General features: G+C 39.8%; 1 protein-coding gene across 1 annotated transcript; it reads right to left on the reverse strand.

Moving 5' to 3' along the window:
* Positions 1 to 397: 397 nt before the first annotated feature.
* On the reverse strand, positions 398 to 63381 carry LOC307061176 (ferritin light chain-like; the record flags this gene model as incomplete). The annotated part of the gene is given in 6 exon segments (XM_079716215.1): positions 398 to 685; positions 689 to 1018; positions 22514 to 22591; positions 58891 to 59059; positions 62105 to 62237; positions 63345 to 63381. Coding segments are annotated over 6 exon segments (1035 nt in total).
* Between the last annotated feature and the right edge of the window lie 80798 nt (positions 63382 to 144179).

Genomic DNA, 144179 nt, shown 5'->3' on the forward strand with positions numbered 1-144179 from the left:
CCTTGTTGAATGTTTGTAAATTATCTGTGGAGAATAAAATTAAATGGTCATGCTTTTGAGGTGCCAGACTATAGGAACACCAGCGACAGTTCCAAGTCCAAGACTTTCCAAATGAAGGAAGGATTTCACATGGCTGAGAAATCGCCTGGCCAGCAGTGCTTGCTTTTCCAAGTGTCTCCAATGTATTCCAAGCGTAATGCATTACTTACTATACCCCACTCTTCTTTTTTTTTTTTTTTTTTTTGCTGTAAAAAGCTTTATGGTTTCCATTTGGTCCAAGGCTTGGGAGAGAGCTCCAGGGCGGTTAAAAAGCTGCCTAGTGGCTGCAGGGAGGGGCTTCAGGCAGAAACCCCGACACCAGAGGGGCTCCTTAAAGGTCACTGGGCTCCAGAGGCACCTAGTCGTGCTGGAGGGTGAGCCTTTCAAAGAGAGACCCACCCAGCCCAGCCTGGGGACCAGCCGGCCTGCGGAGGTTTGTCAGGTGGTCACCCATCTTCTTGATGAGTTTCACCTGCTCATCTAGGACAAGGCTCTCCAGGAAGTCACAGAGGCGGGGGTCTGCGCGGGCAGAACCCAGAGCACGCGGGTCCATGAGGGCCTGGTTCATGTTCTCCTCCACGAGCACGGCAGCTTCCATAGTATCCTGGGTTTTATCCCACTCATCTGGAGATGGCTTCTGCACGTTCTAGAAGAGGGCACGGCCGCCACGCTGGTTTTGTGTTTTCAAGTGATGCTTGGCTCCCTCGCACTTCTCCTTGGCCAATTCATGGAAAAAGTGGCCCATGCCCTCCAGGGCCACGTTGTCGCAGTTGAAATAGAAGCTCAGAGAGAGGGAGGTGTAGGAGGCCCTCAGCTGCGTGTCGGCCAGTGGGTTGACAGGGGCCTCCACCTCAGTGTGATAATTCTGACGAATCTGGAAACTCGTGGTTGATCGGTAGAAAGCAGTTAAGCTCAAAAAGTGGTGTTGGTTGGTCCCGGTGACCAAGGGGAGCTGAGTGGCTGATTCTGAAGGTTGTGACTGGAAAAAAGGTTGCAGGGTGACCGGAGGCTGGAGCAGGGGATGTCCATGTGGGTCTGTTCCACCCAAACACTACTGAAGCAAGAGACAGATCCGAGGCACTGCCTAGCACACTGCCTACACCCTAACCTCCTCTGCTGCAGTGAATGAATCTTATCAGTCCTTGTCTTAATTTTCTATTGCTGCATAACAAATGACTGCAAATTTCAAAGCTTAAGGCAGCACACACTCGTGAGCACACAGTTCTATGGGTCAGAAGTCTAGGTGGGTTCAACTACATCCTATGTATAAGATCTCACAAGGCTGAAGCCAGGGTGTCGGCTGGGCTGGGCTGGGCTCTTATATGGAGGGTCTGGGAGATAATAATCTGCTTCCAAACTCATTCACATTGTTGGCAGAATCTGGTTCCTTGAGGCTGTAGATCAGAGGTTCCCTGTTTCCTTGCTGGCTGTCAGCAAGGGGTTGCTCTCTGCTCCTAAATGCTGCTTGCATTCCTTCTCATGAGGCCATTTCCATCTTTGATCCAGCAATGGCACACTGAGTTCTTCCCATGTTTTAAATTTCTCTGACTTCCTCTTATGCTTTTGGCTGGAGAAAGCTGCGTGATTTTAAGGGCTTGTGATGAGTTCAGGCCTTTATTATCTTCCTTTCTTAAGATTATGCCAAAGAACATAACATAATCACAGGAATGAAACATCATCATATTAATAGGTTCTGGAGATTAGAGCAGAAAAGTCCTGCCTCCCATAGTCTGCCTTCTTACCTCCTCAGCAAATTCACACTCTTCCCAAGTGTAAAATACATCCATCTATGAAAGGCCATCTATAAAAAACCCACAGGAAACATTATACTAAATGGTGGAAGTGTGGAGACTTCCTCCCTAAAATCAGTAACAAAATAGGCATGTCTGTGCTTACCACTTCTATTCAACATTGTACTGGGGGTCTAGAGAGGACACTTAGGCAAGAAAAAAAAATAAAAGGTATTCCTTGGAAAGGAAGAAGTAAAGCTATCTTTATTTGAAGATAACATGATTTTTTGTATGTAGACCTTTTTCCTAAAGAATCCTAAAGCTGTTAGAAATAATAAATGAGTTCAGGAAGGTTTCAGGATACAAGATCATATAGAAAATTTAATTGTATTTCTGTACTCTAGCAATGAAACAATCCAAAAATGAAATTAAGAAAATTCCATTTATAATAGCATCAAAAAGAATAAAATACTTAGGAATAAATTTAACATAAGAAGTATAAAACTTGTACTCTGAAAATTATAAAACATTATTGGAGGAAATTAAAGAAACCTAACAAATGGAAAGACAGTCCATGTTCATGAATTGGAAGACACAATGTTAAGATGGCAATACTCTTGAAACTGACCTGCAGATTCAATGCAATCTGTCAAAATCCTAGCCATTTTTTTTTTTGCAGAAATTGACAAGCTGGGAATTCTCTGGTGATCCAGTGGTTAGGACTCTGTGCTCTCACTGCCGAGGGCCCAGGTTCAATCCCTGGCCAGGGAACTAAGATCCCGCAAGCCTCCCAGCATGGCCAAAAAAGAAAAAAAAGAAAAAAAGAAAAAGGAAATTGACAAGCGGATCCTAAAATTCATATGGAAAGGCAAAGGACCCAGAATAGGCAAAGTAATCCTGAAAAAGAAGAACAAAATTGAAGAACTCACTCATACTTCCTCATTCCAAAACTTACCACACAGCTGCAGTAATCAAGACTGCGTGGTACTGGCATAAAGACAAACAGGTAATGGAATACAGTTGAAAGTCCAGAGATAAACCTTTACCTTTACTGTCAACAGATTTTCAACAAAGGTACCAAGACAACTCAAAATGGGGAAAGAATAGTATTTTCAACAAATGGTGCTGGGACAGCTGGCTATCTACATGCAAAAGAATGAAGCTAGAGTGTTAACTTCTTACACAAAAATTAACTCAAAACAGATCATAGACCCAAATGTAAGAAGTAAAGCTATAAAGCTCTAAGAAGAAAACATAGGAGTAAGTCTTCATGACCTTAGGTAGTCAGTGGTTTCTTAGATATGACATCAAAAGCATAAGCCACAAAAGAAAAATCAGATACATTGGAGTGCATCAAAATGAAAACCCTTTGTGTTTCAAAGGACAGCATCAAGAACTTGAAAACACAACCCAGGGAATGGGAGAAAACATTTGTGAAACATTTATCTGATAAGAGACTTGTACCCTGAATACGTAATGAACTCCTACAACTCAACAATAAAAAGTCAAATAACCAAGTTTCAAAAAATTGAATAGACATTTCTCTAAAGACTACATACAAGGAATATATACAAGTGGTCAATAAAATACATGAAATTAGGCATTAGGGAAATATTAATCAAAACTATAACACTCCATACCTATAGAATGGCTGTAATTAAAAAGATGGGTAATAAGTGTTGGTGAGGATGTGAGAGTAGGCAAGTGTATAGAGATAGAAAGCAGATTAGGAGTTGTCTGTGGCTGTACTGGGGGAAAATAGGAGTGAGTGCTAATGAGTATGGGGTTTGGCGGGGGGGGCACTGATGAAAACATTTTGTAATTAGATGATGGTGATAGTTGCATAAGTCTGTGAATATACTAAAAACCATTGAGAAATACACTTTAACAGTGTGAGCTTTAAGAAATGTGAATTATATCTCAACAAAGTTGTTATTAAGGTAAAAAGAAAATTTAACCTGGCATCGAGGTATGAGTGATTGGGGTGGATGAGGGAAGTAGAATAACAGGTTAATAGACTATTGATTTCAGTGTTAGTGATGGCAATGGGGAAAAAAATGCAAGAACCATAACCAAAGGGAGACTTAAAGAATGTAGCAATTCCCACGGCAAAAGGAGTGAGAAAGGAAAGAATCAATAGGCTTTGTTCCCGTGTAACTCAGAGAATGGCTAGGCCATGGAGAAGCGAGTGACAAGGGATGCGGGCAAAATTATGTTGGGTTTGGAGACCTGAGTGGAACGTGAAAGAGTAAAAGGGAGACGGTAAAAGCCACTGAGTGCCTTTAAATTAACAGCTAACATTTACATAGAACTAGCTACGTGCCAGATACCATTCTAAGCACTTAACACGCATTAATTCAATGGAACCCTTGCAGCAGCTAGAGATAGGGACTACAAATATCTCCATTTTACAGATGAAGAAACTGAGGCACTGAAAAGTTAAATAATTGCTCAGGGTAGAATATGAATGTATGTTCTGAACTTCTGTGCCTCTATATAGCCTTTCTAGAGTTTAACAAACAGATAGTAGACATTTTATAAGTAATATTCATCTCCTCAATTCACAATTATTCTTCACTGACTGATTGTTTACAAACAGCAAACAAATCATCATAGAGTAATTTAGTCTTAATTTATGTACCTTGGCTTTGGGATCTATCTGGAAGTAAAACCAGCCACGTTGATGGCAAATAAACTTGCTGTCACTGGAGTCTGGCACTTCACGCAGATGTGAAGGGCAAGTTTAGAGGGATTCCTTTATCAACCAAGGGTAAGACGGATGTCTACTCATATCCCCTCTGACACACTGCCATCCTCTGTGAAAGAAATTCTGCTCTGTTGTTCTCCCTCTGGCTTCTGTAACATATGTAGAGGATTGTCTTTCTGAAGAGCTCGAGATTTTACTTCTACTAGGCGTTATTAGTTTTGCAGCTATCTTTCTGGCATGATTCCTAAAATTTACTTTGCAGAGATAATTGTTTCTCTAAAAATAATGGCTCACGGTATTCCCCTGATGTTTAAAATGGCTTACCTCTATCACTCATTGTGAGATACTTATATTTCGTTTATTTCATTTTTCACAAGGAAGTTACACTGTCTGGGGTATATTGCTATGAATGAGGGGTTTGGGGAAGGGCACTCACGCGCGGCCTGCTGACCTCGCAGGGATGCATAAGAGCGTGCCTCGGGCCTGGAACGCTTCCTTACCTGGAGCCCTCACCACCTGTGCTGAGCATACTGCCTTATGTGTGAATCTCTTTTCCTGTTCTGGGTTTGATGTGTACTTCTTTGTTCTGCTTCAAGTGTGTGCACATGGCACCTGGACAGCCCCACTGCTGTGTTTGTTCCTGGTGGGGAGAGAAGGGGGTCCTTTGCCTGTATCACAGAAAGGGTGTGTGCAGACCTGTGTCAGCTGCGGGTCAAGATGCGCTGGCCATGGGGCACCCACACTCGCTATCAAGGCTGGTCTTGCTCTGTCTGTTCTCTGTGTGAGTGTTGCTCCATCCAGTGTCTGTGGGAGTCATGTTTTTCTCAGCAACCCATGCAACCATGCAACCTGCAAACCATGCAACCCATACAACCATGCAACCTGCAAACCATGCAGTGGGTTGACATTCTGGGACTCCTTCCCTGGAGGTAGTAACAGGTGTCACTTGCTTAACAAGCGCCAAAACTGTATCTGAAGAAGCAAGAGACCAAATGTTAAACCTATTAGCCTAATGTCAAGCCTTCAAGAGCTAAAAATCAAAATCCAATAATATTATTTTTAAAATACAGATAACCAAAAAGAAAGCCATTTGTCATTCCATAACTAAAGCACAGTCAATGATAAAGTTTCAGGGCTTATCTTTGCAGTTTTTTTCTTCCTTCTTAAATATACATTTTAAAAAGTATTAGGTTTACAGATAAGTTTCCAGGAGAGTACAATATAGAGTTTTCTATATACCCTGTACCCAGTTTCTCTATTATTAACATCTTGTATTAGTATGGTGTCTTTGTTAAAATTAATAAACCAATATTTATATATTGTTGTTAATTAAGTAATATACTTTATTCAGATTTCCTTAGTTTTTACCCAGTATCCTTTCTCTGTTTCAGGATCCCATCCATGAGACCACATTACATTTAGTCATCCTGTCTCCTTAGGTCTTTCTTGGCTATGACATTTTCTCACAGTTTCCTTGTTTTTGATGACTTTGACAATTTTGAGGAGTACTGATCAGGCATTTTATAGAATATCCCTTAACTAGGAATTTGTATGATGGTTTCTCATGATTAGACTGGGATTATGGGTTGTCGAAAGGAAGACCATGGAGGTAAAATGCATTCTGATCCCATCGTATCAAGGATGCAAACTATACACCTGACTTATCACCATTGATGTTGACCTCGACCTCCTAGATGAAGTAGTAGTTGTCAGGTTTCTCCACTGTAAAGTGACTCTTTTCTCTCCCTCTCGCCATCCTGTCCTCTTTGGAAGGAAGTCACTATGCATAGCCCAGACTTTTGGAGGGGGAAGTTATGCTCCACATCCTTGAGAATGGAGAGTCTATATGGATTATTTGGGATTCTTCTGCATGAGAGACTTGTTTCCTCTTCATCCATCTATCTATCTAGCTAGCTTTATTTTTATTTATTTATTTATCATTGTGAACATGTGAATACACTTTGAGTATATGAATATATATATGAATATACTTTTTTGTCCTTTGGGTTATAATCCAATACTGCTTTATTTATTTTCTTGCACAAATTTTTCCAGCTTTCACTATTGGGAGCTCTTTCAGTTGGCTCTGTGTCCTTGCCTTTTGACATTACCCCCTAATTGTAAGTGGTGTTGTTTGTTTGAGTACTTCCTTACTTTCTGGTACTGCAAGGTGGTGTAGGGTTATCTTCATGGTCTTGGTCCTAGTCAGCCATTTCTCCAAGGAATCCTGGTCCTTTTATTAGAGAATGGTACTAGGAAGCAAGATCTGGGTGTTAGGTGTGCTCATTGTTACTGGGGTGTCATTGCTTTTAGGCCCTTTCAGCTGACAGAGCAAGGGAATAATGGTTCAGTTCTAACATACATGTAGGGCAGAATTAGAATTGTTAAGTGGTATTCATATGGGAACCAACTTTATTAACTAGACCACAGTATTTATGTGCAGCTTCTTTTGCCTGTAGTCTTATGGTTTTCACTCATTTCTAAAGTTACTTACTCAACACCTCTCCCCCTACTCCTTTCACTGTAGTTGTTTCACACATTTGTAATACAATTGGATTCTTTTGTCACATTCTGCATTCCATGCTAGGATCTGCAGGATCTCCTAAGTGATTTTTTTAAAAATTTGCATCAGTTGAGGTTCATTCTTTGTGCTGTAAAGTTCAATGGGTTTTGACAAGGGTATTATATATCCACCATTATAATTTTATATAGAATAGTTTCACTGCCCTAAAAGTCCTCTCTATTTCACCTATCAACCCTCTTACCCAAGCCTCCCACCCCAAATCTCTGCCAACAACTGCTCTTTTTAGAATTGTTTTGTCTTTTTCAGAATGTTATAATTGAGATCGTATAGTATGTAGCCTTTTCGGACTGACTTTTTCACTTAACAAAATGCATTTAAGATACATTCATGTATATTTTATTATGGCTTGATAGCTCATTTCGTTTCCTCACTGAAGAATATTTCACATTTTTGTCACTGGATAATCATACCAAAATTTGTTTATCCATTTATCTATTGAAGGACAAGTTGATTACTTCTGATTTTCACTTTAAAGCTGCTGTAAATATTCACATGCAGGTTTTTGTGTGGATATACGTTTTCAAATCTTGTGATTATGCACCTAGGAATGCAAATGTTAGGCTTGTAAGAAACTGCCTAGCTCTTCCGAATGGCTGTACCATTTTGCATTCTCACCAGGGATTAATGAGCGTTCTTGCTGTTCCACATCCTCAACAGTAATTGGGATGGTTAGTTTTTCTGGGTTTTAGCCATTGTAACAGCTGTGTAGGGGTATCTCATTGTTTTCATTTGCATCGCCTTCAGGACAACTGATGTTGAACATCGTTACATGTGCTTATTTGCCATTTGTATACCTTCTTTGGTGAGGTGTCTGTTCAGATTTTTTGCTCATTTTTTTATTTGGTTGTTGTTTTCTTACTATTGAGTTTTAGGAGATCTTTGCATAGTTTGGATGTAAGTCCTTTATCAGACATGTGAAAATATTTCGCAAATATTTTCTTCCTCTCTGTGGCTTGTCTTTTGGTTTTCTTAACAGTGCCTTTGGCAGAGCGGATTTTAAAATTTTTAATAAGGTCAGACTGTTTTCTTTCATGGATCATGATTTTGGTATTGTATCTAAAAAGTCATCACCAAATCCAAGGCCACATAGATTTTTCTCTTTAGTCTTTTTTTATTATATCAACATGAGATTATAGTCTATACTGTACTGTAATAGCTTTTTATACTTATCCATATATATGTAAATTTTCATGTTGTTAAATATTCTTCTAAGTCATTTACCATTGACTGCCCAGTATTATCTTATATAGATGTACCAGTAAGGATTAAATCAACCCTCTAATGTTGAATAATATATTCTTAGATTTACTGAGTCATTTTAATATACACATTTCTGAAAAGTTGTTCCAGGTTTAAACTTGTTGGACTAAATAAGGGGATCTTAGTCTCTAGATTGAAGAAAAATCTGTATCCTTTCTTCTCTCCTTTTTTTTCTTCCTTCTACAAATATTTAGTGAATCTATACTATGTGTGAGTTTCATCAGTGGTTCATCCTATTAGACTCTGGGGATGCCTCAATAAACTGGAGTCCCTGCCCTCAAGGAGGCTATATTCTAGTGGAAGAGTCATAGATGACTAAATAACTAGTGTGATTCTGACTTTAATTATTATAATGAAGAATAATATAAAGGAGGGTAAAGGGGTAATGATAGACCATGGGTGCTGGGACCCAAGACAGCATTAAAAACTGATAGTTTGGAAGAAGATGATGTTAGAGGGATAAAAATCTTACTGAGCTTTCTGAACTGCTGATAGTGGGATTAAAGGAAGGGGGGCCAGGAGGTTAGAGAGAGTATAGAGTATGAATTCAAAAGAGTAGCAATTCTGAGACATGATGATGTCCTCAGTGTGATGTGAGAAGGAGTAGATGGAATGACAGAGGCTCCCATTGATGGAAACTCTGAGGAACCAAGAGTCTAGGGCCCTGGATGGTCACCCATGTGAAGTCACACAGGCTGGTGGCTATACTTGGAGAGTTGAGGAAGAATCAGAGCCATAAACTGTGCAGAAGAGGGTGGAGTGAATGGAGATCAGAACTGACAGAGATGAGGAAGGGCCAAAGTGGTGTAGCCAAATGGCAGCATCCTAAACTAAGCAGGGATTATTATTAAATAGGAAAAAATAATGGTCTGGAAGTGGCATAAGTGATTTAAGAAAATGCTAACCCCATTTCCCAACCTCCAGGTGTAAAGTGAGTAAGAAATGAGCTAGAATGATCTCCTGGAGCCTGATAATCTTTGAGAGCAACAGTCTTAGGGGAGAAAGCTTTTAAGCCAGGAAAAAGAGATGGAAGATGCTTTCTGTGAATAGTTAAAGGATGGAGGAGAGCTTGTTTCAGTGGAAAACTTTGGGAAGGAGGGAAGCAGTGGGGAGGGGATAGGAAGCACAGAGAAGCACTGGGACACGAGTGGAGAACAAAGAAGGTAAGAGTTGCTTCTGTTTGGGGCCATGGCCAAGGAAGACAACAGGCCTCAAGGTTTTAACAGAACTCAGTGATAAAGTGCCTTGGTGCCAGAGCAGTTGGAGGCTCAAGGTGAAGCTCATGGTTGACACCTTGTTGTGGTAGAGCCCATGTCAGGGAGAGTGGAGGCCACTGCTGGGAGAAGCTGTAAAGAAAGTTTTACTCTGAAAATAAATGGTATAAACAAAACTGTAGGCAGTTGCTGAATTTTCGAGGAGAACAAAACAGTTTAAGCACCCTTACACACTTCAGAAATACCCATTTATCCTTAAATAATTGATTCATTAACTATAAGTCACTCAGATTTTATTGAAAGCAATTCCCTTAAGAAACTTTATGTAATTATAGTTCCTTGCCCTACTTCCTGGTAGTGTGTACCTGAAATAACGACACTATATTTCTTTAAATATACTTGTTATGAACTGAATGTTTGCATTCCCCAAAAATTAATATGTTGAAATCCTACCCCACAATGTGTCAGTATTAGGAAGTGGGGGGCCTTTGGGAGGTGATTAGGTTATGAGGAGATTAGGTGATTAGGTGATTAGGTTAATCTCATGAATGAGATTAGTGCCCTTATTTTTTTTTCTTAACTTTTTATTTTATATTGGGGTACAGTTGATTAACAATGTTGTGTTAGTTTCAGGAGTACAACAAAGTGATTCAGTTATACATATACATATATCTATTCTTTTTCAAATTCTTTTCCCAATTAGGTTATTACAGAGTATTGAGCAGAGTTCCCTGTGCTATACAGTAGGTCCTTGTTGGTTATCTACTTTAAATATAGCAGTGTGTACATGTCAATCCCAAACTCCCTAACTATCCCTCCCTCCCACACTTCCCCTCTGGTAACCATAAGTTCATTCTCTAAGTCTGTGAGTCTGTTTCTGTTTTGTTAATAAGTTCATTCGTATCATGTTTTTTTAGATTCCGCATATAAGCAATATCACACAATGTTTGTCTTTCTCTGTGTGACTTATTTCACTCAGTATGACAATCTCTAGATCCATCCATGTTGCTGCAAATGGCATTATTTCATTCTTTTTAATGGCTGAGTAATATTCCATTGTATATGCATCTTCTTTATCCATTCTTCTGTCGAAGGACATTTAAGTGGCTTCCATTTCTTAGCTATTGTAAACAGCTCTTCAGTGAACACTGGGGTGCATGTATCCTTTCAGACCATGTTTTTCTCCAGGTGTATGCACAGGAGTGGGATTGCAGGATGATGTGGTAGCTCTATTTTTAGTTTTTGTAATTGGCTGAACCAGTTTGCAGGTGATTAGGTGATTAGGTTAATCTCATGAATGAGATTAGTGCCCTTATAAAAGAGACTCCACAGAGTTCCCTCATCTCTTACATCATGTAAGGACACAATGAGAAGGTGGCTGTCCATGAACCAAAAAAGTGGGCTCTTACTGAACACCAAATCTGCTGATGACTTGCCAGCCATTTCTCTGGTGAGAAATAAATGTTGTTGATTAAACCATCCAGTCTATGATGTTTTTGTTGTAGCAGCCTGAATAGACTAAGATAATGCTTAATAATTTCAAAATCACCCTGACTACCTTCTCCTAATGTCATGTACCTGCTGTTCCCCTCCCCCAATGGCTATTTTTCTTGGCCTTGGCTCAAAAAAGAAGCAACTCTTACCTTGTGTGTTCTCCACTCATGTCCCAGTATTTCTCTGTGCTTCCTCTCCCCTTCTCCAATGTGTCTGGCAATTTAGGCTGGAGGAGGACTTTGGGGCCTGAAGAAAAGCAGAGATGGCTAAGCTCACTTCCACAGGGAGAGGCAGTATCAGTGCCTAAGGGAAGAGTATGTCATCCTTTCCCCATAACTAGAAATGGTGGTGGTGTGGGGTTGTTGGTTTTTTTTAACCTATAGAAGTTTTTTACCTATTGAGGTCCTCTTCATCACATAGGAATGGCAGTTATTAAGCCATTTCCCAGTGCCTAGAACATTATTCTTTGGGCTCACTAAATGCTACTCCAGTGTTAGGGAAGTAATAACTTCCAATAGATTTGCCCGATTATGAGGAAATCGTTTTGAACGTGAAAGAAATTGAATCTAAATGTATAGTTGTTAAGGGACTTCTCTGGTGGCGCAGTGATTAGGAGTCCCCCTGCCAATGCAGGGTACACGTGTTTGAGCCCTGGTCCAGGAAGATCCCACATGCTGCGGAGCACCTAAGCCTGTGTGCCGCAACTACTGAGCCTGCACTATAGAGTCCGTGTGCCACAGCTACTGAAGCCCACATGCCTAGAGCCCGTGCTCCGCAATGAGAGAAGCCACCACAATGAGAAGCCCACACAGTACAACGAAGAGTAGCCCCCACTCACCACAACTAGAGAAAGCCTGTGTGCAGCAACGAAGACCCCGTGCAGCCAAAAAGATAAATAAAATTTTTTTAAAAATGGAAAACAGAAATGTAGAGTTAAAATAAATAAATAAATAAATAAATAAATAAATAAATAAATAAATGTATAGTTGTTGCTAATAAGGTTGTTATGTGAGGAAATTTACATCAAAGATTTATGTTTTGTGAAGCTCTTTGTCTTAAAAAAGAGTGTAGCACTAAATATAGTTTGAATATGTATAAAAAATAGATAAAATAATTATAGATAATTTAAAAATATTATAAATAAAATATATGTTTAAAACAATAAATAATTATTATTAAATGTGCAAATAAAATATAATTAAAATCATTAACAAATCCCTGTTATATTTAGTCACAATAATATTTTGAAAAAAATTTTAGGAACAACATATTATAGCCAAAATATTAAGATATCATCTAGTAATGATTTGCAGTTTTTTTAAAGTCAATCAATTATATTTAAATTATTTTTCAAGAGTTTGGTCTAAGTGTTGTAAATTCATTATTGCTTCCAGTTAGAATTTTCAGCTGCAAGGCTGGTGGTCTTTCCAGTAACAGAAACCTTGAGAGATTCTGACCATTGCCTCAGATAAGGGGAGGAAGCCCCTAAACGAAGACAGTAACTTCACATGTGAATGAGAACTTGGGATCTGGGATGAAAAGTTCAGGCTCAGGTGGTCAGGAGAGAAAATCTTCAGGTTGCAAGAGGGTAGAAAAAAATTAGTGTTGTGTGGGACAAGGTGATTTGTTAAGGTGGACTCCCTGTGCAGACAGGAGAAAGGGAGTAGCAAAATTGAACTGCGAATGTGCTAAAGCTGATGGGGGCCAGTCAGCTTCACTGATATTGTCTTTTGACCTGAAAGTTAAAACTACTTCTGTGTGGGGACTTTCCTGGCAGTGCAGTGGTTAAGACTTCGCCTTCCAATGCAGGTGGTGTGGGTTCGATCCCTGGCCGGGGAGCTGGGATCCCACATGCCTCACGGCCAAAAAACCGAAACAGAAGCGATGTTTTAACGAATTCAATAAAGACTTAAAAAAATGGTCCACATCAAGAAAAAAATCTTAAAAAAAAAAAAAAAGAGTACTTCTGTGAGGGTGTGAATACCCCAGGGGGGAAAAAACCCAGTAAACTTGTGGTTGTGTGGTGTAATGTTCAGCATGACCGGAGAGCATTCTACAAAGTGACTCAGACTCTTGACTCTATTGGCCAAGGACGTAGTCAGCCTATCCTGGCATCTCCATATAACAATTTTGTTAAGAATAACTAAACCCATACACAGAAATGAAACTCACATACATATAAAGAGTCATAAATGGTCTGGAACTGAGACTGGACTGAATATAATGTGTGAAATGTGTAATTCCCTCAAGTAATTGTTTGCACCCAGTGACGTACATAGGGACCAAAGAATCTGGAAAACCACAGTATTAACAACCTGTCTTGAGCTGTGACTTCCAGGGAAGTTCAGAGGTTTACAGACATGTCTTGTGGATAATGGGTGTGGAAGACAATGGAATTCAGGTTTTGTGAAACAATGTTTGATATGCTCAGGGTCTGAGGAAGTTGTGATTGCACATATAACACAGAGGCTGTTACACACACTTGAATCTGTCCCTCTCCAGCCAGTAAGAGTGCTCCTTGGAGGAAACATTTGTGTTCTTACTTCAGAAGAGTCTACTGAACTCTCAAGACACCAGGAGATGATAGAGCTTTAAGGATCTGTACTTAGCATAGCAGAAGCCCATGTAGCATACTGGACAGGAAGCATGACAGTTCTGAACAACCGAAGCCAGCAGAGATGAAGATTGCAATCAGCTGAGGTCACTGGCTCTCAAATGCTAATCAGATTGCCTGGTAACCCCAGGAATGGCTTTGTGATGCATGCGGTAGATGTCTGTATCTCTAATCCTCATGCTCTCCAACTATGCTCTTCCTGTTGGATTAGCATTCTACATACTATGGTGTTGAGGCTGGGGGTTAGGGGTGGTAAGAGAGGGTGTGAATCTCTCTTGGTTGGAACCACTTGCAAATTGCAGTGGAAGTTGGAAATGGATCCACCCCTTGTGTAGCCTGATGATACTTCCTATGTGACACCAACAACTCCCTACTTGCAGTGCCGCAGGGATAGTTTAGGAGCATTTCTGTTTTACCATTTCATGCCTGATATCATGTGGGCTACACTTGCTCCAAGTTGTGTCTCTTCCAACTAGTATGTCTTTGGTCATACAGAGTCTGAATTCCTAGGGACCTGAGACAGTTTTGAGGATTGGCTCTACCCTGCTGACTCTTCTGTGGTACTTATACAGATTTAATCTTTTAGTACATCCAGAGAATTATCAGTTCCCAGGGATGTTATACTGTGCTCCCTATAATTTTGTAAGTCACTTGGTTAAACGTTGTTAAGCAGGTTCCTTTCCTGCAAGACTTTTCAGGGTCTTAATATGCTAATGTCATTTGGAACAAGGAGATGATATGGTATTCAGCATTTCACAAAGTTATTTGAAAATTTCTCATAGAATACTCATTAACATCCCTCTCTCACATAATTCTTATTAATAGCTTACAGGACAATCCTGTTTCAAGGAGTACAGTTTGAGAAATATTGTTTTACAGTGATTAAGAAAAACCTTAGCCTGACCTTTTGAATTAAAGAAAATCCTATCAATCCCTGGCAGAGCTGAGCTATTATTTCTGGGTGAAATTCCAGTGTCATTAACACAATTATATTAGCCAAATAACCTCTCTGAGCCAGTAGGGACAATCTGTTAAAACCTCCTGTTTTAAATTTCCAAATGATTCCCTTGGGAATTAACATCTAGTCCACTGAAAGAAAAACAAATTCTTCTCCATGGAAGAACTCTAACTGCTTTGTTATATAGTCATGGTTACATATTTTTCCTATTTTTATTAATTTTGTTTAAAAAATCACTAAAAAAATTGTAAAAGAACATTGTCTAGATCTTACTGTTGAGTTTTAGAAATGAATTTTATTATAATTTGGTATAGTAAGATAGTCATTTCCCAGGAGGATAATCGTCTGAATCAGATCTTTCTTCTAGTCAAATATAGGAGCAAGTGGCTAAGACCAATGTTCCCCCCTGCTTGTGATGGTGTGATTTACCCACACAGGGCCTTTGAATGCCATGTTCTCAGATGGGGGTTAGAAACATGAACTTTCTGGTGCTTTAAAGTTCACTAGGACTGAGACATAGCTGGGGTCGCGGATCTCTAAGTGACAGAAAATCTTACGACCTCCAGGTATTTGTGATTGGGGGACAATTGTTTCCAAAAATGTGGATAACGTAACTTGTGATATAAAGAAGGGCAAAAAATGAGCATGTGTTCTTTGACTGGCAGGTTAAGAGAAAAGCCCTGCTTGAATGTATACTTTTGAGGTGATGTTTGTGACCCCAAACTATGGGTATTAAAACCTTGTTACCTTTAGCTCTCCAGCAAATGATGACTTCATAGACCAAAGCAATATAGCACAAGTTTTTACAGAATCTCTTTTAAAATGCCAGACTAAATATATGGTATTCAATCTAAACTTTCCAAAGTACTTATTAGAACAATAAACTTTGTGCTTTTTATGAAATGATTCTAGGTAATTGGATAGTGTATTAGTTAGTATGGGCTAGGTTTGCTGTGTTAACAAACAACTCCAAAATCTAAATGGCCTACAACCCAAAGATTTATTTTTAATCCACACTACATTAACCGTATGTACAGGTCCATCATGAGTAAGCGACAACTCTGCTCCCCATCATCTCTGGGATCAGGCTGATGCAGTAGCCTCTATCTGGAGTACTGCCAGTTTTGTAACAGAGGGAAAAGAGACAGCAAATCACATACTGGCTCTTAAAGCTTTTGTCCAGAAGTGACGTGTCACTTTGACATTTTTTAACAGCCAAGAACAAATCACAAGACCAAGCCTGCCATCAGTGGGGTAGGAAAGTATAGTCGTTCCCCGGAGAGGAGTAGTGAATACTTTTGAACAAGAATGCAGTCCACCCCGGCGCTCCTGAGGCTGCTTTAGAGGGATGTGGTTTTTAGAGCAGGAGAGACTCGGGAGCTCATTGTTATCTTGGAAGCCTTCTGAGTGCCAGCTCCCAGTCTAGATCGTCTGGAGTTGGGCAGTTCAGGTCTTCAGTTCTCCAACACGTACCACTCCTGTCAATGCCCCAGAGTGCCCTAACTCCCCAAGGTAGGCTCAGAAGTATTCTGGTTAGGCCCAGACAGACACTACAACATGATCTTTTAGAGGTTTTCTGGACCACCAGGACAAGGTGTAGCCTGGGGGGGAATTGAAGGCTAGCCCTGAAGGGTCAGCAACATCCAGGTGTCAGTGCCACCTTCTTGTCAGCATGGTGCCAACCTTTTGCCATGGACACTCCCCAACCCATATTTATGCTCACGAAATCCTGAGTGTGTGTAGTGATAAAGACCTAAAATCTACACAGCTCTTTCTAGAAAGCCAAAGGAGCCCTTGTAGGAAGAGGCCTCACAAACTTTGTGGACATCCCAGAATTCCTGAGCTCATGAGGGAAGGAAAAGGTAGGCTGAGTGAACATGACTTTATTTCATCCAGAACCATTATTTTATCCAGAGTGACTCTGTTTTTACCAGTTGACATAATCGAGGACCTTCACAAGATTGCAAGAGTTTGAAACCACAGCTTACAGAGGATGAAGACGGGTGCCCGAATCAGTTAAGGAGGGGAATAAAATTTAGGAATTTTCTATTTATAGAGGCCTTTATAGACTATTTCATTAAAAGAAGATTATGTACATTTCCACCCTTATATTTAATTTTTCAGTTTAAACCCATTTCCTTTCAGCCTGTCATTGGCAATGATCTGGAACAGCAAAGCAGCACTTTGTGTGTGTCCGAAACCTTTGTGTTCTTCTCTCAACTCTGCAAACAATTCTTTTGGGGATTTTTAAGCCCATATACATATGGGTATATATATACATATATATATATATATATATAATTTTAAAATATATATTTATTTTTATTTATTTTGAAACAATCACAAACTTACAGAACATTTACAGGTCAATTTCAAAGAATGTTTTTTCTTGAACCATTTGAGAGTACTTGAGTTACTGTTACTTGAGTTAATTTTTTTACAAACAAGGACATTTTCCTGCATAACCACAATATAACCATGGTATTAGTTTGCTGGGGCTGCCATGACAAAATACCCCAGACTAGCTGGCTTACACAACAGCAGTTTATTTTGCTCCCTGTTCTGGAGGCTGAAAGTCCAAGATCAAGGTGTTGGCAGGCTTGGTTTCCTCTGAGGTCTCTCTCCTTGGCAGGCAGACAGCCTCCTCTCTGTGCACGCACATCCCTGGTGTTTCTCCATGTGTCCTAATCTCCTCTTCTTATAAGGACTCCAGTCAGATTGGAATAGATCCCCCCTACCCCCCGCCAACAACCTCATTTTAACTTAATCATCTCTTTAAAGGCCCTATTTCCAATTGCAGTCACTCTTGGAGGTACTGGGAGTTAGGACTTCAACATACGAACTTGAGAAGGGTCATAATTCAGCCCATAACAACCATCAAAGCCTGGAAATTAACGTGGATAAAGTACTGCTATCTAGTCTTCAGACCCCATTTGCCAAATGTCCCAATAATGTCCTTTACAGCCAAAGAATCCAGCTCAGAATCATGGGTTGTATTTAGTTACCAGGTCTCTTTAGTCTCATTCCGTCTGGACCACTTTCTCGGATTTTCCTTGATTCTCATGGCCTTGATACTTTTGAAGTTACAGGTCAGTATTTTGGTAGAATGTCCCTAAGGTGGTGTTGTCTGATATCTCTTCATGATTTGATTCAGATTAGCATCTTAGCAGGAACATCACAGAAGTGATGCTGGCTTCTTCTCACTGCATGCTGTTAAGGGGTACCAATCCTGATTTGTCCCATCACTGATGAGGTTCACTTTCTCTTGATTAAGGTGATGTCTGCCAGGGTTTCCCAGAGGCTTATTCTTTTTCCTTCTGTAATTACCAAGTATTTTGTGGGGATGTGCCATGAGACTATGTAAATGCCAGTTCCTCACCAGACTTTCACTTTGTTTACTTATAACTGTCTTGTCCCAGGTTTTGTTAGTTCAGTGGGTTATAATCTATTACTACTATTATGTATTTTGATGATCTACTTGTCTCCAGTTTAGCCAGCGGGAGCCCTTCAAGATGATTTCTCTGTCCTTTAAAAATATCTCATTCAGGGCTTCCCTGGTGGCGCTGTGGTTGAGAGTCCGCCTGCTGATGCAGGGAACACGGGTTCGTGCCCCGGTCTGGGAAGATCCCACATGCCGTGGAGCGGCTGGGCCCGTGAGCCATGGCCGTTGAGCCTGCGCGTCCGGAGCCTGTGCTCCGCAACGGGAGAGGCCACAACAGTGAGAGGCCCACATACCGCAAAAAAAAAAAAAATCTCATTCATTCTGTGAGCATTTTCTGGCACAAGATGTTCTAGGCTCAAGTTTTGCCTGTTCCAGCCATGGAATTAACCATTTTACCAAGGAGCCCTGGTTCCTTTCAGTGAGGAGTTGTATTTAGATATATTTTGACAACAGTTTGTCTAAATCCATCTGTTTTAATAGTATCCTATCGTAACAATATAAATACGATTACCTATTCATGCTTGGCTTCTACAGAAATATGTGATCTGAACAGATGACCACTAATCTTTTCGGTGTGGTTGTTCATTTTAGTATTTTTTATAAGGGAATATACAGATGTAGTAATGTGTATAAAGGCCGGAACACAACCAGATATCTGTCTATAAATTAGCATAGATGAGTCCTAGTTCTAAAATTTACTTCTGGGGAAGAAATGAATCTCATTTATTTCTAACAGGGCAAATTAGCTAAGAAATCCAATTAGTTTCCCAAATCCTGCTTTCATTCCTTACATCAGTTCATTAGAGATGTCACCTTGTTACTTTTAGAGTCCACGGCTTGGATTTGATAAGAGTCCAAATGTATGGCCACTCCTAAAACTAAAATATGAAAGGTAATCTATTTAGAATGTGATTTTAAAACACTGGCCTTGGGTGCCTCTTCCCACGCGAGGACAATCGCATCTAAGTTAAAAACACTTGACCTGAAGGGGCGCCTCCTTTTGTTTATTTATCACATCTTACTGAGGAAATAGTTCTGATTTTCTTGAATTCTCTTTGTAGGTGAGCCAGTTGGAAAAATAACGTGATGATTTCTATTCTTGGTTTTCAAACTGTTCTTTTTCTCTTTCTCTTTCCCTTATTATGCTTCTCACTTCCTTTTGTCTTGCTCCTTCCTTGCCTGGCTCTGCTTTGCTGGTTCACATCCTCTCTGGATACAGTCAGAGTCATCAGTGGTGGAAAAATGTGACTGCCAGGAAGCCTACTTTCTTTTTTAAAACTGAATGTGTTGACAGCCTTTAAATTTACACCCTTGTCAGAGATGGCATGGAACGTTTAAGCTTTGTTCCTGATTTCTGATATTTAACTCTGTCAAACAGTATGGAAGATGAAATCCAGACCTTCGTATTGGTAAAAGACATATTAATTTCTTTACAATATGTGTCTTTTAAAGTTCTTCTTTCAGAATAAATTACGTGGCCATAAAAATTATATATTAATATTAAATAGATCATGATTTTCTTAAAAATTTTCTAAATTTTTTCAAAAAATTCTTGTTTCTTAAACTTGCAAATAAATGATGCTTACTCCAAGAAATATCATAAATAATTTGCAAAAGAACATTTTATAAAATATAAGATGTATTAACATGCGTATTGAATATAATGTATCTTTTCCTGATGCTTTAAGTTTATTGTAATCAATAAATAATTTTGTTAAAAAGGAAAGCAAATATTGAAGGCAAATATTGAGGTATATAAACCTTTTTTATTCCATTAAAAAGATAATAGGCTTCTAAATAAAGAAGTTCTTCTTTCAGGAACTGTGACCATAACCTTCTAGAAATGAAATTTTTTGAGAACTCTAAAAATGTATGTCTGGTCCATGTGAAAAAACAACCTACTTCTAGACAATTGGCCAGATAGAGAAAACCTAGCAGGTATAATATCTACAAATGTGACCTTCAAATTCTGATATTTGTGAACAGGTCTCTCACACTTTATGATGAATGATGTTATAGGAGCTAATTAAAAAATGAGCAAATTTTAAAATAACTTTCTACTTTTGCAATTCTTTGGCTTCTGTGACTCAGGAATCATATTTCTCTCATATGGTGTTTGATAAATTTCAGTGTGTATACTGTAGTTCATATCCAGCCTTAACATGGTTCTTTTAAATTGCCTAGGGACTTGTCTAAAAGAATGCTCAGAATATACTCTGTGACACATAAACAGTTTAATTTAAAGGTCAATGGAAATTTAAAAATCCAAATATACAATAGAAAGTATAATCAAATAGCAAGTCAGAATTCATTTCCTCTTATTTTTCATCCTCATTTCTTTTGAAATATAAACCAGCTCTTTGGGCTAACAAGCCTTTACAAGCTAATGTATATTTAATGTTAGCAGTTATACAAATATATTATCATGCATTTAGATCCTTTTAAAATTTTTACAAAGAAAGCTTTTTTGTCTTCATCTGTTCGGGCTGCTATAACAGAATCACATAGACTGGCTCATAAACAACAGAAATTTATTTCTCACAGTTCTGGAGGCTGGGAAGTCCAAGATCAAGGCATTGGCAGATTTGGTGTCTGGTAAGGGCACGCTTCCTGGTTCACAGGTGGCCATCTTCTCACTGTCTGTGTCCTCAGATAGTACAAAGGGTGAGGCAATTCTCTGGAGTCTCATTTATTTATGAGGGCACTAACCCCATTCACGAGGGCTTCACTCTCATGACCTAATCACCTCTCTAAGGCCCATCCTGCAAATACTACCATCACATTGAGGAATGGGTTTTTACATATGCATTATGGGGGGACACAAACATTCAGTCTATAGCACTTTTCATTTAGAAATTGCATTCTTTTTGACAAAGAACATTTAATACAGTCACCTCTTCACAGAAGGCTGAATAATAACAACTATAGCTCAGTTATGGCTCCTATTTATTGAGCATTTACTACATACTTGGCTTTTTCATATATCTTTCATTTAATCCTCATGGCAACTCTACAAGGTACATAATATTATGTCTCTTTTACAGATGAGGAAACTGAGGCTCACTGAGCCTTAAGTAATTTTCCCATGATCGCACAAATAGAAAATGATAGGATGATGGAGAAACCCAAGTCTTGCTAATTAAAAAATTCATAAAAATGCTTTCCATTACAACGACAGTGCCTGAACAAACCTTCCAATGCAATTTGACATATTTTCTTTCTTAGAACTGCTCTCTCTATCCATGTACTGAAACGTGAACCCTGATTCTGAGCCTCATGCTTTCAGTTTTCTGTGCACTCACTAAAAATTATGTAGAATTATTTTCATTGGACATAATAGGCACCAATAAATATTTATTGAGTGCAGAATTGATTCCAGAACAATACCATTTGCATGTTTTTAAAGGACAATAACACCTTAATAAGCGTGACCTGTGGCGTGGTGTGTGTTGGTGAGATCTTTGGACAGTGCTGGCTCCCAGATCTCCACTGCAGAGTATTAAAAAGTAAGACATTCATTCCTGAAATAGCAACTTCTCCCAGCAAAGGAGCTCTTAAGCCACATTGGCATTTTACAAATACAGTCTCATTCAGCCAGTCATTTCCTGGGGTGTGTAGGTATCTGAAGGCTGATCGTGTTTGTGCAAACCTCACTGTATTTTTATGCCTGAAAAGGGAACTCAGTGACAGTCGCTACAATTGTCTCAGCTTCCCTTTGAAAGTCATCTCACCAAGGTCAAGTATTAAGAAATGAACTTTTTGTTCCTTTGGTCACTATCATGAGAACTTGAAGATAAATAAGATTTATACTGTGCAAAGATTCAAAGCCGCAGCTAGATACATGTTCTAATGCATCGTCTATGATATGCTGTGAAAATTATATTTCTGATAAAATGCCAATCTAACTACTTTTTAACTAGAATTGCCCCATCACACAAATTGTACTGAGACATCGAATAATACATTTTTACTACACACTGGAATGTCTTTCACTATTTTTCATAAAGTTTTCTCATTTTCTCCCCAATAGATGTGCTTCTTGAACAAAGTAATTCTTTAGCATTGTGAGACCTGTGCTTCAATTGGTGATTCAAAGTAAGATGTACATTATTAAAACATAACCTCTTTTATCTTCAGTACCCATCACAAGATCTTTTCCTTCCTGAAAGACCACAAGTAGTTGAGGAGAAAGTGTGCTCTCTTGACACCTCAGAACCCAGAAAATTGCTCTCTCCCTCCCAGTGTGTATTTCTGTCCTCCGCACAAGGTGCTCCCAAAGGCTGGCAGGGCAAGTTTGAAACAGGACTAACACTCTCCGTTTCAAGTAGTGACCGAGGATCTCTGAGTATAAAAGCAGACTTCAAGAGCCCATTTCATCTTGTAACAAGACGCTGCAGCTCATCCTGCTGAAATCTGGGTTGCCTTCGGTAACTCAGCTCATTACCTAGAGAAGTGAAAAGTCTTGACTGACCTGTCCTGCTTCTACAGCTGATAGAACTGTCAGCTCTCCTGTCACTCGGCCGTCACCGTCCTCAGATATAATAAAGGCCTTGAAGGTAATACAGGAAGTGAAGCATCCCAAAGGCGTAAGCTTCTCAAAAAGGAGGCTGCTTGTTGAACTAAATACTCTCCTTCAAGTGTCCAGATTCACAGCAAAGGGGAGTGAACATGCTTCAGGGTTGGTATTTTTCATCAGTGTAATTTTCTTTTCCATCTCAACGTGTTCATATCACTTCAATCTGTGAATGTCCCAAGTGTAGCAATGTAAGGCAAGGACAGAAAAGCTAACTCAGCAAAGGCATGATTTGTGTGTGTGTGTTGAAGGGTATGCGTGGATAACAATGGTTAGTTGTAAGGGGTGCTTTGTGTGTCTAAAGGAAAACTAAAACCCAGATTTCAGTCAATAATTATTCAATTCAATTCTATTTATTAAACCAGTAGTCAGCATATACTGAGCTCTGGATCTTGACTAGCATTGTTCTCTCTGCTGAAGTTAGAGACAGAAGATGCTTTGAGAGAGATTGTTTATGCTCACAAGACATCCATGTTCTCCTTTACATTTCCCAGACCCCCTCGCTATTATGTTTGGACCATGTGACTAAGTTCTGGCCAATGAAATCTCTGCAGAGATGATATAAACTACTTCCAGACTTGACTCCTGAGAACATATCACATGACTCTCCAGGTCTCTCTTCTTTGCCATGTGACCTTGGAGGCCACATGTTCCAGATGGCATCACTACAAGGAAGAAGTAACTTGTACTCCTGGATTTCTGCTTAGAAGAGCTATCCATCACAGTTGGACTAAAGAAGATATGTATCACATCTTCTTTACCCAGTCATCTGTTGATGGACACTTAGGTTGTTTTCATATCTTGGGTATTGTAAATAATGCTGTATGAACACTGGGGTGCATGTATCTTTTAGAATTAGTGCTGTCATATTCTTCAGATAAATACCCAGAAGTAGAATAGCTTGATCATGAATGGAGATTCCTCAAAAAATTAAGAATGCAGCATCAGCATCACCTGGGAACTTATTAGAAAGGCACATCCTTCCTTGAGTTCATTTGAGGTCTACTAAATAAGAAGCTCTAAGGATGGGACAAAAAAAAAAACTGTTTTAACCAGTCCTCCAGGTTATTCTGATGTATACTAAAGTTTGAGAAGCATAGGTCTAAACTATTTTGTCAATACAGAAATAATCCTTGATCTCAAGGATTTGCGTCTAATAGACAGATGCCCTTATGTCATAGCCTCTTCATAGTTTTCCCAAGACCCTCTTGCCTTAATAGAAACCAGGCTTTTCCCCAAGGATGGAGCATTCCTTGTGGCCATCTCAAAGTGGTGGCTTTTATTCTTCTACCACTCATATTCCATACCTTGTGTTTAGAGATGGAATTGATGTTCTCTTTGCTTCTTCTAACTTGCTTATAAGAAAAGTTGTTTTCTTTAAAGCCGGTGCCATTCAGCTCTGTCACCCCACCCCCTCCTGGTTCCTGCCATCTGGAAGCTTCTGGGTCGCTTTCATTTGTTGACAGTTTTGGCACCTGGATCACAGTCTTCACCTCCACCACGAGTATGGATCGTATCTATGCATGGTTATACTTGTTTAAGTCTCTCCCAGGTAAAATAAATTCTTAAACTTCACATATCCCAGAAGCTTCTGTCTTATTTCCCCTCTCCCCATTCACAACCAGATTTCTTGAAGAGTTGTCTATAATCATTGCTCATTCTTTACTACTCTCAGAACATTACCATCTAACTACGCTCTCATCAGTCCACCAGAATACCTTTTGTGAAGGCCATGATGTCTTTCTTCCATGTAGCCGAATTCAACTGATAATCTTGACACTCAATGACTGATGACCACAGCCTCCTTTTAAAATGATTTCTTCCCTTAGTTCTCTTGATATCCTCTAATATCCTTCTGTTTCCCTCTTATATTTTCTGGACAGCTCTTCTGTGTTCTTTACACATACTCCTCTTCCTCGAAGCACTGTCCTGGGCTTGTTCTCCACCCTCCGTTTTGTCCTCATGCACTAGTCCTTCCCGAAGCAATCTCAGATAGAACTCTGGTTCAATTACTGTGGATGTCTAGATGACTGGAAATTTCTATTTTCATTCAAGATCTCGCTTCTAATTCCAGTCCCATATGTCCAACTGCCCACTGACTTCTCTTGGATACCCTCAAAAGTACCTTAAACTCCACATGTCCAGCCCTGAACTTAGAGTCTTGCCATTTCCCTAAACATGATGTTCTTTCAGTATTTCTTATCTCGATGAATGATAATCTCATCAGACCATTTGCACAAGCCAGAAACCCATGAGTTTTTCTTGATGCTGACTTTTCCTTCACTGTCTACATCCAACATGCCACCAACATCACTGTATTTGATCATAGAGAATATCTCTCAAAATGTTCCTGTTCTCGCCCTTTCCACCAGCCTCACTCTTGTCTAAGCTACCATGCACTCATGTCTGACCTATCGTAATTGCTTCTCATGTGGCCTATCCACATCTATTCTATGTCAGCCCATCCTTTCTTCTTAAAATCTTCCATTAGCTTTACATTGTTTTTAGAATAAAGAAAAAGATCATTATGGTCCTATATGCCACCTTTCACAGATTCTTACAACTCCCTTCACACTCTTGCTCTTGCTCTCTTCCCTGTATCTACAGAGGCTCCTTTCAGGTTCCCAATGCTGCCATCTTGCCTCCAACCACAGGACCTTTGCACAAGTAAGTCTCTCTTATTTTTATTTTTATTTGAAGTGTGATTGATTTACATAGCCACTGGTTTGTTTGTTTATTTATTTATTTATTTATTTATTGGTTGCGCCATGCACCATGCAGGATCCTAGTTCCCCAACCAGGGATCAAACCTGGGCCCCCTACATTAGGAGCACGGAGTCTCAACCACTGGACCACCAGGGAAGAACCAAGCCTCTCTTTATAGAATGCTCTCTCTTGAACCTCATCCTCTTTATGTAGTGTTAGTACTATATCATACCTAGATCTCAGCTAAAGGGTCCCTTCCTCAGGGAAGGCTTCCCTGAATTTAAAGCCTTCATTCATTATAGGCCCTCATAGATTCTTATTCTTTTTCCATAGAGCCTCTTTCTTAGTTTTTGTTTCTTTGTTTGTTTATTCATATTATATTATTTTTGTTAAATGTCTTTCTTGCCCACTGGATGTTCTGTGAAAGCAAAGATCCTTTTATTTGCCTACAGTCGTATCCCCAGTGCCTAAGAACAGCTCCTGATGTGAAGAAGCTACTCAATAAATATTTGTTAAATGAATGGAGGCCAAGACAAAAATTACATTTTTGTTAGTCATGTTTTCTTCTCTGTCGTTTCTCTAACACAGTCATAGCTAAATTGCTTGCTTTAACTTCTGGGCAGAAAGCTCAACACCAAGGTAAGACTGTACAAATGTTAGGATAAATAATTTTATGTATAGAGGGAAAACCTTATTTGGATTCCACAAAGGAGCATTGAGGAAGGTAAATTAAAATTATGTCAGCTTCCCTAGTAGCCTAGGTTTTACCTGCAAATCCTCTTCAGAAATTGGCAGAATATAAATAGTTTTTTAAGGGTGGGTCTGCATAGCATTTACAAGCATGGAACTTGAAATAAGACAGACTTGTATTTGTTTCCTACCACTTCTGTTTTTTGGCTATGTGACCTCTACAAATTATTTACTTCATTGATTGATTTTCAGTTTCTTTATCGGTAAAATGGTGATGTTAACATCAGTTTCATTTGGTTTGTAGAGATTTGCTCAGTGTCTGGAACACATCATACCAAAAATGGTAGCAGGATTTCTAATGATTATTAGAGAATTTCAGCAAGTCTAATTCTGCCTGAATTTTATTCTTGTTCAAATAGATTGTTCAGTACAAATCACAAAACACTGTGCTACAAGTCATCTACCATCATTGTTTTTGTGAGGCCCATTTGTGGTAAGTGATGTAATTCCTGAGGCTCTGGATATATCCTTCAGATATGTAATTCCTTCCAGCCCTCAAAATGCTACTCAGGACAAGTAAGACACATTCTTAAGGTTCTTTATTATAAATCCTCCTTGGTCAGTTAGCTGACAGAGTTGGAGATTTTTAATTAACTGATTGATTTTTCCTTCCATTTTTATTGAGAGGTAATTGACATATAGCACTGCATAAGTTTCAGGTATACAGCATGATGATCTGACTTACATACGTCATGAAATGATTATCCAATAAGTTTAGCAGACATCCATCATCATATAAAGATACAAAATTAAAGAAATAGAAAAAATCTTTCCTCTTGTGATGAGAACTCAGGATTTCCTCTCTTAACACCTTTCATATATAACCTACAGCAGTGGTAATTATATTTATCATGTCCTACATTGCATCCCTAGTACTTATTTATCTTATAACTGGAAGTTTGTACCTTTTGAATGACTATCCAATTCCCCTCCCCCACCCCCATCTCTGGTAACCACAAATCTGATCTTTTTTTCTGTGGGTTTGTTTGTTTGTTTTTTAAGTATAATTGACCTACAACGCTGTGTTAGTTCCTGGTACACAACATAGTAATTCTATATTTCTATACATTTCAAAATAATTGCTATGATAAATCTAGTTAAAATATGCCACCTGATAAAATATTACATGTTATTGACTATATTCCTGACACTATACATTTCATCCCCTTGACTCATTTATTTTGTAACTGGAAGTTTGTACCTCTTAATCTCCCTCACCTATTTCTTTCCTCTCCCTACACCCCTCCTCTCTGGCAACTACCTGTTTGTTCTCTGTATCTATAAATCTGTTTCTGTTTTGTTGTGTTTGTTCATTTGTTTTGTTTTGTAGATTCCACATAGAAGTTAAATCATGCAGTATTTGTCTTTCTCTGTCTGACTTACTTCACTTAGCATGATATCCTCTAGGTCTACCCATGTTGCTTCAACTGTCATTATTTCATTCTTTTTTATGGCTGAGTAATATTCCTGTGTGTGTGTGTCGCCATTTCACATTGTGCTATATAGTCCCAAATCTAAATTAGCACATCTACTCAATATGAGCTCTTATCCAAGCCCTGTGCACAATGGTCAAAGATGATCCCTAGTGAATGCAAAATTTGCTTGCTCTCAGCTACTTCTCAAGTATTTTTATATTTGGGGGAAAATTATTTGCATGAGTTATCACACCTGGATACCTGACCCCAAGGAACCATGAAAGTCTTATGTTGGTGCTCATACCTCACAGCCAGTGGTTTTGTACACAAAAGATACTCAATAAATCTTTCCTGAATAAGTAAATTAATAGAGTAACAAATATAGACTTCTTTACAAACTTTAATCCTTCTAGAATGATTGGCATGTGCTGCTATTATGATTCTTGAGTTATTGTAGTAAAACTTTGAGGGATTTTAACTTGTTCAATGAATGAGGCAGATAATCCCCTTGGACACCTGGACAACTTGGTTCCTCACAGCTACAATCATAAGTAGATTTTATTTTAAAAGGTAGATTTTATTAAAATTATGAGTGAAATAATAAAATTATAGGGAAGTAATATTTTACTACTCATAAGTTGAAACAGAAATCTATATCTAATATTTATTAAACTGTCTCAACCCACCTCTGGATATGGATGGGGACCACTTGCTATGACCCTGACTTCTCTTCTGCCTAATTCTTTTTTTTTTTTTTTTGCCTAATTCTTATTAAAACCCAAGTTCATAATGTGGCTTTTCTTTCTGAGTGATATTTAATGGCTTTTTTGACCATGAGGAAGTTCTGAGTCAAATTTTCAAGTCACTTCTTATAATTGTTCATGCTTCACTTTTTCTAAAATGTTATTTCATTCTGTTTATTCCTCTTTCCTCTCTATGGTACTTGTATGGTACAGTAAGGTAAAGTATTAATAGTTCATATTTCTCCTAGAGGCAACTTTTGGTGTGGCTGGGTCACAGCTTTAATTAGACTGATTTTATCTGTGATTAACATAGCCCCCCCAAATGGATTTAAATTTATAATTTCGATATGGCTATTTGTGTATTAGAATTTTATTGAGAGGTATTTATAACCTTGAAAATCAAATAGTTCCAAAAATTCTTCTGATCACGGCCATCAGTCAGAACAGGAGCATTAACCACGTTGTAAACATACTGCATATCCACTATGCTGAGGGCCCTGACATGGTGCAATTTTTTGTTTGATCATATTTTTAAAATGCATTTGTTATATTGTATGTTTTGGTAAAATGCCTCAAATCCTCTTTTAAAATGATAAAGTATAATGAAATAAACATTTTCAGAACATACTCTTGTTGCAGGCACTGTGTTAGGTACTACAGACCTGAGTCAAAACTTGATTTGTGGGCTTCCCTGGTGGCTCAGTGGTTGAGAGTCTGCCTGCCGATGCAGGGGACACAGGTTCGTGCCCCGGTCCGGGAAGATCCCACATGCCGTGGAGCGGCTAGGTCCGTGAGCCATGGCCGCTGAGCCTGTGCGTCCGGAGCCTGTGCTCCGCAACGGGAGAGTCCACGACAGTGAGAGGCCCGTGTACCGCAAAAAAAAAAAAAAAAAAAAAACTTGATGTGTAAATTAGAGGAAAGAACGTTGAAGCCTAATGAAAACTGGTAAAAATGTCCCCACCCACTAAATATATATCAGTTCAAAGAGATAATGGCAGATTTGTGCAACCATAAATTCTTTCATAGATGTAGAAGTTGGAAAGGAATAAAGGGGGTATTTAATACAGCTTTTTCCAAATGTGTTCCATGGAACACCATTGCAGAAAATAGTAGTATTTTCAGGAAATAAATGAACACTTTCTGTGGTCAAATAATGATGGTGCAAAATCAAATGGTGGGTAAAACTGCTGGTGCCTTCGCACAAATCAAGGGAGTGGGTCCAAGCTGTACTAGGTGTCGTTGTATTCTTCACTGTCACACACTTGCAGTAAAACAACAATAAACAAGCAAAAAGCCAATTTTCCTTAGTAATGTTCTCAATGGGGCAGTAAAAATTATTATTATTAAATCTTGACTATTGAGCACATATTTTTAATAATCTATGTGGGTAAATGGAAACTATGCACAAACACTTCTCCTGCATGTGAAGTAGGATGGCTATTTTGAAGAAAATCACTTGTGGAGTTGAGTTGTAGCTGAACTAGGCATGTTTTTCCTGGAACACCAGGAAATGTTTCCTTTTCACTTGATAAAATGACTACAGATAACTGGTATTGAGACATGAATATTTAGCTGACATTTAAAAAGAAATGAAGGAATTGGTCCTGTCACTTCAAGGAAAACAACTGACATCACTTGTTGCCAATGGTAAAATTTTATCTTATGTTATTGAAGCATAGTTGATGGACAATGTTGTGTTATTTTCTGCTGTACAGCAAAGGGATTCAGTTATACATATGTATATACAATCTATTTCATATTCTTTTCCATTATGGTTTATCACAGGGTATTGAATATAGTTCCCTGTGCTATACAGTAGGACCTTGTTGTTTATTCATCCTATATATACTAGTTTGCATCTGCTAATCCCCAAACTCCCACTCCTTCCCTCCTCCACCCCCCTCCCCCTTGGCAACCACAAGTCTGTTCTCTATGTGAGTCTGTTTCTGTTTTGTAGATATGTTCATTTGTGCCATATTTTAAATTCCACCATATAAGTGTTATCATATAGTATTTGTCTTTCTCCTTCTGACTTATCAAGTGAAAATTTGAATTTTGGAAAACTTATCTGCCACCATGAGCTTAATCCAATATGTAAAAACTTTCCTGATGAGATTGGTGGTGATATTAATTGATGTTTTTGATGTTGTATAATGAAATGCATCAACATTTGGAAGATTGCCATAACTCAGTGAATCAGTATGCTCCAAACATTGCCAAATCATGCACGGGTAAGAGATCCATTCAAAGAGCAAGCTAGACCAATAGATTTTAATGTAACACAGAATGAAAGTATATTGACAAGGTTTCTGATTCCATGTTGCAGTTAACCTTTCAGAAGTGACCACTTGTTGAGTTTTAGTGTAGTATATCAAAGAAAGAGATCCACAATTATCTGAATGCTAAAATATTCTCTCCTTTCCAGATCCTAGATCTTGAGATGCTAGATTTTCTTTATATGTTTTAATAAATATAACATAGCAAAATTAATTGAATGCTGAAGCAGATATGAATGTCCAGTAATACAGACTCAAAAGGGATTTTTTTTTTTTTGTGGTACACGGGCCTCTCACTGTTTTGGCCTCTCCCGTTGTGGAGCACAGGCTCCGGATGTGCAGGCTCAGCGGCCATGGCTCACGGACCTAGCCGCTCCACGGCATGTGGGATCTTCCCGGACCGGGGCACGAACCTGTGTCCCCTGCATCGGCAGGCAGACTCTCAACCACTGTGCCACCAGGGAAGCCCAAAAGGGATTTTTTTTAATATAGAAAAAAAATTGATACTCTGCTAAATATTTTTTATTTGGGAAATAAACTTTTAAAAAATATATTATTTATGTGATATGTAATGGATGTACTATTGTTATTTTTAAATGAATTAATAAGGATATAAACATATCATTTTTAGTTTCTAAAAGAGTAAATATCAATAGAAATAACCAACATAAACAAAAGCAATTTTTATCCTCAGTAATTTTTAAGGATGGAAAGGGGTCCTGCGACAAAACATTTGGGAACCGCTGGACTAGAAGAAACCTCCTGAGGTCACATTTAACTCCTTTCATTTACACATCTTCCATGAAAATTAAAACCAGCATTCACATTTCTATGACATTAAAAAATAGCCATAAGGGACTTCCCTGGCAGTCCAGTGGTTAAGACTTTGCCTTCCAACGCAGGGGGTGATGGTTCCATACCTGGTCAGGGAGCTAAGATCCCACATGCCTTGTGGCCAGAAAACCAAAACATAAAAACAGAAGCAATATTGTAACAAATTCAATAAAGACTTTTAAAAAATGGTCCACATAAAAAAAAATCTTAAAAAAAATAGCCATAAAATCTTTAATACTGTCATAAATGTGAGAAGTATGTCTTTTCTGGTTATTTCTAGGAACAAACTTTATGGAGAATGAAAATCCTAAAATGTTATACTTGTTTTATTTTACCAAAAATACCTTCTTTTTGTCTATCAAATAAGTATTCTCCAAAAACCTTAATGATATTAATATTAAAATAATGTTACAATACAGATAAAACTTGAGACTGTAAAAAGATAGCAGCATAAATAGATATTCGATAGTGAGGAATACATTCATTATACTTTCCCAAAGGCTTTTTTTTTTTTTCATTGAATTATGACACCTGACAAATTGCTGCAGGGAAAATGCCACATGACTTCCCCTGTTGTTTACAGCTTGTCACAGGCAGGTGCAATACAAAAAAAGATGAATGCATCTTTCCCATTCCAGAGTGTCTCTACTCATAAAAGGAAGCTGTTCTCTCCCCATCCTAAGAGTGGTTGACTTAGAGCACTACAACAGATAAATGATGTTGTAGGTGCTTGATAAATTTAGGGAAACAGAACGAAAAAGATGGAGTCCCACTCATGGATTTCCTTGCAAAGTCACCCCGCACTAGCCAAGAAGAACTGTTTATGTTTTCTACAGGAGCCACTTTTCTTGTATCCAAGTTACCCTTTTGGTTACATATTGGTACCTATGAGAGCCTTGCTGCTCCAAGAGTGAGTCACAAACCAGCAACCTTCATATCTCCTAAAGCTTTTTATAAATGTAGGCTCTTGGGCCCCATCTTAGACATCCTGAATCAAAATCTGCATTTTAAGAAGATCCTCAGGTGAGGTGTACATTTATTCATGTTGGAGAAGCCCTGATGTACATCAGTTGATCTCAACTATGACTGCCCTTTGAAAGCATCTGGGGAGTTTCAAAAAACCCTGATGTTTGGGCTACATTGCAGAGCAACTAGATCAAAATCTCTGAGGGTAGGACACTCCATTCAAGAATAGGCCTTCTTCGATACACATTCATAGATGCACCTTTGGATTTATTATGGAAGTCAGTGGGAAAACATACTTCTTTCATTGGCAACCTTTTTAGAAAAACACCTTTATTGAGGTGTAATTGATATTTAAAAACACTGAATGTACCTAATTTGATGAGTTTGGACATAGGGATACACCCATGGAACCATCACCACAATCAAGGAAATAGACATATCCATCACCTCCAAAAGTTTTCTTGTGTCTTGTGTGTGTTTGTGTGTAGGAACATGAGATCAACCCTCTTAACAAATTTTAAGTGTACAACACAGTATCATTGACTATGGGCACTGTATCACAGGAGTTTATGTTGCATAACTGAAACTTCATGCCGTTGAACAACAGCTCCCCAGTTCCCCCTACCCCAGCCCCTGGCAACCAACCTGTCCTCTGCTTCTATTATTTTGACTATTTTAGATACCTCATATAAGTGGAATCGTGCAGTATTTTTCTTTCTGCAATTGGCTTACTTCACTTAACATAATGTTGTCAAAAACTCCAGAAATAGCAAAATTAAAACCACCATATCAATAAAAAGTATTTAGTAGGAGTTCGTTATCCATATAAGAACAGTTCAGAAACTGGAAGCTTTCAAATTCCAACACTGATATGAAGTTCAGGGGCATGACATTACAGGATGGCTTATAAAGTGAAAATGAGGAAGTTGTTTAACCTTTACAATGAGGAGTTATTACAATGGGGGTTTCCAGACAGCAGGGGATTGGTTAAAAGTTGAGATCCTAATTTCAGTTCTCTTGGATATATACCCAGAAGTGGGATTGCTGGATCGTATGGTAGTTCTCTTTTTAAATTTTTTAGGAACCTCCATACTATTTTCCATAGCAGCTGCACTATTTTCCATTCCCACCAATAGTGCACAAGGGTTCCAATTTCTCCCCATTCTTACCTACAGGATGTTGTTATCACTTATCTCTTTTGTGATATCCATCCTAACTGGTGTGAGGTGATACTTCATTGTGATTTTCACTTAACATTTTCTGATGATAAGAGATGTTGAACACCTTTTCATTTACCTTTTGGCCATTTGTGTATCCTCTTTGAAGAAATGTCTATTCAGATCCTCTACCCATTTTTTAATTGAGTTTTTTGTTTGTTTGCTGTTGACTTGCAGGAGTTTCTTGTAAATTTTGGATATTAACCTCTTATCAGGTATGTGGTTTGCAAATATTTTCTCCCATTCTTTAAGTTGACTTTTCACTCTGTTGTTTCTTTTTTCCATGCAGAAGCTTTTTAGTTTGATATAGTTTCACTTGTCTGTTTTTGTTTTTGTTGTCTGTGTTTTTGGTGTCAAACCCAAGAAATCATTGCCAAGACCAATGTCAGGATGTTTATCTCTAGGAGTCTTACACTTTCAGGTCTTATGTTTAAGTCTTATCCATTTTGAGTTGGCTTTGTGTATGGTGTAAGATAAGGATCCAATTTCATTCTTTTGCATGTAGATATCCAGTTTTCCCAAAACCATTTGTTGAAGAGACTAGTCTTTTCCCCCCTTGAGTGTTTCTGGCAGTCTTATCAAATTCAGTTGACTGTTTATGCATGAGTTTATTTCTAGGCTCTCTATTCTGCTCCATTGGTCTATATGGTCTGCCTTTATCCTATACTGTCTTAAGTACTGTAGCTTTGTCATGTATTTTAAAATCAGGAAGTGTGATGCCTATGTGATGCTTCCAGCTTTGTTCTTCTTTCTCAAGATCCCTTTAGCTACTCTGAGACTTTTGTGGTTCTAAATGAGTTTTAGAATTTTTAAAACTTTCTGTAAAAGTGACTTTGACAGTTTAATGGGGATAGCATTGAATCTGTAGATTGCTTTGGGTAGAATGGGCATTTTAACATTATCATTTCTTCCAACCTATGAAGGCAGATGTCTTTCCATTGATTTATATCTTCTTCAATTTCTTTCATCAGTGTTTTTCAGTTTTCAGTGTACAAGTCTTTCACATCCTTGGTTAACTTCATTTCTAAGTATTTTATTCTTTTTTATGTGATTGTAAATGGGATTTTTTCTTAATTTCCTTTTCAGATAGTCTGTTGTTAGTGTATAGAAAAACAGCTGATTTTTGTATGTTGATTTTGTGTCTTGCAACTTTACTGAATTCATTTATTAGTTCTAAGAACACTTTGGATGTGGAAACTTTACTGTTTTCTATGTATAAAATCATATCATCTGCGAACAGAGATAATTTTACTTCTTCCTTTCCATTTTAAGTATCTTTTATTTCTTTTTCTTGTCTAAATGTTCTGGCTAAGACTATGTTGAATGAAAGTGGCAAGTGTGGGCATCCTTGTCTTGTTCCTGATCTTAGATAAACAGCCTTCAGGTTTTTACTGTTGATTATGATGTTAGCTGTGGGCTAGGTCATATGTGGCCTTTATTATGTTGAGGTATATTCTTTCTATACCTAATTTGTTGAGAGTTTTGATCATGAATGGATATTGAATTTTGTCAGATGCTCTTTCTGCATACATTGAGATGATCATAGGATTTTTATCCTTCATTCTGTTAATGTGGTGTATCAGATTGATTGATTTGCAGTTGTTGAGCCATCCTTGCATCCCAGGCAAAAGTCCCATTTGGTCATGGTGTAAAATCCTTTTAATATGCTGCTGAACTTGGTTTACTAGTATTTTGTTGAGAATTTTGCATGTATGTTCATTAGGGATATTGGCCTGTAATTTTCTTTTCTTCTGGTGTCCTTGTCTGGCTTTGGTGTCTGGATAATGCTGGCCTCATAAAATGAGTTTGGAAGTGTTCTCTCCCCTTCAACTTTCTGGAAGAGTTTGAGAAGAATTGGTGTGAATTCTTCCTTAAATTTTTGGTAGAATTCACCCATGAAATCATTTGGTCTTGGGCTTTTCTTTTTAGGGAGGGTTTGGTTATTGATTCAATCTCCTTACTAGTAATTAGTCTATTCAGATTTTCTACTTCTTCATAATTCAGTCTTGGTAGGTTGTAGGTTTCTTGGAATTTATCCATTTTTTTCTAGGTTATCCAGTTTGTTCATACTAGTTTTTTTAAGGATCCTTTGTATATCTCTGGCATCAGTTATTTTCTCCTTATTCACTTCTGATTTTATTTATTTGTGTCTTCTTTTCTTCTTAGTCTAGTTAAGGGGTTGTCAACTTTGTGTTTTTAAACTAGCTCTTAGTTTTATTGATTTTTTTCTATTGTTTTTCTAGTCTGTATTGTGTTTATTTCTCCTGTAATCTTTCTTATTTCCTTCCTTCTGCTAACTTTGGGCTTAGTTTATTCTTCTTTTTCTAGTTTCTTAAGGTGTAAAATTAAGTTGTTTATTTGAAATATTTCTTCTTTTTTAATGTAGATGTTTATCGCTGTAAACCTCCCTCTTAGGACTGCTTTTGCTGCATCCCATATATCTTGGAATGTTGTGTGTTTGTTTTCATTTGTCTCAAGACACTTTCTGACTTCTATTTTGACTTCTCCTTTGATCCATTGTTTTGTCAGGAGTGTGTTGTTTAGTTTCCACACATTTGTGAATTTTCCAGTGATCCTCCTGTTATTGATTTCTAATTTAATACCACTGTGGTCAGAAAAGATAGTTGGTATGATTTCAGTGTTCTTAAATTTGTTGGTGTCCTGACATGTGATCTATCCTGAATAATGTTCTGTGTGTGCTTGAGAAAACTGTGTATTCTGCTGCTGTTGGGTGGAATGTTCTGTGTCTTTTAGCTTCATTTGATCTATAGTATTGTTCAAGACTGCCGTTTCCTATTGATTTTCTGTCTGAATGTTCTGTCCATTGTTGATAGTGGGGTATTGGAGTTTCCTACAATCATTGTATCACTATCTATTTCCCCTTCAGTTCTGTCACTGTTTGTTTTATATATTTAGGTGCTCTGATGTTGGGTGTATGTATGTTTGCTATATCTTCCTGATAAATTAATATTTTTATCATTATATTATGTCATTCTTTGTCTCTTGTGACTGTTTCTAACTTAAAATCTATTTTGTCTGATATAAGTATAACCACTCCTGCTCTCTTTTGTTTAGTATTTGCATGGAATGTCTTTTTCCATTCCTTTATTTTTAGCCTGTGTGTGTCCTTAATTCTAAAGTGAGTCTATTGTAGAAGGCAATAGTTGAGTGTTGTATTTTATCATTCAGCCACTCTATGTCTTTTGATTAGGGAGTTTAATCCATTTAGTTTAAAGTATTGTAAATATTGATAGGGAAGGACTTCTATTGCCATTTTCTGTCTGTCTGGTAGTTCCTTTGTTCGCTTTTCTTCTCTTGCTATCTTCTTTTGTGTTTCATTGATGTTTTGTCCTGATATTCTTTTATTACTTTTTATTTATATTTTATGTATATTCTGTAGGGATTTTCCTGTGTGGTTGCCATGAGGAGTCCATAAAACATCTTATAATTTTAACAGTCTGTTTTAAGTGGATAAAAACGTATCCTCAATCACATACAAAAACTCTACACTTTTACTCCCCCCTACAGACAGACAGACAGACAGACACACACACACAACCTTTATGTTATTGGTGTCACAATTTACATGTTTTTGTATTGTGCCTCCATTAACAGGAAAAAAAAGTGAAAATTTTCATAGTTAAGAACTTGGGTTTGGTGTGAGAAAGATTTAGTTGTCTTGGATAGAACTCTTTGGTTGCAAATAACAGATGCCAACTCAAGCTAGCAGATATCTGTAAAAACTAATTATGGGCAAGTTACTTAACCATGCGGACCTCCAGTTTTCTTATCTGTACAATGGGGACATTAAAGAGTACCTACCCTCTAGAGTTACTGGGCTGCTCAAATGAGATAATACATGCCAAGTGCTTAGGGTAGTGCCTGGTTTATAATCTGAGCTCAATAAATGTTAGCTATTATTATTGATAATGAAACCTGTGCAGGCAACTTGACAATACTAGTTACGATACTAAGAGTTGGAAAGAAGGCTGAATTGCCAGCTCCTCTCCAGGTCTACCCCTTAGCCTGGAAGCATGGTAACACCAGGGTGTCCTGCTATTAAATTAGGACTCATCTCTTTTTATCTAGTATCTTGGCTGGGATTTGGGAGTGGAGAATGAAGAAAGAGCTGCAGGCGCTTATGAAAAAACAAAGATAAAAAGAGCTACATGATTAAAAGTCCACAAAATAATGGGATTCAAAGAGTTATGGTTTCTTACAAGGAAATATTTTCTTTTGGGATTCATTGTTTCCATGAGTCCCATGACCACTCTTGGAGTGCAAAATGCAATAAGAATTACATGGGCCAAAGAAGGAGAATGCTGGTGGACATTCTCTACAGGAGAGTACATTTTTAATTTAAAACATTAGCATATGCTTGTTCTCTGTGAAAGCCCATTGCAGAGAGTCCAGGTTAACACTAATTGATTTAAACCTCAGATCTCAGTAGGAACCCACAGATGTTAACTGCTCACTGATGCACTAAAGCTTCCTAAGTTTCTCACAAAGCTTCAGAGTAATTGTAAAATATTTTCTCTAGGTCCATGGATTAGTGAAGTCATTATTTGGGGGAGGTGCTGTGAGGCCTGAGCTAATGCTGTAATAAAAAGTCTCTTTGGGAAGAAAACTTCTTGGTGGGTTTGTGAGTTGTAGGGTGAGTGTTCAGCTGAAAAATACATGTAATGTTCATGTAGACCCAGCAGAAGAAAGGATTCCAAATTTGTAGAATCTGAAGCTTAAAAAATTGGGGGAGGTCCTCTTTAGGAGATTGATCTTAATGAATTACAGTTAGAATAATGGTACTTTTGCAGATTTTACAAAATTATATCACCATGTGAGATCATATGAGGGGGTCACCCAGGGCTCTGGAAGTGATGCATGCACATCTAGGGTCCTGAAGCTTAAGCTTCACTGAATTAGGGGTAAATCCACCTCTGTCTGGCAGTGAAGTTAAATAATCAAATGTTTTATCTAGACAACATGATCTGGAATTAGGGTCCTGCAACCTGTTTTCATTTACACTTTTGACTCAGAGTGGTCTCAGCAATTCACTTGCTCACCTGCAACCTCAGTGTCTTGGTTTGTTCTGGAAAACATGAATATATATGTTTTACTTCTGTCAGTGTTGCTGCAGCAATGACTATTTTTAAGATATTTAATATCTTTCCTTGGGAAGAAAGTTGTAGCAGTACACCATATTACTACATTTTTCATCCTAAATTAATCTTTTGGGTGATCTCAGACTCAGTGGAATGGAGGCCCAAATTGGAAATCCTCTTTTCGTGTCTTTACGTATCCATCAATATAACAATGGAAGAGGGATAAGCCTTTGTTCTGAAAACCTGCAAGTTGCCCACAAAACTTGTTTGATAAAAATTGTATATTGTTACAGAGACAAAAGTGTTACCAAATGCCAGGTTAATAAAAACAAAAGGTAAAAACTGAAGTTTTCCAGCAGGTATTTGTAGGGTTACTCCAACACAAATTAAATGAAATATTATTGCAGAATTGTCTTGGTTAAAGCAAAACTGAAACATAGTGAACCAAATAGAGACACTGAGCTTACTCAGACTAAATATTAGTTCTGAAGACACCTACAGAATTGTTAACACTTTGCCCTCTTACAGCAAGTATCCCAAATGCTACTTTTGGCTTTGAGGAAATTTGGTTGCTTTTTTAGTTTTACCTCAAAAGTGGTCACTACATTAGTTGTGAGCCTGATTGATATGTGTTCTTCAATTCTTAATAACACCCTAGTATTTTTTTATTGAAGTATAGTTGATTTATAATGTGTTAATTTCTGCTGTACAGCAAAGTGATTTAGTTATACATATATACACATTCTTTTTTATATTCTTTTCCATTATGGTTTATCTCAGGATTTTGAACATAGTTCTCTGTGCTGTACAGTAGGACCTTGTTGTTTATCCATTCTATACATAATAGTTTGCATCTACTAACCCCACTGCCAGTCCATCCTTCACTCCCCCCACCATCCTCCCCCTTGGCAACCACAAGTCTGTTCTCTATGTCTATGAGTCTGTTTCTGTTTTGTAGATAGGTTCTTTTGTGTCATATTTTAGATTCCACATATAAGTGATATCATATGGTCTTTCTTTCTCTTTCTGACTTAATTCACTTAGTATGATAATGTCTAGGTCCATCCATGTTGCTGCAATGGGCATTATTTTGTTCTTTTTTAAGGCTGAGTAGTATTCCATTGTATGTATGAACCACATCTTCTTTATCCATTCATCTGTTGATGGACAGTTCAGTTGTTTCCATGTCTTGGCTACTGTGGATTAGTGCTGCTATGAACATAGGGGTGCATGTATCTTTTTGAATTATAGTTTTGTCCAGATATATGCCCAGGAATGGGATTGCTGGGTCACACAGTAGCTCTATTTTTAGTTTTCTGAGGAACCTCCTTACTGTTCTCCATAGTGGCTGTATCAATTTACATTCCCACCAACAGTGTAGGAGGGTTCCCTTTTCTCCACACCCTCTCCAGCATTCAAATAATACCCTAGTATTAATTGAGATAAAGATTCTGAAAACTTGGCACTCGTTAAGAACCGGATGAACACCTCTCACACTGTTTGAGACAGAGCTGTTGACTTCTTCATCTGTGTTCCCCAATACATTTCTCTTTAAAAAATACAAAACCAAACTGGCTTGATTTTCCCTTTCTGCCATAACTGTGGGACCTTGGGTGTTAGGGTGGACTCTGCCAGAAATTACATCCTGAGACAAGAATTTGAGTATAAGGGAGGGTAAGTATGGCAGGGAGTGGGGAAGTGGGTCAGGGAAGCCAACACAAGGGATGTCGGCAGGTTACCTGTTTCTGGGAGATGGTGTAAAGCACACCTCAGGGTTGTGTCATCTGAGCGCAAGGGGCTGTTTAACCTAACTACCTGTGTCATTGGCTGAGAGTTTGTCTGGAGGCATTAACTCCCCAGCACCTGCCTCTTACCTATGTATAAACTCAGTTGGCTCCTGTGGCCAGAGGAAGTCAGGCAGGTAGAGACACAGGTGCTCGCTGTAGGATGCTGTGGGCCTGTGTGGGTACCCTGGTGGTGAAGGGTGCCAACAGCTTCCACCATACAACGCAAATCACAATTTCAGTGCTGGAAGGAAACTTTGAGTTCACCCTACAGGATCCATTTTCTTTCATTGCAAAAATGAGAGTTGTCCACTAAATTCTAGACATTTTCTTCTCTAACTTTTTAATTCTTTCATTGACTGTAGATCTTTCCTGTAGGTGCAGTTCTGGACAAGGTAAGAATTCTGTACAAAATCCTGTTCTGAATAAGCCTGGTAAAGTGTATTTGCTAGAAGCATGGTAGGAGTACCAAGAGACTTACAAATACTTTGGAAATGCACAAATTCAACTCTTTTCATTCTATAGAAACATTAACATGGGGGCTTTTTTGTTTGGGTGTTAAAATGTGTGGTGTGAAATAAGGGTGTGTGAATCAAAATGATTGCTTTTTTGAGGTGTTGGAAAAGGAAATCTAGAGTGAATAAAATCAAATAGGGAACTTAGTATTTAACTTGAACCTGGTTTTAAAAGTAGTCTCAACTCAGGCAATTATTGAAGTTAAGCAAAGTTAAAGGTTAGATATTTGAAAATAGCAAGGGAATGATTTTCTCTATTTATCTCTGAGGTCTTCTTTCTTAAAAAGGAAGCAGGGAATCAGTGGACAGTGGGCTTTCCCTCAGTGGCCGTGTTTGAACTTGAAGCTTTCCTGGTTCATGTTATGTTGTGTCTGCTATTGATTGATGGGGGCAGGAGGAAGGATAGGTGCTTGGCTTTGAGCAGCTCTGGCCAGAGACGCAGGCAAAAATCCCTCCGTGACTCACTTTGGGAGCTACCCTCCCGGAGCCAGGAATATCCGTCAGTAAATAGCAAGGCAGGCGGCCCGGCACTGGGAAGGAACTACATGAGCTTCTGCCTGTCCCGTGAAGGCCAAGACCTGGCTGCCGGAGGCCCTCTGAGGGTCGAAAAGCTATGCCCCGTCTGTAAATAGGCCTCGAATCACCACGTGACAGACATCCAACCATCCGGCCTCCGTGTGCCTGGTGTACTCAGGGAACAGGATTATTCTGGGCCCACCAGGCTGATGGTGAGGCCTCATGTCAACCTTCGGAAAATTTCCAGTGATCTGAACTTTGCGTCACCCTGGTGCCACTGCACAGATGTGACTAGTTTTGCTGATATATTTTAGATGCCCTTAAGAACTAGATGGGAAAAGCCCTTTCCCATGAATCCATTACCCGAGAATGGAAAGGATCCTTACACTTCAATTCCTTTATGAATTGTCTGGTAAACTGTTAAAATGCAGATTCATGGGCCCTTAATATTTCCTGGGTGGGGCCCCTGAATCTGCATTTTAATGTTTCCTTGGTCAATCTTGAGGCAGGTGGTTGATGGACTGCACCTTGAGAAACACCTTGTCTTGTGGATCCGTTTGGTTTTAATGAAGGGGGTGGGGTAGGGAGGTAAAAGAGGGCCAATACCCATCTCATCTTGCAGTACAGAGCAACAGCTGAAAATAAACCAATACTTGGATTTATTTTGGCTGGTTTGGGGGAAAACACACCATCCCCCAATTTCACATTGGGCTGTACCTAGTTAAAAAACAGAAGCCTAATGCTTGGGAGGATTCTGGGTTTGAAACCACCATGATATTTGATAGAGAGAGGAGGACACCTTGATTGCAGAGGGTGATTCAACTCAGAGAACTAAGCGTGTATATATTCCATTCTGATCTTCACTCTTCGCCCTGCTGCTGCCCAGTTCTCAGGTTGACCAGATGCTCCTCTTGCAAGGAAACAGCTCTTTTGAGCACAGATGGCTGGTTGTTAACTCCCATCATGGATGTGTCAATGTCACAGTTCCTACATTAGTCAAACACCTCACCCTAAGGTCATTATTCTGGAAAGTTTGTCACTGCTTGCATGGCATGTACAGTTGACCCTTGAACAACATGGGTTTAGGCTGCGTGGGTCCACTTATAGGCAGATTTTGTTCAGTAGTCAATACTATGGTACTACACCCTCTGTGGCTGGTCGGATCTGCAGATGCCAAACTGAGGATACAGAGGAACCAGAGGTAGAAGGGGTGACTATAAGTTATAGGCAGATTTTTGACTTTGTGGAGCATTGGCACCCCTATCCCCCCCACCCCGAATTGTTCAAAGGTCAACTGTATTCATATCTGTGCAGAACTGTATTGCTTTAGTCTGTTATTTTCTGTGGGCTTGTTCTGATTTCAGCGATTGTCACCAATATCATGTACTATGTAAATGTAATCCACAGATTCCCAAACTCTTTGGAGGGGAACACAATATTTAACTATTTGAACTTACATCACCCAGGCCCTTTCAAATGTAACAAGAAAATCTTGGGAGACCTTCTGAAGTATCTGTGACTGGCTTAGGCTTTTGGAAATCCAAGGTTCAGATTTCATGGTTTAAATAAAAGTATGGTTCCAGGGCTTCCCTGGTGGCGCAGTGGCTGAGAGTCCACCTGCCGATGCAGGGGACACGGGTTCGTGCCCCAGTCCGGGAAGATCCCACGTGCCGCGGAGCGGCTGGGCCCGTGAGCCATGGCCGCTGGGCCTGCGCGTCTGGAGCCTGTGCTCCACAACAGGAGAGGCCACAACAGTGAGAGGCCTGTGTACCGCAAAAAAAAAAAAAAAAAAAAGTATGATTCTATGCAAGCCATACCCTTAAACTGGGAGACCATGGATAACGTTACCTACTGGTTGGTTTTACTGAAGCACAAATGGAATACTGTGGCTGTTAGAAGCTAGAGTATTTGTTGCCTGACATTAAGGACTGTGTTTAGTTATCTTTATACATTTAATGTCTAATAGTGCCGGCTCATACTCAATTGTAATGAACTAACTCAAACTCAAGATCAGTTCATTGGTGGAATGAATGAAATAAACTTTGCAAGACCTGATGATTACACTGAGGATATTGGAATAGTAATTTACCAGACGAGAGCGTAGGGCAAATGCAGCAAATATCTAGCATGCATGTTGCCACTTTCTATTCTTGATTTCTTAGCAAGACGTTGCTAATACATTACAGCACCTTTTATTATTGGGCCAGGATGCGATCTCTTGATCACTTTAAACACAGCGCCTCAGGAGAGTCGCTACCAGTCAATCAGGATGGAAGTGAGGGTGGGGCAGATTAAGGAAAAAAAAAAGAAAGCTTTTCTTTGGACAGTTCAGTACTAAGGCTTAAAATAAACGAATACTTTCTATTGCCAAGAGAATAAAAATTCCCCAGAGATTGCAAGTGAATTTCGTCTCCCATGCCTGCTCGTATTAACTGGTGGTGGCTGTCTCTAGCCCTGTTTTAGGATTTGGGGGTTTTAGACAAGAGTCTTAAAAATCGATTAATGATTTTTGTTCTGGCCAAGTGAAAGAAGAGTGGTAGCACTCTGCTGGCTATTTTCCAGCCCTACTCAGCAATACGTTTAGCCCATGGACTACTCTGAGCACAGGCAGGGGGATGGAAATAGTGGGGTGTGGAAAGAAAAGACAGTCACAGAGTAGAACCAGAGGAAGGGACAGGGGAGAAGTTGTGCAGGAAAGAAAGAAAAGAGGGCTGTGCAAGGGCAGCATGAGAGTGTGTCACCAACGGGGACCTCAGGTGCCACTGGGTCATTTTAGTGCTCCAGGCTGCCCGTTCCGGCATTGAACCGTCATGGGTCTAAATTTCCATTCTGCACAGCACTGCCACATTCAAAAGAGTTATATTGTGAATCTAGGAGTCACAATAGCAATAGAATTGAAAGGGAAAGGAGAGCTAGGGCTTTGGGATTGATAGGAGCTCGGGAGAAATAGTCTGAAGTGCTTCAACCCTCGGCCCCTCTCTGCCTGGCCACCCCTATCCCAATAGTGCCATGGGGATTAGGCGGAAGAGAGAGAGAGCTGCAGACCTCCAGCTACAAGTTGTCACTATTTATTGACCTATAATGTGGGAGGCACTGTGAAAGTCATTGAGACTTATTCAGAGATGAATAAGACATGCTCTCTGCCTTCAGGGGGTTCCCAATCTGGCAGTAATAAAAGATCCGTCAACAACAGCACCCATTAAAAAGGTGAGAAGCATCATGATGTATATCTGAGCAAAGAACTATTAATTCTGCCTGAGGGGGTTGGAGAATTTCAGCTGTGAAAAATATTTAATAATACTCTACCTTAGGAGATATTTATTTTGATAGATTGTTAGGAAGATAAATAACTTGCTGTTGAAAGAGGGATTCTAACCTCATATAGAATTGCAAAGTAGATACAGCCTGTAACACTTGGGTGTCTCTTCTCTTAAAAAATGTACAAAACATGTGCACTGAATTTAATGAAGCAAGCCAAAGGACATGGATAAGTGTGCTGGTCAGTAAAAGATAAATTACTTTTTTCTACAAAAGGCGATCTGAAAGTTTGCTGATTTGAATTGAATTTCTTTTAAAAAAAAAAAAAGAAAAAGAAAAAAAAGCCCTGTAACTCAAGTTGACCCTAGAATGCTTGTGTTTAAGATCAGTACTCTAGTGATTTCTAAAGGCAAGAACTCCATAATAATCTAATCTTATATATGTGAAGCTATCTAATCAGTTTAGTGCTGATGGGTATTAGTTTTTTGCTGGTCTAATTGCTCACTGGACCATCCTCTGCAATCAGAAGCACAGATAAAGGGAATCCATTCTTCTGTAAGAATGTGCTTATATTGCAGACCTATTACCCATTGTGGATTTTCATTAACTGGACTTTGCAGTGGGCGGTTCTACTTTATGTGCCCAGCGGTTGCTCTGTTGATCTTCTGGGGTGGGGGGCGGGTTGGCAGGCATTTCATGGCTTAGGGTTGCCTGAAACATTTGGAAGGAATGTTTAATTTTAGCACTGTTGCCTAGCTCCATTCTATTACCTGCTATGAAGTCAGACCATCAGGCCCTAATGAGCTTACACTAATTAAAGGGCAAGGTTCAAGAGAACATGCTTCTTGTTTTACCAAAAACCTTTTATATGAAATAATGGCCCAGGGTATATAGGTAAACAGTCCAATAAATACTGTGTAATTTCAATTTATATGGTGAGAAATTGAAGTAGCCTTGTGGGAAGATAAACTTTAAAATGAGGTGATTGTGTAGACACCGTTTGCACTAGGTTCCATAAACGTGTCACTAAAAAACTGTTGAAATAGGAGGACTCAGTTTGGTCAAAACCCATTACAGATTTAATTGAGAGTGAGACATATATAAGGAATTGTGTGGGTTGGCAATATAAACATTACGGGAAGGTCAGAAAGCCTTCAAATCTGAGAAATTTGGATCATTCAAGGACTGAAAAAAGAGATTTGAATCTATAGAGTAATTTGGGAGTCAACACCAGGTGATTTTTTTCATAACCCTTCCAATAAAAAAAGAAGAATTTTCTTCTGGGATTATGCTGTCAGATGTGATTAGTTTCTTTTTTTCTCTTTTTATATGATTACTTACTATTTATCAACTTTTATGTTTTAAACTCTTCTCCACATGTGAGCAAATGTAACATATGTTCCTCTTGAGAAATAGAGTAAAATAAACCCCTATTCTTTCTTTTTTCTCTTCCTTGAATTTCTTTTCTTACCTGTAAAAAATTGAAATATAATTGACTTACAATATTATATTAGATTTAGGTGTTCAACATAGTGATTTGATATTTTATACGTTATACAATGATCACCATGACAAGTCTAATTATCATGTTACCCTACAAAGTTATTACAATATTATTGACTATATTCCCTATGCTGTACATTATATACCCATGACTTATTTATTACTATAAATTTGTACCTTTTAATCTCTCTAAGCTATTTCAGTCATTCCCCCATCCCTTCAACCACCCCACTGGCAAACACCAGTTTCTTCGCTATATCTGTGAGTCTGTTTCTGTTTTGTTATGTTTGTTTATTTGGTATGTTTTGTAGATTCCACATACAAGTGAAATTACATGGTATCTGTCTTTCTATGTCTGACTTATTTCACTTAGAATAATACCCTCTAGGTCCATCCATATTGTCACAAATGGCAAGATTTCATTATCTTTTATGGCTAAGTAATATTCATATATGTACATATGTGATATGTGTCACATCTTCTTTATACATTATCTATCAATGGACACATAGGTTGCTTCCATATCTTGGCTATTGTAAATAATGCTGCAGTGAACATGGGGTGTATATATCTTTTAAAATTAGTATTTTTGTTTTCTTTGGTTAAGTACCCAGAAGTAGAACTGCTAGTTCCTGTAGTAGTTCTATTTTCATGAGGAGGCTCCATACTGTTTCCATAGTGGCTGCACCAATTCACGTCCCCACCAACAGTGCGTGAGGGCTCCCTTTTCTCCACATCCTCACCAACATTTGTTATTTGTGTTCTTTTTGATGATAGCCATTCTGCAGGTGTGAGGTGGTACCTCCTTGTGGTTTTGATTTGCATTTACCTAATTATTTGTGATGTTGAACATGTTTTCATATGTATGTCATATGTATATCTTCTTTGGAAAAATGCCTATTCAGGTATTCTGCCCATTTTTTGGTCAGGTTGTTTGTTTTTCTGATGTTGTGTTGCATGAGTTCTTTGTATAGTTTGGATATTAACCCTTTATTATATATATCATTTGCAAATATCTTCTCCCATTCAGTAGGGTGTCTTTTTGTTTTGTTGATAGTTTCCTTTGCAGTGCAAAAGCATTTTAGTTTGATGTAGTCCCATTTGTTTATTTTTGCTTTTGTTTCCCTTGCTTATGGAGACAGATCCAAAAAAATATTGGTAAGATCAATGTCAAAGAGCATACTGCCTCTGTTTTCTTCTAGGAATTTTGTGGTTTCAGTTCTTAAACATAAGTCTTTATCCATTTTGAGTTTTGGTTATTTTTTTTTGGTACGCAGACCTCTCACTGCTGTGGCCTCTCCCGTTGTGGAGCACAGGCTCCGGACGCGCAGGCTCAGTGGCCATGGCTCACGGGCCCAGCCGCTCTGCAGCATGTGGGATCTTCCCAGACAGGGGCACGAACCCATGTCCCCTGCATCGGCAGGTGGACTCTCAACCACTGTGCCACCAGGGAAGCCCTTGAGTTTATTTTTTGCACATGGTATGGAAAAAGAGTTCACTTTGATGCTTTTGCTCTCCAGTTTTCCAAACACCATTTATTGAAGAGGCTGTCTTTTCCTCATTGTATATTCTTGCCTGCTTTGTCATAGATTAATTGACCATAAAGTGTGGGTTTATCTCTGGGCTCTCTATTCTGTTCCTTTGATATATGTGTCTGTTTTGGTGCCAGTACCATACTGTTTTGATTACTGTAACTTAGTAGTATAGTTTGAAATCAGGAAAAATGATACCTCCAGCTCTGTTCTTTTTTCTCAAGATTGTTTTGGTTATTTGGTGTCTTTTCTGTTTTCACACAACTTTTAGAATCATTTGTTCTAGTTCTGTAGAATATGCCATTAGTACTTTGATAAGGCTTGCATTAAATCTATATATTGCCTTGGGCAGCATGATCATTTTAAAAATATTAATTCTTCCAATCCATGAGAATAGTATATCTTCATTTGTTTGTGTCATCTCCAATTTCTTTCTTCAGTGTTTCTTAGTTTTATGAGTACAGCTCTTTTACCTCCTTGTTTAGATTGGTTCCTTAATATCTTATTCTTTTTGATGCAATTGTAAATAAGATTGTTTTCTTAAATTCTCTTTCTGATAGTTTATCAGTGCATAGAAATGCAACAGATTTCTGCATATTAATTTTGTATCCTGCAACTTTACTGAATTCATTTATTATTTATAATAGTTTTTTGGGTGGTGTCTTTAGGATTTTCTATTTTTAGTATCATTTCATCTGCAGACAATGATAGTTTTGCTTCTTCCTTTCCAGTTTGGATTCCTTTTATTTCTTTATCTTGTCTGATTGCTGTGGCTAGGACTTCCAATACTATGCTGAATAGAAGTGACAAGAGTGGGCATCTTTGTCTTGTTCTTGATCTTAGAGGAAATACTTTCAGCTTTTCACCATTGAGTAGGATGTTGACTGTAGGTTTGTAATAAAGCTTTTATTATGTTGAAGTATTGTTCCCTCTATACCCACTTTGTTGAGAATGTTTATTAAAAATGTATCTTAAATTTTGTCAAAAGCATTTTCTGAATCTATTGAGATGATCATATTATCTTTATTCTTTAATTTGTTGATGTGGTGTAGCACATTGATTGATTTGCTGATATTGAACCATCCTTGCATCCCTGGGATAAATCCCAAGCATATTCAGTTTGTTAATATTTTGTTGAGGAATTTTTGCATCTAAGTTTGTGAGTGATATTGGCCTGTAATATTCTTTTTTGGTGGTGTCTTTGTCCTTGTTTTGGTATCAGGGTGATGCTGGCATTATAGACTGAGTTCAGAGGCATTCTTTCCCCTTCAATTTTTTGGAATAGTTTGAGAAGGATAGGTGTTAACTCTTCTTTAAACGTTTGGTAGACTTTATGTCTGAAGCTCTGTGTTCCTGGACTTTTGTGTGTTGGGAACTTTTTTATTTTTTAGCTGATTATTCAGTTTCATTACTGGTAATCAGTCTATTAATATTTTCTATTTTTCCGTGATTCAAACTTGTGAGTCTGTATGTTTCTAGGAATTTATCCACATTTTTAAGGTTGTCTATTTTATTGGCATATAATTGTTTGTAATAATCACTTACGATCCTTTGTATTTCTATGTGTCAGTTGAAACTTTTCTCTCATTTCTGACTTCATTTATTTTGGGGCCTCTCTCTTTTTTCTTGATAAGTCTGTCTAAACATGTTTCAATTTTGTTTATATTTCAAAGAACCAGTTCCTACCTTCATTGACCTTTTCTATTGTTTTTTATTGTCTCTATTTTATTTATTTCTGCTCTGATATTTATTATTTCTATTCTTCTACTAACTTGGGCTTTTGTTTGTTCTTCTTTTTCTAGTTTCTTTATGTGTAGGTGAGATTTTTTACTTGAGATTTTTCTTGTTTCCTGAGGTAGGCTTGTATCACTATTAACTTCCCTCTTAGAACCATTTTTGCTGTGTGCCATTGATTTTGGAATGTTGTATTTCCAGTTTCATTTATCTCCAGGTATTTTTTGGCTTCCTCCTTGATTTTTTCAGTGACATATTGGTCGTTGAGTAGCATATTGTTAGCCTCCACATGTTTGTGTTTTATGCAGTTTTTTAAAGTTGATTTCTTGTCTCATATTGTTGCTGGAAAAGATGTTTGCCATGATTTCAATCTTAAGTTTACCAAGACTTGTTTTGTGGCCTAGCATGTGATCTATCCTGGAGAACGTTTCTCTGCACTTGAATGTGTATTCTGCTTCAGTAGTTGTGGCACATGGGCTCAGTAGTTGTGGCTCGCAGGCTCTAGAATGCAGGCTTAGTAGCTGTGATGCATGGGCTTAGTTGCTCCATGGCATGTGGGATCTTCACAGACCAGGGCGGATTCTTAACCACTGTGCCACCAGGGAAGTCCAGGAGGTCTTTTTAATTTAGCAATCTTAGCCATTTGGGATATGTGTGAATTTTTTTTTTTTTTTACCATTTTTTCCTTTGTATTTTGGCTTTGCTATCTGGAATTTGTGTTTTGTATATTTTAAATCATCAGTCTTTTCTTTTATGACTTTTGGATTTTGTGTTAAACTTAGAAAATTATAAGTCATATAAAAATACTTCCCCCAGGTTTTTTTTTTGTTTTTTTTTTTTGCGGTACACAGGCCTCTCACTGTTGTGGCCTCTCCCGTTGCAGAGCACAGGCTCCAGACACACAGGCTCAGCGGCCATGGCTCACAGGCCTAGCCGCTCCGCGGCATGTAGGATCTTCCCAGACCGGGACACAAACCTGTGTCCCGTGCATCGGCAGGCGGACTCTCAACCACTGCGCCATCAGGGAAGCCCGCACCAAGTATTTTTATGTTTAATTTTTTACTTTTAACATTTTAATCCATCTAGAAATGATCCTGGTTCAAGATGTGGATATGTTTTCCATATGGCTACCCATTTTCCCCAGCACTATTTCCCTTTCTCACATATTTAAATATCGCCTTTGTAACATCCTAAATCACCTAATGAATTTGGGTCTATATCTCAACTAATTGTTTTATCTGTTCATATGCCAGAGCACTGTTTTTAATTATTGAGACTTTATAATTTTATAAAAATCTAGTGATACTAGTTCCTACTTCATTTTCAGAGTTTTTTGCATATTCTTTTTTTTTTTTAATACAGACTTTAGAAGCCACTTGCTTATTTAAGGTATCAACTGGTATTCTTATTGGGATATTATTAAATATTTGATTAACTCAGGGAGTATCAACTTCCTTGTAATGTTGAGTCATCCTAAGACCATTTCCATTTATTCATATCTTCTTTTGTATTATTCAGTAGCATTTTAAAGTTTTCTTCATAATGTTCTTGTACATTTCTTATTAATTTTATTCCTTGGTGATACAATATATAAAGTCATTTCTTCTATTATACCTTCTATCTGTTATATTTAACAATATAAGTTATTGATTACTACTGTGTTTATTTTTTTCACCTTGCTCCCTTACTGAATTATCTTACCGTTTGCAGTTAATTGGCTTGAATGTTCCAAATATACAGTCATATCATCTGCAAAAAAAAAAAAATTCACTTCCTCCTTTCCGATATTTTATACCTCTGACTCTTTATTCTTTTCATTTCTGTTGGCTAGTAACATTAGTGAAATGTTAAATAACAGAAATGGTGACAGGCATCACTTCTTGTTCCTGCCTTTTGTGAAAATGCCTCCAGTGTTTCCCTATTAAGCATGTGGTTGGCTTTGGGGCCATGTTAAGATGGTATCTGTCTTTTTCTATTTTACTGAGTGTTATTCTTTCAAGAATGGTTATTAAATTCTTTTCATATAATTTCCATAATAAATCTCATGAGGTTATGTTATATTATTCTTGTAACATGCTGCCAGATTTTATTTGCAAATACTTTATTTATGATTTTTTGCACTAATATTTATAAATGGGATTTGTCTCCAGTATTCGTTTTTTATGCTCTTTTGTCAGTATACCTACGAATGTTAAGCTTGCTTCACAAAAATAGTTTAAATACGTCTGTCAATACCTATAATTTGAGCTGCTTAAAATCACTGAGATTTGTTAGAATTATCCTGTGAATAAACTGGGCTTAGTTCTGTTGTTGTTGTTTGAAGCTCTTTATCACTTTAGATTTTTATTTCTTTTGTGGTTGGCTTTTACAAATGGCCTTTCCTAGAAAGTTATCTATTTCATACAGGTTTTAAAATTTATTTTCATAGGATTCACCAAATTCTATGCAAATTAGTCTCTTGTGATTCTTTAATTTCTTATGTTTACATTTCCACTTAATCATCTTTTTTAAGGTTGGATGCTTGTGTCATTTGTCTTTATTCTTTATTATTCAAATAGACATTTAAGGTATGAATTTTTCTCTTAGCACTGTGTTGACTATATCTCATTTATCTTGATATGGTGCATTATTATAACCATTGTTTTCTAGAAATTTGGAAATTTTGCTTTTTAGTTCCTATTTTACTCAAGCATTGTTTAACGGAAAGTTTTACTATCTCTAGAGAGAATTTTCATTTTAATGGCATTGTGATTTCTACTTTTTGGATTTACAAGTTTATTTTGGGAGTCCAATATGTTGTTAATCTTTGTGAATGTTTATGTTTATATGAAATGAAGGTATTGCCTCAATTTTCAGGGTGCAGAATTTTATATTTACCAGTCAGATCTCTGTGGTTAATTTTTATTTTATTTTTCTATGACTTTACGTATTTTTCCTCTATACTATTTGTCAATGGACTGAGAAAAGTAACTTCAAATCTCTTACTTTAATGTGTTTCTAGGTATCTCTCATCTCCTATAATTTCTGCTCTAGTTATAATGCTGCTATGCTATTTGGTGCAGAAATACTTTAGCAGTTGTATCTTCAGTGTAAATTTTACATTTTGTCATCATAAATAGGTTTCTTTGTCTTGTTTAATGCTTTTTTGCTTTGGATTCCATGTTGCCTGCTGTGAAACCTTTAAGCCTCACTTTCTTTTTGTTTTTGCCTTTTATAATGCTGCCTATCTCTTTATTTTCACTTTATAAATCACCTTACTTTAGTTTTCATATATATATGTAGAATTGGGTTTTTTATGTGTGATTCAATTTTTGTCCTTTAATTGGTGTGGGCCATTTAGATATATTGATATGACAGCTGTGCTTGATCTTGATTCTGCTGTATTCATGCAACATTTTCGATTTTAAAGAGTCCTTCACTTTGTGGTCTTTTTTCATTGTTTGCCTATGTGTAATTTTTCTGATATTAAGAAGATTGCATTTTTGTTCTAATTACATTTTCATTATGTTTTTATCTAATACCTTTAATTCCTCCATGTTTTTAGACTATACTTATTAGTTTCCTAGTATATGCAACACTGAAATTAACATGTTCTCTGTTCCTTCTCCTGCTCCTCTTTTACTTTATCAGTTTATTTCAATCAATAAGATTAGCTTTCTTAGTGTTTCCCTTTGTACTTGTAAGTATGTTGAAACTTATATTACTTGACTTTGTTGCCTTTGAGATCCTTTCATTTCCAGGTATTCAGTATTAAAGGTGAGGCAATCAAAAAACTTTCTTATCACCTTCCTTCACAATTCTCTCCAAATTTTTGTTAGTGGTACCATGTTGAAATATTTTTTCTTTGGTTTACAGTGAAATACATTCAATGTTCACCATCATTTCTCTTGCTATACTTTCCCAGCTGTAATTTGGTTGGATGGAACTTGTCATCCAGCAGTTTCTCAGAGAGGGATCATGGCAATATTCCCTGAATTTTCTCATATTTTTAAGTGGTTTGACTGAAGCTTTTATAAAACTCCAAGGATAGCTTGATTGAATATAAATTCCTAAGCTCACAATTCTTTCTTTGAAAATCTTAGGAAATGATTTACTTGTTTTGGGCATTAGATTCTATGGAGAAATCTGAGATCAGTCTTGTTTTTTCCTCTCTTCATATATTCCTGGGTTTTTTTTGCCTGGCTGCCCCCCAAATTTTTTGCTTGTTTTTGAACTTTAATAACTTTTGTAGTATATGTCTCAATTTTTTTAAAGAGTTTTTGATGTGGACCATTTTTTAAAGTCTTTATTGAATTTGTTACAATATTGCTTGTGTTTTTTGGCACAAGGCATGTGGGATCTTAGCTCCCCCAACCTGGGACTGAAACTGTACCCCCTGCACTGGAAGGCAAAGTCTTAACTACTGGACTGCCAGGGAAGTCCCTGGATATGTCTCAATTTTCATCATTTTGGATTAATTATTCCTGGGTCAGTGTGTGCCCTTTACTCTAAAAGAAAAACTCATGAGATTAGGTGTGTCATATTTGCTATAAAAGATATTATTTAAAATGTAAGTAGCATTATACCAATGTATAAAAAATGCTTACATTTTCCACTAGCACTAAAATATTCATTCACAGTTATCTTGCACTTGTTAGTCTATTCAAATAATGGATAAATGTTCATAGGTCTAGTCTATCCAATTCAACAAAAATTTGAATACCATCTATGATAATAACAGGCGATGTGACTCATTTGAGATCCTTCTCTGCTTTATTTTATCTCATCCTCAAAACAACCCTATGTGTAAATTCTGCTATTATCCCTGTTTTGTAGAGGAGGAAACTGACACTTAGAAAGACAGGTAACCTGCCTACATTAGAAAAAGCTGGGGCCAGGATTTAAACCTAAGCCATCTGACTTTACAGTCAGAGCTCATTTTATCACTAGATCACCCAATTATCTAGCTCTTTAGATGCTTCACTTGATGCTGAGCTATTATTTGATCTATCATTGTATCCCACTTATGCAAACTATGAGCTTGAAGGTTTTTGAGCTTTAGATCCTTCAATTAGTCAGTTCTTAACTGGAGGTGATTTTACTTTCCAGGGGACATATGGTAATGTCTGAAAGGTTTTTGGTTTTTTAAGTGGGGTGAGAGGTAATGCTATTGTCTGGGTAAAGACCAGGGATGCTGTTGAACATTCTACAATGCACAGAACAGCCCTTACAACAAAGAATTATCCAGCCCAAAATGTCAACAGTGCTGCTGTTGAGAAAATCTTAAGCTTTTAAAAAATTGCTTCTTTTTCTTTCCCTGATATAATTTTATAGCAATAAATATTTCAGTAATAGTTGTCTCATCATTGAATTAAAGGGAGACTGCAAAAGAAAAAAAAAAGGAGGCTGCTCATTAAGGAACTTCATCCCCATTACTGATGAAGAGCTCTAAATTAATTATTTCCTGATTGCATGGTACAGTATTTTTGAAAATTAGTAAAACTTGTTCATTTTTCTTTGGGGGTGGAGAAAAGGGCCATTGGAATAATGAAGTTGGGCAGAACTGACAGACTTTCTATTTAAAAGAACATTTTATTAATTAGTCTTTCTCTTCAGGGGATGAGATCAACACTGATTGAAATTTGCTCAAGATCATTTCCTTAGGAAAAGCATACCTTTCAATTTCATCTTAAACTTCAGAGCAAATAGAACAATGTACCCCACAGTTATAGTAAAGCCTGGCCCCCTCAAAGACAAAACCTGCTGCCAAAATGAAAATTTAAGGATTGCTGACTGGATCCTTTTCTTTCTTCCTTTTTTTGTTCCTGTAATTCACATGTATCCAAAGCAAGAACTTCTATTAAGTGCCTGTGGAGAAGGGTGTGGAGGTGTGTCACAGTACTCTAAGCCCAATATCTTTTTCTTTTTTTCATATTCTTTTCCATTATGGTTTATTACAGGACATTGAATATAGTTCCCTGTGCTCTACAGTAGGACTTTGTTTATCCATCCTATAGATAATAGTTTGCATCTGCTCACCCCAAACTCCCAATCCATCCCTCTCCCCCACCTTGGCAACCACAAGTCTGTTCTCTATGTCTGTGAGTCTGTTTCCATTTCATGAATAAGTTCATTTGTGTCATATTGTAGATTCCACTTGTAAGTGACATCATATGGTATTTGTCTTTTTCTGGCTTACTTCACTTAGTATGATAATTTCTAGGTCCATCCATGTTGCTGCCAAAGGCATTATTTCATTTTTTTTTAATGGCTAAGTCGTATTCCATTGTACATATATACCACATCTTTATCCGTTCCTCTGTTGATGGTGATTTAGGTTGTTTCCATGTCTTGGCTATTGTAAATAGTGCTGCCATGAACATAGGGTTGCATGTATCTTTTCAAATTATAGTTTTTTTTTTCCAGATATATGCCCAGGAGTAGGATTGCTCGATCATATGGCAGCTCTGTTTTTAGTTTTTTGAGGAACTTCCATATTGTTTTTCCATAGTGGCTGCACCAATCTACATTCCCACCAACAGTGTGGGAGGTTTCCCTTTTCTCCACACCCACTCCAGCATTTGTTATTTGTAGACTTTTTAATGATGGCCATTCTGACTGGTGTGAGGTGATATTTCATTGTAGTTTTTATTTGCATTTCTCTAATAATTAGTGATAATGAGCATCTTTGCATGTGCCTATTGGTCATCTGTATGTCTTCTTTGGAGAAATGTCTATTTAGGTCTTCTTCCCATTTTTTGATTGGGCCGTTTGTTTTTTTGTTATTAAGTTGTATGATCTATTTGTATATTTTGTAAATTAAGCCCTTGTCACTTCGTTTGTAAATATTTTCTCCCAGTCTGTAGGTTGGCTTTTCTTTTTGTTTATGCTTTCTTTGCTGTTCAAAAGCTTATAAGTTTGAGCTTCCCTGGTGGCGCAGTGGTTGAGAGTCTGCCTGCCGATGCAGGGGACACGGGTTGTGCCCCGGTCCGGGAAGATCCCACATGCCGCGGAGCGGCTGGGCCCGTGAGCCATGGCCGCTGAGCCGTCCGGAGCCTGTGCTCCGCAATGGGAGAGGCAACAACAGTGAGAGGCCCGCGTACCGCAAAAAAAAAAAAAAAAAAAAAAAAGCTTATAAGTTTGATTAGATCCCATCTGTTTACTTTTGCTTTTATTTCTATTGGGAGACTGACCTAAGAAAACATTGGTACAGGTTATGTCAGAGAATGTTTTGCCTATATTCTCTTCTAGGAGTTTTATTATGCCATGTTTTATATTTAAGTCTTCCATTTTGAATTTATTTTTGTGTATGGTGTGAGGGTGTGTTCTAACTTCATTGATTTACATGCAAGCCCAGTATTTTTTTAAAAGTGAATTATAGGTATAACCAACTGGGAAGTTCGTTTTATTTGGCACCAGTTTTCAAAACTTTCTGTTTGCAATTCCCCTATCATACAATACCAGCAGCTACCAGTCAAATATTTGGGAAGCTTTAAAAACATTTATGGGAAATGATTCCTGTTGTAGGCTTTCATGAGCTTACAGAATAATTTTTTTTTAATTGGTGATATATCTTTCTTATCTTAATGAGCGCTCTTAGTATTGGGAGGAAACTGATTTAGGAAGGATAAATTATGCATTTCAGAACAAAAATAAGTAACATAACTATGGTATTTATCTGTATGAATTCCTCCTAGAGCGGGTAAATGCTTTTCATAAGAAGTTCTCCAGCTAAAGTTTCCCATTAGTAGCGGTTTGGTTGTTGTCTTTCTTTAAAAAGTAGTCCCGGAAAGGTTTCATGGCACCAGCATTCTTTCTGCGTGTCTCCTCCACCCACATTCAAAGGCATCCTTAGAACATCTGGAGGACAGTATGACAGATAGCACAGTCCTTCTGGTACCTGCTGTTCCATGTGTCTCTCGATGTCTTCTTAATTAAGATGCAAAGTAAAAGTGACAGAGCTGTTGCTGGTGAACAGGCAGCAGCTGGCACCTCCATGAGACGGGACAGGCTTAGCTCTGGGGGTAGAGGATCATAATTCATCTGCCCTGACAGACAGGAACACTTTAAAAATGGAATGTTGCGAGGCTATTTGCCAGTCAGATGTAGCTTCCTTGCTACATTTCACAGTTTTGTTTAATGAGAATAAATGGGGCGACTGGGGTTCCACCAGGTCTCTAACTTCTGAAGCACTCAGAGTGGAGTTCAGGGGAGCTGAGTTTCCTTAGGAGACAGTGGAGAAAATTGAGATATTTCTTTGGGAAAGATAACCTGAATATAGTGGAATAAAATCTCTTCAGGTCAGTGTAGAAGTTCTTGGTGATGGAGTTGATTGCACGTTTTAACTAATTAGAATTTTTAAACATGTGAAGGGCAGAAAAATAGACAAGATACTTGAGTTATGGCCCCAGAAGTCTGTTAGTAAATTACAGAATAAGATCATACAAGTCTATAGGCTGGAAACTTACATCTTCCCTCTTATTTGTGAGAAAGCTGCAATAGACAAAGAAAATGGGATTTTTGTTCTATATTCATGGAACTCGAATACATCCAACCAAAATGTGAAAAATCAATGTTGTCAGTTGGTAAAAACTCATCAAATTGTATACTTTTCTGTATATAAATTTAATAAAACCTTTGAAAAATTCACTTAACTGTTTCATTCTCAGAATACCAAGTGAACAGAGTGACTTTTGCTTCCTTTTTTTTTTTTTTTTTTTTTTTTTTTTTTTTGCTGTACGCGGGCCTCTCACTGCTGTGGCCTCTCCCGTTGCGGAGCACGGCTCCGGACACACAGGCTCCGCGGCCATGGCTCGCGGGCCCAGCCGCTCCGCGGCATGTGGGATCTTCCGGGATCGGGGCACGAACCCGTGTCCCCTGCATCGGCAGGCGGACTCTCAACCACTGCGCCACCAGGGAAGCCCCTGCTTCCTTTTAATTCACCAAATTTTTTATAAAAATGACTTATTTACCATCAGAGTGTGCTATTTTGATACTGGATAGAACACAGCTTTGATGTCCCACTATTTTACCACTTATTAGCCATATATGAGTTTGGGCAAGATCTATAATCTTTCTAAAGTCGACTTTCTCCATCTGTAAAATGAGGCTAATAACGTTTGCCTTGTAGGATTGTCTGAGGATTAGAGATCTCCAGCTCTCAGCATTGCATGTGGCACATGGTAAACCCACCATAATTGGTAGCTAGTAAAATGATTATAATGATGATTGATGGTGATGATAATGTAGCCTGTAGTCCTGCAGGAAATAGAAACAAAACAAGTTTAGTATAGCAGAAAAACACATTCGTGTAGTTGTTCAGAAAATAGATATTGAATACTTACCTCTTGTAAATCATTGTAGTAGCAATTTGGGGAAATAGTAAAGATAATCAGAACTAGCTTATTCTGGCTGGGTGGGGTCACAGATTAATTTTATTGTCCAGGACCTGGTATCTGATGTTCTCAGGCTGTATTCTAGACATTGGTGGTCTGCTCATCATGGGATGGCCAAGACCATTCTGCATGGATCCCGGCTCCTTACGCTGTCCAATACTGAGAGGGACGGTACTCTGTCTTGAGCTCATGCCTGAGCCTTTGTCAAAGTCTTTCCCAGGCCTGGGGTCGCAGGGCCAGGGAGAGAGCCCTGGATCACGGCTCTGCTGACCCTCAGATTTCAGACACTCCCTGCTGCCTGAGCTCTGCTGTTGATCCCCACACCCCAGTTGATGGGACCATGTGCCATATCAGGACTGCAAAAGGGTACCCATCCCTCAGGCTCCTCTATACACGTCCATTAGGTGGTGGGTTATTTCCCGTTGGGCCCAGTTCTAGTCTGGTCAATTACTCCAGCCTCCATTTCTGCCCCAATTAAAATACTCCATCTTTCCTATGGGTCCTTGAGCCTCTCAGAAATTTGGTACTCACCTTTCAAGACCCAGAACAAACATTATCTCCTGATGAGATTCTGTCTGGCCATTCCAGGCCAAGTTTGATTTTTTTTTTTTTTTAATGCCCAGAATACTTAGTTCATACTTCTGTAGCCTTCATCACATGGTATGATTTACTGGTGCCTATGTAAAGATGGTGAGTTTCTGGAAGGCAGGAAGTGTCTACTTTATCTCCATAAATGTCTACTTTATCTCCGTAAATGTCTACTTTATCTCTTGACCAGAGATTAGCACATGTTGATGGATTTATAAAAGTTTATTAAACGGCATCAGTTTAAGGACCTTATCATTTGGCTTTAAGACTTACATATAATTATTACATTCACTATTAGGAAAATAGAATAAAAGTTGCCTACATTTGGTTTTGGAATCTATGGGGCCAAAGGGAGGATAGGAGGACCCGGGGATGCTTGTAACTGACGTGGATGTGGACAGTGTCCTGGGAGTTTATCAGTGAAGCTGTATAGCAGTAGGTTCTCTCTGCTCAACTCCCAGGTGGAACTTCTGCTTCTCTCTAAAGCTGTTGTCTGGATCTCTTCTTTCCCTTTGCATCAATGGGGGAGGCAATTCAGTGTTTCAAAACCAAATTCTGTTTCAAAGTTCTGTCTTTGTGCTGTGTCAGGTTTAGGACAAGGGGAGAGATGCTTCCTTTACTGACTATCCATCATCCTACGAGGACACGACAAATTTCTTGGCCACCTTCTATACCAGCCTCTGTTTACACCCTGATTTCCTTTACCCTCTTTTATTTAAAGTCATTCCAATGGTACTCTCATGATATCCATATTTTCATAGCTCCACCTCAGGCGTTTTATGATAAGGGGACTGAAGCCCCATCCATGTAAGGAAACAGGCTATGGGGAGAGAGTGGATTGGGAGTTGATAGAAATCTACTCCTACTTCTTTTTTTTTTTTTGCAGTACGCAGGCCTCTCACTGTTGTGGCCTCTCCCGTTGCGGAGCACAGGCTCCGGGCGCGCAGGCTCAGTGGCCATGGCTCACAGGCCCAGCCGCTCCGCGGCGTGTGGGATCTTCCTGGACTGGGGCACGAACCCGTGTCCCCTGCATCGGCAGGCGGACTCTCAACCACTGCGCCACCAGGGAAGCCCTACTCCTACTTCTTTAATGTGTAACCTTAAGTAAGTCTCTTAATCTCTTGGAGCCTCAGTTTTCCATTTATAATAGAAACAACCAAATCTATTTCATAGTGTCTAAAGATAAAACAGGTAAAATGGCTGGGACAACAGCTAGAACACAGGAGCTATTCAGTAAGTAGTGGAAGTTGTAATCACCAATGTTGTCATTATAATTATTGTGCTTCTGGTTCTTTGCTCCACCACTATGCACATAGTTTCAAGCCAGTTATTTTCTTTTCTAAATTTTGTTGGACCTCTCACTCTCTCTCCATTTCCATAGCTCTAGTTGCCCACAAAAGATGGATGTTCCAGTTATCCTAAAACCTAACATGGAAATGGTTCATTATCTGCCCCCCCAAAAAACAGTCACTTCAGCCCAGTTTCCTCATCGCTGTCAAGAGCTCCAACATTCTTCTCATCCCCACTTCAGAGGACATAGAGACATCTCTCCTGTTTTTCTACCTACATGCAGCTCTGCACATTTTTTTTCTTAGAGATTTGTCCCTTTATACTACCACCATCAAGTCCTAGCAATTATTGTCTTAGATTTTACATCATTTCAACAGCCTGAAATACCAGGCTTTCCATCTCAGTCTTCTCTTCTAATGCATCCTATGCAGTGCTGCTCACATCTTTCTCATTGAAGACTGATTTCATCACGTCACTGGATAACTCAAGAATCTTGAAAACTCTTCACTCTGTAATGCAAAGATCTTGACTTTTTGGCCTTGTCTTCATTGTTAAGTAGTAACAAAAATCATTTACTTGCAATTTATCACACACAAGTTCGTATTTTCAAAGAAGACCATTATTCAACTCTAAGAGGGTGGGGGGAAGAAGCTTTGCTTTTTTTTTTCAGTTTTAGCAAAATCATTATCTTATCTATTTTTATCTATTGATACAACTTGTAGAATCTGAGCCTTGAATTTCTTTCCTTCACTTCAACCCTGAAGTGGGCATGGCCTCCAGGCTGGTAGAATTCTCTATCCCTCTCAGAACCTATGTGTTTTTCTCCCTTGGCACGGTCCTAGGGTCATCATCTCCTCAGATACAGAGCTGGGCTTCAGTGGCCAGTGGATTCCTCTCTTGGACCCGGTCAGTCAGGCGGTGTTGACCTCCTGTATGAAGACTGTTCCGACCAGGACAGCCCACATGTCACCAGCTGTGATGGGCTGGCACGGTGAGCACCAGCCTGTCAGAACTTGTCCCCTCCACTTTCCTATTCCACCAAGGCCATGCTTTGTCAGGGCCACCCCACTCTTTCTTGCTTCTAGTCTGAGTGCTGTCTCTGGTTAGACAATTTGCTAAACAGAGGTGATAGACAAGCCCGGGTCCCCAAAAATAATCATTCTCTTCTAGGCTCTGTTCCAGTGCCATCGCCTCTCCATGAAATCCCTAATGGGCCGTCCCTGAGAAATTGATTTTAAATAATTCTGGCTCTTATAAGCTATGCCAATAACCCTGAGGAGCGCCTTTCCTCTCAGTTGCAAAAAGCGATGACATCGCTGTTCAATTCTTACTTGACCCTAGTTCAGCTGGCAATTTACTTCTTAGCAACAGGTTAAGGATGAGCTTTACCTCGCCCAGCGTGATTCCTCTTTGCTTTCGCGGCTTGAGCCGGAGCCCTCGTTCCTATAACCCGCTGAGCCTTGTCCTGCTTCGGTTCCTGCAGCCACTGTGGGTCTCAGCTGCAGGTCTTCAGCGACAATTACTGAGAAAGACAAATACATTTCTCCAAAAAAAAAAAACAGTTTGCCAAAATCCGCCCTGACACGGTCACCAGGGTAGTAGATTCCCACAGCGATGCTGCTGCTGAGTGTCTCCATTCAGAATGGCTCAGGTGTCCAGGGATCGATCGGGCAGGGCTCCCACATGGAGCTGCCATTCATTTCGTTTTCAATACTTTAAAAAAGCAATTGCTCTCGTCCGCACAGCCACCCCTCCAGAGAACAAGTCTGAATCATGCTGACGTCTCCCTTCGGTTGAAATTAACAGTGATCATTTAATCCCGTTTTAATGTTATTTGCTCCTTTCAAGGATGTGCCACTTGTAACGTGAATCAGGGCCTCCAGTGTCTCAGCTTCCAGAATTCAGGTTAAGGCTCCGCTGAGCGATGCTTAGTCACAAGCTGTGCCTTCCTCCCTACACACTTTGCCCTTTCTCTCTGACACCTGCTTTCCCTCTTTGGCCTGTTTTCATTATTCCTACAGGAGCTCAGCAAATCTGTTTTTCATTTCCCGCACTCTCCAGTTTTCTCATTTCTTCTTCCTGCTATAGTAGATTTTGTTTCTTCTCTAATCCCCTGGGCCAAGTATTGAATATATAGACCTCACTTCCTTCAAACGTGGCTTGAAGCTGATCTCTCCCAGGAGGAGAATAGCCACAGCTAAGAGTCCTGCAGTGACGGATGTGCAGTTCACAAAGCACTTTCATGATGTTATCACATGAACCTCATCTAGCTCACTTCAGTCTTCTCCCTGGTGATTCCCCAGAATCTAAAGCCTCAGCCCTGCTGTTACTTGAATGTAGAGGTATTATTTTATGGGTTCTCTGCTATTCATTTCTGTGTGTAAACTCAGTCTCCCACAGAAATAGTAAGCTTCTGGAGAACAGTATTTATTTAATTTCTTTTGGAAATGCTAACATTTTCCACTCAATTAGTATCATTTTTTCATGGGTGCAGTGAAGGGAGGTCTAAACAGGCAATGAAGAGGCAGTGACTGCAGGAGGAAGGTGTGTGACACAGGGTCTGTGCATCAGTCAGGAGAAAGGTGTGGAACTGGCCTCAGCAATGGTAGCCCTGAGCCTCCACCCCTACCTCCACCGCTGGCTGAAGCCGCATCTTGTGGAGCCATATTGCAGCCTGAGGAGAAAGGGAAGATCAGTCACACTTATCCTGTCTTTATTGAAAATCTTGGTATTTTGTTCATCGTAGATTTTTTGCATAAATTATGATTTTTAAAACACTGCATTGAAGTATTATCTATCTTGACTACTGCGTGTTTTGGCACCTTACCTGCCTCACCCTAGTCCCAGTCTTATGCTGAAGCCCCATTATCAAACTCGGGAGACTTTTGCTTGTGAGTTTCTGTGTCTGCTAAAAGGATAGGGATGCACGGACTTAGAGTAGCAGCTGTGAAACTTTAGGAAGCATCACACTCACCTGTAGGGAAAACACAGGTTGCTGGACCCTGCCCCCTGAGTTAGCAGGTCTGGGTGGACCTGAGAATTTGCATTTCTAACAAGTCCCAGGGGAAGCTGCTGGGGGGAACCACACCTTAGGAATCACTGATATGAGATTCCTCTGTTTGAGATTGCTCATCCCGGGGGGTTGGGCATTCAAGGTGGGTTCCCTTTATTTAATCTTTGAATATCTTTTTTTCCTTTTCTTTTCTTTTTTCTTTTTTTCCCCCTTTCCTTCCCTTCTCTTCTTTACTATTCTCTTCCCCTTCCTCCCCTCCCCTTCCCTTTCCTTCCCATGTGTGTATGTGTGAAAAAGAAGCAGTAATAACATTGGGTAATGAACCCAATTACACCTAATCCTATTTAAGTAAGACAGTTCTCAACTTTTAGTTTTTTTACAAAGACTGTTTTGTTTTTTTCAGGAAAAAAAATTGTATTAACTCTCTGAAAGAACTCTATTTTTCAAGTGTACGAGCTGATATGTTTTTACAGATTAACAGACTATTTTTAGAGCAGTTTTAGGTTTACAGAAAAATTGAGCAGAAAGTACAGAATTTCCATATACTACTCTCCACCCCCCCAAATACATAATTTCTCCTAATAACATCTTGCTTTAGTTTGGTACATTTGTTACAATTGATGATTTAATATTAATATTGATACATTATTATTGACTGAAGTCCATAGTTTACATTAGGTGTCCCTCTTTGTACATTCAGTGGGTTTGTTGCAGGAAGGAGGACCCCTTCCAGGGCCCTTGTCTAACACTCAGAAATGAACTGTCCGAGGAGACACACGTGCTGACAAAGCAAAGGACTTTATTGGGAAGGGGCGCCCGGGCAGAGAGCAGGGGGGTAAGGGAACCCAGGAGAACTGCTCTGCCATGTGGCTCGCAGTCTCAGGTTTTATGGTAATGGGGTGAGTTTTCAGGTTGTCTCCGGCCATTCATCTTGCTTGGCCCACATTTGGTCCGACTCAGCATCCTTCCTGGTGGCGCACGCATCTCTCAGCCAACATGGATTCTAGTGTGAGGGTTTCTGGGAGGTGGGCAGACATTATGGGCTGGCGTCTCCTCCCTCCTCTTGGCCCCTCCTGATTTCTCCCGGTTAGTTTTCAACAACAGCACCATGTTCCTTACCGGGACCTCCTCTCACAACTCAGGCAAGTGCTTATCACCATGCCTGGCCAAGGTGGGAAGTTTTGATCAATGGCTCCCTAACAGGTTTTGACAAATGTATAATGCCATGCATCCCCCATTACAGACAGTATCATAACAGAATACCATCGACCCTCGAACAACCCTGGGATTAGGGGCACGATCCCCTGTGCAGTTGAATATCTGCAGATAACTTATAAGTCAGCCCTCCATATATGCACTTCCTCTGCATCTGTACTTCCGCATTTCAAGAATCAACGAAACTCTGACCATGCAGTACCGTAGTATTTATTATGGAAAGAAATCTGCATATAAGTGGACCTGTGTAGTTCAAACTCGTGTTGTTCAAGGGTCAACTGTAGCTTAATGTCTTACAAATCCCTTGTGCTCTACCTGTTCACCCTTCCCTCCCTCTCTCCTCACGAACCTTTGGCAGCCACTGATCTTTTTTACTCTGGCCATAGTTTTGCCTTTTCCAGAACGTCATGTAGTTGGAATCACACAGTATGTACCCTTTTCAGATTGGCTTCTTTCACTTAGCAATATGTATTTCAGGTTCCTGCATGTCTTTTTGTGGCTTGATAGTTCTTTTTTTTAATTGCTGAAAAATATTTTATGGCATAGATGTACCACAGTTTGTTTATCCATTCACCTATTGAAGAGCATCTTGGCTGTTTCCAAGTTTTGGCAATTATGAATAGAGCTGCTTTAAACATCCATGCACAGGTTTTTGTGTCAACCTAGGTTTTCAGTTCATTTGGGTAAATACCAAGGAGCTGCAGTGACTTTTAAAACCTTCCATCACTGTGTTTCCCATAGGGAAATGGTGGCATGGGATACAGTCTTCAAACTGAGCGCTACTGTTGCAGGGACTACTGCCCACTACTTTTTTTTTTTTTTTTTGGCGATACGCGGGCCTCTCACTGTTGTGGCCTCTCCCGTTGCGGAGCACAGGCTCCGGATGTGCAGGCTCAGCAGCCATAGCTCACGGGCCCAGCCGCTCCGCGGCATGTGGGATCTTCCCGGACTGGGGCACGAACCCGTGTCCCCTGCATCGTCAGGCGGACTCTCAACCACTGCGCCACCAGGGAAGCCCATGCCCACTACTTTTTATAGAGTGAGTTTATTCATAGGAAGCACTTAGAAAAGTTCCTGGCAAATAGTAAGCACTCAGTTAAGGTGGTTGTCATCCTCATCATCCTATCGCCACTACTGTGTTCCAGTAATTATCAATACTGGGTCCCTGTGTAAGGGGCTTTGTATATTTTGTCTCTTCTTTTCAGAGAACTTGGCAAGTTAGGACATCTTTTTCCTGCTTTATGTGTGGATATCTGAAGCTTAGGGAGGTTAAATAACATGTCCAATGTTACACAACTAGAGTGGCAGAACCAAGATGTAAACCCAGGCCTTTCTGAAGCTTTAAAGACACTTCCATGGGAAGGGGAAGAAGTTGTACTACAAATGTTAGACAGGAAGAAAGGAAAATACTAATAATTAAACATTGGGATTTTTTTAAAGGCATTATGAAAAAAAAAAACCCAAAAGATTAATTTTGTCAATGCTTGTTAAAAAACAATTATGCTATGATTACGTGGTACAATCATGGGTCTAAATATTGTAAATAGTTCATTATGCATATTTGTACAAATTACAAAATGAGTTGTAATTATTCCCGCGATGTAAATAGGTGTTAAGTGACTAAATGCTGCTTGAGAAACGTAATGGAATGATTTTTCAAGTCCGTTATTCTTATTGAAGCAAAGGAATTTCATGTTACTTCTTATTCTACTTGGATAGAATAAACTTCTCCCAAACCCAAAGATTAGCATTCCAGACATTTCTAAAAGGCGTTGCCAGTCTCTACCACTTCGTGAGATTAATATATTTCTTTACTATTTTTTCTCAGAGTCCAGAAAACTCCACCTTTTGTATAATGCAGTAACTAAATATGGGTTCTAAAGATAGAAGGGTGTGGTTTCAAATCCTGTGTCTACCCCTTATTAGCTGTTTCTTGAAATGGGACATGTTACCTCTAGGCCTCGATTCTTCACGAGTGCAGTGATGATAAATGGTAACTGACTAATGGATTGTCGTGAAGATATAATAACACAATGTGTACATAAACACACACACTTAGCACGTGGTCTGGAACATAAAAAGGAATCAGTACATGTTGCTACTGTAATCAGGGCTAGATTCTCATAGATGCTCTTCAAATACTGAGTCAAAGATTCAGTACTTTGAGGAAGTAGATGTGTATGGAAACAAGAAATATTTTGTATCATACATGCAGGGTAAACTGTCCCCTAAGTAATCTTATTTTTTTTAATTCATTAAACACTTTTTTTTGGCCATGCTACACAGCTTGCAGGATCTTAGTTCCCCAATCGGGGATTGAACCCAGGTCCACAGCAGTGAAAGCCTGGAGTGCCACTGGACTGCCAGGGAATTCCCTCATTAAACACTTCTTAATCAAAAATTTATTTCCAGAAAGTTTGTACTGTACTGAGGAGACCAAAAACAGTAAGACAGGTCCCCTGCCCTCATGGAACTCACATTCTAGAGGGGAAGAGAAACATGTAAACATAGAAACTAATACATGATACCTTGGGGGCCATAAAAAGGTACAAACACTGGGGTGCTGTATATTTTTGGTCTCCAGTGACAGGGAGCTATGTAAGAGCAATTAAACCTGCTCAGGGGGCTTCCCTGGTGGCGCAGTGGTTGAGGGTCCGCCTGCCAATGCAGGGGACACGGGTTCGTGCCCCAGTCCGGGAGGACCCCACATGCCACGGAGTGGCTAGGCCCGTGAGCCATGGCCGCTGAGCCTGCGCATCCGGAGCCTGCGCTCCGCAACGGGAGAGGCCACAGCATTGAGAGGCCCGCATACCGCAAAAAAAAAAAAAAAAAAAAAAAAAAATTAAACCTGCTCAGAGCCACCTGATAGAGATCTATCTGTAGCTGCATTCAAATCAGGGCAAACTGAAGCCCTCAAGGAGGTAAAGCCAAGATTCCACCTATGCAGAGTTGGTACATGGAACCTGTAAATCCAGCTGGGAATGAGAAGGCAAAAACTGTACCATTGGTAACACAGATGGGGTTCCATCCAGGTCCTGGCCACCGCATAACTCTAATTTCGGTTGTTGATATCGCTCACCAGAAAAGAGCACAGAATCAAACTGTGCTTCATGCGTCCAAGTCCACATTTCAAATCTCCATTAACCAAAAGAACCACAGGACTCCTGGCTACCTTGAAAAATAACCTAATAACTTGATACTGAAATGAGAAGAAGAGAGCCACAGGCTACTAGAAGAAGAGAGCAGCATTGCAGGGCTCTCAAGAGGGGGTGCTATCCTTGTATAGACGCTGAGATTCCCCTGCGACTTTCCTGCAAGCTGCTTTCCTGTCTTACTCATCGTTGTGACCCTCAGGTTCTAACAAATGTCCAGTCACAAAGACTCTTGTCAAAAGTTTGTTGAATCTAAGTGAATTGAATGATTAGAATTTAAGACTTGCCAAATACTGACTTGGCCCACAAAAAGTTTATCTTAATTGAAGCATGAAGTCTGTGATACAGAAATAAGTATCAATGCCCGAGTAATTCAATACTCTCTCTTTTTTTTTTTTTTTAGAAGATGTTGGGGGTAGGAGTTTATTTATTTATTTATTTTTGCTATGTTGGGTCTTCGTTTCTGTGCGAGGGCTTTCTCTAGTTGTGGCAAGCGGGGGCCACTCTTCATCGCGGTGCACGGGCCTCTCACTATCGTGGCCTCTCTTGTTGCGGAGCACAGGCTCCAGACGTGCAGGCTCAGTAGTTGTGACTCACGGGCCTAGTTGCTCCACGGCATGTGGGATCTTCCCAGACCAGAGCTCGAACCCGTGTCCCCTGCATCAACAGGCAGATTCTCAACCACTGCGCCACCAGGGAAGCCCAATTCAATACTCTTAAAGGACTCTAAATTAATGCTCCAGAAAGCCCTGTTGGCTAAATAATAGCATTCTTCCTTTTGGTAGGAGAATAATGCTAACAACTTTCTATCCATGGAAAGAATGTTCTAATTTTTTCCTCCAGAAGTGATGAATAGCATATTGCTCAGTTGTCCACTTTCTTGACTGAGTTCTGCTTATTTTAACCAGGAATTTGTGTTATTTTTAATGTTTAAATTATAAACTAAGGAAGTACAAAATGAAACTCGTTCCCCTCCTCCACCTACTGCTCCCTATCCTGACCTCTTGGTGTACATCTTCCTGGTCCTCTTTCTACCTACATCCATAATTCATACTTTTATATTTATATAATGTTTTAACACACACTGATCATATTACGTATTTACTTTCTGTCACTGTGAGGCCTTTGCTTAGGACTCAGTCTTTGTACAGAAGTCCTAATGTAACTATACATTTATTTCTAAGTTTATCTTCCCCACCAGACTGTCAGTCCCGTAAGAACTGTTACTCTCCAGTGTACACCCAGTACAGTTCTGGGCCCATAGGAGTCCCTTGATTAATTTTGAGTAAATGAATGGAAAGCATTCTCACCAACATCACACTGTGGACATCCTTTTCTGAGGGACTTCAGTCCCCCTTCTGTCCTTCCAGCATCTGCCAGGATTCCATTGTGTGGACACATTACCACCTATTGGAGGAGATACTACCAATTCCCTGTGGTGAAGGCCCATCTTCATTTTATTTTCTCATTTTAAGCTAGTCTTTTATAGACGTTAAATTTTTATGTAGGCATATGTCTTAGTCCGTTCAGGATGCTATAACAAAATACCACAGACTGGGTAGTTTATAAACAACAGAAATTTATTTCTTACAGTTCTGGAAGCTGGAAGTCCAAGACCAGGGTGTGGTTATGGTCTGGTGAGGGCCCTTTCTGGGTCGCAGACTTCTCACTGTGTCCTCACATGGCCAAAGGGGCTAGGGAGCTCTGCGGGGTCTCTTTTGTAAAAGCACTAATCCCATTCATGAGGGCTCCACTCTCATGACCTGTTGACCTCCCAAAGTCCCCACCTACTAATACCATCACCTTTAAGGGTTATGATTTCAACATAGGAATTGGGGGTGGGGTGCGGCACAGACATTCAGACCATAGCAGCATAGTAAAAATACTCAAACCATAAGGAAAACATATATAAAATGAAAAATAATACTTGTCATCTGTCCCTACCACTAATTCCCTTTCTCAAAGGGAGTACTAGTACTACTTTTAACTGCTTTTGTTTATATCTTTTGTTGCTTTCCTTTATAATTTAAATAAAATATTTATGATTCATAGTTCATAATTCACAATTTAGATGGCACCTTTTAATTCTCAACTATGGAAGATGAGGAACTTAGTATATATGTACCACAATCCCTTCAATTTCCTGCTTTTAAAAAAAGTTTTATTCTTATTTTTTATGGTCAAAGTTTATGGCATTTACAATATGATCTTTAACTAGAACTCAGCATTCTCTGATTTATCTGTGGATTGATTTTTAAAATTTAACCCCAAATAAAAATAACAATTACAGTATTAAAATATTCTTCATTGCCAAGTTTTCTTTTTGCTCTTAAAAAAACTGTCATACTGTGTGTCTGAACTGTAACTACTGGGAAAAGAATATCCCAATTGCCAAAGAACAATGAATTTGCATTTTCAGTTTTCTTTTCACCTTTTAGGTAATATTCAGTTACCATGGTTTTTTGGATCTCATGTCATTTTCTTTCTTGCATTTCTTTTTCTTTTGCTGAAGTTTTCACATGAAATGCCTGAATGTAAACTTTCTGAATCCATATATAGCTGAAAACTTTTTATTTTATTCTCACCATATTTGACAACTCACATAGGTATAAAATTCTAGGTTGAAAATTGTTTTTCCTTGACCTTTGAAGATGTTACAACTTGGTATTCTAGTACCTAGTGTTGCCAGTTTTATTTCTCATTTCTTTGTAGGTAGGTGTGAGTCTTTAAAAATTTATTTTTTATTTAAGTAATTCATGATTCCCTCCAAATTGTTGCTGTTGATTAAGAGCCAAGTAGCTCTAAAAAACTTATTAAATAACATGTTTTACTGCCAATTCTTCTTGTTTTTTGTTTGTTTTTATTTTGGGGAACTACCTATTGATTTTTTGTTATGGAAATTGAAGATTTATCATTCTTTTATTAATTCTGCAAGCAGTCTTCCATTCCTCCTGTCTTTCTGATGAACTTATACATAATTTTGCTTAGATCAGTATTATATTTTTTATGATTATGACCATGGTAACTTTATTTAAAAGTATTGCACATCTTTTTGCTCTCGCTGAAGTTGTTCCTTTTTCATTTTAGTTTTTAAAATACATTTATCTTTAATTTATACCCAAACTTTCTGAAAATTGTTTAAATATCCTTTATACATATATTTGAGCGCATGTGGGAATATATATTTGAGTGCGTGTGGGACACCATCAATTTTGTCTCTTTTGAGAATTCTCTTCTGGAAATTTCTGAACTTCTCTCATTTGGACCTACCTCTTCCCAGGCTTGTTGCCTAGCTAGGGTCTCCTTTCACCATCACTTTGGGAATTTCCTCACCTCACTTGGGTTGAATTTCCTGTTCCAGAATCTCATTGACTTGTTTCATGTACTCATTCTGCAGGAACATCTGCTCCAGAAGTTTCCTGAGAAACAGTGCATGGGATACACATTTTGACACCTTACATTTCTGAAAACATCTTTATTCTACCCTCATACTTAATTGATGATTAGCTGGATTTGAAATTAATTCTGTGTTGGAATCCATTTCCCTCAGAATTTTTGAAGGCATTGCTCCATTCTCTTCAAGTTTCCACTTTTGCCTTCAAGAAGGCTGATGCACTTTTGATTTTTTTTTTTTTTCTTTTTGCTCACAGCTGTTTTTACCCTCTGAAAGTTTTTAGAATTTCTCTTTGTTCCCATCATTCTAATATTTACCCATCATATATCTAATTCTAAGAGGTCTTTTTGCTCTGAATACTCCTTATTAAAAGCATCCTAATCTTATTTTATGGGTATATTTTCTTTTATTTCTGGAAGAATATTAATGACAGTATTTTTTAAAGTTTTCTTTAAAACAGACTGTTTCCTCCAACTTCATTCATTCTGGATGTGGCTTTGATCTTTCCTTTCCTCAGATATATATTGATTTCTGGTTCTAAGCTCATTTAATTAAGGGGCTTTTTAGTGCCATTGATCAGGCAGTTTAATTTCTTGGTCTGTTCTTTGGGGCTAATTTCCCAGAGAAACTCCTAGTGTGTTGTCTGGAGGGTGAAACATTCCTGAAAACATTCTGGGATCCTGCTGGGAACAGGGCAGTGGGTCTCAAGATTTGTATGTACCTAGACTTTCACTCACTCCTCTGTTTTTCATACGGTAACCCGTCCCTCAGCTGAATCTTGTTTCTCCCAGTCTGGAGACTCTGTTTTCGTCTCAGGTACGCTAAGTCAGTAACCATTTTTAGTTTTCAAGATCTATACTTGATTCACTTTATGGATGTCATAGTCACTTTTATGTCTTTGAGGATATTATTTGACCCATCTTAAAGGTTTATTCTGTTTGCTCTATTTCCTCAGGATGCAACTGCTTCCATTTGTTATATTCGGTGCTGTTCTACATCAAAGTATTGGTGACTCCTGGTTTTGCATTCTTCTTTGCGTTCCAGCTTCCCTGTCAGCCTGCCTGTGGAGCCTGCTTTTGGGAGAGGGTCACATGTGCTGTCTGATGACTTGTATTCTCTGGTGACTGGAGGAGGGGCAGATGTGCCTACATTTAAACGGGCACATCTGCCCCTCCCCCAGTTTTCTGGGTTAGCAGATACCCATTTCTCCTCCTTTTGTTACCGGAAGGGTGACCCCTTCCAGGGTCCAAGAGCGGGCTCTTGTCTAACACTCAGAAAGGAATTGTCCGAGGAGACACACGTGCTAACAAAGCAAGAGGCTTTATTGGGAAAGGGCGCGCCCTAGCGGAGAGCAGGGGCGTAAGGGAACCCAGGAGAACTGCTCGGCCACGTGGCTCGCAGTCTCTCGGCTTATGCTGACGGGGTTAGCCTTCTGGGTTGTCCCTGGCCAATCATCTTGCCTGTGCCCATATTTGGTCTGACTCAGGGTCCTTCCTGGTGGCACATGCATCTCTCAGCCAAGATGGATTCCAGCACAAAGGATTCTGGGAGCTTGGGAGGACATTTGGGCTGGCGTCTCCTCCCTCCTTTTGGCCCCTCCTGAATTCTCCTGGTTAGTTTTCGGCGATAGCACCGCGTTCCTTTATGGGGCCCTCCTGTTGTGAGACAGCTCATGAAAATGGTTATCATCATGCCTGGCCAAGGCCTTGGTTTCAGTCAACGGTTCCCTAACACTTTTACCCAGGGTTTCGCTCTGTGTCCATGACCCAAGTGCCCACAGACATAATTCCCATCAGGGTCACCATTTCTGTTGCTCACCAGCATTGCCCAAGGGCAGGGTGGTGCACTTGTCTCTTAGCTGCCCTAAGACCCATTCATCTCTCCAGTAGCTGCTGAATCTGGGCTTCAAGCACTCTTGGCCTCCTTTTTGTTTGTTTGTTTGTTTGTTTGTTTTTTCCCAGTAGTCCTTTTTTGCATCTGCTTTGGTTTGTGGTTTTCTTCTTTAATCTGATCCCGTTTGACTTGCGTCTTTCAGGTGTCCTCAGAGTTTCTGGTCCTATGGATGCGTTGTTTGTTTTTCACTGAAGAAATGAATACTAAAAATTTTGTTGCTGTTATTTCTTGGGATGCTCTGTCTGCCATGCTGAATCTGAAGCCCCCCAGTTTCATAAAGGAACAGTTTTTAAATGGCCTTCTATGGCAGTATAGTATGACATGGCTATTAGAAAGATGTTTTCTGCAAACTGTTCCTGCGTCTGAGTTCCTGTTTGATCATTTACTAGCCATGTGACTGTAAATATGGAGCTTAAACTCTCTGTGCCTCAGTTTCTTTATTTAACTAATAAGGTTAAAAATAATACCTACTTCAAGTAGTTATTATGAAGAATCAGTGAGCAACTGGCCTTTTGTAAGTCCTCAGTAAATGTTAGCCATTATAATTCTGGAAATTGCAAGGGGCCAGCTGGCTCAGCTGTTCTGCCTTCAGCTTTGTATTACTTACCTTGATGAGTGCCCCAGGTCTCATTCCTGCCTTTTGTATTAGTGCTGCAGAGCAAAGTTCATGTGCCCGATGCACAGTGAGGCCAAATAAACTGAAACTTTGGAGTTTGGAGCAGAGAAAGGTTTATTGCAGGGCCAAGCAGGGAGAATGGGTGACTTATGCTCAAAAACCCCGAACTTCCCGATGGTTCTGGGAAAGAAGTTTTTATAGGCAAAATTTGGGATGAGGGCTGCAGGGTGTGTTAGTTTCTTCTGATTGGTTGGTGGTAACGGGGCGGTGCTCCAGGAATCTTGTGCTCACCCTTAAGTTGCCAACCTCCACCTGTGCTGGGGGCCTTAGTTCTGCAGCAGAACTCGAAGGTAGTGTTATGTATATTCCTTGGGGAGGAACCGGGATCCCGCTTTAATCCCTGCCCTGTAGTTTCCTGACTGCTCCCCGCTTTGTTTCTGCGTCCCCTCCCTTCCCTGATTAGCAACTATTTGAATCTTTGGAACTCAGGGAAGGTCAAGGAGGCTGAATGAAGCCTATTTCCTACAAACAAGAAATGGCGGGGTGGTGGTGGGGGACTGAAGTATTTGTATCCGGTTGCTACACAGGGTCCCTGCTTGGTTTCATTAGTTAACCTAAATCTTGAAGTTTTATTGAGCACTGTAGATTTGAAGTGCTGTTTTCACTACCTCGTTTTCTTTGTTCATTTGACCATATTTGCTTTCTCTCTTCCTGTTTCCTTCAGACTTTCTGTTCTTCTGCTTGATTCCTTTCTTGCCAGCACAGTTATAGGTTCATTTAAAAAACAAATAACTGGGCTTCCCTGGTGGCGCAGTGGTTGAGAGTCCACCTGCCGATGCAGGGGACACGGGTTCGTGCCCCGGTCCGGAGGGTCCCACATGTCGTGGAGCGGTTAAGCCCGTGAGCCATGGCCGCTGAGCCTGCACGTCCAGAGCCTGTGCTCCGCAATGGGAGAGGCCACAACAGTGAGAGGCCCGCGTACCGCAAAAAACAAAACAAAACAAACAAACAAAAAAAAACGAATAACTTTTCTCCCATTTCAGTAGGACACAAGAGGAGGTAAGGTAGGCTGATGCATGTGCTTGGTCTTCCATCTTGAATCTGAGTCCGGTCCTGTGAATTCCTAAACTTTCCAGCAGGCATTGGAGTGTGATTTGTGGCCACTGGCCACGACACAGCATTTCATTCCTGCATACGGCACTGAATCACAGTTTTGTTTTCTTCTGGGTTTTCATTTATCTGTTCGTTTTAATTTGCTTGCATTTCCGTGACTCATAGTTTCTCCTTTCTGTGGCTAATCACACAACAGTATGGATATTTATGAAACTCAGCCACCCGTTGAGACCAGAATATTGGCACTTGCAAATCTTTAGCCATAACGCTGAGCAGCAGGTTCTGTTTCCAAGTTGCCCGCTCGGTGTCTCACAGCCCCACACACACTGTTTCTCTCCAGTTCACAACTAGGAAAACGTGATGCTTCCAGGAAATTTTTCTTGCATCTCTCCAAGAGCAAACACAAAGTCTGGGACTAAATAAATCTCTTTAGTTTAAGCATAAGATGGGAAAGGGAAAAAAAAAAAAAGAAAAAAAGAGCAGAGTGTAAAAAATCCAGACTGATCTAATTTATTAGATTGGAGCCACTCACTGATTTGAAAAGGCCCATTTTCCAAGAAAGTGAAGCAAGCTCTATTAATGGATAACAGGCTATGTAGAAAATACTGCAGCTTGTGTATCATTAACACTTGGCTTTTATAGGTAGGGTTTGCATGGAAGTGAATTTATGACTGAAAAACAGTAATATGTATTATTTAAAAGAAGAGCTTTAAGTTGCAGAGAGCTGTGTAGTCACTTTTACTTGATAGTTAAAAGGGTTTGTGTGTTATGCGTGGCCCTGGGGAAAATGTTCGGGGCTACAGAGGATTCGTGCAGATATCCTCTGTCTGCTTCCAACCAAGTAAAGAGGGTCTTTCTCCTTCCTGAAATGAAGTAATCTTAGATTAAACAGCATGGAGCACATTTCTGTAAATAAAGTCTAAAGTTACTGCCAATAGTCAATGTGAAGAGAAATACAAATAGCTACTGGAAAGCTATTATCCAGATTCTTACAACTATACTTTTAGCCCAAACTCCCTTACAAAAGACATTGCTTTCACAACTGTAATTACGAAGATGTATAAATAGCCCCCAAATTAAAGCATGATACTTTCTTTATTCCTTCTGCTTGGGAGATTGAAGCATACTCGACACCGGGGAAAGGCCTCGTCTATAATATACTCTTATGTCACTGTGCCTACTTTGCTCAATTTAGACCCAAATGGATTGTATCTGTCTTTATAGTCTTCTGGAGGATGTCTGCCACTAGGTGCTAACCATTAGATGAATTTAAAGCTGCAGAGTATTGAATCTGGCAGTTTCTCTCTCTCTGTTTTTTTAATTGAAGTATAGTTGATTTACAATGTTGTGTTAATTTCTGCTGTATAGCAAAGTGATTCAGTTATACATATATATGCATTCTTTTTCATATTCCTTTTCCATTATAGTTTATCCCAGGATATTGAATATAGTTCCCTGTGCTCTACAGTAGGACCTTGTTGTTTATCCATCCTATGTATAATAGTTTGCATCTGCTAACCCCAAACTCCCACTCCATCCCTCCCCAACCCCTCTCCCCCTTGGCAACCACAGGTCTGTTCTCTATGTCTGTGAGTCTGTTTCTGTTTCACAGATAAGTTCATTTGTGCCGTAGTTTAGATTCCACGTATAAGTGATATCATATGGTATTTGTCTTTCTCTTTCTGGCTTACTTCACTTAGTATGATCATCTCTAGGTCCATCCATGTTGCTGCAAATGTCATTATTTCATTCCTTTTTATGGCTGAGTAGTATTCCATTGTGTATATATGCACCACTTCTTCTTTATCCATTCATCTGTCGATGGACATTTAGGTTGCTTCCATGTTGTGGCTATTGTGAATAGTGCTGCTATGAACATAGTAGTGCATGTATCTTTTCAAATTATAGTTTTTTCCAGATATATGCCCAGAAGGGGGATTGCAGGATCGTATGGCAAGTCTATTTTTAGTGTTTTAAGGAACCTCCATACTGTTTTCCATAGTGGCTGCACCAACTTACATTCCCATCCAGTTTTGCTCTCTTGTGCCCAAATCAGAAATACCCTATTTTGGGCTTCCCTGGTGGCGCAGTGGTTGAGAGTCCGCCTGCCGATGCAGGGGACACGGGTTCATGCCCCGGTCCGGGAAGATCCCACATGCTGCGGAGCAGCGGGGCCCGTGAGCCATGGCTGCTGAGCCTGCGCGTCCGGAGCCTGTGCTCCGCAACGGGAGAGGCCACAGCAGTGAGAGGCCCGCGTACTGCAAAAAAAAACAAACAAACAAAAAAAAAGAAATACCCTATTTTACCTTCATTTATTTCACTCATCACCAAACCAATACTAAGGATGGGCTAACAAGTCAGGTTGAAATAAATCCCACTCTAAGCCTTTGTTAATTAACTGACCCAAGATATTTTTAAAGATCACAAGAACTTGAAATGAAATAAGGGGGCAGATCTCTGTTTGGCTGTGACTTCTCAATACATGGTGACACCATTGGTATTTAATGTCCCGATTTTCCCATGATTACATATATTTTCATCTGACTGATGAAAGAACAGGATCACAGTCATGATTGCTGTAGCAGAATATTCCTGGCAGCTCTCCTACCCTAGAATGAGAAGGCTTATTTGTCCCTTTAGAACAGAAGTTTTCAAACCATCCTAGGGATCTCTGGGAGTCATCTGGGGGTTTTGGGGGAATGTAGAGGAGGTTGGTCATTGGAGAGAAGACAAGCTGGCTGGAGACCAGACCCTACCCTGTTCCAAACTCACAAGCCTCCACCATCGTGTACACACAGATTTTACTGATTTTATAGATATCGTGCTTCAAAATAAAATTTCAGTTTAATAAAGATTGTCTTCCTCAAAACAAAATAAAATAAATAAAACCCCCTCATGTTTGGAAACTGGTGCTTTCAAAGAAAATGTGTGATTCTTTACTTTCTGAGAATGAAGTTATGTCTAAGAATTTTGAGATCTTCTGAAGGAAGGTTCACTCAGATGAACTGAAAAACCCCTATTCTGTGAATGTGACTCCAGGGATTCAGGGTGGGGTGAGGGCAGGGAGGGGACTGGAAACCACCTGTATTTGCTGTCAAGAACTGGACACGTCTGGCTTCAGATTCAATTCAGATTCAAATTCAACCACCATTTACAGAACTCTCGCTGTCTGTTCAGCTGTGAGTTTTTATGCATGTGGTTTTATCCATTCTTCATAGCACTTTGCAGGTATGTATTATTATCCTTATATCATAACTGAGTAAATAAAGGCCCGTAGAGGATAAATGTTTTGTGCAAAAGTGCATAGCTCATAAGTAGTAAAGCCAAGATTTAAACCTATCTCCTCCTAGCTTTCTACTGTGAAATGGTTTAACTCTTAGACTCTAAAGCTCTGAGAGTTTATACATCGCATCCTACTTCCATATTATTTGCACTGTTTGTGATTAAATGTATATTATTATCCTTCAGAAGGCGAATGGATAAATAAAATGTGGCATATCCAGACAATGGAATATTATTTGGTGCTAAAAGAGATGAGCTACTGACTCATGAAAATACATGGAAGAAACTTAAATGCATATGACCAAGTGAAAGAAGCCATTCTGAAAAGGCTACATACTGCATGATTCCAACTATATGATGTTCTGGAAAGGGCAAAACCATGGAGACAGTGAAAAGATCAGTGGTTGCCAGGGGTTGAGGTGGGGAGCGGGAGGGAGAAGGATCGATAGGCAGAGCACAGAGGATTTTTAGGGCAGTGGAAATACTCTGTACGATACTGTGATGGTGGATACATATCATTATATGCTTGTCCAAGCCCAGAGAACGTGCAACACCTAGAGTGAACTGTAGTGCCAACTATGGACTTAGGGTGATTGTGATGTGTCACTGTAGGTTCATCGATTGTAACAGATGCACCACTCTGGTGGGGATGTCAGTAATGGGGGAGGTTGTGCGTGTAGGGGGCAGAAGGTAGATGGGAAAATCTCTGTACTTTCCGCTCAGTTTTGCTGTGAATCTAAAACTGCTCTGAAAAAACTAAAGTCTTAATTTTAAAAAAAGGTATATTTAATACTAGATACTAGAAGTATATTGATTATAGGAAGTAAAATGCTATGTACTTTGAGTGAAATGACTCATTTATACAGTGATTCCATGGAGATGCCTTTGGATTTCCCAGGCCTTCCTCTCCTTATAAGGTGCTAAGACCTGGGCAACTCTAGGAAGTCAGAGTATAAGAATACGCAGGTTCAAGAGTTCATGGGGCAATTCCAGAGGATCCAGGAAACTATTTGCAACTCCCGTCCCCCAGCTTCTTCATTTTGGGGTTCTCAAATGAGTCCAGTATTAATAATGCATTTTAAAGGGCTCCTGATTTTAACCTGAAAGCAGTTGTCCATCTAGTTTGTAAGCAGGTTGTAATAAAAGGTAGTTTTTATTGTGAGTGTTTTATTTAGGTTCTAGTAAAGTTTTCTGATTTCTCAACATGATTATATTTGATAATGTCTTTGTTTATGTGTATTTTCTCAAGTTCTAAGATAATAACTATCCAAACTGTATTCAGAAAAGTTCTTTTCTTATACATCAAATACATTGTACCAAATGATGGTGCTTTCTCTGCACTATTCAGTATTATTGAGTTCTTGCATCTTAAAAAGGTGTGTATTCTTTTTTTGAATTTATGAAACACTGAGCACAAGCTAGCTTGTGAAATATAAGAGCTACAGCAAACATTTCTTTGAAGAAATTAAAACCCTGACTCAGCAACGCTGCAGCAAAGTTGGAATCACATGGAGGCTGAATTTGTTTTCTCTCTCCTCTCCCATCATTGAGTGGTCTGTGCTTTGTTCTTGAATGTCCCCTGAATGTCACTGCAGATTTTCTATCCCTAACCTACCTACAATTTTCTTAGGCAAAAAAAATTGTGGTTTGATATACAAATATACACACATATATGTATAATACATATATACATATATTCTTGTGTAAAGCTACAAATTGTTCAAATCAGACCATAATTTCCCGACCACTGTAGGATGGTGGAAATCATGTCAGTTCTTGACCACTAGAGCCAGAAAAATAAAGCCAATCTCACAGAATCATTATCTGTGTTACTAAGAAATACATTTCTTGTGTTGGTAAAAAGTGTCCAGGGAATCGAGTGCCTTAGGTTCAGTTTAGTTCTGTTTCTTCTTAATTGAATGGCCTTGGGCAATCCCATCCTCCCTTTATGCCTTAGTTTTAGTTTGCTCTTATGTAAAATGGCGCTATTAGCCCCTAACTTAGAGGGACCTAATACTAATAGCTGCTACTAAATGAGTACTTTCTCCATGCCAATCCCAATGGAAAATTCTCTAATACATTAGAATATTTAGTCTTCCCAACAATTTTGTGAGGTAGGTATTCTTAGCTGGCTTTTATGTGCCCAAGGGCACATGCTGGTGAGTCCTGAGCTAGATTGAAACACAGAATCCTCTCTGGGCTCCCAAGCCCATGTGTCAGGGCAATTGTAAAATTGCCTTATAAACCGGAAAGTGTTCTCATGGGTAACACATTTTCTTTGGGAGAAAGAGAAAGAGAGCGAGGAAGGTGGAGGGGGGTGGACAGGATAGGAGACGAGAGAAGAAAGCAGGGAGCCGGAGGACTGAGCACGGGCTCCTGTTTCTGCGTTCGTGCTCTGCCCACAGACCTGCGGGAGAACTAGGGGTTGGAGTATCTGGGTGCTGGGTGCTGCTCACATATCAAGTGCCATGGTGCCTTAGAACATTCTCTTCTGGCATGTTCTGGGCACCTTGGCAAGCAGTTCGCCCCTTAGGGAAGGATGCTAAACTCTTCAGGTGTCTGGATACCCCCTGCTGGGCCCCAACTTGCCAGACTCAGGCTGAAGGTGTCACCTTCTTCCTTCTAGAGTCCAGACAAGGAAACAAGAGCCGTGGAAAAGGATACATTCACAAAGCTCCTGCTCACATAGGAAAACTGTTCACCAGAGCCTATGTATAAGGAGAGAGGGCCCACCGCTGCTTCTAGAAGCTCCATGCCTGGCCTGCTGCGGAATATTCACACAGTGCATTATTTCCCAGGATATTTGAAATTCTAGTGTATAGCTAGAAACTGACCACCTGAAAAAAAAATTCTAAAGATCCTTGCAGATTACTATATTAAAACTTTCTTATGATGTGTATAAATGTTCTTAGTTTTCATACACTTTAGTTATTACAAAGACCCCTACCCAAGTACTTCCACTTCTCACTCCAAAAGGAAGTGGCCTCTTGAAAAGTAATTTCCATTTATAGAAGGGGAAAAGGAGGATTTTTGTTTCTTTCCATTGTGGGTCAGGGCCGTGAGAATAATGAAACCTTAACAAGCTGAGTGATCAGGCTTCAGCAACTGGGTATTTTCTGTGCACACAGAAAACTATACCTGAAACTGTGGTATTTTACAGAGACCAGGAAGTGTTTGATAATAATTGACATTTACATAGTGTTATTGGGTTTATAGAGTATTTCCACAAATCTCATGTAACTTTACCTCCAGCTTTTCATATGATTTTAAAAGGTAATTGCTAACATTCCTGAGTCTTATTATGTGTCAGGCAGTTATATTAACCCATTCAATGCATTATTTCATTAATCCCCGAGACAACTTCATGCTGCTTCCATTTCACAGATGAGGAAACTGAGGCTCAAAGGAGTTAATGACTCCCCTGATTAGTCATCAGAACATGGCACCTTTCTAGCTCTTCACACCCACAACGCCTGCAGCAGGCTCTGGTGGAATCATCACCTGAGAGGCTAATTCACATTTGGATATTGGGATTGCCTTGGGGGATATTGCTTCGCAGCCCTTGTCACCCTGTGTTCTGGGAGCTGTCGCTTCTGCAGGGTGCCAGGTGTTGTATGGAAAAAAGGCTTTGTGGTCAAGTGAGTTTTTGAACTGTTGCATTACACAAAACTAAATAAGCTTTTTTACTTTTTGAAGAAGTTACTTCTCAGGAACCTTATTTCCCTAAACACACTTTGGGGGATGCTAACCTGGGTTATGCTCCCCAAGAAAGAGGCTCTAAAGGCAGAGCTAGAAGGTGAGTCACTTTGGCCTCCTAAGGTCGATGACCCATTCCTCATTCTATCCTAAAAGATGGTTGGAAAAACCCTGAAATAACAGCAGCGTCACTTAGAAAAAGCAGATTAAAAAGTATTGCTGCCCAGAGCCACACCCTGCATCTCTTGTCTTTCCCAGCTCCAACATTGGCTTCCATGTTCTGGGTCAGAGCACTTCTCAGAGCTCACCTGACCTCCCCAAGGTGGCAGCTTGGGGCAAGATGTAGGACTTGGAGGTAACCGGTTTTCAGATCCAATCCCCTCTCTGAAACCCTCCAGCACCATGACTTAGGTAAGTTATTTACCCTCTGTGCTTCCTTTTCAATATCTGTAAAATAGGAATAGTAATACCTTCTTTGTGTGCTGTGTGTGCAGATTAAGACTTATATAATAAGGCAGCTAGTATGAAGTTTGGCACTGAGTCGGTGATCAATAAAGGTAGCTACCCTGGCAAGCTAGAACTAGAGCCTTCAAAATAAAAGCTGAGCTGTGCTATGGACTTGGCCCTGGCATTCAGGGGCTGGTTGGAGTTGGGAGAGGCTGGTGATGTGAGGCTCTACTGTTCTGAGTGGAGTCATTCATAGTGGGATACTCACCTCCCAGACGCAGCAATACCAGGAGAACTTTTGGGTGGGTGTGCAACCCCCAGCTGAAGCCACACTCCTCAGATTGGGACTCAAACCCAGTCGTGCCTCAGATGGGACTCGATCCCAGCCAAAACTCAGATCGGGGCTTGAACCCATGGGCTTGACTCGAACCCACTGTCTTTTCCTTGAAATCACTCACTTGATCTCAGGACTTAATGAAGCTCAGGTTCTTTATATCTCAGCGCAGAAAGAATTCAGCGAGAGGCAAAGTGGTAGGTAAAACGTAGATTTATTGAGAGTGATACACACTCCACAGACAGAGTATGGGCCGTCTCAGAAGGTGAGAGTGGCCCTGGGAGATACACTCCACAGATAGAATGCGGTCCATCTCAAAGGGCAAGAGGGACCCCGAAATATGGGCTGGGTAATTGCACAGGCTGAGTGGGAGGATTATTCCAATTATTTTGGGGAAGGGGCAGGGCTTTCTGGGAACTGGGCCACCGCCCACTATTTGGCCTTTTATGGTTGGCCTCAAAACAGTCATGGTGTCTGTGGGTGTGTCATTTGGAGGCTACTGTATTATAATGAGCATATAATGCGGCTCAAGGTCTACAGGAAGTCGCAGCTTCTGCCCTCTTGGACCTGGTAGGTTCTAACCCGTTTATGTCATGGCCTCCACAGCCGTGTCCTTCTTTTAAAGGCTGTGCCCTGCCCCCTTCCCTTCTGTCTCATCAGTATGAGATGAAGGGAGGGATGACTGTGTCCTATGCTCCTCTCCTTCTGGTGGGAGGACGCAGCGGGCCCAGCTGTGCCCTGAGGATCTGCGCAAGAGTGTTCACTACAGGAGTCTGGAAGCTCCCTGCCATTCAGACTTTGAGGCTCTCTTACCCCGTGTAGCCCAGTCCTGCGAGTGTCTGAGGACTTGAAAAGTCAGTGAGCCCCCCAAAAGATGGATTGGTCAGAGCAGACAGCTTAGCTGACATGGAGAGGAAGGTGGAGGATCTACCAGGAGGGCAAGCCTCCGGGGTTGGTGCAACCTTGGATCTGTATGTCTGCGCAGATTTTTGGTCAGTGAGAACATCTCTCTTTTGGGGGACCAAACTCCCTTAAGTCTCCTCTGCTGGGTCTACTAACTTCAGCAAGTTTCCTTGGTGGCAGAAGATTCAGGACCAGAAAACAAGATCACAACCCAATTAAGTGATCGTAGAATGAGCCGGTGCCAGCTGCTGGGGAACAAAGCAGGTTTGCAGGGACCTGAGGGCCTCTGAGGAAATGCGGACAAAGACGTTTCATTGCAAGTCTGTAAATAAACTTTCTCTTTTGATGAATAGGCATGACTCCAAGGGGTCAGGCCAGGGGATTTGTTACCTTGGGGGTGGCTGTGGAATTTTCTTTCCTGGAGATTTTCACAGCAGGTTACATTTTTATCTGGCTATAGTCATTCAGCTGTGAGCCATCCTGGAAGTGGGGAGGGAGTGGCAGCTTTGAGTCTCTGTTAATTATGAACACTGCTCTAGAGGAGGGATAAGGGGAACTGTGTATGGTCTATAGATATACTTTTACCACCGGCAAGTTTTCCTGTGGTTAGCCATAGAGAAATGACTTGTTCTCCATGGTGATTCAGAGTTCTTGGGATTCAGCGCATTAAATGAGCCCCTTAATCAGTATCCAGAATAGCGTAAGCGTTCTGGAAGATGAACAGATAGATATAAACCCCAAAAGTAGCTTGAGCTCATCCTGTAGGCTAAAAACAGCTTTTTAAAAGCCTGAATAAGTAAGGTTATAAACAGGTTGTTAGACTAAGTAACTGCATGTTTAATGTGAGAGGCAGCATGGTGTAGCAAATTCGCTGTGGAACCAGAATTTAGGTTCAAGTCTTAATTCTCCTGCTCACTAGCTGTGTGATCTTGGGCCAGTTCCTTAACCTCTCTGTGCCTCAGTTTCTTCTATGAAAAGGAGAAAATAGCAATTCCTACTTCATATGGACATTATAAGTATTAAATGAGTTCATTCATGTAAACCACTTAGTACAGCACCTGACATATGAATAGTATGAAATAAGGTATCATAGCTGTTATTGTGTTTGCCAAAATATTTATATACACTATACCTCTAGTTTTTCTTTCCAGTTTTATTGAGATATAACTGATATATATATATATATATAATATACATATATATGTAACTCTATAAGTTTAAGGTATACAGTATAACGGTTTGACTTACATATATTGTGATTACTGCAGTAAGTTTAGTTAATATCTGTCATCTCATATAGATATAATAAAAAAAGAAAAAGCCAAAAAAGAAAAAAAAATGTTTTTCCTTGTGATGAGAACTCTTAGGATTTAGTGTTAGCTATAGGCATCATGTTGTACGTTACATCCCTAGTCCTTATTTATCTTATAACTGAGGGTTTGTACCTTCTGACTACCTTCATCCATTTCCCCTACCTCCAGGCCCCTGTCTCTGGTAACCACAAATCTGATCTCTTTTTGATGAGTTTTGTTTTGTTTTCAGATTCCACATAGATGTGACATCACACAGTATTTGTCTTTCTCTGTCTGACTTATTATTCCATTTAGCATAATGCCCTCAAGGTCCATCCATGTGTGTGGTTGCAAATTGTTTTTTATGACCGAATAATATTCTACCATATGTATATATATATATATATATATATATATCTACTATATATATATATATATCTACTATATATATACATATCCTTGGATGGACAACTAAGTTGCTTCCATATCTTGGCTATTGTAAATAATGCTGCTGTGAACATGAGGGTACAGATTTTTTCAAGTTAGTGTTTTTGTTTCCTTTGGATATATTCCCAGAAGTACAATTTCTGGATGGTATGTTACTTCTACTTTAATTTTTTGAGGAACCTCTGTACTATTCTCCATAGTGGCTGCACCAGTTTACATTCCCACCAACAGTGCAAGAGGGTTCCCTTTTCTCCACACCCTCTCCAGCATTTGTTACCTCTTTTTCACGATGGCTGTTCTGTTTTTGTGTGGCCACAATTTTATATGACTATATTAAGAGTATGGAAATGAATATCTCAGAGATTCCCACACTGAGTAAAAAAGTCCTCAGCCATGACTAGGTGATTTGTCAAGTTTATATAAGTAGCGTAATCAGTAAGCATTTATTAAAACGTGTCCAGGGCTTCCCTGGTGGCTCAGTGGTTGAGAGTCCGCCTGCCGATGCAGGGGACATGGGTTAGTGCCACGGTCCGGGAGGATCCCACATGCCGCGGAGCGGCTGGGCCCGTGAGCCATGGCCGCTGAGCCTGTGCAACCAGAGCTTGTGCTCCGCAATGGGAGAGGCCACGGCGGTGAGAGGCCCGCGTACTGCAAAAAAAAAAAAAAAAAAAAAAGTCCAACTTCTTCAAATAGATTCTGAAGCTTTACATCCCATTCCTTCCCTTTTTGCTTTGCGCACTTAAGTCTGGTTGGGCTGTTATTTTCCTGGTGACCTTGTACCCTTTTCTTTGTATAGTTCTTTTTTCAGTTGCCTTTTTTTTTTTTCTTTTGTTTTGGCGGCAGTGCGGGTCTTGAGGGGTCTTAGTTCCATGAAAAGGGCAGAAGCCTTCGCACCAGGGCCCAAAGGTAATATGGTATCACATTCTGGTCAGTGTATTTTAACACGGACATTGACCAAGTAGGATATAGTCAAGGTTAGTGTCCCGGGGGAATGAAGGGTTTATCTCTAAATGAAGAGGTGTGATAACCGGGGATGTACAGCCTGGGTGAAGAAGGCTCTTACTGCCTTCAAGTACTTGAAGAGTTGTCATGGGGATAATGAGGGAGCTCGACTCTGAAATGCTTCAGAGGACAAAACTAGCACCAGTGGGTGGAAATTACCAGGAGGCAGATCTCAGTCTGCTCTTAGGACATTCTAATAACTGTCACTCTTCATCAGTGGAAGGGGCTGCCTGAAACAGTGGTAAGCTCCCCAAGTGGAGGTTTTTGAACACAGGCTGGATAATCTCCTGGCTGTGGGAGTGTTGGAGGGGGAGGGTGTTGGGCTTCATGACCTCCAAGACCCCTTTCACCCCTAAGATTAATTGATTTTATGGAAATCTGTATTTGTGCAAAGGATGGTGGGATAAATATCCTGAGTGGCACAACATTTTGGATGCTGGCTAAGTTAGGGATAAAAAAAAAAGTTAATGGCTTATTTCTTTGCTTTTCCCAAGGAAAGGTCTGTTAGCTGTCACTTAGGGGTTTTATAAAATCTATTCAGTCTGATTTTCTTGTCTCATGGCTTAAGTGCAAGAAGGTGCTCATCGGGCTTTCTACTTGGTAACAGGCTAAACTGTGTTGCCACAAATTGTTTCCTGCGAATCTTGTTTTGAGCCCATTTTTATAGGCTGTCCTTAATACCAGGACTGTATTTCTGTGCCTTGATAATTCGTGCAAAGGTGCTCATGCTCTGATGGTGGGGAGGGCGGGGGGGAAGAGGTATTTATAATCTCATACTAACCTGAATTTCCTGAGAGACTCAAACAGTTTTCACACACTTTCTACACTCCTGTGGATAATGGTATTGCTGGCTGGCTCCCATGCTGTTAATGTATTCATGTGTATTCTGTTTAGGACAAAACAAAGTGCAGTGTGTTGGCTGAAGTCGTCCCTTCATTTCTTCCTCCTCTGTCTCTCCTGGGCAGAGTCAGGGCTTTCCTGCCTTTGATAAAGACCACGTTTGCATTTTCATAGTAATTAGCAATGAATTCTTTTGCATTTTTTCCATAGTACTTGCGGTTTGTAGTCACACCATCCGATGCAGAGCTTGCATTTATACCTTGTATTGACTGGATCATTTATATCAAAGACTCGTGCATCGCAGCTGCTATAACCTTACAGCTTAGACAGTCTCCAGCAGATGTCTTCTCATCCACCATGTTATTGGAAGAGCGGGAAGCATTTCCTAATTCTGATTGAAAGGAAAACAAGGACCTCAGAGCTAAACTCATTTTCTCTCCGGACAGAGACGTTCCTCTCGAGAACAATTTTAACCCCCTACCCAAGGCAGCACGACTTCCACAAGCCATTCAACACACACCAATGACCTCAGCAGCCCAAGGATCTCCCACAAGGCTGGATGGATTCCATCATGATACTTTCCTGACCAAGGATGAGAAGACTCTGCTAAGTTCAGTGTAAACATTATGGTTCCCCGAGTGTAAAGTTTGCTTTACACTCCCATCCTCCGCAACGGGAGAAGCCACAACAGTGAGAGGCCCGCGTACCACAAAAAAAAAAAATTAAAAAAAAAAGAAATGAAATAGTTCTATAGTACAACAGAGTAATTATCTTTTACACAGGAATGTAAAAATTTATACCAATGCAGAAAATAAATGATAATATCTGTGAATTTTCTGTTTACCTCTAAATAAAATTTTGCTGGATATTTTTTTTTTTTTTTGCAGTGGAGAACCTTATATAGAAAGGTTTCTATGTAAACCTTTGTTTATATAGAAAATGAACTATTTTAAACCATCCTGATTGCACTTGGCCCCCACCTCCACTAACTGAGCCATCATCTGGTTTGGATTTTGGTGCCATTCTCACAAGTTTTTATTCCACTAAATTAAAATTGGTGGGATTCTTGTTGCTTGTATGTTACATCTGCAGTGTGTACTGTTGCAACCTGCATACAGGGAACCTTGAACGGTCCTGCCCAGCTTCTGTGACATGATCAGAAATGCCATCTCATTTTATCAGTGTTGGATCATGTTACCTGAACTTCACTTAGACTTTTATGAGCAAAGTTGGAAGTTCATCATCGCCAACTTTAATCCTCAGAGGTCAGGCTCTTAACCACACGGTGGCAGGGAACTGTTTTGGGGACACATACTGTCATCTTTAGAATAAAATCCCTCAGGTTTTAGAAACTCTTGGTTTAGATATTAAGTTCAGTTATGTGCTAATTAAATCATCATAGCTTTCCAAGTGTCAAGGTGGTTTTAATATCCCTAACTAAGGGAAAAATTCAGAGTGAAACTTTAAAAATAAAGAATAGGGCAGAGAGGGATAGGGGAATTAAGATTTCTATCATCTGGTTTACAAAATCAGAGATGTTTCTTACTTAAAAAGGATCACAGCATTATTCCTTGCATGCTGCAAAATGTTTTTTTCCCCCAGTGACTTCTCTTGGCCTTTTTAACATGGTACCACATTTTGGCAATGGAGCATTCTACCTTGTGAAATTCAGGCTGCTGGGAGGCCGTACAGTGCGCAGAAAAGAGAGGAGATCCCAGGGGGGAAATGCTTCCCTCAGGAATTACTGGTGTCCCTGGAACTTTATAATGCCACCATGCTCTCTGATTGTCATTGTCATGACAGTGCAAGTGGCTAAACACAGCTACTTTGATACACATGATATTTGGACTTCAATTATTCCAATTATTCCTTACTTAAGGTCAATTCAACATACACGAAAGAGAGTTTTAAAACCCACATCATCCCCATAAGGTTAACAGCTGATCTTTCAGCAGAAACTCTGCAAGCCAGAAGGGACTGGCAGGACATATTTAAAGTGATGAAGGAGAAAAACCTACAACCAAGATTACTCTACCCAGCAAGGATCTCATTCAGATTTGATGGAGAAATTAAAACCTTTACAGACAAGCAAAAGCTAAGAGAATTCAGCACCACCGAACCAACTTTACAAGAAATGCTGAAGGAACTTCTCTAGGCAGGAAACACAAGAGAAGGAAAAGACCTACATTAACAAACCCAAAGCAATTAAGAAAATGGTAATAGGAACATACAAATCAATAATTACCTTAAATGTAACTGGATTAAATGCTCCAACCAAAAGACATAGACTGGCTGAATGGATACAAAAACAAGACCCGTATATATGCTGTCTACAAGAGAACCACCTCAGACCTAGGGACACATACAGACTTAAAGTGAGGGGATGGAAAAAGATATTCCATGCAAATGGAAATCAAAAGAAAGCTGGAGTAGCAATTCTCATATCAGACAAAATAGAAGTTAAAACAAAGACTATTACAAGAGACAAAGAAGGACACTCCATAATGATCAAGGGGTCAATCCAAGAAGAAGATATAGCAATTGTAAATATTTATACACCCAACAGATGAGCACCTCAATACATAAGGCAAATACTAACAGCCATAAAAGGGGAAATCGACAGTAACACAATCAGAGTAGGGGCCTTTAACACCCCACTTTCACCAATCGACAGATCATCAAAACTGAAAATAAATAAGGAAGCACAAGCTTTAAATGATACACTAAACAAGATGGACTTCATTGATATTTATAGGACATTCCATCCAAAAACAACAGAATACACAATTTTCTCAAGTGCTCATGGAACATTCTCCAGGATAGATCATATCATGGGTCACAAATCAAGCCTTGGTAAATTTAAGAAAATTGAAATCGTATCAAGTATCTTTTCCAACCACAATGCTATGAGACTAGATATCAATTACAGGAAAAAATCTGTAAAAAATACAAACACATGGAGGCTAAACAATACACTACTTAATAACCAAGAGATCCCTGAAGAAATCAAAGAGGAAATCAAAAAATACCTAGAAACAAATGATAATGAAAACACAACAACCCAAAACTTATGGGATGCAGCAAAAGCAGTTCTAAGAGGGAAGTTTATAGCAACACAATCCTACCTTAAGAAATAAGAAACATCTCAAATAAACAACCTAAACTTACACCTAAAGCAATTAGAGAAAGAAGAACAAAAAAAACAGAAAGTTAACAGAAGGAAAGAAATCATAAAGATCAGATCAGAAGTAAATGAAAAAGAAATGAAGGAAACAATAGCAAAGATCAAAAAGTAAAAGCTGGTTCTTTGAGAAGATAAACAAAATTGATAAACCATTAGCCAGACTCATCAAGAAAAAAAGGGAGAAGACTCAAATCAACAGAATTAGAAATGAAAAAGGAGAAGTAACAACTGACACTGCAGAAATACAAAGGATCATGAGAGATTACTACAAGCAGCTATATGCCAATAACATGGACGACCTGGAAGAAATGGACAAATTCTTAGAATTGCACAACCTTCCGAGATTGAACCACAAAGAAATAGAAAATATGAACAGACCAGTCACAAGCACTGAAATTGAAACTGTGATAAAAAATCTTCCAACAGACAAAAGCCCAGGACCAGATGGCTTCACAGACGAATTCTATCAAACATTTAGAGAAGAGCTGACACCTAACCTTCTCAAACTCTTCCAAAATACAGCAGAAGGAGGAACACTCCCAAACTCATTCTACAAGGCCACCATCACCCTGATACCAAAACCAGACAAAGATGTCACAAAGAAAGAAAACTACAGGTCAATATCACTGATGAACACAGATGCAAAAATCCTCAACAAAATACTAGGAAACAGAATCCAACAGCACATTAAAAGGATCATACACCACGATCAAGTGGGGTTTATCCCAGGAATGCAAGGATTCTTCAATATACACAAATTAATCAATGTGATACACCATATTAACAAATTGAAGGAGAAAAACCATATGATCATCTCAATAGATGCAGAGAAAGCTTTCGACAAAATTCAACACCTATTTATGATAAAAACCCTCCAGAAAGTAGGCATACAGGGAACTTTCCTCAACATAATAAAGGCCATATATGACAAACCCACAGCCAACATCGTCCTCAATGGTGAAAAACTGAAAGCATTTCCCCTAAGATCAGGAATAAGACAAGGTTGCCCACTCTCACCACTATTATTCCACATAGTTTTGGAAGTTTTAGCCACAGCAATCAGAGAAGAAAAAGAAATTAAAGGAATCCAAATTGGAAACGAAGAAGTAAAGCTGTCACTGTTTGCAGATGACATGATACTATACATGGAGAATCCTAAAGACGGTACCAGAAAACTACTAGAGCTAATCAGTGAATTTGGTAAGGTAGCAGGATACAAAATCAATGCACAGAAATCTCTGGCATTCCTATACACTAATGATGAAATATCTGAAAGTGAAATTAAGAAAACACTCCCATTTACCACTGCAACAAAAAGAATAAAATATCTATGAATAAACCTATCTAAGGAGACAAAAGACCTGTATGCAGAAAATTATAAGACACTGATGAAAGAAATTAAAGATGATACAAATAGACGGAGAGATATACCATGTTCTTAGATTGGAAGAATCAATATTGTGAAAATGACTCTACTACCCAAAGCAATCTACAGATTCAATGCAATCCCTATCAAACTACCACTGGCATTTTTCACAGAACTAGCACAAAAAATTTCAAAATTTGTATGGAAAAACAAAAGACCCCGAATAACAAAAGCAATCTTGAGGCAAAAAAATGGAGCTGGAGGAATCAGGCTCCCTGACTTCAGACTATACTACAAAGCAATAGAAGTCAAGACAGTATGGTACTGGCACAAAAACAGAAAGATAGATCAATGGAACAGGATAGAAAGCCCGGAGATAAACCCACACACATATGGTCACCTTATCTTTGATAAAGGAGGCAAGAATATACAGTGGAGAAGACAGCCTCTTCAGTAAGTGGTGCTGGGAAAACTGGACAGCTACACGTGAAAGAATGAAATTAGAATACTCCCTAGCACCATACACAAAAATAAACTCAAAATGGATTAAAGACCTAAATGTAAGGCCAGACACTATCAAACTCTTAGAGGAAAACATAGGCAGAACACTCTATGACATAAATCACAGCAAGATCCTTTTTGACCCACCTCCTAGAGAAATGGAAATAGAAACAAAAATAAACAAATGGGACCTAATGAAACTTAAAAGCTTTTGCACAGCAAAGGAAACCATAAACAAGATGAGAAGACAACCCTCAGAATGGGAGAAAATATTTGCAAATGAAGCAACTGACAAAGGATTAATCTCCAAAATTTACGAGCAGCTCATGCAGCTCAATATCAAAAAAACAAATAACCCAATCCAAAAATGGGCAGAAGACCTAAATAGACATTTCTCCCAAGAAGATATACACATTGCCAACAAACACATGGAAGAATACTCAACATCATTAATCATTAGAGAAATGAAAATCAAAACTACAATGAGATATCATCTCACACTGGTCAGAATGGCCATCATCAAAAAATCTATAAGCAATAATTACTGGAAGCGTGTGGAGAAAAGGGAACCCTCTTGCACTGTTGGTGGGAATGTAAATTGATACAGCCACTATGGAGAACAGTATGGAGGTTCCTTAAAAAACTAAAAATAGAACTACCATATGACCCAGCAATCCCACTACTGGGCATATACCCTGAGAAAAACATAATTCAAAAAGAGTCATGTACCAAAATGTTCATTACAGCTCTATTTACAATAGCCAGGACATGGAAGCAACCTAAGTGTCCATGAACAGATGAATGGATGAAGAAGATGTGGCACATATAAACAATGGAGTATTACTCAGACATAAAAAGAAACGAAATTGAGTTATTTGTAGTGAGGTGGATGGACCTACAGTCTGTCATACAGAGTGAAGTAAGTCAGAAAGAGAAAAACAAATACCGTATGCTAACACATATATATGGAATCTAAAAAAAAAAAAAAATCGTCATGAAGAACCCAGGGGCAAGACAGGAACAAAGACACAGACCTACTAGAGAATGGACTTGAGGATATAGGGATGGGGAAGTGTAAGCTGGGACAAAGTGAGAGAGTGGCATGGACATATATACACTACCAAAAGTAAAATAGGTAGCTAGTGGGAAACAGCCACATAGCCCAGGGAGATCAGCTCAGTGCTTTGTGACCACCTAGAGGGGTGGGATAGGGAGGGTGGGAGGGAGAGAGACACAAGAGGGAAGAGATATGATGCCATATGTATATGTATAACTGACTCACTTCGTTACAAAGCAGAAACTAACACACCATTGTAAAGCAATTATACTCCAATAAAGATGTTTAAAATAAATAAATAAAACCCACATCATCTGCCAGTTGACTCCATCCACGTTGCATTTATTCCATTTATCCTGTGATCATTTGCTAAGAGAAACTGTCAGTTGCCAAGTATCACTTCTGTAGCCAAAGTCTGAATTATAACTTACTGCTTGGAGTGGGGTGGAGGATTTTGAGGGAACAACAAGGATGTCGAGGTTAGGACTCTTCATTCTGTGTAGAGCATGGACACCATGGGCTTTGTTGCTGAAAGTAATAATACCAGACACGCGCATAGAGAATGGCTCTGCGAGTGTTAGAGAGAGTATGTGAGACAAGAAGGAACACTTAAGGGATGATACAGAGGAGGCTCCGTAATGCTGTAGGTGGGGACAGGCAAAGGCAGGCAGGGGCGAATCCAAGACAGAGCCACAGAGGTTTCATTAGCTAGGGATCTTAACCCCTATTCGTTCTCTGAGAACGGGGTTGTAAATGCTGACGTCTGTGACATTTGTCTCCAGGGTCCCTCTCTGCCATTTCTGTGCCCTTTCTCTTCTGCTTGGTAGCCTATGAGCTTTGCCACCTCTGTGTTCATATCCTTCTGTGTTCTCGGTGCACCATTTGTGAGTGTTATGCTGTTCCTTCATAGCTTCTCCCATTTTCTTAATTTATTTTATCTAATTCTGAAATATTAGATTACAGCCATCAGTTGTTCTAGGACCCATGTATTTTTTCCTGGGATGTGGTAGTCGTCCCAGTATATGACTTGGACCATTCCTCCTTTTTTCTTATATTTGTGTGGGATCCCAACACCATCCTCTGTGTTACTCAAGGCAAAATGTGTTGAGCTTTCCTGTGTTTTTAGGAGTTCCTTTGTAAGAGGTGGGAGTGGTCCAGGAAAGCTTCCCTGGCATCATGGCTGTTGCCAGGCATTAAAAAACGTGGCCTCTCTTCTGCTCTCAGATTCTGTTCTCAGTGTGTTATCTCAGGCCGCTGCTTTGTTCCTCTGGAAATTTTAGTTGAGGATTCTGAGAGCCTTGATCTCGATGGCTCAGATCACCCCCTTCCTGCCCTGCCTGCCCTCTTTCTCGCTGCCCTCATGGGGTGCCAAGCCTTTCTGCACATACTCCTAACGAGAGCCTGTGGATCCCCTGTAGGTTGTGTGGTGTCCCACTTGGCGTGTGATTCTTCTTCTGGGTGTGATCCCCGGTGGCCTGCTTCCAGTTTCCCAGCTCAGGACTGTCAGATCTCCTCTGCCTCTGCTGCTTTCCTAAAACCACTTACCTGCAGGGTCAGGCTTCTGGGGGACAGGGAGAGAGGAAAGAGAGAGACCTGCCCCACCCCTACTGTTTCTGGAGGATTCCTTTTCATCAGTGTTCTCTCTCTCTCTCCCTCCCACCCCTTTTTGTTCTGTTACTCTGTTTTGTGTGGGGATTTGGAGAGATTCACAAATTTCTCCAGCAAGCCTCCATCTTGCCCTTCTCAGAAGACCCCTTGTATTGGTCAGAGTTCTCCAGAGAAACAAAACCAATATATATATAATGATGTAATGATTATATATATATAATGATGTAATGATTATATATCATATACACACATATATATATGATTTATTATAGGAATTGGCTCATGCAATTATAGAGGCTGAGAAGGCCCATGGTCTGCTGACAGCCAGCTGGAGAACTAGGAAATCCCATGCTATAATTCAGCACAAGTCAGAAGCCTAAAAACCAGGAGCCCCCTTGACTGAGGGCAGGAGGATGTGGATGTCCAGGCTCAGGCAGAGAGAGCAGATTCCCTTCTTCTGCCTTTTTGTTCTATTCAGACCCTTAATGGATTGGGTGATGCCCTCCTGCACTGGAGAGCACAGTCTACCATTTCAAATGCTAATCGCTTCTGGAAACACCCTCACAGACACATCCAGATATAATGTTTTGCCAATTATCTAGGCATCCTTTAGCCCAATGAAGTTGACATAAAGTTAAGCAGCACACCATCCTTCCCATCTAGGTTGAAATCATTCTTTCTTTGGATTCCTTCTTTGGGTTCCAGTGTTTCAGATCACAACTCCCTTTGGGCAGTCAATTCTTTGATGATTCCAATACATTTTATAGTTCCTTCATCTAATCTCACCTTTTTATGTGGTCTTTAAGGGCTGTATCCTTAGCTTTTTTTTTCCATATTTTTTTGGGCAATCTTTACTGTACCCACTATTTTTAGATCTTTTTCTCTTTGGTGAACATTTCTCTGATACAAATCCAATTCCTAGTTCTCTGCTAAACCTCGGACCTTTGTTTCAGGTTGCTAGTCAGATGTACAACAGGTGAATTAAATTTGGAAAATTCCAAAATGAAACTCTTCAGTTTCCCATTAAAAATGATTTTACCCTGACTCAATGGCCAGAATCAATTTCTCAGAAACCACATAGTCATTCTGGCTTCTTCCCTAGACTCCTCTATTCTGAGTCTCTAACTTCTGTCAATTCTAGCACTGCTATGGTCTGAATGTTTTTGTCCCCTCATCCCCAGTTCATAAGTTGAAATCCTGATCCCAAATGTGATGCTATTAGGAGGTGGAGATTTGGGGAGGTAATTAGGTCATGAGGCTGAAACCCTCAGGAATGAGATTAGTACCCTTATCAAAGAGACATCAGAGGATGTATTGTACAGCATGGTGACTATTGTTAATAATACACTATTGTATATTTGAAAGTTACTAAGAGAGTAGATCTTAAAAGTTCTCATCACACGAAAAAAAATTGTGGATGTTAACTAAACTTATTGTGGTAATCATTTCACAATATATACATACATCAAATAGTTATGTTGTATAACTTGAACTAATACAATGTTATTAGTATATTGTAGTGTATACAATGTATACCTTGAACTAATACAATGTTTTATGTCAATTAAATCTCAATAATTTTCTTAAAAATTAAAAGATTGAAACAGAAAAAAATTCTACTGTTCAAGTTAGTATTATGTAGATGATCAAGTTAGTATTGCCTTAACACCATTAAGATAAATTAGACCTTTACATGTTTTGAATAAATGTATTTATAAGAAAGGTTTAGTAAGCTATTACATTTTTATAAAAAATTGAGCTTGCCTCAGTGTATATCAACATAATTTTATAAACATCATTAATTTTTCACATTAACAATTGCTTTTACAACTTATGTAACTGAGCAATGCTTCAAAAGCATTGAAACTAAAGGCACAGAAATTTAGCAGAAAAATAAAGCAGTAAATTTATTAGCACAAGATGAATTTTTGTCTTCAAGAAAATATTGCCATATATACGGGATCAGTCTACTCTATAACATTGCTGGGAAATTTTTTGTCACTTTAAAATGCTTTTTCCTTTGCTTTCAGTTTTTCTGGCAAGCAAAACAGTGTTCAGAAGCTCAATGTCATAAAAGGAAAAATATGTTTCTGATCTTTGTCTTCCCTGAGTCAAGAGGAGCTTATATGTTCCTCTTTGACTTTCTCTTCTCTTGAAGCTTTATTTGTAGCCCCAACTTCCTCATATCTGAGTCAGTTTTTCTGAGATAGACATTGTTTGTTTGCTTGTTTGTTTTTATTACATACATGCAATCCTTTTTTAATATTTGAAGAGCTTCTTTCATCAATATTTTGGTACATAAAAACAAACTCTTATCACTAGCATTATTATGACACCTTGTTTATTTTTCCCTTCCCATATTCTCCCATTAAGTTAAAAATCCAGAATGGTGGGTCTCTACCTTGTTTCTGAAATAATTTAGTCTAATCATTGGTTGTGATATCTCTAACTTTTGTTTAATTAAGAAGGTTTGGTTGGTACCATCTTTAGAACATGAAAAGTGATATTTATAGCTAGCTGTCCTGTTATTATACATCTATAAAATGATTTTATTCTTCATTTAGTCTTTATATTTTATTATTTTAAAAATTCCCTTTAAAGTCTTTCTTTTATTTTTCAGCTTTAAGTTATTTTTTGTTTTGCTAAAGAAAATTTGATAAAGATATATTTTCTCTTAATTTAAGTAGTATAACTCTTTTTTTTTTTTTTTTTTTTTTTTTTTTTTAGAGAAATGAGTATTGCTAAAGCTGTTGTCATCCAGTGCCATTTTGGAGTTAATAAGGAAAGTTATTCTAACATATTTTTCAGTGAGAAGAGTAATTTCAAATAGATAGGCCAAATTAATTCCAGACTGGAAATCAGCCACTAGAAAAACTTAAACATTCAATATTGCTTTTCAGAAATCTGAAAACCTCATGTTAAATGAGAAGAGGGGTCAGAAGTTCAAGTCTTCTCTAAAAAAATGGAGATATTTAACGTTTTTTTAAGTGAAAGGAACATCTAATGAGCCTTGTTTATAATATATAAATAAAGAAATGTATCTCATTTTTGCAAAATCTAAGTTATGCAATCATTTTATATACAAGAACGCTAATAGAGAAGATTGGGTACTTCTTGAAATTCAGTTGGCCTGACCCTTAAAAGCTTCAGGGACCACTCCTTCTCAGAAACTTGACTAAACCAAATTTTAACTGCCAACTTGCACCCAGGAGTACATTGACAAGAGCGAAAACTTTCCTCGTGGATATGCTTGTAATGTCTTTCCCAGGAGCTATAGGCATAGCCAGATGCGTCTTTCCTCAGATCTTTAGAATATCTATATAGGTACATTATTTTATAGTGATATAATATTAATGTAGGGAAACTTTTTCTTAAACTGAAGTATAGTTGATTTACAAGGTTGTGTTAGTTTCTGGTATTTAGCAAAGTGATTCTGCATATTTATACATATTCTGTTCTATATTCTTTTCCATATGGTTTATTACAAGATACTGAATATAGTTCCCTGTGCTATACAGTAGGACCTTTTTGTTTATCTATTTTATATCTAGTAGTTTGTGTCTGCTAATCCCAAACTCCTAATTTATCCCTCCCCCACCCCATTTCCCTTTGAACCATAAATTTGTTTTCTATGTCTGTGAGGCTGTTTCTGTTTCGTAAATAAGTTCATTTGTGTCATTTTATAGTATGTTATTTGTCTCTCTCTGTCTGACTTACTTCACTTAGTATGATAATTTCTAGGTCCATCCATGTTGCTGCAAATGCCATTATTTTATTCTTTTTATTATGGCTGAGTAGTATTCCATTGTGTATATATACCACTTCTTTTTTATCCATTCATCTGTTGATGGACACTTAGGTTGCTTCCATGTCTTGGCTATTGTATATAGTGCTGCTATGAACACTGGGATGCATGTGTCTTTTTGAATTAGAGTTTTCTCTGGATGTATGCCCAGGAGTGGGATTGCTGGGTCATATGGTAATTCTGTTTTTAGTTTTCTAAGGAAGCTCCACACTGTTTTCCATAGTGGCTACACCAATTTACATTCCCACCAACAGTGTAGGGGGGTTTGTAGGGAGACATTTTGAGCTTTGCATTCACAAAAGAGATGAGACAGTATGTAGTATAGACAGGGTAGGAGTTAGGATAGGGCCAAATGAAAGTTAAGTAGAGAAAGGAAAAGGCAAAGATGTAGAAAAGTGTTGATAACACTATTTGTATAATTATTTTCACATCAACTTCTGATTTCTCCCACCAAACTTACTCTTTTCTTCCCATCCCCCCACTGATGGACCCTGCTTCACTAACACCATAAATTTGGATCTTCAGACCCAAAACTTCTTCGAGTCATCATTAAGTCTTCTTTCTTTCATATCTCACATCCAATCTACCAGCAAATCCCGCTGGCATTACATTCGTAATATATCACAGATATGACAATTTCTCACCACTTCCACCTCCACCGCCGTCATCACCATAGCCTTTTTCACCAGAACAGTTACAATAGCCTTCTGTTTGGGATTCCCAGTTTCTTCTCTTGTCCCCTTACTTGCTTTCTTGTGCTGCCCAGCAGCCAGAATGATCCTTTAAAAATGTAAATCAGATCATTTCCCTCCCCTGCTCAAACCTACTACGCCTTCCCATCACATTTGGTACAAGGCCCCACATCAGTGCTTCTCAAGCATGTCTGCACATTAGAATCCCCTGGGGAGTACTGACAAATTACTGTTGATTGGTGCCGTCGCAAATCAACTGAAATCAGATCTCTGGGATCAGGACCTAGCATCTGTGAATTTTTAAAGTGCCCCAGGTGTTTCAGAGGCACAGTGAGGGTTGAGAGTCCTCTCTGGCTACCCCTCCAACCCCACTGCCTACCACTGTCCACTCTGTCCCCCCACTTTGACTTCCTTGTTGCTCCTCAAGCCCACCAAGGATATCTACGACTCAAAGCCTTTGCAACTGCTACCATTCACTCTGCTGGCTACAAGGTCATTACCTCACTCCATTCAGATCTCCGCTCAAATGTCACCTTCTCAAAGAGGTCTTTCCTGACCAACCCATCTAAAATAGGTTGACAGTCCTCATCTTGCTCTATCCTATTGCCCTCTTTAGTTTTCTTAAATGAAGTTTTAATATTATATTACAACTACTTGTTCATTTATTTTTTTTTTCCCTTCTGTCTCACCACTAGAATGTAAAATCCAGGAGGCCAGGGAATTTGTCTCATTTGTTCACTGCTGTATTTCAAGTTCGTACAATAGTTCCTAGACGTTGTAGGAGCTTAATACATATTTATGGTTTTTTAAGTTAATTTTTTTACTTGCTTAAGTTTGGGCAATGGCAAAAAGGATGCCCAGGATCTGTGGTTGGAAAGTTTGGAAATTTGGCTTTGCCTCCTACTGGGTTTTGGTGTGGTTTTGACTTATTTATAATCTCCCCATGGTTCCTTGGCTGTAGAGCCTGGTGGTCAGCACTGGCAGTGCACTCTGGGGCCTGGTGGGTGGCCCACATCCCCTTTCCATGGGCTTCAGTGGGAAAATTCCAACACTTCAGGCTGTGTGGGCGGGGCAGGGGCGGAGCCTCAGATCATCCTGAAATCAGCCCAGCTGGGCAGACTCTGAGAGTGAGCAGGAAAGCTGCTGCTGCTGCCATAGTTTTTCCAGAAGCTACGCAGGAATCACCAGCGAGAACTAGACTGAAGGAAGAACTGGAGAGAAAACACTGAAGTATTAAATCCGTTGTTGCCCAATTATTTCAAGATTTTGTTCAAAATGCAGAGAAGGTAAAATAGAAATTAGTTGTTTTTGTTTATATTGAGACATAATTGACATATATATTCGTTTCAGGTGTACAAAATAATGATTTGTTATGTGTAATATTGCAAAAGCTCACCACAATGAGTCCAGTTAACCTCCATCACCACACGTAGTCACAAATTTTTTTCTCTTGTGATGAAAACTTTTAAGATCTACTGTCTTAGGAACTTTCAAATACACAATACAGCATTGTTAACTATAGTCACCTGGCTGTTCTTTAAACCCCCAGGACTTATCTGTTTTATAATTGGAAGTTTGTACCTTTGCACCTCCTTCACCCACTTTGCACCCTCACCCTACCCCTTCAACCACAAATCTGTTCCCTGTATCTATGAGTTGTGTTTTGTTTTTTAAGATTCCACATATTTAAAAAAAAAGATTCCACATATAAATGAGATTGTCAGTATTTGTCTTTCTCTGACTTTTTTCACTTAACATAATACCCTCAAGGTCTGTCCATGTTGTCGAAAATAGCATGATTTCCTCACTTTTTATGGCTGAGTAATATCCCATTGTGTATATATGCCACACTTTATCCATTTATCTCTGGATAAATAGATAGGTCCTTTCCATGTTTTGGCTATTGTAAATAATCCTGAAGTGGATGGACCTATAGTCTCTCATACAGAGTCCAGTAAGTCAGAAAGAGAAAAACAAATACTGTATGCTAACACATATATATGGAATCTAAAAACAAACCAAAAAAAAAAAAACGGTACTGATGAACCTAGTGTCTGGGCAGGAATAATGACACAGATGTAGAGAACGGACTTGAGGACACAGTGGGGGAAGGGGAGGCTGGGACAAAGTGAGAGAGTAACATTGACATAGATACACGACCAAATGTAAAGTGGATGGCTAGTGGGAATCTGCTGCATAGCACAGGGAGATCAGCTCGGTGCTTTGTGATGACCTAAAGGGATGAGATACGGAGGGTGGGAGGGAAGCTCAAGACAGAGGGGATATGGAGATATATGTATACATATAGCTGATTCACTTTGTTGTACAGCAGAAACTAACACAACATTGTACAGCAATTATACTCCAATAAAGATGTAAAAACACAAAATAAAATAAAATTACTCAAGAAAAAATAATGCTGCAGTGAACATGAGGGTACATATATCTTTTGAGCTCTTTTTTTCATTTCCTTTGGATAAATACCCAGGAGTGGAACTGCTGCATCATATGATCCTTCTATTTTTAATTTTTTGAGGAACCTCCATACTGTTTTCTATAGAGGCTGCACCAATTTACGTTCCCACCAACAGTGCACGAGGGTTCCCTTTTCTCCACATCCTCACCAACACTTATTATTTGTTGTCTTTTTGATGATAGCCATTCTGACAGATGTGAGGTGATATCTCATTGTGGTTTTGATTTGCATTTCCCTGATGATTAGTGATGTTGAGCATCTTTCATGTGTCTGTTGACCACCTGTATGTCTTCTCTGGAAAAATGTCTAGTCCATTTTTATACTGGATTATTTGGCTTTTTGCTATTGAGTTGTATGAATTCTTTATACATTTTGGATATCAACCTCTTATCTAATATATGACTTGGAAATATTTTCTCCCATTTGGAAGGTTACCTTTTCATTTTGTTGATGATTTCCCTTGCTGTGTAGCTTTTTTGTTTGATATAGTCCCATTTGTTTATTTTTGCTTTTGTTGCCTTTGCTTTTGGTGTCAAATCCAAAAAATCATCACCAAGGCAGATGTCAAGGAGTTTAATGCCTGTTTTCTTCCAAGAGGTTTATGACTTCAGGTCTTCCGTACAAGTTTAATCCATTTTGAGTCAATTTTTGTGTATAATGATCCAGTAGCATGTGGCTTCCAGTTTCCCCATAACCATTTATTGAGGAGATAGTCCTTTCCCCGCTGTACATTCTTGTGTCTTTTGTTATAAATTAATTGAACATATAGATATGGGTTAATTTCTGGGCTTTCTGTTCTATTCCATTAATCTATGTGTCTGTTTTTATGCCAGTACCATACTGTATTGATTACTATAGCTTTGTAACATAGTTTAAAATCAGGAAATGTGATTCCTCCAGCTTTGTTCTTCTTTCTCAAGATTGCTTTGGCTATTCAAGGTCTTTTGTGATTTTATATGAATTGTAGGATTGTTTTGTTTCTGTGAAAAAATGTCATTGGAATTTTGATAGAAATTGCATTGAATCTGTAGATTACTTTGACAGTATGGACATTTAAGCAATATTAATTATTGCAATCCATAAGCATGAAATATCTTACCATATATATGTTTCTTTTTCAGTTTCTTTCGTCAATATTTTATAATTTTCAGTCTTTCACCTCCTTGGTTAAATTTATTTATAGATATTTTATTCTTTTTGATGCAGTTGTAAATGGGATCATTTTCCTGATTTCTCTGATAGTTCATTATTAGTGTATTGAAACACAACTAATTTTTGTTTATTGATTTTGTATCCTGCAACTTTACTGAATTTTTCATTCTAACAATTTTTTGATAGATTATTTTGGGTTTTCTTTATGTAATATAATGCCATCTACAAATGGAGGCAGTTTTACTTTTTTCCTTTCTGATCTGGATGTCTTTTATTTCTTTTTCTTGCCAAATTTATTTGACTAGGACTTCCAATACTATGTTGGTTAAAGTGGTGAGAGTGGGCATCTTTATATTGTTCCTGATCTTAGAGGAAAAGCTTTTAGCTTTTCACCATTGAGTATAATGTTAGCTGTGGACTTGTCATATATGGTCTTTATTATGTTGAGGTACATTTCTTTTATATCCTCTTGTTGAGAGTTTTTTAATCATACATGGATGTTGAATTTTGTCAAATGCTTTTTCTGTATCTATTGAGACGATCATATGGTTTTTATTCTTCAATTTGTTAATGTGGTGTATCATTGGTTAATCTTTGGATATTGAACCATCCTTTTATCCCTGGGATAAATCGCACTTAATCATGGTGTATGATCCTTTTAATGTTTGTTAAATTTAGTTTGCTAATATTTTGTTAAGGATTTTCACATCTATGTTTATCAGTGATATTGGCCTATAATTCTCTTTTTATTGTGATCTTTGTCTGGTTTTGGTATCAGAGTGATGCTGGCCTCGTGGAATGAGTTCAGAAGTGTTCCTTCCTCTGCAATTTTCAGGAATAGTTTGAGAGGGATAAATGTTATCTCTTCTTTAAACGGTAGAATTCATCTAGTCTTGGACTTTTGTTTGTTGGGAGGTTTTTAATTACTGATTTAATCTCCTTATTAGTAATCAGTCTGTTCAGATTTTCTATTTCTTCATGATTCAGTCTTGGTAGGTTGTATATTTCTAGGAATTTATCCATTCCTTCTAGAGTGTCTAATTTTTTGCCATATAATTGCTCATAGTAGTTTCTTATGATCATTTTTATTTCTGTGGTACTGGTTTTAATGTCTCCTTTTTCATTTCTCTTTTTATTTATTTGCACCTTCTCTCTTTTTTCTTGGTAACTTTAGCTAAAGGTTTGTCTGTTTATCTTTTCAAAAAAACAGCTCTTAGTTTCATTGATCTTTTATATTGTTTTTTAATTTCTATTTTATTGATTTCTGCTCTGACCTTTGTTATTTCCTTCCTTCTACTAACTTGGGCTTAGTTTGTTCTTTTTTTTTTTTCCTTGAGGTGTAACGTTAGGTTTTTTACTTGAGATCTTTCCCCAGATTAGGGAAGTCTTCAGCCGTTATTTCTTTCAGTAAGTTTTCTGCCTCTCTATCTTTCTCCTTCTGGGATCACTATAGTGTGAATATGGGTCTGCTTGTGTTGTCCTGTAAGTCCCTTAAGCTATCTTCACTCATTTTCTTTCTTTTTTCTTTTTTGCTCCTCTAATTGGATGATTGTCACTGCCCGGTCATCAAGTTTGCTGACCTTTTCTTCATTTCATCTAGTCTACTATTAAACTGCTCTGTAGAATTTTTCAGTTCAGTTATTATAATATTCAGTTCTGTGTTTCTGTTTGGCACTTTTAAATATTTTCAATCTCTTTTTTGAAATTCTCACCTTATTCATGCATTACTTTCCTGACCTCAGCGATCACCTTTGTGATCATATCTTAAATTCTTTATCAGCTAAATCGTCATTTGGTTAACATTTTTTTTTCTGAGGTTTTATCTTGTTCTTTTGTTTGGAGTATATTCCTTTGTTTCTTCATTTTTCTTGATTCTCTGTGTTGGTTTCTGTGCATTAGATAAAACAGCCACGTCTCCCAGTCTTGAAGTAGTGGTCTTATGTAGGAGATGAATCTTATGGTTCCACCCTGTCTGAACTCTTGGTTGTCTCTCAAACCTTTATGATTGTCCAAGCAGCCTATTTTATTTTTAATAGCTCCCCCTAGTTGAGGATGTGCCAAGACCTGTCAGTGTCCCATATGGGAGGATCTCAGTCAGCAGCTAGGTTCAAGGTGATTGGAAGGTGGGCCCTCAGGTTTCACCTCTTAAAGTATGCAAATATATCTCTTTCAGGGGACGACTGGGAGATGGGAATTTCAGTCCACTTCCTCTCTACTGAGCCCTGGGGTGATAGCTGTTAAGAACTGGGTTTTTTTGTTTGTTTGCTACCATCCCATTGAACCCATGAACATAAGCCCTACTGGACACCAGAGCAGGCTCTCAAGGGATGTGTCCTCTGGCAGCACACCTAGAAAATATATCTTGTTATCATAGTTAGTGTTGTAAGGCACAAATTAGTGTGTGCCATGTGTTGTACACCACATTTATTTGCAAAATTATTTCCATGCTGTTTTGACATCTAAATAGAAACAGACAATTTGAATCAGATGAAAGTGGTCATTAGAAGACAGTAGAGAGAAAGGCAAGTTGTGAGAATGATCAGGAGTTGGCCATAGAAGATATGGCAAAAACAAAATGATGAGAAAGGAGGAGGGCACATGGTAAGGACCAGTGAAGTAGTGGTGTAGGAGGAGGAATAGAAATAAAGATGAAGAGGGGAGTGGTTATCTTTGGAGGGCAGTTTTTACCTGATGAGTATACTTCCTTCCTGTAGAGGGGAGGTAGGGCTTTTGTTCTCTCACTCTCTTTTTTAATTTATCTGTGTCCCTGTATCACTTACTTCTATATACCTCTTTCCTACATACATCTACAGGCATGTAGCCCTAAACAGAGGATAATGATAAATGAGGACAGTCATTCATTCCTTCAACAAGTAATTTTTATTTATCGTCTATTCTAGTCCAGGCACTGGGCTACAATAAAAGATGAACATTTTAACAAGGCAGAAACAGTTCTTTGTCCCAAGGATGGTAGAGTCCAGCAAGGGGGACAGACAATAGGCCACAACAAGTTTGCTGCTAAGAGTAAATAGGGCACTAGGGGGGCCACAGAATACCACCTATCCCTGAGTTGGGGTGGGGAGTGCTCAAGGAAAGCACCTCTGAGGTGGTGATTGAGGAAGAAGAATTGGCCAAATAAAGGAGGAGAAAGAGGAAAGGTGTTCCAGGCAGAGGCAGCAGCAAATCTAGCAGCGGCAGAATGGTTTTGCAGAATGGCAAAGCTCAGCATAGCTGGAGTGTGGACTGTAAGCGGTAAGGGAACTTACTGGGAGGTTTGAGAGATCTGGGGATAGATTTGGCACTTTCCAGGTGTTGGTGTAAGTAGTGGCTAAGGACTGAAGAACACCTATGTCTAGGGATCCCTGGTCATATATTTCCTGGATATAGAAACATGTCTGCAAAGAGGCAGAGGATGAGAACTGAGATTTCTCCCTGGATTAGTTTTCTGGAGTAAATCCCTCTCTCATCATCTTATAACTGGGAACATACCTACCACATGGAAAGATAAGAATTCTCAAAGACTTTGTCTGTGTATTGTGATGAATGGTAGAAACTCAAGAGAATGCTTCTATCTGTTCCAAATAGTTGGATATGTTGCTTGTGACTTCTGCAATGCAAGAAATGAAGACCAGGCAGTATGAAGCAGTGGAAAGGTGGCTACATCTTGGAAGTCTTATTTTCAGAGCAATATTTAGTTTTCTTCATTGAGAACCAGGACAAATTAGCTTCAAGGCAGGGCAGTTGAATGTCTTCAGCATGTGTCCCTTGACCTGCAGACATAAAGTGAGGATAAATATCAGCCAAGGTGTAACAAGTAAGGATGTATCGTAGTGACCTACATTTTGGCTTTTTAGAATGTAAACCAAACAATGTTTTTTTTGTTGTTGTTGTTTTTGTTTTTCTTTTGCGGTATGCAGGCTTCTCACTATTGTGGCCTCTCCCATTGCAGAGCACAGGCTCCGGATGTGCAGGCTCAGCAGCCAGGGCTCACGGGCCCAGCTGCTCCATGGCATGTGGGATCTTCCCGGACCGGGGCACGAACCCGTGTCCCCTGCATCGGCAGGCGGACTCTCAACCACTGCGCCATCAGGGAAGCCCCCAAACAATGTTTTAATTGTCCAGATACACAGAATTCAAGGAACAGGCTAAATTACCTTCTTGGATCACTTGAGCAGTTATAAATCACTGATTAAATATTTGAGGTACTTTTTTGTTATTTATAGAAGGCTGATAACTTTTCATTTGCATAATATCTCATAATAGTTCATTAAAAAATGATATACAATGTAGAAAACAATATATCATTTAAATTACTTATGAAGTAAAGCCATTCACCTCCCCCAGCCTTGTGCTTTATTAGAATAATTTTGACTGTAAAATAGCATTTCCTTTATGAGAATTTATATATATGTTTTTGTATAAGTTTTCCAAAGGTAAGATGAGGGGAAGGAAAAAATAATCCTAAATCCTTTATCCCTTGGTGGCCAGTTCTCCTAGTGTGATGGGCTTTAGCACCTGTCTGTGCTCAAATCCCAGCCCTGCAACTTGAGCTGTACAACCTTGAATAGGTTATCTAAACTCTCTGAGCATCTGAGCATCAGTTTGCCCACCTGTGATATAGGTATCTCAGTACATAATATTTTTATCAGAAGATTGCATTGAGAATTAATTTAGCTCATTCATTGGACTTCTCTTGTGGTGCAGTGGTCAAGAATCCACCTGCCAATGCAGGGGACATGGGTTCAATCTCTGGTCTGGGAAGATCCCACATGCCATGGAGCAACTAAGCCCGTGTGCCACAACTACTGAGCCTGTGCTCTAGAGCCCGTGAGCCACAACTACTGAGCCCACGTGCCACAACTACTGAAGCCCGTGCGCCTAGAGCCCATGTTCCTCAACAAGAGAAGCCACCGCGATGAGAAGCCTGCACACCACAAGGAAGAGCAGTCCTCGCTTGGCACAACTAGAGAAAGCCAATGCACAGCAACAAAGACCCAACGCAGCCAAAAATAAATAAATATAATAAATAAATTTATTTTAAAAAGAAAGAATTAATTTAGCTCATTCATGCCAGTACTAGGTACATAGTGAAGGCTCAATAAATGTTGGCAATTACTAGCTCTTAGAATAGTGGAGCTAAATGTTTTGATTGAGATTTTTATGAAAACTATGGACGTTTCCTCAGAATAAAATACTTATACACAGGACGTTTTGCATATATTTTCAGGAGTCTAGATAAGCACAAGGTCCGTTGCTATGTATGAAAAATTGGTAAATTTGATAATGGGAGGATATGGAATTCTCTTCTGTTTGCATCTATTTTCTCATTGAAGTAAGAAGCAAAGCCATTGGTTGAGAATGAGGAGGGGAGGGAATGTTGGAGGTCTAAGGAGAGAAAAGTGAATAATTGGAAGAGTGAGAGAGTGAATTGCATAGGGAAAATGTAGCAGGATTGCCAGGCAGCCCTGGGACCCACCTGAGGTTTGTGCTCACAAATTCACAGTGAGATCAGGTAACTGCTGAGCACAAATGCAGAGCAGAAGCATCAATGAGGGGGCATTACCTGGCAGTCCAGTGGTTTGGACTCTGCCCTTTCACTGCTGAGGACCTGGGTTCAATCCCTGGTCAAAGAACTAAGATCCCCCAAGCTGTGCAGCACAGCCAGAAAAAAAAAAAAAAAAGAGAAAAGGATCAATGAGTATAACGAAGTTTGGGTATTTCCAGATGAGTCCCATGGAAGGAGAGGTAAGGGAATTGTGGTGTCTGATACGTTTCTCATGTGACTTCTACCCATTTTTACAGCCTTTGTATGAGAATCTTGGACTGTGTGTTGGCATGCAGACCCTCTGTTACCGGGAAGTGATGGGAGCTCCATCATGGGAGGGGCAGGAGTGCCCTCCCTTCCCTCCCCCTCCCCACTCATCTCTTCCCTGCCAGGAGCTGGAGGAATCAGAATCTCTGTCTTCCATTGCCTTGGGGGGAGGAGGTAACCTTTTGAGCTGGGCAGGGAGGGAATCTACTCTAAAATAGACGCTCTTGCCTCTTTCCACCTGTTATGACATCAGGTAACTGTATTACTTATGCTAACTCCATCTTAGGTAACAACATTCCTGTCAATAGAATGTTCAGTTGTATTATCAAAGTGTTCTTTGCAGTTAATAAACCATTTTCCAAGGAAAAAGAACTTAATGCATAAAAAGGCATGTTCATACTGAATTTCCATGACTTAAAGTTTGGGGAAATATGTGCCTTATTTCACTTGCCTTAAAGGGTAGGAAAATAAAAACAAATGAAGTTAAGGGCGCAACTTTCCCTGCTCTTTTTGCAAAAGTGTACTCAATCAATTTCTCTACCTATTTGAGTCCACTGGTAGCATTTTATTTTCTCCATCGACTTGTTTCTGCTAAGGCCTTGAGAACAGGCGTTGCTAGCAGTTTCCTTCCCGTTCCTGCCAGAATTTGCACTGTGATGAAACATGACCCAGGGAAGCCAGAGAACAGAAGGGAAGCCAGCACTTCTGCCTCTGCCACCTCCGTAGGATCTGGGCTTCTGCTTTCAAGACTGGGTTGCAGGATTAGTGCTTTTTCCCTTCCTCTTATATATAGCCCTTTTTTTTCTCAAGCAAAAGTTATTTTACCAGCTGATGTGGAGGTCCAGGGCACACCCTACTGAGGCAGGAAATGAAGCATGCACTTCTCTCGGCTCATCAGTAGAAAGGCAGTGTGAAATGACAGTGGGCAAAGACAGGCTTCCAAAGTCAGCTAGACCTGAGCTGGAGTATGATTTATTGCAAGTTGCAATAATTTTTCCGAGTCTTACATATAATTCCTCCTCTTCCTCCTCCCTTTCCTCTTTCTTCTTTTCCAGGGTGTTCTATCACCTATGACAAAAGCATTGAAATCAAACTGGCTTCAACTGGAAGGATTTTATGGGCTTGTGAAATTGGAAATGCTAGGTAAACCGGCTTCCGAGTGACCTAATCCCATGGCCCTTGGCCCCCTATATTTGTATTTCTTTAGCTCTTTGCTCCTTAGTGGACTGACTTCGTTCCCAGGTTGGCAACAGCTCTGGGCCTTGCATCATAAAGAAACAATCTTTGAGGAATGTCCAAAATGTCTTCCAGAAGGCAGGGCAGAGCTTTAGCAGAAGCCCCAGGAAACCTCTCCCTGGTCTCAGTGGGTCACACAATCTACCAAACCTCTGGAAAGCAGGACGGGATTGCTTTTAGACAGCTAAGACCCATCCTAAGAACTGGGGATGGGGTCAGCCTTCTCAGAGACTGTATAGGGGAAGAAAAAATCCATGGAAAGAAATTGAGGTTTTGTTAAGAAGGAAGAAAGGAGGAATGGATGCAGGACAGCCAGCCAACAATGCAGTCTACCTGGGGCTCAAGCACTGCTCTCTCTCAGTGCCTCTGCTTACCTGACAAGCAAGCTCCCTTCTCTATTTGGTTCCAGGTTAAAACTGCTCAGCCACCTGGCCCCGGAGGTCTCTTATGTCCCCCAGTAGCATTTTCCTAAAGTGGACTTTCTGTGCACACAGTCTGTACTAGAGTTGTAGAGACTTCATTTGTCACTCGGTCTTTCTTGGTGCTTTCGGTGGCCTGGTTTTTCTGAGCAGGATTTGTCTTTTTCTTTTATTCATTAATCCTCTCCCTGGCATTCTCACCATCTGAGGCTTCTAGGCTCCCATTCAAGATTCCTGTGCTCTGCCCAGTGAGTCACCTTCCTAGGAGCTCATCATCTGGTCTTTTCTTGTTACTGACTTTGGCATCAACGTTGAAAAGTCTAAAACCCAACTGTGTTTGATGCCTCTCCATCCCTTATGCCAGATTCTTGTCTGTTCCCATTTTATTTTCATCGTCATCACCCAGGGGCTTGAACTGAGCGGGGGAGACAATGTGAGGGCAGAAACAGTAGCCCAGGCGTGCTCAGCACTGCTGCTCAGAGGAGGCACAGGTATGCCTTTTCATGCGACAGGAGTGGCTCCACTGGAGGCAAGGCTGCCCAGCCTAGAGACTGGAAGATGAGGCTCCACAGACCCCATCTACAAGATGAAGACCAGGTCTGCTTGCTCTCTTTGGGGGAGTTGCTGCCACTGAGGAAAGGGAAAGTTTTCTGTCGCTGGAACATTTTAAACCATTTTCCCAATTTTCCAAAAACACAAATTAAAAACTGATTCACTACAAGGTTGTTCTGCCCTCCTGACAACATCTTTACATCACAATCTGTCAAACTCTCTCTTCCAGGAAGAAATATGTGTTACTGTGAAGGAAGAGGGTGACGCAGGCGCCTTTCCTATATTCTAATACTTTTTTGGTCCCTTGGAAAGAAAAATGGCACTGGCTTGGTAATTATAAAGGCAAATTTTAAGAGCTTTTATATACGTCCATATGCTTATGAAAGGGTCAAGGACCAAGTGGTGTTATTATCATGATATTAGCCAACTTTGAGAACATACTGTGTGCCAGATATTAAAATGTATTCACTGATTTAGTCGTCACAGACTGCCATGAGGTTAAGTGGTGTTTTGACTCATCTATGGAAGCTAGGACCCAGAGAAATTAATAATTTGGCCAAGTTAACCCACTTGGCAAAGAGCAGAGTTGTTTACCAGAGTGAGTCTCCGAAGTTCGTGCTCTTAACCACTTGTAGCCTACTTGGAAGTCTGTGCACACCCTTTGATAACACATCCCTTGCATGATAGCACATTGTATTACTTCCCCTACTTTTAGGACTATTCCTTTGTTGTCTTTTGGGGGGGCTCCTTTTCTCTTTCCTATTCCTTTTTATGATTTCAGTGTGGAGGGAAGTTCGTGCCAGCAAGGAGAGGTCTGACAAAGATGTCTGGGCCTGAGGGGGTTACTGGGTAGAGTCAAAAGAGGGATATTGGACTGGATGAATTCAATGCGTAATCAGGATGATCCCAAGGGCTTAGAAGAAAAGGGCCCAGAATCTTGACAGGTGGAAAGTTATGCACAGTGGCCTCAGTAAGCAGTCGGACACTGGGGAATGAGCCACAGACCTTCTGTTTCTTACCTTGGCTTGTCCACCACCTGATTCACTCTATTTATTCAAAATTCTAGTGACCAGATCATCTATAGGCCCTTCCCGGCATGGTTCCTTTGACATACCTTTATTTTGTCTTTGTCAATCCTGTGTCAGCTTTATCATCTTAAAGGATCCTGGACCTTCCTGGATGAAATTAAAAAAAAAAAAATCTTAGAGCAGCAGCTCTTTCGTAGTTTTTTTCATGCACCAAAGATTTATTGAATATATACTATATTTCTGGTATTGCCTTGCGTTCAGGAAATTATTCAGATGATAAAGACACCTTTAGCCCCTCTATAGAGGAGACAAAAAATGGGAAAAGAAAACATTTTAATCCTACAAATTTATGTACATGAGCAAACTCTGGTTCATATCAGGTGGTAATGTTTGTCTTGACCTCCAGTCCAAACCAGGTGATAAATCTCGTTTCAACCTTAAATGCAGACCATTTCTTTTCATGAGATTTAGTTTTGGTCAGTTGTCACTGGATTCAGAACTCCGTGGACCAGCCTTGTGTTTTCCCCACTGTATCTCAGCATGCATCCCAGAGCCTGAGATGCAGCAGGAACAGCAGGAAGCATTTATTGTAAAAGATCACTTCTCATAAACCACTTGGTAATATTAGTGTGCCCTGTGTATGGATTTCTTTTGCCCTTTCTCCCAACTTGACTCTCAGCCCTTTCAGACTTTCTAAAGCCTTTGTTTGCAAAAAGGACCCAGGAAATAAAGAAATTCTCAGGGAACTAAAAAAAAAAAACTTTCTGGAGGAGAGAGAGGTTGACAAAGATGTTGATATAGGTGACTCCTGAACACCTCTCCTCCCACGGACACACCAACAGCTAGACATCTACAGCCACACACAGAGCAATCACATCTGCAAGAAATCCAGACACGAACTGAGGGACTCCTACACAATGGAAAAATGAGAAAATACCCCCATTGAGATGAGTAGAAAAGGCCAGACACACCCTTGCCATAAACACACCCTTGGCCCAGCACCACACAATGGGGGGCCTCCCAACTCCCAGCTTCTCCCTGATGAGTGAGGGGTTTGGAACCCACACTTAGCATCCCAACTTTTAAGATTCCTACCTGAGAGACAGGCCCCCAAAACATCTAGCTCTGAAAGCCAAGACTATAGCAAACAAAGGAGCAGCTGTTTACAAGGGCACAAACACTCATTGTGTCTGTTCCCCAGGGCTCTGCCCTGGCGAGCAGGCACAGTGAACCATTTCCCAGTCTTTCCCTGAAGGAGCTCCACCTGCATACTTTGAAAGCTGCTGCCTGAGGATCAGACTTCTAATTTAGCCCACATCTAGATGCTGCCTGCAATCCTTCTTGGAGACCAGGGAAACTGATGGACATCTCCTCTGCTATCTCCCAATAGCCCTCTTCATGTATCTTCATTCTCTCCCTGGAAAGAGCTTGTACACATGCTTGTACCCCAGTTTTTTCTCTGTTGCCCAAGGGATGGGTCCCTGGGTTGCTTGGCTTTGATAGCAATCGGGCTTCCATTCGTGGTCCAGCAAGCAAAGAAGGCAGTTATTAACAGGTGCAAGAGCACCGCTCTTTCACAACTATATACATGAGCCTAATGCAGAGAGAGCAGGTAAAAAAAGCCCTTCTCCCAGTTTCTCCCTGGAAAGGGCTTAACTATGTACTTTCCCAGCTGCTTCCTGAGGGTACAGCTTCCAATCAGCCTACGTCTAGGCACTGAATGGGATCCTCACCTTTGGGACACTGTTGGGTCTTGGCAAACCCTCAACTATTGGGAGCCACTAACAACAAAAGAGATGAGTTGGACAATCACAGACATATGAGAGACAACCGAGAGCTAGGGTGGGGCTAGAGGATAAAGTTCACCTCCTACGTGAGACCACGTTGTCAAGGCTGGGAGAGGTGGCTGTTTTATCTAATGTACAGGAGACAACATGGAGAGTCAAGGCAAATGAAGAAACAGGAATATGTCCCAAACAAAAGAACAAGATAAACTGCCAGAAACAGACCTTAACGAAATAGAGATAAGTAGTTTACCTGACAGAGTTCAAAATAATGGTGATAAGGGTGCTCAGTGAGTTCAGGGGAGCAATGCATAAACAAATTGAGAATTTCAACAAAGAGATATAAACTATATAAAGTACCAGACAAAACACAGAGCTGAAGAATAGAATAACTGAAAAATGTAATAGAGGGGTTCAACAGCAGAATAGATGAAGCAGAAGAAAGGATCAGGGAAACCCAAGACAGGGCAGTGGAATTCATCCAATCAGAGGAACAAAAAGGAAAAAGAATGATAAAGAGTGAAGATAGCTTACGAGACTTATGGGACAACATCCAATGGACCACTTTGTACATTACAGGGGTCCCAGAAGGGGAAGAGAGAAAGGGGAAGAAAGCTTATTCAAATAAATAATGGCTGAAAACTCTCCTAATCTAGGGAAAGAAACAGACATCCAGTCCAGATCCAGGAAGCCCAGACGGTATCCATTCTGGAGCCTTTTCCTGTGATTGGGGACAGTGGGAGAGTGAAAACATGGGAGTGAATCCTGTGTGAAACTTTTGCTTGCAGTAAGCCTGAATTAAACTGCTATCACTGCATGTGATGGGATGTTGTGTTTGTCTAACGAGCCTGTATATTTTCCCATGTTCCTACTGTCTTCGGGTGTAGGAGATCTGAGACAGGAGAGTGGGTGAGAACGAAGATTTCAGAGCCTGACGGTGCATAGCATGAGCGGGTCATGACTGAAAACACTGCCTAGCGTCTTGGCTGCCGTCACATGTGTGAGGAGAGGGTCGAGGAAGAGGTGAGAGATGGGTAAAGGCTGTGAGAGTAGGTTAGCTGTTTGCTCCTGCATGTTTCTTTACTTAGGTGAAAATGTACAATGACATAGCATGCTGATTTCAGTTCGTCTTAGCACCAGGAATAAAATTCTCAGAAGAAAGATTATCAGCTTGCCTATTTATTAAAAATCAAGCAAGCGGTGGTTGAGAAGATTTAACTAAAGCTTAGACTCTTTGGGGGAAACAATGCTGAACTACGGTTGGCCTCAGAACCTTGTACAGGCTCCCATTTACTGTAGCTGTGCTCACCCCACCAGTGTGACACCCCTCGATCCTCTGCCTTCTGCTCGACTGGCTTGTGGCCATCATCCATTCTCAAGGTTAAGCTGTGGACAAGAGTGTTGTCAGTTGGCACAAAGGAACTTATCCAGGAAACAGAAACAGACTCACAGACATAGGGAACAGACTTGTGGTTACCAAGGGGGAGGGGAATAAGGGAAGGATGGATTGAGAGTTTGGGGTTAGTAGATGCAAACTATTATATAGAGAATGGATAAACAACAAGGTCCTACTGTATAGATTAGGGAACTATTCAATATCCTGTAATAAACCATAATGGAAAAGAATATGAAAAAGAATATATGTATGAATAACTGAATCACTTTGCTGTACACCAGAAACTAACGCAACATTGTAAATCAACTATACTTCAATAAAACAAACAAACAAACAGAAAGTGTGGTCAGTTGGAAGCCTGGGAGTGTGAGTATCTTTCCCTTTCCGTCCTAATTCTGAATCGTGTTCACAGGCAACCCAACCCGTAAAACCAATGCGATTCTTATGCTTTCATTCTTTTCACCTTATGGAGCCTCAGTTTCCTCATCTGTAAAATGGAGAAACTAGATTTCAAAGTTTCCTTCCAGCTCCAATCTCCTATGGCATCTGTGACCTTTCTCTGCTGAGTAGAGAACTTAAGGTGATAATCAATGGGGTACCTCATTTTAAGTAGCAAGTGAGTTTCTGAAAAAGCGTGTGTGTGGAAAATTGTATTTTAGACATGACAACAATGGTTTTTAAAGGACATTTTTAGTGACCTGCTTTGGAAAGTTCTTTTCTCCAACTTCACCTAATTTGATGTGTTTTGATAGCTTGATTTAAAAAAAACACGTATCTGTTGTTTTCTGTCTATAAAATATATACTTGTTTTACCATGTGCTTGTTAAATGATGAAAGCATCAATAAAATCCTCTATCTCCATGATGCAGAAATGGTGTGGAAATCATCTGAAGAGAGTTAAATATACAGCACTTATTTCTGGGAGAGTGTCTGATATAGCAGTTGTGTTTACAGATCAACAAAGGACAAAAAACCCAATTCTTCAGTGCAATATTTTAATTGAGTACAAGGAACAGTAAATATATCAAGTGTATACTGAGTGAAATTTTATTCAGTGGAAGGGAGAAGGCACCATTTCCTTTAGTAAATTAAAGAACACAGCTTGAAGGACATTAGAAGTTATGAATTACAAGGGGGAAGGAAAATGCCTCATCAATCTGGGGAGAAGGCTTAGGCATCTGATGATGTCTGGACAACTTGAAGATACCTGTGGGCTTAACTCATTGTACAGCAGATCCAGGCAGAATCATGGCTCCCCAAAGATGTCCATGCCTGATTCTGGGAACCTTTGTCTATGTGACCTTCCATAGCAAAATGGACTTTTTCAGATGTGATTAAGGCTAAGGACCTAGAAATGGGGAGGTGAGCCCAGTCTAATCTCATGAGTCCTTAAAATCAGAGACCCTTTCCTAGAGATGTGGTCGTAGAAAATGGGTCACAGAGATGGGATGTTTCTGGCTTTGAAAACAGAAGAAGGGGCTGTAAGCCAAGGTGGGCTGGAAGCCTCTAGAAGCTGGAAGAGTCAACAAAAAAGAAGATTCTCCCGTAGAGCCTCCGGAAAGGAATACAAGCCCTGCTGACACCTGATTTCAGTTGATGAGACCTGTACTGGACTTCTGACCTACAGAACTGTAAGGTAATATATATATGTTGTTTTAAGCAACTAAATTTGTGGTCATTTGTTACAGAAGCAATAGAACACCAATGCACTTATTCAAATTCATATCCACATAAATAAAAACCCTGACATTTCAATGTCAAACGACTTTACCAAAAAAATCGAGATTTTGTCTTCCAAATCCTGTATTTTGTGCTCCATGAAGGAAATATTTATGTCCTATAATGCTGAAACAAAATCAAAATAAAAATTGGATGCTTCTTTAATTTCTCTGACTGCCTGTGGCCTTTCCTTGGCTCATATAGTCTGACTGTGTTTCTCTTGCCCCTTCCTTGGTGTACAGCAAGCTCTCTTTTGGGGATGGTTGCTCTCTGCCTTTCATGACTAACCTGCCCTAAAAGCCCTTCAACTGTACCTTCCCATTTGAATTATTTTTGAGAATTGTTTCAAGATTTTTATGGAGAGTATTATATTCTAATCTTTTCCTTGAGAATTCCTCTTTTAACTTATCACGCTTATTATTTTAAAAATATTTTTCTAACAACTTCAATTTGTTGGGTCTTTTTATCTTCAGATGCTCTTGGCCTCGAATATTGAGACAAGGTGAACCCATCTCATTTGAAAACATTTTGTGTAACTGGATGCACAAAGAACTCATCACTGTAGGGATTTCTAGGTATAGAGTCCTCCAGGCAAATATTTTCTACAGATTCCTTCCGGGGCTTCCACTTCAGGGAGACTGGATGGCCTACCTATCTAAAGGCTTTCCCTTTAACCTCTTTCATCCACAGGCAGGAGTAGGGACAATCTAAGCAGCCTAGATCAACCAAAGGTGAGGGATGTTCCAAAGCAATGGATTCATGCAACCCCATGTTACCTTTCTTGGTGTAAAAGAGGAAAGAGAGTAAAATGTTTCTCCCAACCCAAGCTTGCCTTATCAGTTGAGTGCCAGGAGCATGGAAACATCTAAGGGCCTTCGAATTCCATCTCTGTAATACACCCAGGCCACTCACTTTAGTCACTGCTATTTTATTTGGTCTGAATGTTTGTGTCTCCCCAAATTCATATGCTGAAATCTTAATGCCCAATGTGATGGTGTTAGTAGGTGGGGCCTTTGGGAGCAGATTAGGTCATAAGGGCGGAACCCACACGAATGGGATTAGTGCCCTTATAAAAGAGATCCCACAGAGCTCCCTAGCCCCTTCTGTTATGTGAGAACACGGCAAGAAGTCTGCAACCTGGCCGGAAGAGGGCCCTCACCAGACCATGCTGCCCCCCTGACCTGGGGCTTCCAGCATCCAGAACTGTGAGAAGTAAATTTCTGTTGTTTATAAGCCACCTAGTCTGTGGTATTTTGTTATAGCAGGCTGAATGGACTAAGACACCTCCTCAGACTATCTCAGTTTTAAAAAGTGTGATTATTAAGGCTACAGAGAAGCCTCATGGAAGTCCTGAAAATGCTGAATAACGGGTCCTTAGAAAGAGCAGGCCCTGGGGCAGCGCTGGGGAGCTCGCAATCAGTTTATGGACTTTCCAGTACTTCCTCACTCAGCTGCTCTCCTTTCTCTCTGTCTTACAGCAGACTGAGGCTCTCAGCATCCCCATGTACATTTCTACAAGAAGAATATAATTGCCTCCCACCCTCCCCCACCATCGTGGTCCCTGGAACAATTATCTTGCTTGGGAGAATCACACTCAATAAGCACTGCCACCTGTGGCTGGGGCCTCCTAGCCCTTTTATCACAGGCTGTGACTGGGAATAACTCCTAGAGCAGGGGCTTTGGTGAAGCAGGACATACCTGGTCCACAAATGCACACGCCCCACTCCCACTTCACCCCTTCATACCTTGTTCTACATTTTAATCTCTTGCCTATCAATTGGTATATCATTTTTTTTCTTTGTTATCCCGATTTAACTTTATCACCCTTTTTAGGCTACAGCTTCAGATCTTCTCTTTAGGAATTTGTTACCACAGTGAAGCATCCTGGCCTATGTCCTTCCTTGGACCCCATGTACCAACAAAGTAGACCCATTTCTTGTCTTGTCCTTAATACCATCAGGACCTACAAAGAAGCAGGAGACATTTGATTCCTTTGTTTTCTTCTAGAAATAGATCCTCCATTCTAGAGGTTGTGACCCTATTTTACATCTTAAGATATCATTCTGGCTGCTTTTTCTCTCTCATTTATTTACTTTAATATTGAATGAAATATTTTTACCATATGAATCCCAGGAGGCAGGATGATTGAGCTATTTGTAATGAGGTGGGTAGACCTAGAGTCTGTCATACAGAGTGAAGTAAGTCAGAAAGAGAAAGCATAATGGAATTTAAGAAAAAAAAAATGTTGTGAAGTGCTTCTTTAATAATTCAATCATTTTCTTTAATTGTAGATAGACCACCTGGTTCATACTTGAATTTCACTGGATGTAAATTTCTTTAAAAAACTTTTTTCTTATTGAAGTATAGCTGATGTACAATATTATATAAGTTACAATATAGTGATTCACAATTTTTAAAGGTTATATTTCATTTACAATTATTGTAAAATATTGGCTATGTTCCCCATGTTGTCACTAGGTTTTGAGTTCAAAATAGATTTCAAAATATGATTCCCAGGAGGCGCCTTGTTTGCCAATATGGTGGGGAAGGAGGGCATGGACTTTGGGAGTGAGATATTCCTGGATTCAGATTCCAGGTCTGCCACTTACCAATTGTGAGAACTTGGGCAAATTGCTTAATTTCTCGAAGCATCCGTTTCCTCATCTGTGTGAAGGACATAGTAACTGCTCTTGCAGTGGCATTAAGTCAGCTGGTGCGTGTAACCGGAGAGCACACTGTCTGGCACATGGTTATTTCCCTTCCTTTTTGTCCTCCCTTGTTTTCTGCACAAGTCCTTTTGCACTGAGTTCATTCAAATTTCAGTGTAGACTTTCTTACCGAGACACTTGAAATTAGATTTCTACTGCCTGCTCTTCAGCACTTTTCTTTTTAAATAGTATCCCAATCTTGTTGCCAAATAATAATATAATTGTTTTAATATCTCAGGTAGCAGCGGTCCCAGCTTAAAAGGAAATTATTTCCTCCTTCTGATTCTAGGAGGATTTAGTGGAGCTTTACTTAATCAAACCAAAGAACCTCATAGGAAAGAATTCAATCTATGAGAGGGAGAGATGGAAGTAAAAGACTGGTTTCAGGTGGGTGGATGAGGGCTCGAAGGGGCCAAGAGGAAGTTAAACGTAGAGCTCTATACCCAGAGCTCAGTTTCAATCAGGGCAGGCTTTTATTCATTGTGTTTTCTTGGAGGATTTTTTATTAGATGGAGGGTTTTACACCTCAGAAAAGTTTGAATACTATATCCCTTTGTTATGTAACCTTGGAACCTGGAGACGATTTAACTCAGAAATCAAAATGAATAACATTCCTGCTGACATTATGCTACTACTCTCCTCATATGCATATAGTGTTTCATAGGACTTCAAGATTTATTTTTATTCAATCCTTGACAGGATTTTTATTTCCATTTAAATTTGTAGGTCATGGCTAGTGTTCATCAACCAATTAATATGCACACATGATCTCAAAGTTAGTCGAGTTTCTAGCCACATTTATAAACTTATGTTTTATTAACCAACACTTTCTAATTTTTTGTTAGACACTGTTGCTATGTCAAAGTGACTTTTTTTTTTAAGAAGATGTTGGGTGTGGGAGTTTAGTAATTTATGTATTTATTTTTGCTGTGTTGGGTCTTCGTTTCTGTGCGAGGGCTTTCTCTAGTTGTGGCAAGCGGGGACCACTCTTCATCGTGGTGCACGGGCCTCTGACTATCGCGGCCTCTCTTGTTGCGGAGCACAGGCTCCAGACGCGCAGGCTCAGTAGTTGTGGCTCACGGGCCTAGTTGCTCTGCGGCATATGGGATCCTCCCAGACCAGGGCTCGAACCCATGTCCCCTGTATTAGCGGGCAGATTCTCAACCACTGTGCCACCAGGGAAGCCCAAAGTGACTTTTTTTTAAATCAAAGTATAGTCGATTTACAATATTGTATTAGTTTCAGGTGTATCGCAAAGTGATTCAGTTTTCCGTATATAATATTTGTATTTTTTCAGATTATTTTCCATTCTAGGTTATTACAAGGTATTGAATATAGTTCCCTGTGCTATACAGTAAATCCTTGTTGCTTATCTATTTTATGTATAGTAGTTTGTATCTGTTAATCCCATCCCCTAATTTGCCCCTCCCTCTTCCTTTTCCCCTTTCGTAACCACAAGTCTGTCTTCTATGTCTGTGAGTCTGTTTCTGTTTTGTCTATAGATTCATTTGTATTGCTTTTTAGATTCCACATATAAGTGATGTCATATAACATTTGTCTTTCTCTGTCTGACTTCACTTCATATGATATTCTCTAAGTCCATCCATGTTGCTGCAAATTGTAATATTTCATTCTTTTTAGTGACTTGAGTAATATTCCACTATATATATGTGTGTGTATGTGTGTGTATATATATATATATATATATATATATATATATATATGCCACATCTTTTTAAACCGATCATCTGCTGATGGGCACTTGGCTTATTTCCATGTCTTGGCTATTGTAAATAGTGCTGCTATGAACATTGGAGTGCATGTGTCTTTTCAAATTAGAGTTTTCATTTCTTTCCAGATATATGCCCAGGAGTGAGACTGCTAGATCATTTGGTAGCTCTGTTTTTGGCTCAGAATGGCTTTCCTGAGTCTGCAAAAGTTTGTGTTATCTCCCTTTCCCAATGTTACTTTTTATAAAGCATTTTTCTGTTGTAATATCTATTTCTCTTGGGTATGAAACCATTTCTTTACTCCTTAACAATTGCCTTAATGAAAACATCCCACTGCTACAGATATCTATTGGAAATATAGACATTTCTCCCCTTTCTGTTACATCAAATCATTGGATACACACTTAGAAACCGGAAGGAGGAATTAGGCTGTACATCTCATAATGAACAGAGGTGCAACAGCATCCATCAATACTGGCCTACAAAACAATTGAAACTTATCAGATATATTCACAAAGCATGATTAAGCAACAAGTTCTCATATTTCTTTTTCTTGAAAGAAGGAGTCAAAGTGACCTCAGGAGGTGAGCCATGTTCTTGATATTGGCCAAAGTCACCATATGCCTTCTTTTGTACAAAGAAGTAAAATCAAAGGTTGCATGAGGTCCTGGGAAATCCTGCCTCCTAGGACATACTTTAATATCTTGACACATAGAGTTGTGTTCTTCTCACTGAGGTCTCTTCCATGTAGCAGTAATTCCCAATCCTTCTATTCACCAGGGGAGTTTCTAAGAAATACTGATGCTCATGCTCCACCCTGGACAAATCAGAATCTTCCTCTATAATTCTAATATGGCACCTGGGTGAGGCCCACTAACTTAAGGCTTCAATTCAATCTTCATTCATCTTTGAAAACGACAGGTGAATACGACTTACAGGGCAGCTGGTGGGTTTTTCTACATCTAGCCTGCTTCCTTGCCTGAGGAATTCAAAATTTTATGCAGAGATGGTTCTAAACACTTAGTAATGAGATCTCCTGAAATATTAATTTTAACATTCCCTAAGGAAGGTTGCTGCCAGTAACATAAATACAATTCCTAGCTTTTTTTTTTTTTTGCATCCGGTTTACTTGCTGATGATTCAGATTTACACCTTTGATCATTTACCCACACAATGGAAAACAACTGGCTAAAGGAAACTCAAGCTACATATTCAGTTAACAGCTGGTCTGCATCCTGACAGTTTCTTCAAGCTGCTCTAGAGGTTTCTGTGCTCTGTCACGGGAGGTTTTCAGCCAGAGCTGTTAATTAAGGCTCATTAGGAGAGTCAAAATAGATTGTTCTGTTTCCATCTTCATTTTCTTGCATCTCCATTAGTTTTACATTCGTAGCCTTAGCTGCCAGTCCCTGACTCTAACTTTGATTTATTGATACTTACCTTCTACATAGATCTGCCAATTTCACACCCTCCTACTCCCCCCATAAGTCTGCCAGGCCCCCTCTGCATGCTCACCTGGTACCTTACTTCCCTGGCCATCCCATTCATCCTACACCCTTGCTTCCCAAACTTGCAACCATGTTCTGCTATTCTTGGTCCTGTTGCTCACTTGCCAACATCTTCCTTGTCTGTTTTGACCCTCGTCCATTCGGATGCTCTCCACCCTCAAGCCTGAGCTCTGTGTCTGTCCCCTCTCCTGACTTCTACCCACGTCTGCTGGCCTCCATTCACTTGGGAGACCGAGTTATGAATTTCTACCAAATTATGTGAAAACAGGGTTAGATTTCCTTTCCTAAAAGTGATTTAATCAAGCTCTGTTTTTGCTATTGCTATGAAGGCCTCTGATATCTATGCATGCCTGCCTTTTGATAAAGTAATCCATTGGCAGATAAATGGAAACTTCTCTAAAGTGTAATTAGAGTATAAGGTAAAATTACATATACTCCTGGAACACTGGGGCAGCAGGGAGCAATCAACATGCAAAATACAACCTGCAATTACAAATAATAATAATTACATATAGGAGTATTTAATTTTGCAGGTCTTATAAAATACAGCAAGGAAAAGAAAGCTGAAGCTGAAGTCTCAGTCTGGAAGAAGTTATGTTAACCTAAATGAGTGAGAATTTTAATAAAAAGGCCAGATCAATGGACACTTCTGCAGACAAATGATATTTTCTGCCCTTAGGAACCTCATTTCTGTCCACTGTAGGACTATATAAAAACCAGCCTTGCAGATAAATTTGAGGAGCTGTGTTGTTCAGAGCTGTGTCAGACATTTTATTGGGAATTTCATGTGTAGTCTGGCTCTGAGAGAGAAAAAACCATGCCTTTGTAGCTCAAATATTGTTTATCTGAATTCTATAATATATATTTAGTTAGGTGTAATTGGAATTAATGGCTCTCAGGGAGCTTGCAGGAACAAGGACATTTGACCATTTAAATTTCTGAGCAGTGAGAATACACATGGTAAACCATTATAAAGTATATCCTTTTTATTTCCAGTGATCCAACAAAATGTGGCTGCCTTTGACTCTGCAGATAACTAATAGAATTAGAAATACAGGTTAGGAAAGTTCAAGAATAATCTTCCCAAGGAAAGCTATGGCCCGACGTGATTATTAAACATTAGAGTTTAAAAGTTTAAAAAAAAAAAAGACAACTTTTTTTTCTTACAGAAGATTTTCTTATTTAAGCAATTCTGGACTTTTTACAAGGGCCTGGAAAACAAGGCAAAAACCTGGCCTCTTATGGGGACTTGACATAATGTGAAAACAATGTGTTGTGGTTTTTTTTTTTACCTCTTTATTGGAGTATAATTGCTTTACAATGGTGTGCTAGTTTCTGCTTTATAACCAAGTGAATCAGTTATACATATACATATATCCCCATATCTCTTCCCTCTTGCGTCTCCCTCCCTCCCACCCTCCCTATCCCACCCCTCTAGGTGGCCACAAAACACCGAGCTGATCGCCCTGTGCTATGCGGCTGCTTCCCACTATCTATCTACCTTACGCTTGGTAGTGTATATATGTCCATGCCTCTCTCTCGCTTTGTCACAGCTTACCCTTCCCCCTCCCCATATCCTCAAGTCCATTCTCTAGTAGGTCTGTGTCTTTATTACGGTCTTACCCCTAGGTTCTTCATGACATTTTTTCTCTTAAATTCCATATATATTTGTTAGCACACGGTATTTGATCAGATCAGAAATAAATGAAAAAGAAATGAAGGAAACGATAGCAAAGATCAATAAAACTAAAAGCTGGTTCTTTGAGAAGATAAACAAAATTGATAAACCATTAGCCAGACTCATCAAGAAAAAAAGGGAGAAGACTCAAATCAATAGAATTAGAAATGAAAAAGGAGAAGTAACAACTGACACTGCAGAAAAGCAATGTGGTTTTGTTTCATTTTCCCTGTAGGGGTAAAAAGACAATAGGGCAGTCCCAGATTTTTTATTTTTTTTTTTTGCTGTACGAGGGCCTCTCACTGTTGTGGCCTCTCCCGTTGTGGAGCACAGGCTCCTGACGCGCAGGCTCAGCAGCCATGGCTCACGGGCCCAGCCGCTCCGTGGCATGTGGGTTCTTCCTGGACCGGGGCATGAACCCGTGTCCCCTGCATCGGCAGGCGGACTCTCAACCACTGCACCACCAGGGAAGCCCCCAGATTCTTAAAATGGATTCTCCTCCAGGCAGTGGACAGAAACACTCCTCTTTATCCAACTCCCAATCAATCCAGAAGGGGTGGCCTGATTTTTGCTTTGTTGTGAAATTAAAGAAGGCCAGTGCAAGCTAAAATAATAGCAGTCCTATGGCTTTTTAACTTTTACTGCATCATTAAAACATCAACCCTTGAATGGGAAAAGATAACATTTTATTCAGAAGTCTCTAACTCCTGGAATTCTTAATCAAAATTCCATGTCTTCCAGAAATGGTTTTCAATGGCTATAATTTATGCTATTAAGTTGCTCTCATAACTTATGTAAGAAAACATAGGGAAACATCTTTTTCTAAAAGCTTCCAGGAATATGGTAGACAAAACATTTAAAGATACCAATCAGTTTTGGGTTATGGTCAAAGTATTCAGGGGATTTCCGTATTGATCTATATATAGACCAGTGGTTCTCAAAGTGTACCCCTCCCCCTACCAACAGCATAGGCATCACCTGGCAGGGGTTAGCAGGCTGGGGGGAAGGGGGTTGTTCTCAGGCCCTGCTCCAGGCCCACTGAATCAGAAACTCTTCAGGTGGACCCAGAAATCTATATATTTTTTTCTTTTTTGGCCGCCCCACAAGGCTTGTGGGATCTTAGTTCCCCAATCAGGGATGGAACCCACACCCTTGGCAGTGAAAGTGCGGAGTCCTAACCACTGGACCGCCAGGGAACTCCTGCAATCTATATTTTAACAAGCCCTCCTGCTGATTCCATTGCATGCTGCAGTTTGAAAAATGGGTTGGTGGGCCTGTCAACTCATTCGTTCAACAAATCGTTATAGACACCAAATATGTACCAGATAGTGTTCTAAATTTCTATGAAGGAATGGATGGGAGGCAAGGAAAGTGTAAAAAGGAAACGAGGAGATCTGGATCGCCTTTGGCGATTTGTCAAAATAAAAATGCCTGGACCGCCCCCTCACAACCAACGAACCACCACCTTCCACTGTAGTAGCCACGCCTCCATCCAAGGAATAAGGACAGGCAAAATGGTGAAAGCTTTCCGAGCATCTGATGAAAGGATGAAATACGAATGGAAGATCCCTTCCCTGTGGGCTAGGGCTGCACACAGAGCAGGAGAGAAGAGTATTGCCCACCAGAGGCATCACTTGGTGACAAGTCTCTTTAGTACATTTGCAGGAAGGGACAGGACACAGACAGAGGCCACAGGGCTTCTAAGTAATGGGCGTATGTTTCCAGGCATCGCTCAGCTCCGAATAGATTTCATACCGGAGATGTTTACAAAATGCTTCCCGTCACTGAGGCACAAAGCACAGGCCTCTGGCAGAGCATGTGTGGAATTTTAAAAGAGGAGCTTAGGTTCCAGCCAAACTGGACCATCATTTTTTCCTGAACATTTCCCACCTCCTCCCATTTCCTAGGCTTTGATCCATCTCTTTTCTGCCATCTGGAATGCCTCCACCTCATTTCTACTTGTCAAAAGCCCATAAATTCATTAAAGCACAGTTTTTTAAAAATCCTGTTACAAATACTGGCCTAACCTGCTCTCCAACTTAATACAACGTCTTCTTCCTTCAATTTCCCCACTGCATTCGGTGTGTACCTTTGTGTTCTGAGCCCTGTGTGCACACAGCCTTGTGGGTAGAAATAGAAGTAGTTTCCCAGGAATGAATCTAACGAACTCAGCAGCCACCAATCACCTATAGAAAACACCTGATTTTGCCGCTTCAGGTTTCCTCAATCACTAGTTAAATCAGGACTTAAATTCAGTCATTTTCAGGGTTGATGTAGCCTCTTACGTGTTCTCCCTTCCTTCCAGCCTGCAGGAAGGAGCTGCGGCAGGGGCTGCGTGGCACGGGCACCTCATGGCACAGGGCAGGCAGGTAGGTGTTCCTGGTTGGCCTTCTGTGAAGTCTCACTGTGTCTGTTCTGGAGGTACCTCTGGCTGGAGTTGCCGGCCATCTCTTCTCTTCCCACCATCTTCTTTCTCACCTCTGCCTCCACCAGGGCTGCTGATATTTTGGGGCTCCTCGGTGACCCCATCGTTCCCTGAACTTGCAGCCTCTGCTGAGGGTTCCCTTTCCCCACGACACAGCATTCTCAGGCTCGAGGACTCCTAACACAGAGGGGAGGATTGTGTCCTTTATTCTCAGAGGCCTTCATGCCCCTCTGAAATGATTGCAGAGATTTTCTGGATTGTTTTCATTTTGTGCTGGAATAGAGGATGGGGGTATGTCTCAGATGCTCTCAGCTTAGACACAAGTTGTTCCCATTTCTACCCTACTGCCCAGGGTGACCACTTGGTGGGTTCTTGAAGGGAGTGATGCTCAAGCCTCCTGCATTCTGAGGTTCTCAACCTACCTGTATCCGAATTCTCCCTCCCCACCCCAGGCTTTCAGCCCACAGGTGCCCAAGATAGAGGCATCTCAACTCCCTGGCTCTTCCCCTTCTTGCCTAAATTTCCTCCTCCAGCCTCAGGATGGGCTTTCCTCAAATCCCTGCCCTTTTCCTACCATCTCTCTACTCTGTTTGCAGTTAAAACTCTACAATCCAGTCCTCTGTGCTGGGCCAATGGGTATTTCAAAGCTTATCTTTGAGAGTTCTGGAAAAATGCTTTCTCTTTCTTCTCTGGCTCTTGCAACTGAAAGCCAGGGTTTTTTGTGTCTGAAAGCTGGAAATTTGAAAAAAAACAAATCATAGTGTGGCTAAGTCTAGACCAATCCACCCGTCCCCCAAAATGATGTGTATTTCAGCCTTAGTGTGTGGAGAGCCCCGGTGACATGTTTGATTGGGAATGAGAAACAATTAAAAACGAATGAAAAGGGGGCCTCCCTGGTGCAACAGTGGTTAAGAATCCTCCTGCCAGTGCAGGGGACACGGGTTCGAGCCCCGGTCCGGGAAGATCCCACATGCTGCGGAGCAACTTAGCCCGTGTGCCACAACTACTGAGCCCACTTGCCTAGAACCCATGCTCCGCAACAAGAGAAGCCACTGAAATGAGAAGCCCTTGCACCGCAACGAAGAGTAGCCCCCGCTCGCCTCAACTAGAGAAAGCCCACGCACAGCAACGAAGACCCAACGCAGCCAAAAATAAATAAATTTTTAAAAAACAAAAAATATTTTTCCTGCCACCCCTCTTTTGGTCCATGACCTTCTGCCTTTATCATACTTATGTATCTTCTTGTTTTCACATCCCTCTTCCACTTTTCCACTGACTCCCACCCGGATTGCCAGTCTGAGGTAAAGATGTGGCTGAAGCCCTATTCATCTCTACGTTCTCTTCAGCCCCTAATGTGGTACCATCGACGCCACTGCCCACCCCCCACCCCGGAAGTGTTGCTTGCACTGTGTTAGTTCTCAATATTTTATTTAAATTTCTATAAAACAGCTATTCATTACTGAAAAAAATTTCTCCTTTGCCTCTCTCTCTCTCCTTTTTTGAGTTGCTTACTTAAAATTCTGAGTAGAAAATAAGGTTCTCTCAGGAATTTAACCTGATTCCCTGAAGCTTACACTACCTTTAATTATAGTAATGATAACCTAAAACCACCATCTGGATACTGCTTAAAAAAAGGCAGTGGCTCTCATTAGCTTTGCCTAATTAAGAGAGGACTCAGATAGGATTCCCACAGCTATTAACTATCTCCTTGAGTACGCGTGCTCTCTCTCTGGCCTGAATGTGCATTTTGAAGGCAGGTGTACAGACTCAGGAGGTCCTGAAGCACACTGGTGCCTGAGGACTGGGTCTAGGCCGTCACAATGATGAGGAAGCCTAGCTGGCTCACTCATTTTGGTTCTCATGTGTCCCAACAGGAAGCTAAAGTCTGATCTCAAATCTGCAAGATTAGAGGAATGTGAGCCATTTTTTTTTTTTGGAGTAGAACTCTGAAAACACAGGCTTAAATTATTCAAACTGATATGAAAATTGTGATACCAAAAGAAACACCTACCTGTCTGTAGTGTTCAAATAGATTGAGATGCCCACCTGTCTATAGGATTTGTTGTCATTTCTTAGATCAAGATTTGCACCTTCAGTTCTCAGTGATTTCTTTTTATTTATTTACTTGTTTTTTAAACCTTTGGCTACGTTGGGTCTTCATTGCTGCACGCGGGCTTTCCCTAGTTGCGGCGAGCTGGGGCTACTCTTCATTGCGGTGCATGTGCTTCTCATTGTGGTGGCTTCTCTTGCTGCAGATCATGGGCTCTAGGCGTGCGGGCTTCAGAAGTTGTGGCTCGCGGGTTCTAGAGCGCAGGCTCAGCAGTTGTGGCGCTCGGGCTTATTTGCTCCATCACACGTGGGATCTTCCCTCAGTTATTTCAACAATCCAAATATGAAACTTGTATGTATTAGAGTCTTAGTTCCAGCTGACTTGAGCAGAAAGGCAGTTCATTAAAAGGATAGTGGGTCCTGGAGAGAACTGCCTGAAGTCTGCCTCAGGCTCCATGGCTGTGAGGCCCTGTCAGCCCAGCTGTAGAGTGTTAGCGGCCACAGTTAGGTTGCAAAGTGGGCCCTGCTGGCCCAGAGCTCAGCACGCTGCCAGGGCTGCAGGAGTGGCCTCCCCTCCTTCCGTGATCCTGGCTCTTGTCCCTGGCTAGCTGCATCAGGTGAGCCTGAGTTGGTCAAATGCCAGCACCCTTGGCTTGGGAAAGTGAGGATCTGACAGGCTGCGTCTGGATCATGGGAGAGAGTTCGGCCTCTCAACAGGACCCACAAGGTGAGAACTTTTTCAGACAAAGGGAGCGTGGGAGGGGCTTCTGATGAGTGGCAGCCAAATGGGGAGAGAAGTGGTTCTGAGCGGAATTAGAAGCATGGGGGCGGCAGGGCATGACTGAGAGACGTTTGCGTCACATAGGCTTCTGCTTACTCAGGGGAAGATGGCTACTCTGTTCTTAGAATATAGCATCGAAAATATTGTGAGATAAACAGCCCGGCGAAGTTTGGTACCTGTCTCATTGAATTCTAGTGTGATTATTTCCTCATTATTTTCCCTTTTCTCCTTGGTGTTCCAAAAACAAAACTTTGGGTTGAAAGCTCCCAGTCTTATATGTAGATGTTAGCTTCTCTTGGCAATAATCTCCTTAAAAGTTTTGGCTTTATGTGTTAACTCGGCCCCTCTCTTCTCTCTCTCTCTCTCCTTCTCTCCGCTAATGGAGAGAATATATGAAGCCCAAATTGTTGAAGGAGCAGCCACAGACGAAAGAACTTTGCTTTTTTGATTTCTTGCCATAGCTTTTCTTACTTTCTATGTATTAGGCATGTAACAAAGGAAATCAGTAAGTCATTTAGATAAGAATTCATGCTGAGAATATGAAGAAATATTAATATGACAGGATTCTTCTAATTAGAAGAGAACAACTTTCTATCCTCTCTTAAAAAAATAAACTTTCCTATACTGAGTAGACTACTGATGCTCTTACATGATGGGAAGTAAAAGTAAAATGTCTCTGACCAACTGTCCTCTCAAAAGTCACTAACAAGACAAGAGCAATACTGACAGCAGCAAAATTATGGGTGTTCAGCTTTACCTTTGAGCCAGTCAGGAAATATTTGAAACTGCAAACTGTATAATAATAATATGAAGATGGTTGAACATTCACGCACCCACTTTGCATTTAGGTTACATCTAAAGGAGGGGGTGTGTGGAGTTGGGGGACGTCACCAATGAGAAGCTGGGGGGTTGACCCTGCCAAATTCCAAGAGTTCTTAGAAATTGGAAGCATCAGGTATTGCACAGGGTGGAGGAGAATCAGGAGGCTGAAAACAAGAGGTCTGTTAACAGCAGTTTAAAGAGCAGTTAACTCCAAACCCTACCTTCATTCTGAGAAGTTATATGACTACCCCTCCTGTATCCTAATGAGAAAGAGATGCATTTCTTGGAGAAATTTCAGAAATGGTTTTTGGAGTTGTGGGTACCAAGCACAGAGGAGGGCAGTGATTTGGTTCTGGATGGAAAGCAGTGGAAATACAAGTAACTCTGCCTGTCTAACAGGAGGCCTCTAGTGCCCTTCCAACATCTAACCTGAGAATACCAGCAGCCAGACTCCTACCCCAAGGTGGAGATAGAAGGATTCCTCTCCTAAGAAACTCAGAAACTGAGGTATTTTGGTGGTATCTCGATGAAAGAGCTGTGTCTCCACTTGATTGCCCTACAGTGAGCTTCACTAGTTGTCAAGGCCTGCTGTATAGCAAGGCTTTCCATCAGCATTCTAATGCCTTGTTCTTAAATATGAGCAAATGACCAGACATTTAGGGAAAGCCTCCAATATGAAAAGTCCGTCCCCATCAAAAAAGAAAAAAAAATCGAGAAGAAACTCAGAGCTAAGAGAGGCAATGAATTGAAGGAAAAAAAAAAAACTACAAAAAAACATACAGGGCTTCCCTGGTGGCGCAGTGGTTGAGAGTCCGCCTGCCGATGCAGGGGACACGGGTTCGTGCCCCGGTCCGGGAAGATCCCACATGCCGCGGAGCGGCTGGGCCCGTGAGCCATGGCCGCTGGACCTGCGCATCCGGAGCCTGTGCTTTGCAACGGGAGAGGCCACAACACTGAGAAGCCTGCGTACCGCAAAACAAAACAAAAAAAAACCCCTACAAACTAACTCCAGTTAATATCTTTAATGAAATAAAAATACAAAGCTATAAAACAAGTATAGTTAGAGCAAAGAGCACTTAGAAATGTAGAATTATACTTGAAATTAAAAATTCTCACCATAATTTGGAAGATAAAGTCAGGAAACTGTCCATTTCTTCTTTTTTCCTTGGGTAACAGTGAGAAAAGCTAAGACAGAGGCATAATCTAGGAGGTCCAGTAGCCTAACAATAGGAGTTTCATAAAAAGGAAACAGAAAATGATAGGACATTTTCAAAGTAACAATACAAGAAAATTTCCTTGGATATGGGCCTTCAGATTAAAAGGTTACATCCCATACCAAGCACAATGAATGAAAAATATCCTCATATCGAGCACATCATTTTGAAGTTTCAGAATAACAGGGATAAAGAGAATTCTAGAAGCTTCCAAAGAGGAAAAAACATGTATAAAGGATTCTGAGTCAGGGTGGTATCAGCTCTCTCAACAATACTGCAAACTAGAAGGAAATCTTCAAAATTCTGGGGGGAAATTATTTCCTCCTTACTCACAGATTCATAACGTGTTTTCTTTTCAACTCTGCCAATTCTTGACCCAGTTAAACCATCATTCAGGTGGGAGGGTAGAATAAAGTTATTTCAGACATACAGAGCCGCACACAAACAATTTACTACCCGTGCAGCTTTTCTCCCGGCCAACTCCTGGAGGGCATGATGCAGTCAATGAAGGAGTAGATTGAGAGAATTTCCTGAAATGTGACCCAGGAGAGAAACAAAGGGAGTTTCCAGGGCTCTAGCTATAAATCCGGCCCAGAAACCAAGCCAACTAGATTGAAAGGGGGGGGAGGGAGAGTCCACAAGCGTGGTTCCTGGTTCATTTGCCAGGTTTGACTGCTTGAAAATTTCACGAGGAACATTTACAGTTGTTGGAGGGTGTATGAAAATGTAGCCTAGTTTCAAATAAAAGCAAGCAAATGAAGATGAGGAGGAGGAGAAGGTTGACTCCAGGAGAAAACGGAAAGCACCAGAGAAGAAATGTAATCATGATACATGTCATGGCTCAGCAGTGAATGATGTTTGTATACTTCTAGATTATGACGTTATAATAATGAAAACATTAAATAGGGATTTCAGTCAAAATTGTGATATGATATTAGGTGAGGGAGCAAGATGGGCATTCTAAGAGCTAGAAACTCTACCAATCATAATAGGAAGTCAATAGGTGTGTGTAATGTTTTGAATTAAGAGGTAGTAATAAACATCATTACTTAGAAATAAGGAGGTAAGTGATAAAAAAAACTGCTAGAGGTACAAGTGCTTGTCTGAGAATAGAGATCAGAAAGATAGTTGAGTGCAACATGTTTTTTGTTTTGCTCTGTTTGACTTTTTAAACCATGTATGTGCCTTGGTTTTAGATTGATTTGACAAGATAATTTTTGAGTTTCTACTAGATGGAACCTTGTAAGCTGTGATTACTCTGAGGAAGTTAAAAATGACTGAAAATCAGATGTGACCCTAGGAGCTTCCAAAAGGGGATGAATATAATTAAAACCTGTAAAAATATAATTATAACCTGTACTGTAATCTTTATTTTTGTATGAAGCCTATGACTGAATGACCTTAGATATGAACTGATCCATAAAGTAGCCACTAGCCATATGTGACCATTTAAATTTAAATTAATTAGAATTAAGTAAAATAAAAAAAATTAAGTCTTCATTCATACTAGCCACATTTCAAGAACTCAATAGCTACATGTGGCTAGTGGCTACCATATTGGACAATGAAAATATAGAATATCATCATAGAAAATTCTGTTGGACAGTGCTGCCTTAGACCATCTGTATTTGCCCATGGATCCTGAATCATGGAGGGGCGAAGTCTAGCTATATGTTTGTCCATTTTGGGAAGGACCTAAGGGAGTAGAGATTGGTATAGATACTCTGTGACATTGGAAGCAACTGCAGAGCAGTTACTCTATATTTATAAGAAAAGTCTGCTGAGTTCCCACATCAAGTATGCTGGAAACTGGGAGGATGGAAATTTTTCTCTAGCATATGTGCTTAAATGACCGGGCTGTTTCTCATAATGATACAACAGCCAGTGAGCCAGGCTGAAACCCCATCTATAGAAAAAAGACCCTTTTAGTATGAGCTCATCTTTTCTCTTGTTGGCCAAGGTTGGAGGCATAGAGTGAGATGGGCCCATGTGAGATTAAAGAGGTAATCCCTTTGTTTCAATGTGTCTGAAAGACTGGACCAGTCTTCCTCAGTGTCAGAATCTCCTGGCGTGTACAGGTGGTAGTGCTGGTGCAGGTGGAGATAGTGTGTGTGCATTTGTGTATGTGTGTGTTTGTGTGCCTTGGGGGATGGGAGGTCAGAGCTGTTAATAAAGCTGATTACTGGGTCCCCCTCTGAACCTAATGAATTGGAGTTTCTGGTGATCAGGACAAGAAATCTGTGTTTCTTTAAATTAAAGTTTAGTTGACTTACAATATTGTATTAGTTTCAGGTGTACAATAAAGTGATTCAGTTATATTTTTTAGATTATTTTCCATTATAGGTTATTACTAGGTACTAAATATGGTTCCCTGTGCTCTACAGTAGGTCCTTGTTGCTTATCTATTTCATGTATAGTAGTTTGTATCTGTTAACCTCATACTCCTAATTTATCCCTCCTCCCCTCCCTTTACCCTTGGGTAGCCATAAGTTTGTTTTCTATATCTTTGAGTCTATTTCTGTTTTGTATATAGATTCATTTGTATCATTTTTTAGATCACACATATAAGTGATGTCATACAATATTTGTCTTTGTCTGACTTCACTTAGTATGAAGTTCTCTAGGTCCATCCACGTTGCTGCAAATGGCATTATTTGTTCTTTTGTATGGCTGAGTAGTATTCAGTTGTATATATATATACCACATGTTCTTTATCCATTCATCGGTCGATGGACACTTAGGTTGCTTCCATGTCTTGGCTATTGTAAATAGTGGCTCTGTGAACATTGGGATGCATGTATCTTTTGGAGTTAGAGTTTTCTCCAGATATACTCCCAGCAGTGGGATTGCTGGATCATACAGTAACTCTATTTTTAGTTTTTTAAGGAACCTCCATACTGTTCTTCATAGTCACTGTGCCAATTTACATTCTCATCAACAGTGTAGGAGGGTTCCCTTTTCTCCACACTCTCTCCAGCAGTTATTTCTAGACTTTTTGATGATGGTCATTCTGACCAGTGTGAGGTTATTCCTCATCGTGGTTTTGATTTGCAAGAAATCTGTTTTTTTTTTGTTTTGTTTTGTTTTTTTGCAGTATGCGGGCCTCTCACTGTTGTGGCCTCTCCTGTTCAGGAGCGCAGGCTCAGCGGCCATGGCTCACGGGCCTAGCCGCTCCGCGGCATGTGGGATCTTCCCAGACCGGGGCATGAACCCGTGTCCCCTGCATCGGCAGGCAGACTGTCAACCACTGTGCCACCACGGAAGCCCCAAGAAATCTGTATTTTTAAACAAATTCCCCAGGCGAATCTTTATATATCAAGGTTGATAACCTTTGCATAGTTAAGGATCTATGCTAGGTTCCTATTGAGAAGAAGCTGAAAGTTGCTATCAGACTCAGTCTAATTGTACTTGTAGTAAATACTTAGGCTTTTATGCTGAAGTAAAATGTATCTTATAATTTATCTTACATGTCTTATGGCTTTTCTATTAAAAACTCTATTAAAACAGTCTTCTAATAATTACAATTACATCTTAAATATCAGTGGAAACAACTATAAAATATGGTGTATAGAATTAAAATAATAGAAAATAGACTTGGGACTTCCCTGGTGGTGCAGTTGTTAAGAATCAGCCTGCCAATGCAGGGGACACGGGTTCAAGCCCTGGTCTGGGAAGATGCCACATGCTGCGGAGCAACTAAGCCCGTGCGCCACAACTACTGAGCCTGCGCTCTAGAGCCCGCAAGCCACAACTACTGAGCCCACGTGACACAGCTACTGAAGCTTGTGCGCGCCTAGAGCCCGTGCTCCTCAACAAGAGAAGCCACCACAATGAGAAGCCTGTGCACCACAACGAAGAGTAGCCCCCGTTCACTGCAGCTAGAGAAAGCCCATGTGCAGCAACAAAGACCCAATGCGGCCAAAACTAAATAAATAAAATTTTAAAGAAAGAATTGAATTGGAGAGACCAGTATAAAATCGTGATGTATTCTATCTTTAAAAATATATTTTTTTCCCTATCTCTGTTACTGAAAAGGTCTAGAAACAACCACTTACCCAGTAGCACACTAAGCACCCAAATCAAAGTGAGACTTGCCCTCCCAGCAGAGGGAGACTTTGGTATTTGAGTCTCCACTTCGCCTGTGTGTGGATGGGACCTCAAAGTAGCAAGGATCTGGCTGAAGAGTCATCTAGAGGGAGCGTGCATTTCAAGGGGCATTGAATCATTCACAGCTGTGGAGTACCCTGGACAGGGGACTAATGGAAATTGCGGCCAGACTTGGGCGGTGACATGCTAGTGAGAGCTAAGGTGAGGCTTATTCAGCAGGAAAAATCATAGAGCTTTGGCCTAATTGAGAAAGAACAGGTCATGAGAATGCCAATTCCTGACATTAGGAGCAGACAACAGAATGCCGGGGGAGGCAAGACCAGACCAACCTCCCCTTAGCAGCCTCTACAGACAGTTCATAGTCAAGTATGGGGCCAGGTCTCCCTCCTTGAGTAAGGCCATGAGGTTATCTAGCTCCACTCCTTTGCCCACACACCCAAACATCGTTTTGGAACAGAGGAGGAAAGAGCGCTGAAAGACTTTATTTTCCTGACTTATATAAGCCAAGTCTGAGTTCCTTATGGACACATCACATTGCTGGATCGACATTCTTGAATGGGACCGAATCATTTGTTCCCTCCCAGCAACTCAATGGATGATTCTCATGAGCAAGTTCAATTATAGAAAAAATTATAGGCCCGTATTTTTTTTTTTTTTACAAACTCTGAATTGTAAGATAAGTAAATTTTCCATCTCACTACACACTTTATTAATAGTCATTAATAATTTTCCTCTTAAAAAATCATTTACCAGTTGGTTGTTGTTCCCTTAAATGGTATCTACCTTACAAGCTAACTGAAACATACACACACTTCATGGGTATAGTGTCTCAGAGCATATATAGTAATATGCCACAACAGAAAGGGGCCAGGGACCTGTCCTCAAGAAGTTGAAAAGTCAGGGACTTCCCTGGTGGCACAGTGGTTAAGACTCTGTGCTCCCAATGCAGGGGGCCTGGGTTCGATCCCTGGTCGGGGAACTAAATTCCGCGTGCTGCAACTGAAGACCCCGTGTGCCGCAACTAAGGGTCCGGTGCAGCCGAATGAATGAATGAATGAATGCTAAAGTCAAGTGGCCACAAAGACCTAGACAGGCGAACATGGAAATGACTAAAGCCCGCTGGGGGGACTCTGGCAAACTGTACAGCCCACACCCACCCTGTCTGCAGGAGCCAGTGTGCAGCTCTGGGGTTGCCAGATGTTATGAGAGCATTGGAAGCCTGAACTTCTAATTGAAACCTGTTTTTTTTGGGTTTTTTTAATGTTGGCAACTAGATAAACCAAAAATCCACTGTGAGTGCCTAGCATAACATGTCTGCAGGCCAAATTTAAGTCAAGGGCCTTGGATTTGTAACTTGGGATTTAGTCCAAGTGAAGGCACTTGGCACATGGGAAACTGAGGCCCAGAGAGCCTATGACTTGCCTAGCTCTTCAGTCATATTTTAACTGCCTTAAAAGTTGTATTGTTTTTTGGGGGAAAAGAACCCTATTTTTGTTATTTGCTATAGGTAATCTGTAAAATGGCTCAAAATTCAAAAGGAACATGAGGTATAAAATTATTTAATGCCTAGATTAGCAACCAATATTACCAGTTGCTTGAATATTTTTTCAGGGATATTCTATGCAACTCACCTATGCTCATTTTTGTGATTAAATTGTATTTTTTTAAATAAAAATGTCCTTATTAACAGATTATGTGATCATTTTTGTAGAAAACCAAAAGAATCTACAGATAATTTATTAGAAATAATAAGAGAGTTGAACAAGGTGGGTAGGGATAAGTCTGTAGTATAAAAGCCAACTGCATTTCTTTATTCTTTACACCAGCAAAAAATACCTGGAAAATACCTGGCAGAAAATATCAAGTACTCAGGAATTAATCTAATAAAATATATGTAAGATCTCTAGGGAAAACTATAAAATAATATATCTAATATATAAGGAAAACTATGAATGATGCATTAAATGAAGACCTAAATGAAGAGATTAAATGTGCTCATGGGTAAGGAGATTCATTATTGCAGAGATATCATTTCTTCTCCAGTTGATCTATAGATTCAATGCAATTCCAATCAAAATCTCAATAGGTTCTTTTCATGGATCATGGAAAGCCGATTCTTTTACAGTATTTTCAGGCAAATTCATCAGTATCTTTGGTGATTTTGATGAAGTATTCATGCCTTAAAGAATAAAGCTAACTTTTGCTTTTTTTTTTCTTTACACGTTTCTGATGTACATGCTTATAAATTGTATTCATCTCATATCTAGATTTGAGCATCTGGTTAAATAACAAAAGGCCCTGGAACTCTTATGTTTGGACAAAGGTCCTTTAATTTTGTCCAGCTTTTTCCTCCACAAATTATCAACTCAAGGACAATGAAAAATAATGAAAACTTTGGAGAGTTGTATTCCCTTTTTCATGTTACCTAGAAATCCTCTTGGTCTGTGTATGGAATCCCCCCAGTCTCGATGTCCCAACAAAATTTTGGGTAGGGTTCATTCTGCTTCTGTGGGGTGGATGCAACAATTCATTACTCAAATTATATGAAAACAGAGGTTTACTGCTCTTGTTTGTTTTGTTTTCTCCACATTGTGTGTACGAATGTGAATATGAATTGTGGTTATGCATATTAAAAGGCATGTGACTCTCAGGTAGGTTTTTCTATCTAACTTGGGCTAGAGGGGTGGCTTCAGAAAATGGCCTCAACTGTAATGGCAGTGATACTGCCACTGCAGACGGGATGAGGTGAGTGGGCACAGGACCTGAAGGAGAAGGTGGGTAGAAAGCCCTAGCAGGACGGTGGAACCCATAGATATCCACTTATGTTGTATTTTAATATGAAAAGAAACAATTTAAAAACCAAGTATTTTGCTATGAAGTGTTCTACAATCTTAAGTATAATAAAAATCAAATATGTGAGGAAGCCATGTTCTCACTGCTATCTTATCTTTAAAGAAAATTTATTTGTGACTTGAACATTCATTAGTAAGAGCTACCTCTTATCATTTTTTAAATAAGTTACTTTTTTTTTTTTTTGTGGTACGCGGGCCTCTCACTGTTGTGGCCTCTCCCATTGTGGAGCACAGGCTCCGGACGTGCAGGCTCAGCAGCCATGGCTCACGGGCCCAGCTGCTCCGAGGCATGTGGGATCTTCCCGGATCGGGGCACGAACCCGTAGTCCCCTGCATCGGCAGGCGGACTCCCAACCACTACGCCACCAGGGAAGCCCCTAAATAAGTTACTTTTTAATTGAAATATAGTTGATGTATTTTGTTAGTTTTAGGTGTGCTATATAGTGATTTGACATTTGCATACATTATGAAATCACCATGGTAAGTCTAGTAACCATCTGTCCCCATACAAAGTTATTACAACATTATTGATCATATTCCTTATGCTGTCTGTTACATCCCCTAAAAGTTATTTTTCTAAGTGTAAAAAACACAGGTTGCCAAGTAATGTGAACAATATGATCCTAAGAAAGAACTTCCTTTAAATTTATGAGCATAAAGATATGGAAGGAAACCAAAAGTACCTTCAGAGGAGGATGGAATTGGTGAGGACTATGCTGGGGAGATTATTAGTGTTTCTCTATATGTGTCTTTATCATATGCTTTGTTAAAATGAGTGTTTTACTTATGTAAATAAAAAGAGAATGCATGTAAGATGAAATACCCTTTCTCAACATTTTATTATGAACATTTTCCAACATAACAAAGTTGGAAGAATTTTACAGTAAATATCTGTACACCCACCATCAATCCAACTTATTTTTTGATACATTTCAAAATAAATTGTGGATATCAGTATACTGCCCTCCTGAGTAATTAAGCATGTATATCATTAATTAGAATTCTATATTTGTTTACAGTTTTTTGGCAATGACTAATTATAAAAGAAATACACGTTCATCATAGAAAATTGGAAATTGCACATAAAAAATTACAATTCTATCAGTATTTATTTTTATCAGGTATTATACTTTGTACTTTCCTGGCATGGTCGCACTTATTCCTCTCCCAAACCCTAAAAAGTAGCTTTATCCCCATTTTACAGATAAGGAATCTATAAACAAGTCACTACGGTTCCCACAGTGGCAGAGTTAGAATATGCACCAAGCATGTGTCCCAGACCCTCACCCTTAATTACATGCCGCCCTGCTAGCCTTGATTCCATCCCACCTCACTCCAAGATATAACCACTGTTGTCTCCTCTCCAGATCCATTTCTAGATGTTCATGTTTCCACAAATATATTTTTTCACAAAAATGGGTTTACATTGTGTGTATTGCTTTGTAACTAGATTTTTTTTCCATGTTTGCAAACCTTTCTCCAACATCTTAATGGCTGCAGAACATTCTGCTGAGTTGACTATATCATATTTTATAACTACCTTATCGTCCAATATATTTCCAGTTTGTGTTATCAACTGGGAGAATATAAATCTTCATGCATACTACTAATTACATCCTTAGGGTCACAAGTAGAATTACTGGGTCAGATTGGGTGTAGTTTCTACTTTTTAAATCTGATGCATGTTTTTATTTGTGTAAACAGTTGTAGGCCAGCATCAGACCACCAGTGGCTCTCTTTGAGGGGGGCAATTGATGTCACATCTTGTTGGTCCACGATTATGAATTGCCCCGACACTCATTTTGATGATGTGTCTTTGTGTGTGTGTGTGTGTGTGTGTGTGTGTGTAGTTTCCACTCTTAATACAAATTCCCAAATTTGTATTTGGGAAATTGTTTTTATCAAACTCCCAGCAAGTCTCCCCCCATCCTAGCCAATGCTGACATCGAATATACAATTTAAAAAATCTTTTCTAGTTAGATAAACAAATATTTATGCTTTGGCATTCCTTTGATTAATGAGGTAGAACCTATGTTCCCATGTTTATTCATCATTTAAGTTTCCCCTTTCAGATACCGCTTGTTCGTGTTCAAACAGTTCAATTTTAAGTTAGTCTCTTGAAGAATTTAAACCCATCTGATGTGAAAGCCTGTGTTAAGACTGAAACTTTATTTTTCACGCAGTTTACTTTTTGAGAAGTGCAGTAAGGGCAGCCACACTGGGAGTACCTCAGTGACAGCAGAAAGGTTTATGTTTTCCTCTTGGTGACAAGATAAATCTCTGAGAGATTGCTGTGAAGGAAGGAAGCATTTTAGGATTCATTTGTAGAGAGCTTCCCATGTGACTCAAGTGGCCTTGGAGACCGGCCTGGGCCGACCACAAGGGCAGAGCCTTGGCTAATTGAGTGATTGGCTTGCAAGTAGTGTGTGGCCCTGAGGGCCCTTCAGGGGAGCAGCGGACGCTCAGCTGGGGATGGGACCACCCCGGACAAGGGGAGGAAGCCTGTGTCTGGGCAGAGAAGCGGTAACAGAATTGGAGGTCAGAGGAGAGAGAGCAGGTGCTTTAGCTCCACTTTCTCTGATGGCCACTCCTCACCCCTTCTGTCTGCCCTGCTTGACGGTGAGGAAAATCAAAATCGTGCCTCCCATGGGGCCCCGAGTCCTATTTCCACACTAGTGGGGCGGCCCAGTGGCTCTCATTGGGTATGAGGTCTCAGAGGCCAGGGGAGCCTGGCACAGTCAGTAAGTACATTTGGTCAGGGTTCACTTACAATCTCAACGCTGCTTATGCTCCATGGAAGTGTGATAGTGAAATGCAAGTTTAGGAGAAAACAAACAAGTTGTTGTTTCCAAAGAAACAACGTTAATACTGGTATATGATGAGTGATATTTTTACTCCTTTTTATTTTTCTTTATATTCCATAATGGGCACAATTACATGTATAAAGGAAATACTAATAAATTGAATTTGAAACTCCCACCCCCCCAGTGAGCCTCTACGTGCTAGGTTAGGTTCAAGACAGGAAATCCATTCATCCCTATGCACGGCAGTTGCAGCCTGCGAGTGTAGGTTCTTCTGTATTGATGTATTGGTAATTTAAGCTTTAAGGGAAAAGGCAGCAGTTTAGTAGCAGGAATAGTTTAAAGCCGGAACGCAGTATTCCAGATACCCCAATCCTTCTGCGGATCCTGCGACTGGCAGACAAAGGAATCCCTGCTGAAATCTGTTACATTTGCTCCAGTCCAACGTGGCCCTTTCCTTAGAGACTTAATTTAATCTTAGTGAGTGTGGATTTATCTTTTCCTGGTAATGCACTGAAAGATTCTAGAAGGAGAGGTTACACAAAGGGGAATTTACATAATGTGTTGTCATCATTTCCCCTCATCACTGGTCCCAGGAGGGATGGCACTCAGGGTGAAATTAAAAGCTGATGCTTCCAGTGAGCTGGGTGGTATTTGAGCAGAAAGGGCCAAAGTGTAAAGGGGGCCTGAAATGAGCATGGAAAAGTTCTTGAAAACTGAAACATGGTACCATTGTATCTTTTGTTAGCTTGATATTCTTGGCAAGTTCATTAGCCTATAGAAAGGGCCTTGCCAATGTCATAAGGGAGTTCTAAAAGCCTCCGGCTTTTAAACTTGAAGTAGTACAGTGAAGGATGAACCTCACACGGAATGTTCACAATGTACCACAAAAAGTGACAACAGTTGATTAATTACTTATATTGAAACTAATTTGCAGTGATGGCATTAACATTCTGAAACCAGCTATTTCCTTCAGTTTGCTGCTTGTAGTTGGCAACCTATCTTCCTTCTTTGTTCATTTCTTAAAGGGACCATCTTTCATTTTCCCTCTTTTTTTTGGTAACCTTTCTTCCAAGGACTGTAAATATCTGAGGTTCACTTACCTAATCAAGATTTCCTTCTTGACAGAGGTTCTTAAAGAATTCAGTGGCAAAAATGAGTTACATGGTTGAATTGAAATCTGAAATTACTAAAAAAAAAAAAAAGGAAGATAAAAATTAAAGATAGCAGATTCCTTTCTTGGGCTGAATGTTTGCAACAATTCCTTTAGGCAGAACATGGTAAGGACATGACCTGATATCAATCTCTGATTCCCTTCCTCCAAATTTTAATCATAAATTCTACTTAGGAAAAGAGTCCTCTAGGGACTTCCCTGGCAGTACAGTGGTTAAGACTTCACCTTAACCAGTGCAGGGGGTGCGGGTTCGATCCCTGGTCGGGGACCTAAGATCCCACGTGCCTCGCGGCCAAAAAACCAAAACAGAAAACAGAAGCAATATTGTAACAAATTCAATAAAGACTTTAAAAATGGTCCACATCAAAAAAACAAAAATCTTAAAAAAAAAAGTCTTGAAGTTGTATGGGTTACCAGCAAGTGTTCTCTTTCCAAAAATTATCTTTCATACAGTTATAAATGATATAAATGCTCAAACTTAAAAATATATATAAAGTACTTACAGTGTCTTATCTGTAAAAGTAGCAATTATTCTTTTAAATCTTATTGAAGTATAGTTGATTTACAATGTTGTGTTTAATTTCTGCTGTACAGCAAAGTGACTCAGTAAGTTGCAGTTTTGTTTTTTTAACATCTTTATTGGAGTATAATTGCTTTACAGTGTTGTGTTAGCTTCTGCTGTATAACAAAGTGAATCAGCTATTCGTATACATATATTCCCATATCTCTTCCCTCTGGCGTCTCCCTCCCTCCCACCCTCCCTATCCCACCCCTCTAGGTGGTCACAAAGCACCGAGCTATCTCCCTGTGCTATGCGGCTGCTTCCCACTAGCTATCTATTTTACATTTGGTTGTGTATATATGTCCATGCCACTCTCTCACTTCGTCCCAGCTTCCCCTTCCCCCTCCCTGTGTCCTCAAGTCCATTCTCTACGTCTGTCTTTATTGTAGCGGTTATTTTTACATCTTGGTGATGGCATTTCTGTTCTGCCCCTGGTGTGAGTGATGTACAGTGTGGAGCTGCCTCCTCTTTGGTGCTCCAGCTCCCTGGGGCAGCAGAGCCCTCACATGAATAGCATCAGGAGCTAAGAACTCTCTTTTGCACTGGTTCTTTTTTGGGGGGGACCATTGGCCAAAATTTGCTGTCTTCCATGGAGCAGAATTTTCCAAATGTGTTCATGGAACACGTCCC

The sequence above is a fragment of the Hyperoodon ampullatus genome (genome assembly GCF_949752795.1).
Source record: "Hyperoodon ampullatus genome assembly, chromosome: 12".
Lineage (NCBI taxonomy): Eukaryota > Metazoa > Chordata > Mammalia > Artiodactyla > Ziphiidae > Hyperoodon > Hyperoodon ampullatus.